Source organism: Mastigoproctus giganteus, chromosome 13 (genome assembly GCF_048544385.1).
Source record: "Mastigoproctus giganteus isolate SK-2022 chromosome 13, ASM4854438v1, whole genome shotgun sequence".
NCBI classification, from domain to species: Eukaryota; Metazoa; Arthropoda; class Arachnida; order Uropygi; family Thelyphonidae; genus Mastigoproctus; species Mastigoproctus giganteus.
The window spans coordinates 14,947,761-15,061,628 of record NC_143587.1 but is presented as its reverse complement, the minus strand read 5'-3'; the positions used below and the strand labels follow the sequence as shown (position 1 = coordinate 15,061,628).

The 113,868-nt window shown below is 39.3% G+C and overlaps 3 protein-coding genes, 2 long non-coding RNA genes and 1 other non-coding gene across 10 annotated transcripts; 2 read left to right on the top strand and 4 right to left on the bottom strand.

Moving 5' to 3' along the window:
* Nucleotides 1–10,443: 10,443 nt before the first annotated feature.
* Nucleotides 10,444–10,516, top strand: TRNAT-CGU (transfer RNA threonine (anticodon CGU)). The gene has a single exon. It is a non-coding gene; the product is annotated as a tRNA-Thr (tRNA).
* Nucleotides 10,517–38,968: 28,452 nt separating this feature from the next.
* On the bottom strand, nucleotides 38,969–40,091 carry LOC150075785 (uncharacterized). Its single transcript, XM_090388161.1, has 2 exons — nucleotides 39,948–40,091; nucleotides 38,969–39,612 (listed from the first exon to the last, which is right to left on the bottom strand). Exon 2 carries the CDS (start codon nucleotides 39,519–39,521, stop codon nucleotides 39,126–39,128), a length of 396 nt encoding a protein of 131 aa, XP_090244287.1. The 5' UTR covers nucleotides 39,522–39,612; nucleotides 39,948–40,091; the 3' UTR covers nucleotides 38,969–39,125.
* A 264-nt stretch (nucleotides 40,092–40,355) lies between these two features.
* On the top strand, nucleotides 40,356–96,411 carry LOC150075782 (uncharacterized). Of its 3 annotated transcripts, none has more exons than XR_016547850.1 (2): nucleotides 40,356–40,508; nucleotides 96,235–96,411. It is a non-coding gene; the product is annotated as an uncharacterized LOC150075782 (long non-coding RNA). The 3 variants fall into 3 exon arrangements; XR_016547852.1 differs by lacking the exon at nucleotides 96,235–96,411 and adding an exon at nucleotides 44,751–44,849; XR_016547851.1 differs by lacking the exon at nucleotides 40,356–40,508 and adding an exon at nucleotides 93,099–93,194.
* LOC150075784 (uncharacterized) lies at nucleotides 50,076–56,509 on the bottom strand. Its single transcript, XM_090387512.1, has 2 exons — nucleotides 56,163–56,509; nucleotides 50,076–50,853 (listed from the first exon to the last, which is right to left on the bottom strand). Exon 2 carries the CDS (start codon nucleotides 50,763–50,765, stop codon nucleotides 50,415–50,417), a length of 351 nt encoding a protein of 116 aa, XP_090243638.1. The 5' UTR covers nucleotides 50,766–50,853; nucleotides 56,163–56,509; the 3' UTR covers nucleotides 50,076–50,414.
* Nucleotides 65,466–80,448, bottom strand: LOC150075783 (uncharacterized). 3 transcript variants are annotated; one of them, XM_090387552.1, is made up of 2 exons: nucleotides 79,810–80,448; nucleotides 65,466–66,462 (listed from the first exon to the last, which is right to left on the bottom strand). In XM_090387552.1, the coding sequence occupies exon 2, from the start codon at nucleotides 66,372–66,374 to the stop codon at nucleotides 65,955–65,957; it is 420 nt and encodes a 139-aa protein (XP_090243678.1). In that variant the 5' UTR covers nucleotides 66,375–66,462; nucleotides 79,810–80,448; the 3' UTR covers nucleotides 65,466–65,954. The 3 variants fall into 3 exon arrangements, with proteins under 3 accessions (XP_090243678.1, XP_090243677.1, XP_090243679.1); XM_090387551.1 differs by having other exon boundaries at nucleotides 80,071–80,448; XM_090387553.1 differs by lacking the exon at nucleotides 79,810–80,448 and adding an exon at nucleotides 79,177–79,439.
* Nucleotides 96,412–96,659: 248 nt separating the features above from the next.
* LOC150075781 (uncharacterized) lies at nucleotides 96,660–99,329 on the bottom strand. The gene is made up of 2 exons (XR_016547820.1): nucleotides 99,201–99,329; nucleotides 96,660–97,276 (listed from the first exon to the last, which is right to left on the bottom strand). It is a non-coding gene; the product is annotated as an uncharacterized LOC150075781 (long non-coding RNA).
* Between the last annotated feature and the right edge of the window lie 14,539 nt (nucleotides 99,330–113,868).

Genomic DNA, 113,868 nt, shown 5'->3' with positions numbered 1-113,868 from the left:
ATGTAGCGTGTCTCAGGTGGTGTGTGACAAATTAGGAAGTGTGCAAAGGTTACGCAATATTACCCAGCTCATGTGTCCATTCTTTCTGAAATTGTCTAGTTCTTCCTTAAATTGTTCCAATAGTCAATCATTCTCTGGCTGAAGACTGTTTGAACAAAATTTAAATCTATTTACTCAGTATTTATTTGCTCAGTCCATTCAAAGTCTTAAATCAGGTCTCCTCGCAGGTGTCTAGTTTTCATGAACTCTTTCTTGGTAAGAATGTCCTGTTTGCTCACCTGACTAGTCATGTTTGCCCTTCTCTGCACCCTTTCCAACAGATCTAGTTCTTTCCTAAAATATGACCCAAGACAGTCAAATGATGCCCTTTCTTTGGAATTGGCCAAACCTAAACTGTCCCTGATGTTGGAGAAAGTGTGAATGATGATTCCTCTGAAAATGCTACGTTTCCAATTATCCTGATATCTGTGCTCCTTACACCATTGCTTCCTCTTTCTAGGATTACAATGATTACCATCAGTAACGACTGGTTTGGCAATTGTGATTCTTCCATAGATTTCAACTTGAAGTTCTCGCCGAACTCCTTTTGCTAGAAACTGGATTGCTGAGACTCCCATTAATTTCTATTGATGTCATTTGATCGATTGTCGCTTAAGGTCAATAAGTTACGTAACACGTCCATGAACAATTTAACAAGATGTCTTAGATGATTGTGGTTAAAAGGCAAGATTCTGATCATTGTCTTCTATATCCTGAAATCGTACCCAAATGAAAGTAGATTCAAGGGTGCAGTTCCACTGTCCAATCCAATATTCAAACTTAATTTTACAAGCTTATTGGCTACAATATTTGTCAGTGCTGTAGCACGTAAAAAAGTTCATCTCTCTCGACTTCATCTACCATAAAACGGTAGCTCTATCGTTAGGCGAAAACACCACGCGCGATGTAAACTGTAGTAAATTATTGATTGATGGTGCCGCCTACGTAGATTGTCAACATAGTTCAGCAGGAAATCACCTTGGCGTTAGCAAAACGAATGGAACTACAACAGGAAAAATTCCGTCCACTTACTTACAACCTTTTGTGAATTTCTTAAGCCCCATTTTTGGACAAGGTGAGTACCAGGCTCTAATTGAACCCCGTTAAAGTTTTATCGAGTTACTAGAATTCAGATTCGTATTAAATCTTGTATTAGAGTGACACAAAACGGAAGACCTTAACAGTTTGCAACTTGTTTAAGATTAAGGAAGTTTAAGAAAGGCTATATTTGTAAACAAAATACCATGTTTATCTCTACTTGATAGAAATTCATTTAAGGGATTTTCTATTAAGAAATATGAAGTCCGTAATTTGCAATGCTGATGGACACAACGTATTGGCAACCTTACTATTAAGGGCCCTAAACAGACATCTATTTTAACAGTTTACCTCTCATGTCTAATTACTATCTTTGTTTCTGTTTTAGATTATGGACACAGATCACAGAGATCAGGACGAATCTCCCCAGTACAGAGGACCAACAGAAAGTAAGTGAATATTCAATATTTCCTGAAAAGATGAATAAAACCTTTTAAAAAGTTTCTCAAAATCAGTTAATTTTTTTATGACAGCCAGAAATTAATAGTATCAGTTCCAAGAAATTAGTATAAACCTCGTTGGATGGTTATACAATTTCACCCATTTTTTAAGACTCGTATAGAAAATTTCGGAACAAAAGTGAATGAATCATTATATTCCTGGTTCTTGTTTCACTCACCAGCGAAACAAGAACCAGAACTAATCCCTTTCAGGGTCTTACACATTTGAACCAAATTCCTCCAAAGATGTCTTGTTAATATAAGCTCTGAAGACAGCTTTGCTCTCTTCACCAGTCTAGTTGCCCCTCTTTGTACCTGCTCTATAAGTTGTATATCTTTCTTTCAATGCAGTCTCAATGGATAGTATTCCACTTTTGGTTCTGATGCATCTAACGATAATTATTATTTTTTTATCTTTTAGATATGGCCACTAATGGCAATGTCAGAAACTCCCCTCCACTACAACAACAACTAATGATCGTTCCGATAGTCATCCAGGCTAGCTCCCCGGTTCTCTACAGAAGATGTGCAGCGTACATCGTGATTGTGACAGGCCTAGGTTTAATAATTACAGCAATCGCTCTAACAGGTATATTGATAAATTCTTCGTACAGCAAAGGAGCTAATTTAAAAGGTGCAATAACGACAGTTTCTTGTTTTATTTGTGGTTTAATTCTCACCTGTATTGGAATATTTACCTGTCTAACTATTAGAAAAGAAATTCTCAGAGCAAGAAATACTGTAATGCCTTTTAATCAAACGTATGCTCCTGGCAATGAACAAAGTCTATTGAACACCGACCAGTACCCAGTGCTTACAAATATGCAGTATTCCTACGTGCCAACTGTAAATTCCGCTCGGTACCTCACGTCCCATCTACCAGGAAGTCCAACACTGACAGAGAATCCAGGAAGTCCTGATCAATTGTGCAGAAGACAGAACAGACACGTCGAATCAACGAGGACGCGATAAATTTCGTCCATTCTATATATTAAAACATACACTGCCCTACCATTAATATCCGGACATCTGCCTTTAGGCAAAATAAGAGCTTTTATTGTGGATTTAATATTTTGTGCTGAAACCTTTTGCTTTTATGACGGCCTTCAATCTTCGTGGCATACTCTCAACCAGCCTTTTATAAATGTCAGGTGATATGTTCTTCCACTCGGCCTTTAACGCAGCCACCAGTTAGGCCTTCTTCTTTGGGCGATCTCGATGTGCACGTACCCGACGCTCCAATACATCCCAAAGATGCTCGATAGGGTTCAGATGAGTACTCTGGGCTGGCCAATCCAACTTTTCCACATCCATGTCCTCAAACCACTCTGTTACGATCCGAGCAGTATGGCATGGCGCGTTGTCTAGCTGATACAGGTACAATACTTCCCTGAAGTATTGACATAATGTTGGAAGTGCATAATTGACCAGGCTGTCCTGGTGTTGCACAGCATTCATGGTTTTGTCGATAACGACTAATGGGCCCAAGCCAAACCATGAAAGGAGCCCTATACCATGACAATGCCTCTATCATACTTCATATTTGGGAGGATACAATCAGGAAGGACTTTTCTCCTGGCATTCTCCACACCTTGGAACGGCCATCAGACTCGTAGAGTGCAAACCTTGACTCGTCTGTCCATAGGATTGTTTTCCACTGCTCTGCAGTCCAGGATTCGCTCTCCTTACACCATGTTAATCGGCTTCTCGCATTTGTTGAGGTCAAATTCTGTTGAATGTGTCATCTTGCATGTCCACTTTTGCAATTGTCTGTTCGAAGCCCAGAGTGCATATTTATAGCAGGTTCTGCGACGTGTTGCATGCATAGGACCTGTTTTCCCATCCATGGAGGGGTGTCCAGATATTAATGATAGGGCAGTGTATATTGTACTGTTTTATGTTAAGGAAATAAATATGCCATAATTTTTTTTCCTATAAATTTGTGTCCGAGTGAATTCTTATAACAGTTTATGTAAGGGGATCCATAGATTTTTTCATGGATTTCTTCAATACCAGATCGCATTCTTAAGTCTATTCCATCAACTGAAATGTAACAGAAACAAGAAAATATTTTAAGAAAAGTGTCTATTTAAGAAAAGTAATTATCATTTAATTACTCTTAAATTTAACAAAGTAATTTACGTGTTTAGAATTAAGCTAAAAATTGCATTTTTTTAAAAATCATACATTATAAAATGACAGCAATACCTCTTATTTTTTTAAAAAAAGAACACTACAGTTTGCACTGCAAAGTGCCATTCTAATTTATTTCGAATTGTTTCTTTCATATAATTATTAGATTATTTTTATAATTTAACATTCAATTCAACAATTAGTTTCGGTGAAACATCTCTATTTAAAAGAATTGAAACTGTCGAAAAAACTCTTGAGTTAGGGTTGAATTTGAAAGTGTCTTCAATCCTACCCAAAGGAGGGAGTATATGATGACAGTCTTGTTAATCAATTCGGCCCTGGAAAAATTGTGCAAGGCTCGAGGGATAAAATTTTTTTCAGCCTGGTCTGTACTTGTTAACAGGAGAGATTGCTTCTACAGGGATGGGATACACTTAAATAGAAAGGGTGCAAGAATGTTTGCTGATGCTATCGAGGCAGTGTTAGGTGGGTCGGAAAACTGCTAGTTTGGGGGGATACAAGGGGACTAATAGATTAACAGTAGCCACTGGCAGAGGTGAAAGTGATCCTTGCACTGCTTCTATTGGAATGAGCAGCAGCCTGGAAAGCAAGGTAATGGAGATTTTCAGGACTGCTGGGAGTCATAGTGGAACAAGTAAATACATGGGCTATGTTAGGGTGGCTAGGAGTAGAAACTGGTGCATTTATAGTTAATAAATTTGACAAGCTTGAAGTGCTAGTCAAGACATCAAAGACATATATTGTTGGGATATCTGAGATATGGTGTCACACAGAAATAGGCAGTGCAGAGTTAGAATTTGGGTGGGGGGGTTACGTGTATAAGAAGGATAGACAGGATAGGAAGGGAGGGGGGGGGGTTATGCTATTAGTTAAGAAATACATAAAATCCAAGGAAGTGAAGCCAGTCGACATCGCTGGACAGTGCAGTGTTCAGTCAGTTTGGTGTGACATAAGCATTGGGAGATCAAAATTGAGAGTAGGAGTGTGCTATAGGCCTAATGACTCTGATGAGTATAATAAGAAACTGTACAGGGAAATAGAGTGGGCCAGTAAATCAGAGAGTCTTATAATGGGGGATTTTAATTTCCCAGATATTGACTGGAATTTGTGGGTTGGTCATTCACACATTAGTAAGGCTTTTGTTCATTTATTGGATGATTCTTTTCGACATCAGCATGTTCTGGAGGCAACAAGAGGGAGCAATACTCTTGATCTGATTATCAGCAGTGATTCTTCATGCATTAAGAATCTGCAGATAAATGAACCACTAGGTGGCAGTGATCACAGTGTGCTGAAGTGGGATTTACTCAAAGAGGTAACTACCATTAGGGGTAAAGGGGAGGGTTATTGCTTCCGTAAAGGCAACTACGATGGACTGAGACAGTATTTAAATTCTATACGGTGGGACCAACTGATGATGTTACCAACAGCAAATGCAAAATGGGAAGCATTCAAAGAACTTATCTTGGAAGCTACTAGGCTTTACATACCAACTAAGAAATATTGTTCAAGGTTTAGGCCAAAATGGATGTCAGATGAACTAATGAGGCATATGGCAGAGAACAAACATGCATGGGATACTTACAAATTAACACATGACACAGAAGCCTATGATAGATATAAGCTAGTCTGTAACCAAGTCACAAAGGAGGTTAGGCAGGCGAAGGCAGATTATGAGAAATCTTTGGCAAAGGATGCAAAGAAAAACAGCAAAGAGTTCTTTACTTATGTAAACTCTAGAAGGAAGGGGATTAATCAGATTGGTCAACTTGATATCGATGGGTCAACTGTTGATGATCCTGCTCAGGCAGCTAACAAACTAAATGAATATTTTGCATCGACATTCACACATGAGGAGTTATTCAGGGAGGGGAATGCCAGAGGTGAATTAAACTCTGGGAATAAGCTAGATAATCTTGTAATAACTGAGAGTAAAATGGACGAGAAATTGGTGAAGATAAATACAAGAAAGGCACCTAGGGTGGATGGGATCTATCCAGTTATATTAAAGGAGGCAGCAAAGGAAGTAAGCAAACCCTTAGCCATAATTATGAGAGCTTCCTTGGACTCAGGGGAAGTACCAATGGACTGGAGATGTGCAAATGTGACCCCAATTCACAAAGGAGGATCAAAGGGTGACACAAGTAATTATAGACCTGTTAGTTTAACTTCTGTTCCTGGAAAATTAATGAAGGCACTGGTTAAAGAAGCACTGCATGATCATCTAGACAAGACTTCAGTTATCGGACACAGCATGGGTTTGTTAAGGGGAAGTCTTGTCTGACCAATTTTTTTGGATACTATGATGTGGTCACAAAGGAACTGGATGCAGGGAATAACTTTGATATTATATACTTGGATCTTAGAAAGGCTTTTTATACTGTTGCACATGGAAGACTGCTGTACAAATTGGAGCAGTGTGGCATTAGAGGAAAATTACTACTATGGATGAAGGGATGGTTGAGTGGGAGAAGAGAGAGAGTGATAATCAATGGACACTGCTCTTTGTGGACTAATGTTGTTAGCGGAGTCCCTCAGGGTTCAGTGTTGGGTACATTGTTGTTTTCTTTATTTATAAATGATATTGATGATGGTATATCAAGCTTAATGTCCAAGTTTGTAGATGATACGAAGGTCGGCAGGGTTGTTAATGACACTAATGACAGTACGTTGCTGCAACAGGATCTAGAAAAGTTCAGCGGATGGGCTGAGAGGTGGCAAATGAAGTTTAACATTGACAAATGTAAAGTACTACATATGGGAATCAGTAACCCCAGAGCAACGTATCAACTCTGTAGTACTACTCTAACAATGGTAGAGAATGAAACGGACCTGGGGGTGGTTGTGCAGGCAGATATGAAGTTTTCTGAGCAGTGCAGACTGTCTGCAAGAGTAACTCATGGTGTCTTGTCAACGATATACAGGAATTTTTCTAGCAGGGATAAGGAGGTGATTATTCCCTTGTATAAGGCAATGGTCAGGCCACACCTTCAGTACTGTATACAGGTCTGGAGGCCTCATTTCAAGAAGGATGTAGAGATGCTGGAACGGGTACAGAGAAGGGCAACAAGATTAGTGAATGGAACAAAGGGTTGCTCTTACGAAGAAAGGCTTAAGTTTTGCAAATTACAGTGTCTGGAGACTAGGCACCAGCGAGGTGATCTGATAGAGGTGTATAAAGCCTTGAATGGTTTGAGCATGCTCAATGCTGATGGGATTTTTCCTCTCGCTCAGAATAATCACCTGAGAGGGCATAAATTCAAATTGAGGAAAGACAGATGTAGGATAGATGTGTAGAAATTTGTCTTTAGCCAGACTTCCATCCCTTGTTGTGGAAGTTGATAGCCTAAATAAATTAAAGGCTCAACTGGACAGGTATTTCGAACGAACGGAGGGGTGAAATGGGAGTGGTTTTTCTTTCTTTTTTTTTTTTTTTGGCTGATTCTGCATAAGCTTGCTTTCTTGTATCATATGCCTCTACTAATGCTAATGCTGATATTATGTTCTATTTTGTTTATTTTTATAATATTATGTTCAACAAAACTAAGCCGTGTTGAACATAAAATTATAAAAATAAATGAAAAATACTAAAAACAATTTCATAAACAAAATATTAAATCAAAATAACTTTAGAATTGAAAAGCATATATTATTGATTTCTTTGATGCATTATAATTTGCAAAAATATTTAAAAACGCGAATGCATAAAGGAAATGCAGTGTTTAATGTTCCATAAAAAAATAAAATTGAATATCTTATTCATCTGCAAATGTGTAATAAATGCGTTGGCTTTTAAACTTTCGATTCGTTTTAGGCTAAATAAATATGGACATCGGTGCTGTATAATGAAATGTTCTACGGTTGTGACGTCACTGGTTCTCTTCTCCATAGTAATAATAAAGCATCGCGTAGCAACAGCCTTTAGCCACTGGACTGCCATCTATACTGCTTCCGTCGTGTCTTCATATAAAATAAAATAAAATATACAATGCAGGCATCTAAGTTGAAGACAAAAGTTGAAGACACAATAAGTTGATGCCACGTTGCCTTAGCTGCCTTGGCGCGTAACACACTGAAGTAACATGTTTTTTTTAATGACTGTATAATGTTTATTTTTCATATTCTTGATATATTTCAAAAATGTAACCCTTTAGGATGGAGCCGTTACCCTATGTACACACTGCCTTGGAAAAAGATTAGAAACCGCTTACACCTTTCTGGTAGATTCCTGCCATATCAGATGTTCTCACAAGTTGAAATCTCTGTTGCAAACCTCAACAAGTTTGTGAGTGATCGTGCTTATAGATAGTCTGTGTTCAGTAGCCTTTTTACTGAGTCCAGTCTGGGTCCTCTTCAGGTTAGCATTGCTTCATGTCCACTGAACGTTGACACTTGTACATATGAGTATTAGCAATGCTCTGTATAATGTATAAAATGTATGTAGATTATAGCTGTGATGTTGTATTTCTCTTTAATAACCTCAATCAATTCCGTTAATCCATTATTTCTTACGCTATCTTCTTACTGATTACTCTGTGACGTTCTTCACATCTCTTCAGTTTATTTATATGATGTACCATGTATAATCTTATTCATTTATTAACTTGCTTTTCACCTGACATGGTATGCCTTATCTAGATGTGGGTTCCTTCTATAGAGATTGTCATAATTTCTCTCTTGTTAACCCACAATCTCGCGATCAAAAAGGCATATTTTAGAAATTTAAAAGATCATTTACACGTGCAATTTTTACCCTCTCCTGGAGATAGCCATTTAAATATGAAAACACAACTATTCATCACACTGAAAATGTTCGCGAGAATTTGTAGAGGCGAGTGAATTCAAGCGCTGTCCATAGCTCTCCCGGTCTCCTAATCTAAATTCCATTTTAAATCCCTGGGGCACATTGGAAAGTGGTATGAAGGCGCTTGGTCTGCTACCCTCATCGCCAAGGGAATTTGAGAAATTCTTTCAAGAGCAATGGTTTAAAATCATACCTTTCGACCAGCAAATGTTGAATGTCGAATGTGAAAGTTGAATGTCGAATCTCTGTCATATCCAATTAAGAGTATACTACTGGCATTGGAAATCAAACTTACTATCATCTACAAGATACTGCGGAATAATTTCCCATATTTTGCATTGGTACTATATATCTATTATATGTTTATATGTTTAAAGATACACTCAAAGTGCAGAGACGGGGAGACCACAATTGGTTGAAAATCGAGGTGGTCATATTCACTAAAAATAAATACATTAATTAAAAAAAAATACTTCATTGACGCGAGTATTGCAGACCTGAATTATTAAAAAAAATTAGTATTTAAACTATTTTTTAACTTGGATAGCTACCAACCCCTCTAATACAGGCAATTTGTGCAGGTATTGGAGCCATCGACACTGCAAGCACCTTTTATACGGCTCCCAATAATATTCTTATCACCAACTTGAAACCAATGGCATTTGTAACTTTTACTTCACCGCTCAACGATCAATCAAATGCCTTTTTTGCTATCGTCCCTTAGAGATGTTCCCTTGGCCCTCTTCAATTTAACCCATTTATCAATGACCTTCCAATCATTACCTGTGTCACATGTTCAACTGGAACTACAAGGACAATGTCAAACTGTCAATGTGCTGCCATCTCCGGACCCACTGATCAACTACAGCAGTACCCACCGAGTTTATACTCAGTTCGTGGCCACCTACCAATCGATTATCCATGAATCCTTCAACGTATCCAGATTCGGTACGGAAGCAGAGCATCAGTACCGAATCTGGATATTCTACAAAAATGACTTTTTACATGTCCATGTGAAGAGTGTCACGCACCGCTGAAAAAGGAAGGAAATCATTGTAATAAGGATCGCATTCCTTCACTTCATTTACCTATTTCTTTCAAGTATTTATCCAATCCCTCCCTGATTTTAAATAAATCTCCAACGTCCACAAGACTACGTGACAACAGCTGCAGTTGCCTGATTTCCAAACTTGTAACCTACAAGTCTCTTTCCATAAGAATACGACTTTTTGTCCTTAACCAATCTTCTACCTCTTCTCCCTAACCTTACTAACAGATACACATCTTTACCAAACTGGGATCACTAAGCTTTTATACAATATTCAATACGCAGCCTAGCAGTTACTTTTTTATAATTGAATAACCACCTTTTTATCTCTACGCCAATTTAGTGTTCTTAAGAACTACGGTCAAGGACCTCGTTCAATAGAAGTCCAAATTAATCATCATCGAACTATTTCTTCCAGGGAGGCTCTCTGTCCCCTTCTCTTCAACCCCCTTAAAGCCCTTATTAATCAGGATAACTTTGCCACCTACATTAATGATTTAAAACGCTATGTTGTAGAGAAAGTCCCTCCTCCTGAAATTTCAGACTAAATTTTAGAAAAGTTTTAACCTTCTAAAGTTATACAATTAAAAGTATTTCAGAATATTTTTCTTCTATATAGATATTTTTTAACGAAAAACTTGATGTACTCTTTTTATATCTGAGTAGCCGAGTGGTCAAGTCAAAGGTTGCATAAGTACACAAAGTGACGGGAGTTCAAGACTGTGACTGCTAAATACGGTGCTGTTTCTTAATTTCTCTTTATCTTCTGAATTCCTCTGACCATATGGTCATCCCGGAGTATAAACAGAATCCATGGAGACAGAATCTCAAAGAAAAGTAAAGTGATAACTCTCACAAGTGCCACCGTAGCTCAGTGGAAAGAGCACTGGTCTCGTAAACCAGGGGTCGTGAGTTCGAACCTCATCGGTGGCTGTTTATCTTTTAATATCTCCTAACAAGGGGGGTGAGGCGAGATTAGAATAAGGTTAAACGCATAAAATATTATAATTAACTTTAACTAAATTAATGTACTCGGAGATGAAAACAGTAACCATTAATCTGAGGGAAAATTAAATATTTAAATTATTGTACGCGTATATTCAATAATCTTTAAATTGTAATTATGAAAAGCTAAACGAGAAATGCTTTTCAAAAAGAACAGTGGGCTAATTTGCATAAAAACATCCGTATTTACTTTAATACTTGTAAGTTAAAGTTCTACGAGAAGCTAGTTGTCGAGCAATTTTCCTTTTGGACAATTCCGGAAGTCTTATAGATGGCGCTTGTGACCGATAATCAGCTTCCGCTCGTTGCTAGGACAGTTGCTATGCGATCACTGTTGCTAAGGCAAGAACAGCGAACTTTTCCTTCTAGTTGACATTTAAATTTCCGGTTCTGATGTCCGTTTTCATTTGGTTCCGATAAAATTATGTCAAATGCATCTGCCATAGTTTTTATGGTAAATGATGACAAATGCGTTATTAATTTTCGTGGAGAATAAGGGGGTCAATCGTTTAAGGGTTTCACTGTCTCTGTTGGGAAAATTATTGGCTAGTTTCGAGGGGGTGGAGACGGTGAGAGAGCCAAGATGGTGGGTAAGTGTATGAGTGGCCACTCCATTGCTATTTCGAGGAGTTTCGCGCACAGAAAAACTACTAATGAGCAGCGCTTGATGCAATTCAGACATGTCTTCAGCTTCTGATGACGTTCTAACCATCCAAAAGAATGCAGAACTCAATGGCTTAGTTGACGATAGTTCTTCCAGAAGTGACAAGAACGTAAGGACACTCATATATCATCAGGAGGGAAACTACTTTGAGAGAGACAGCTTATAAAAATGTACACTGGTGAGCCAAAACTTTATGACCATCTACCTAATAGCATGTTGGATTGCTATTCGCATTGGTAAACTTTTGCATCCGGCGTGGTATTGATTCTGCGAGACTGCCGAAAGGTCCTCGTGGATAGTACAGTTGGTAGAATCGCCGTCATCCCCACACCGGGTGGAAAAGACCCGAGTTCGGGTCCTGTCGATAACGTGAGGAATTTTTATGGGCCATTTTGGAAAAACAACAAAATGGAAGGTGTCTGCAGGTATCGTGGACCAGGTGGACAGAAAGATGTTCCGAAGTTTGGCAATGGAACGAGGCACTGGCCTGGACAGGCGAATTCTGCGTTCCAGCGCATTCCACAAACGTTCGATGGGATTAATAACTGCTGGGAACACACGAAATATACCATGGACGTTTCCAGAGGCGACTGATATAACCACCCTCTTTGGGAATCATTGATATCTCTTCATAAATGTGTTTATCTGACTGTAATATCAATTTTATTCTTTCATCTTTTCATCTACAGTAACAAAGAAGAATTCAACATGTTTAAATAGCAGGCAATCAAATGATTATACCTGAGTCATAACTTATATCAAAGATTTTCTGGAGAAAAATCATGCAATCCTCGCCTGAGATCGACAAACTTATGTTGGCAGGTTCGGGGGATGCGGGATGTTTATTTTGCTTAGTCGTGACTTTTGTTGATCATTACTGTAAGATGACGTGAAGAAAAAGGGGGAAAATGAACCTGCGACAGATAATTTCATTCAAGAAATTATCTTTTTTGGGATCTTCTGATTAAAGAAAATTATATATGTACTTCGGAGCGCAACTCGAAAAGACGATGAAGGGCCTTTGCTCGAGAAAGCTACCTCACTTCTGTGTTGATTAACAGTTTATTATGAGCACTCCCCATTTTGTTGCAAAGAATGTTAAATAATCGGGAATCAAGAGCTCGAGATTTTATAAAATTCACTGTCATTGCTGCTTCATCTGGAACCTTTTACAGATTAAATGGTTCTTGCAGCTAAAGCTTCGCAACAAATTACACAATAAGAAACAATTAAAATTGGTTAGAAAGCTCCGGGTTCACTTAATAATTACCAATAAACAAATGACCTTATACCATTATGAGTCAAAACGTAGCGCACGATCGAGAAATCGTGCTGCTATCTAAAAATTTATATTTTAACCCTTTGACATCGGTGCGCTTTATTTGTACAAGCAACATTCACTGTGCTGCCACTTTATTAGGTACACCTACCTAGTAGCGTGTTGAGCCTCCTTTAGTCTTCAAAACAGCCTGAATTCGTCTAGGCATGGATTGAACAAGATGCTGAAAACGTTGTGCAGGAATGGAGTACCATGCACACATGAGTGTGTCACGCAGTTCCTTGAGATTCGACGGAGGTATAGATGTTCAATAGGATTGAGATCCAGACTCTGAGCGGGCCACTGCAGCAAAGAAAAGTCATTGTCTTGTTCCTGGAACCATTCCATAGTGATTCAGGCTTTGTGCACTGGCGCATTATCCTGCTCGAAGTAACCATTTGACTGAGGATAAACTGTCAACATGAACGGATGCACTTGGTCAGCAACGATGTTTAGGTACGATGTGGTATTCAGACGTGAATCTGGGTATCAATGGGCCCAACGTGTGCCAAGAAAACATTCTCCACACAATGACACTGTCCCCACCACTTTGCACAGTAGTCGTCAGACATGATGGGTCCATGCATTCATGTTGTTTTCGCCAATTCCGAGCCTTCCATCAACATTATGCATCAGGAACTTCGACTCGTGAGATCAAGCAACTGTTTTTCAATCCTCGATAGTCCAGTGCTGGTGTGGCTGTGCCCACAGGAGGCGTGCTCTCTTGTTCTTCATTGATAACAAAGGTACGCTATGTGGTCGTCGGCTGTTGTAGCCCATTTGCGACAACGTGCGACTAGTGGTCCGTTGCGATATTTTGTTCTGCGCACCAAGGTTGTATTCTGACGTGTTGTGCGACATTGTGGCCCGTCTGTTTGCTTGCACAATTCTAGCCATCCTCCTCTGACCTCTCTCATCAACAAGCGATTTTCTTCCACAGGAGTGCCATTGAGAGAATGTTTTCTGTTCGTTGCACCATTCTCGATACACCCTTGAAACTGTGGTTCGTGAAACGTTGAGGAGAACAGCTGTTTCAGAGATGCCTTGTCCAGCAAGTCTTGCACCTACTACCATGTCACGTTCGGAGTGCGTTAGATCACTTCTTTTCCCCATTATTGCTACGGTTTGTATGCTTAACTGATACTAGAAAGGTTGTTCTGTTTCATTTATATCCACAACTGTGGTCATGTGACTTCCAACATTGTGGGACAAACGATTTGTGTGCACAGCAGGGGTGTACCTAATAAAGTGGCAGCACAGTGTATATGCAGTACATACTCTAAATCCATCACCAATCTGGTCTTCTGTCCCCACGTCATACATAAACAGAATCCTGGCAGTCGAGTATTGGGTAATGCGAAAACAGCCCATAAATATTTCTTGCATTATTGTCGAGATTCGAACTGAGGCGAGGGTCGAATGGTTTTCTCTTTGATAAAGTTTTCACCTAAGTATAATCATTTGATGTTGCCTGCTATTTAAAGCTGTTGAATTCTTCCTTGTCACTGTAGACGAAAAGATGGAAGAATAGGCTTGATATTACAGATATTACAGCCAGACAATGATATCTCTTCATTCACACTTCTGAAGAGGTATCATTGATTCTTAAGAGAGTGGTTACATCATCACTCGCCTCTGGAAACATTAAGGTTGATGATGGGCACATGTCCACTTTCTGAAGTGAGTTGCACAGTCTTTATTTCCATGATGGAGCTCACAACGTTAGACAGTATCGTTACCAGCGACTTTTGCCGCTGAGATGATCAGGACCGCGTGATACCAACTCGGGTCATTTTTACTAGATGTAGAAGGACGGCGATTATAACTACTGTGCCACCCGCGAGGGTTTCATTCAGGCTACAGCTTTAAGAACGTTGAAGATTACTGTGGCGATGACAGTTTTCATATTCATTCGGGATTTTTTTTTATCACATACTAAAAGGAATTTCTGCTGAATTCCAAAGTCTTTTATTTGTACGTCAGTTGTTGAATTTCAGCAACTGACCTAACCTTGAAATACCTTTAATTGACTTACCAGTAGATTCTAAGACTGAGATAAATAGATGTTGGAAAATGTTACTTGCAAGATGGTCGAACAGATGGAAGACTACCGACAAGGGACAGATGACCAAGAAGTTTGTCCCCAATGTTACAACTTTATTTGATAAGCAAAGTAGGAAATAGTTTTCGCCCTCTGCATTCTTCATTACTCCTTTACAGACACAAGTTTAATGTGGAACTCTTCAAATTTAAGTTTTCAAACACAGTCTCTTGTAGTCAACCTGAAGACTCTTCACACGTCCTGTTTGATTGTTCTATTTATGATGACCTCAAATCTCCTTTATTTATCGCTATTGCGACATTATATTCTGGGACCAAGAATCAAGTTATTCTCTGAAGAATAATTTTACTGGCTTTCAGAGCTTGTGCAGTGCTGGTTTCTCCACAGAAAATCTTTGATGAACAATCTTATTGTAGTAAACGAAAATGCATTTTAAACAGCACTGTTTCTTAAACTCTTGCTTGAATCTCGTTGATACTTCACAGACTTCTGTGTTTAACCGATTGTCAATAAATCTTTCGTCAAATTCATTAACTCGACTAGAATTTTCCTACTAATGGAGGAGTGGTGGATTCTTCTCAAGTAGTTTCTAGTTTTCAAGAACTGTGTCCTCCTATAATCTACACTGATTGATCACTGAATTATAACCACCTAGCTAATACCACGTTGAGTCACCATTCGCACGGACAACGGCCGCTATTCACTTGGGTATAGACTCTACTAGATACCTGAAGACGTCCATAGGGATCTGAGCCACGCACGCCGCCTGCAAGGCTTTCAGAATAGATGACGGTTGCTTGTCCATACGCCTCACTTTCCGTTTAAAACATCCCATACGTGTTCAATTGGAGGTCAGGCGAATTTGGAGGCCAATGAAGATGGGCGATATTTTCACTATGTTCCTCGAACCACTTGTGAACAGTGCGGCCCCGATGGCACGGCCCAAAAATTCCGTTTAGATCCTGAAACGGCAGGGTGCACATGGTCTCCAAAGAGCTGCCGTCGGACCTCACCAGTAAAACGTTGGTCCATACGCGCTAGGGGTTTTAGTTCTTGCCAGCAAAACATGCCCGTATTAAGCAACCACCGCTACCTGCCTGTATAATGGCCACCGTGAGCGATAGGTGTTGCTTGCTCCACACACGAAGCCCTCCTAGTCGTGTTGCACCAGGTATTTGGGCTCATCCGACCAGTGCACTTGTTTCCAGTCCTCCAGTGTTCAACCAGCGTGTTATTGATGACGATCAGCGGTGAGGAGAGGGTGTCTCGTGGGTCGTCTGCTGTGGAACGGTGGGTTGACCCGTTCGGCACCCTTTTTTGTAAACCATAGCAAAGATATCATGGAGTTTCCTTTTGGAACTCCATGATAGCTTTACTATGTTCATCAACCGATACTTTATCACTTTGATTTGCAAGACCAGACAGTGGCATTGTTCATTACGGATGGGATGGTCATAATTCAGTGATCATTGAGTGTACATGGTGGTACCTTAGCCACGAAGAAACGTAATCTAGTACCAACCTTTCACTATAATTAATCTTCTACTTCTATTTTCACATCTAAAAATAGAGTGCACAGAATTAGACACAAACAGGCATTGGCAAAATAATGTATTTATTCAAAGTTTGAGCTTTGTCGTCACCATGACAACACATAAATTCGGATTAGAAATGAAAGGCGTACAAATACACAGGAAATGTGTTTGTAGAACTTTGTAATCACATTATTTACAATTATAAGCACTTGACAGTAATAGTATGATTTATTTAATTTTTATTTTCGATAAAAAAAACTCGTAATTACTTGAAGCGAATTTACACAACCAATTTACAAAACTTAAACAAAAAAATAACCGAGTCATTTGACATTAAAATGGGAAAGAACTTTAAAATCAGCCTTTACTTTAAATTATGAAATTAATTAAATACAGATCACTGTAAATATCGTTTTATTAAAAGAAACTTTAAAATTCGAGTTTAAAATATCTATAAATTTAAATTGTAAATGAATTTAGATAAATACGTGTGCGTGTGTAATGCATTTTGACACATACATTTTAAAAATAATTCATAAGAGAGAGTCTTATGTCCCGATTCCTTTTCAAAACTTTTCTTCTGCGTCTTCACTTTCTACAGAATTTGATTTCTTCAATGAGGCACTAGTACGGGACACAGTTCTCGAGGGGATGTCGTGTTCTTCAGGAACATATCCTGGTAGGTCTCTAGGATCATTTTCGTCGAACGTGCTAATAGCGTCTGGAAAAACGGTATCGAAGGTCGAAGGGAAAGGCTTCAAAATCACGGGGGGATAACAAGGAACCAAACGTAAGGGATCGTCCCTCATACAAGATGTGTTGGCCTTCGCTGCCGACGAAGTTTTTCCCATATATTCTGAACTAAAGCACGCGAAAAAGCATAACATGAACCCGAACAGGGTTAGCAAACCCCCTACCACTAGAAATACAATTCCCGTAGTCTGCATGTTCTTAAAAAACACGTCTTCTGTGGGGTTACTTCCGTAAAAGAGCACTGTCAATACTGCTCCCATCACAAGAAGTCCTATCCCCATGATGCAAGAACAGTAAATAAACTGACCCGCCACCAGGACACCAGCAATTCGGGTCCCACCCTCCAGCAGGTCGTAACTAAAAATGGGGAGGTTCATCATCTTCCTCGGAATTTGCATCTTTGATTTCCTAAAATAAAAAATAATAATCGCGTATTAGAAAAATAAACTGCTTAGGCAAAAGGAACCAAACAATTCTGTAGTAATAAGAACAATAATAACAATGGGGGCGCGATGGGGCGCGATGACCCAGTGGTTACGACACCGAACTACCAGCCTGATGGACCCGGGTTCGAGTACCGCCTTGGCGGAAGCGAACGTGGCTTCATCACGCTGGGAGATCGGTATAATAATAATAATAATAGTAATAAATAATAATAATAACAATAAATTAATTAATATTTATAAAATAAATAAACATCGTGAAAGTTGCTTCAAGGGAGCTACCTACTGCAAGGTCAAAGTGGCGGCTGAGGCAGATTGTGGCGCCATCTGGCGTAACTTGCGAGAACAACCACTCGACATAAGCCGAAGCTAAACAGGTATACCTCCAATAATGGATGATGTCGCAGAGATATATTAATCATACTGTATATCTAGAAACAGTTATATCTGTGTGGCGCAGGATGAAGTCACTCGCGTTCAGGCAGAGGGTTCGGTTCGAAAAATCAGACGGTCTCTCGAGGAAGACAGTGGAGCGAGTGGCGCTGTCCCACATATGGCTACCACAGGAGAAGGGCAAGACCATCCAGCCCCACCAACTGGAAGTGCTTCCTGCGCAACTGCTCTAGTGACCACACAGGAAGGGGGAAAAACGTCAACGCATGAAGTGGAGTATCGAAATGAATATGTACATCATGCAAGCATACTACGAAATAACAAAGCTGGAGACAACCATCCCGATCATTGTGTCAACCACAGGTATGGTGCCAAAGACCCTACAGAACAGCCTAGCAGCAATAGGTCTCCAGCGACCACCTAAAAGGAACTCCAGAAAGTCGCAATCCTGAACATCTGTAGGATAGTCAGAGAGTTCCTCGACCAACAGTAAGACCAGACACAACAACAACCACCCTGTGTACTTGGTAGCAATACCCGTCACGTGGTGGAACCCCCAATCAGGGAGAAAATAATATAAGAGTAATAATAACAATAAGGTAGCCAGGATAATACATCAGAAGCTAGCGAGGAAACACCAGTTGACCAAAGAAAGTGTGTTATACTACAAGTACGAATCCCAGGCAGTACTAGAGCCCACAAGCTGTACTGGGACCGCGCCATAATAACGGATAAGACATTCCCGCACAACACGAATATACATCGAAGCAGTGTTAGGTGGGTCGTAAAACTGCTAACTTGGCGGGGGGATACACGGACTAATAGATTAACAGTAGCAGCTGGCAGAGGTGAAAGTGATTCTTGCACTGCTTCTATAGGAATGAGAAGCAGCCTGGAAAGCAAGGCAATGAGGATTTCCAGGACTGCTGGGAGTCATTGTGGAACAAGTAAATACATGGGTTGTGTTAGGATAACTAAGAGTAGAAACAGTTGCATGTATACTTGCATGTACACCAATGCTAGGAGATTCGTTAATAAATTTGATAAGCTTGAAGTATTCGTCAAGACATCAAAGGCAGATATTGTTGGAATATCAGAGACGTGGTGTCACACAGATATAAGCAGTGCAGAATTGGAATTTGGGGACTACAATGTGTACAGGAAGGGAGGAGGGGTTATGCTCTTAGTTAAGAAACACATAGAATCTGAGGAAATGCATCCAATTGATGTTGGTGGACAATGCAATGTTGAGTCTGTTTGGTGTGACATAAGCACTGGGAAAGGAAAAATGAGAGTAGGTGTGTGTTATAGGCCTAATGGCTCTGATGACTAAAATGAGCAATTGTGCAGAGAAATAGAGTGGGCCAGTAATTCAGAGAGTGTTATAATGGGGGATTTTAATTTCCCAGATATTGACTGGAATTTGTGGGTTGGTCACTCACACACTAGCAAGGCTTTTGTGGATTTATTGGATGGTTGTTTTCTAGATCAGCATGTTCGGGAGGCAACTAGAGGGAGGAATACTCTTGATTTGATTAGCAGCAGTGATTCTTCATGCATTAAGAATCTACAGGTAAATGAACTACTAGGTGGCAGTGATCACAGTGAAGTGGGATTTACTCAAAGAGGTAACTACAATTAGGGGTTAAGGGAAGGGTCATTGCTTTCGTAAAGGCGACTACGATGGACTGAGACAGTATTTAAATTCTATACAGTGGGACCAACTGATGATGTTACCAACAGCAAATTCAAAATGGGAAGCATTCAAAGAACTTATCTTGGAAGCTACTAGGCTTTACATACCAACTAAGAAATATTGTTCAATGTTTAGGCCTAAATGGATGTCAGATGAACTAATGAGGCATATGGCAGAGAAGAAAAATGCATGGGATACTTACAAATTAACACATGACACAGAAGCCTATGATAGATACAAAGCCTGGTCTGTAACAAAGTCACAAAGGAGATTAGGCAGGTAAAGGCAGATTATGAGAAATCTTTGGCAAAGGATGCAAAGAAAAACAGAAAAGCGTTCTTTACTTATGTAAACTCTAGAATGAAAGGAATGAATCAGATTGGTCCACTGGATATTGATGGTTCAACAGTTGATGATCCTGCTCAGGTGGTTAACAAACTAAATGAGTATTTTGCATCTACATTCACACATGAGGAGTTATTCAGGGAGGAGAATGCCAGAGGTGTATTATACTCTGGCTAGATAATCTTGTAATAACTGAGAGTAAAGTGAAGGAGAAATTGTTGAAGATTAACATAAGAAAGGCACCTGGGGTGAACGGAATCTGTCCAGATATATATTAAAGGAGGCAGCAAAGGAAGTAAGCAAACGCTTAGCCATAATTATGAGAGCTTTCTTGGACTCAGCGGAGGTACCCATGGACTGGAAATGTGCAAATGTGAGCCCAATCCACAAAGGAGGATCAAAGGGAGACACAGGTATTTACAGACTTGTTATTTTAACTTCTGTCCCAGGGAGTTTAAGGGAAGCACTTGTTAAAGAAGCATTGCAGGATCACCTACACAAGACTTCAGTTGTAGTTCAGACACAACATGTGTTTGTTAAGGGGAAGCTATGTCTGACCCATTTGATTGCATACTATGATGTAGTCTGCAAAGGAACTGGATGCAAAGAATAATTTTGATATCATATATTTGGATCTTAGAAAGGTTTTGTATACTGTTGCACATGGAAGACTGCTGCACAAATTGGAGCAGTGTGGCATTGGAGGCAAATTGGTGCTATGGATAAAGGGATGGCTGAGTGGGAGAAGACAATGAGTGGTAATCAATAGACACTGCTCTTCGTGGACTAATGTTATTAGTGGAGTCCCTCAAGGTTCAGTGTTGTGTCCATTGTTGTTTTCTGTATTCATTAATGATATTGATGATGGTATATCAGGCTTAATGTCCAAGTTTGCAGACGATATGAAGGTCGGCAGGGTTGTTAATGACACAAATGAGGGTACGGTGCTGCAACAGGATCTAGAAAAGTTGAGCAGATGGGCTGAGAGGTGGCAATTGTAGTTTAACATTGACAAATGTAAAGTACTACATATGGGAAGCAGTAATCCCAGAGTAACGTATCAACTGTGTGGTACTACACTCACAGTGGTAGAAAGTGAAAAGAACCTGGGGGTAATTGTACAGGCAGATATGAAGTTTTCTGAGCAGTGCAGACGAGCTGCAAGAGTAGCTCATGGTATTTTGTCAATGATATACACGAAGTTTTCTAGCAGGGATATGGAGGTGATTATCCCCTTGTATAAGGCAATTGTCAGGCCACACCTTGAGTACTGTATACAGGTTTGGAGGCCCCATTTTAAGAGGGATATAGACTCAAGTTCGAATAGCAAAGCTTAATAATGAATGAGAATTAATAATAAAGCTTAATAATGAATGAGGAATGTAGAGCTGTTGGAACGAGTACAGAGAAGGGCAGCAAGATTAGTGAATGGAACAAAGGGTTGCTCTTACGAAGAAAGGCTTAAATTTTGCAAATTACAGTGTCTGGAGACTAGGCACCTGCGGGGTGATCTGATTGAAGTGTATAAAGTCTTGAATGGTTTGATTAAGCCCAATGGTGATGAGATTCTTCCTCGTGCTCAGAATAATCACCTGAGAGGGCATAAATTCAAATTGAGGAAAGACAGTTGTAGGATAGATGTCAATCAACGGGTGGTTGATTGCTGAAACAACTTCCTTCTGTCGTTGTAGAAGTTGATAGCTTAAACATGCAAAATAGCTTAAACATGTGAAAATGCAACAGAAAATAATTGTTGACCCTTTACTTCTGTAAGGTACTGTAAATAACTGCGTCTTGTAGTATTGGCAATGACTGGATTTTGTAAATAATTGCTATTCTTGACTTTTTGTACACCCTACTAGCCGTTTGTCTGTGTAAAAGCAAACCTTTGCTAGAATAATAAACCAATTTAATAATAATAATAATAATAAACGGATTACAGCGCCATCATTCATTGTGACAAGCAGGAACATCAGGGTTAAAAACGAATAACGATTTTGTAAAGACAAACATTTTATTTTAATTGGATCTTGGAAATGATCATACATTGATCACTACAACATAAAATGTAATATTTTTATTAAACCCAAGGCAGTGGAACGACACGTGAATCATTATTTCGATACAAGTGTTGTTCCACTGTAACCAAGAGGAAGAAAAGAGATCTACACGCACACACTTTCACTACCGTGACATTGCGTGTTGGTCACCTTTGAAGCGGAGTTGATGCTTCCAAACAGAGCCTCTTAATATCGCCAACAGAGTCTAAGCGAGGCTGTCTATTAACTGTGGAGTAACAACAGCGAGCACTAATAGCATAGCAACCTCTTGTTATACTGCAACTCGGCATTGTGTGGTAAACATGCGTATTGATTGATGTGCTCCAAAAAGTTTACAGAACACAGAAAACGTGGTGTACTCGTGCAGCTTGCGATAAAGCGGTACAAAAATTGGGCACGGTGAGGTACCATAGAATAACGATGAAATGGGGAGACAGCGAGAAACTTCAGGGACACGGAACATTTATAGGGGTTTAATAAGAATTACCAAAAAAAAAAAAGGACACATTACAGAATTCGATAGAAGATGCTTGAAAAGATGGTCACACTCCACTGTAAGTATCCCTTTCTCTGATCTTGGAGGGATGGTACCAGATTCCTCATTGTTTCCAGATGAAATAACGTTTAGAATCTGTTTGTAGGCTTAAACGGGACTCAGCATACAACAGAACTAGACCTCATTTGCCAGAGTTCCAAGTCACATGTTCATAGCATTAGTTTCGAAGAACTCTGCGGTGGTTTGAGTTTAACGGCATTTTTTGTACGTTGTTGCGACCTCTAGGGTGTCCCCTATATGCCAAAGGGGTTAATGGGATAAAAACCACTGGCTTCCTTGCGTAGAGTCCAATCGAATTGAGCCTTCTTAATACAGTTCGGTTGGAAATATTTTCACCTGTGGCCGCAGCAACCTCAAGAGACAGTTGATGACAGGACATCGTAGGGGTCCGTCTTGCTGTTAGGGTTAGATAGCGATCTGTTCTGGTTGACGTAGTCTTCGGGCGACTTTGGCCAGCTCTTGTTGATTCCTGTTTCCTAAATCTGCTTCCATAGTACCGAGATGGCACTTTGGCTTAATTTGGCTTAATTCGTGACGAATTAAGCCAAAGTGCCACCTCCACCTGGGTTTGCCCGGCTTCAATTCGTTCAACGACCCGCCATCTCAAAGAATCATCTAAACGACGACTTGCCATCCTGAGTGCTACAGAAGTGGCTATCCCACTGAGCAACCCAAAACACGGGAATGAAGTGATGTGGTTGCAAAACGTGATTTTATTTGCATGAATAATTTGCATAATATGTGGCTCTGAAGGTGGTAGATCGATTTCTATTGGATACTCGGAATTTGCATGCGAGGGTGATTATTATATCAAATATTCGCCTTCGGAGACACTGTTCACTATAAAATATTCATGAAAAACATTTTGTTCTCTTAATTTTTTCGAGCAGTGTACTGATATAGGGATATACGTAACTATTTCGAGCTAATTCAAAGTAAAATTATTACATCGGAAATTGTTTTTTGAATTAGCTAAACATCTGAAAGGCATAGAACGTTCTGAACATTTGGGTCATGAAAAATATGTGGTCATTTGTCAGTGGATATTGCCAAGAAAGAAGAATAGATCAACAGTTCTTAAAATATCCGAAATCGATAATGGTAACAGAATATACAGAATATCAATTAGTCGTTTCTGGAGGGATTCATTCTCATAACAATCATCCCCTGAAGTAGGCGGGATTCATCAGACAGGCGAAAATTGCTTCCGATCGTGAGTGCCTGCTTGATAATAACTCCAATAAGAAAGAGAGAAATATTTACCGGTTGTCATAGCAGCGCGCGTTGATCGCCAACTACACCCAGAGAAAGATGAAGTAAATTTATCGATGGCAAATATACCACGAACAAAACATATTATTGAACACACCTAACGAGTTGAAAACTTCTGGAACGTCGAACACGCCCTTGTGTATAGCACAGTTGGTATAATCATCGTTCTCTCCACATCATGGTGGAAAAGACCCGAATTCGAGTCCCGTCAATGATGCGAGAAATTTTTATGGGTCTTTTTCACAATGTGGCCGAGGTAGTCGGTCTCAGGTGAGGGTAGCATGGAGTTTTCACCCCGGAACGATATGGCGCAATATGGCCTAAGTTCTGATGCTCCAAAAGGTGTCATAGTGGAGTCATGTTGAGATCGCAGGCAGGAGATAGACGCCCCATCGATTTCAAATATCATTAGAAGTCCAAACTTGGCGAGGCGGGTACGTAGTCGCATGCGAACTGGAGCTAACAATTTATTGTGTCTCAAGAACAAGTTCCCATCTAATGCAATTGGTCCCTAGACCCTACACATTTTGGAATGACAACAGCTACAGAAATCACAAGCTCAGGAATACTTACCACTTCATTGATACATAAGAAGGAAAATTTATTCTATTTGTAAGAGGAAATAAAATACTAAAAGTGAAAAAGTCTTCAGCCTGACATGAATTATCATTTAAAATGACAGTAAAGCAGGAAGGATATGTTGGTTCTTGGCTGTGATCAATATTCCTACCTAGACAGTAAAGCCGTATATGTTGGTTGTTGACACACGGCTGTGATCAATATTCCAACTGAGATTTGCAGAAACTAGCTGGAGTAATCAATCTCAGCTCTGCAGCGAACTTAAGAAAATCTGAAAACTTTAAGGATCGAAGCTATGGAGTGGGCTACGAATCGCAAGATTCCTGGTCCAGCCTATATGAAGTGCATAAATGTGCCACGTGACAAGGGATGCAATGGATTGCTTTCAACCAAAGTTTGATTAAAAGCTAATTTCAAGAAATTGTCCAATTCTCAGGCTGAACTATACCATGAATCGTATTTCTTAAAATGTGAGGGCTGTTTGAAAAGTAAGATTAGAGAATATTTTCTTCAAAAAAGACATTTCATTGCAAAATAATGACATGACACATACACGAAGATACATTATTATACTAATTTTCATCACACACCATGTTCAGGCATTTCTTCGAGGGTATCACAGTTCAGTCATGCCTCTGTCGTAAAATTAAGAGACATCTCCATTCAACTATTTTTCAACCGCCATTTAAATCCTTCAACATCATCGAAGCGGCTCCCTGCATTTTTTTTTCAAAGATCTCAACAGATAATTCAGAAGGAGCAAGGTCAGGATTGCGTATTGGATATGCAAGCTCCTTTCTTCCATCATGTTGTAACTACTACCTGATTGCAAAATAATTGTCTCTTGGAAATGACTATTGGGCTACACGTAGTTCATAACCACTGTGGTGAAAAGGTAGAGTGTATTCATTTTTAGACATTCTTCAAGGTGAACCTCTGTATTAAGTAGGGTTAAGTGTTAGGTTAGGTTCATTGCTATGACCCTTTCCGTTTCTAATCATTTTTGGGGACATTGAGGAGGGGATACCTAAAAAATTGTCGAAATCCACTGATAATTTAAATGTAGATGGAAGTTAACGACTAGAATTAGGCCATGTTGCTGCAAAATTGCTTGGATAGGATGAAAATAATATCCGAACACCTGCGTATCTACAAATAACCTTTATTTACAGGAAAACTAATAACGTGTGTTGAAACCTTTGGCTTTCATGAGAGCCTCTAATCTCCGTGGAACACTCTCCACCAATATTTTATAAATGTCTCCGATATTTTCTGCAATTTGGTCTTCAAAGGGGCGCCCAGTTCAATTCTGTTCTTTAGGTAGTATCTTCTCGCACGCCCTGGATGATCCAACTCATCTGATAGGTTCTCTGTAGGATTGAGGTCAAGGCTGTGGATTGCCCAGTCCAACTTTTCGGATGATACAGTCCGTCAGGTAACTTTATCCAGGAAATTGGCCACACCCAGACACAACAGTCAAACTGGTTTCGCTATGTACCATGACTAATCACTCCAAAGACCAGTTTTCCATTGGTCTATAGTCCTTGGTCCTTTCACAAAGTTTAGCATTAGTCGGGATGATTAGTAGTTTGTGGACCGCTGCACGACTGCGGTAACACATATCATGCAGCATCCTGCGCACTGCACTGGTGTTAACATGTGTCCCAATCATCCCATTGAGGGCCTGTGTTTTGCCACAACTTCACGTTCTGTCGGAGGCTTTTCGGGTCGTTTCGTCATGGTTTCAACAGCAATGCGCTTTCATTTGCCGATCACACCACGAATCGTCGACCTAGGAATCTTCAATGCCATTGAAATTTCGCGTATAGGGCGATTTCTGTGGCACATATTATCATTCCACCCTGGAAATGTGTTTACTCCATCTTTTTGGACATCCTGCTTTCCCAATCATACTACTGTCTCCTCTAAGGCCTATGAAAATATTTATAGATGTGTCTGATAAAACTATAATTTATGGTGCTTGAGTAGAACGTAACTAACTATCAACGGAAGGTGTCTAGTTAATATTGGGGGGGGGGGGGGCAGTGTGTGATCTGAAATAACTGAAGTTTGATGCTTCTAAACATAAATTCTGCACCCAGACAACAGAGAGCCAGGAGTTACTTATAAACTAGAGGAAACAGCTTCATCTTCTCGAATATCCACTACCAGTTTCTTAAATGCTGATCTCCAGTAATTATCCAGTGGGGCAAAGGTAACTCAGTTGATTGGCTTCTAGTTTGCATTAAAAAGAGGGCAGTTAGGTTGATTGCTGACCCATCTCTTACAAAGTCTCTCCACTCTCTGTCTCATAGACGTTCTATTTCTGCTGCTTGTGTTTTCTATAGATGCTTCCATGGGCATTGTTCTTCTGAATTGGCTATTATAGAAGCCAATTCCTGCTCTCTCTCTCTCTCTCTCTCTCTCTCTCTCTCTCTCTCTCTCTCTCTCTTCCCCAAAGAAGTTCAAACACGTGCCACCACCAGTCAACATCCATTTTCTGTCCAACTACAAACTCACAGAACCAACTTTTCATCTTCCTCGTTTATTCATTGAACTGCCGTTTTCTGGAACAACCTTCCTTCATACGTATTTCCTGAAAATTACATTCTACAGAAGTTCAAGTCCAATATCAACAAATATCTTCTTTCATCTTCTCAACCTTCAACCCATGCTCGGTACTAAGTACTATAGGTTCTAACACCTCTCATGCTTGGAGTTTTCATAAAAAAAAATTAAAAACGATCCAGGACAAAAAATATTTAGTGATTACATTATAGTCAGGTGTTAAATTTGCCATTCATTGTGTAGAGGTTGCAATAGAGAAACACCACGTATTGTCTATGATTTCTAGGATCCTTGCAAATAGGGAGAAACATGTCTTTGTCCCTCTATAGAAGTTTATGGTGATGAAACCTCATTTAGAATATTGTTTTCAGGTCACTCCTGAAGAAATGCAGAAGGCTTTTAGAGTTGAAAGGGCAACCAGACTGTGTTGGAAGAAACATCCACTCTTGTCCCTAATCTTGGCTATCTACTAATCATTTTTGTAGGAATCCAAAGAGGAGCTATCTACCAACCATTTTTCTAGGAATCCAAACTGGAGGAATAGTGTTCACTGACATAAGCTGAGAAACCAAAAATAAAAGCGTATTAATCTGTTTAAATATAATTTCAATATGAATAGTTTTTCATTTAATATGGTGTCTTTTAAAAATTACATTAATCTCAATAAATTATAAAAATCATTAGCAAATAAACCTTTAGTAACGTCAGCTTTATAATTTACACTAGTTCTTTTAAGAATTTTTATTTTAATTACTGTAATGTTTACCCAAATCATGGAACTACTCTGTAATCCATGCAGATTCTTTATTTTTATTTCCAACACTCTCTCACTAATTTGTGAAATAGAGCCGTAGCTTCTCTCCTCTTTAGATTATTACAGGAATGAAAGCACCAGGATTTGTGCCGTGTACATTTAAATCCCATCACAAAACTAAACCACCCTTTAATGGATACACCACCATTTCTCGTTCACCAAGAGTTCAATTAGCATTATTTTCGTATCTGTGAAAGCAAAGCGAGTGCACCAAAGAGGAAATTCATTTGCATATCAAAAATAAATTGATGGAAACTTACTTTTTCCCTATCCACCGCAATAAACGGGTTCTTGCAGCATTCACGAATATTTTCGACTACTCATTTCTCAATACTTTTGCTTTAGTGTTTCAAGAAAGCATTTACACCACATGTGCTGCTGACTAGTGTTTGCCATTTCTCTCCACCTGTATGTGGTTGCCATGGCAGCCGTGAACCAATTGGAGATCGCTTTCTGGACACGTCACAAAATGGAGGACAGCAAACTTCCGTGATGCAATCAATGTATTGTATAAGGAAGGAATGGGACGAAAATCATCTTTTAATAATTCAGTAACTGAAATTACATTATAAAATAATTAAATTTGGAGGATTGTTCTGTCCTGTCATCCTCCCCCGCTTCTTTTGCGACAGGAATTAAATGCTTAATGCTGACAGCACAACAAGGTTTGCCTTTGCAATGAGCTGCGCTGGTATTGCACTACTCGGGGGGTACATACAGGAGATTAGGAGGGAGGGAATGCTGGAAATGTTGCTCTAGAGACTAAACATGGGTTTCACCACCTCAAGCCTCCAATAAGCAAAGTGGTTTTAAACAGCTTTAAAATTTGCAGTTTAAAGTTTCAATGCTGATGATACCTAATGTGATGATCGTCTCAGTTGCATATTAGTATTAGTATTAATAAATGTTTGCAAGAAAGCAAGCTTATAATTGGGCATTCAGATACGAAATTCTATGAACAGTGCAGTTAGGCTATCAGGACAACTCATGGGGTTTTGTCAATGATATCCAGAAACATTTCTAGCAGAGATAAGGAGGTGATTATTCCTTTGTACAAGGTCATGGTATAGAGTACTCAAGGTGGTTAGTACTTAGGTACTAACCACCTTGAGTACTCCATACAGGTCTGGAGGGCTCAGTAAAGAAAGGATATGGATCTCTATTTTTCCTCTGGCTGAGATTACATACATGAAGGAGCACAAATTCAAGTTGAGGGAGCATGGTTGCAGGCTAGTTTTGGTTGGAAGTTTACCTTGAGACAGCGGGTGGTTGATTTTTGGAACAAGTTTCCATCTGTTGTTGTGGAAGTGGATGGGTTGAATAAATTGAAGGGAGAACTAGACAAATTTTTCAGCTTGCGATTGAGTGAACTGTTTTTTTTTTTTTTTTTTTGGCTGATGCTATATAAGATTGAGAAACCGTTAGCTGTAATAATGATAAATGGCTGGAAGTCAAGAGAAGAATAAATTTCGGATGGATAGTAGCATTCAGGAAACAATATCCCAATTTTTCTGAAAGGTAAAAAAATGAACCAATGTATATTCCCCACCATGACTTATTAAAGTGACACTTGGACACTTACCATCAGTTTGGATAGAAAAGTAATAATGAATTTTTTGACGTAATTGGGATTGTTTAATCATTGATTATGATTCAAGTTAGTCTTTTTTTTTCTTGTTGGATATTAATTTTCATAATAAATTAATTTTTTTAATATTAAATTTTTATAATCCTTTTTTTTCAACTTCTTGGTAATGAATATATTCAGGACAAGAGTAAAATGTTTTAAAATCTCTGAAAATTTTCAGAATATAATTCCATTTTTTTAAAATATAATAGCAGCGTTTGAATAATAAAATTTAGCTGTATATTCTTAAAATCAATTAGCTTAATTTAATTTACCGATTAGTAAATGTAAATATAGTAAGAAACCATTTTTTTTTTAAATTTCTTAAGCCTTTTATACACTGAGTGATCACTGAATTATGACCAGCATATGCAAACTGAATGCGATCTGTTGACCACGTGAGGTACGAGTGTACGCAGTTAGTCGACCTACGTAGCATAGATAAGGTGTCAGTGGTTCAGCAGATAGTAAAATTCCGAGCGTGATGGGTAAAAGGAAGGATTTATCGGACTTTGATAAAGGACAGATTGTGGGTGCTCGACGAGCTGGTGCCTTGATTTCCCAAACGGCTGAACTGGTGGGGTATTCGAGAGCCGCGGTAGTTAAAGTGTACGAGGACTAGTGTAAAAATGGTCAAACAACGATCCGACAGCAAAACTGCAAAGGTCAGCGAAAGGTTGATGTTAGACGGGAGCGCCGAGTTCGACGACTCGTACAGGCGCAGCACTGTTGAAGGGTTGACTACCCAATACAACATGGGCCAACCCGGAACAATATCTGGCATGACCATGCATCGCACGTATGGGCTAAACCAGCAGACAACACCTACGGCATCCTCTCCTAACCAAGGTTCATCAGCGTAAAAGACTCGCCTGGTGCAAAGAGCATGCAAGTTGGACGTTTACAGACTGGAAGAAGGTGTGCTGGTCGGATTTACTCCACACTGTGGATGATCGTGTACGGATTTGGCGACAACAGCATGAGGCTCTTCACCCATCATGCATGGTATCAAAAGTGCAGGCCGGTGGAGGCCGTTGTATGGTGTGGAGCATGTTTCAATGGCAGGAACTTGGACCCCTGGTGCATGTGGAACAACGTATCAGTGGTCTCCGCTATCGTCAACTGCTTGGAGACTATGTACACCCCGCTATGGTACACTTTTTCCCGAATGGCGACGGTGTCTTCCAAGATGACAATGCGCCGAGCCACTGAGCACTTGTTGTGCAGGAATGGTTTGAGGAACGCAGGTCTGACTTCCATCATATCGATTGGCCTCCTAACTCCACCGATATCAATCTAATAGAGCACTTTTGGGACGCTATGGAAAGGCATATCAGGAGTCTGGATACACCAATCACCTCAATACCTACATTGCTGACCGCATTACACACAGCTTGGTTGGCCATACCTCCCCAATGCTTCCGACATCTTGTTGAATCAATGCCACGTCGGATAGCTGCTGCTGTACTAAGGGCAACTAGAGTGGATGCTTCTAAGTGTATTAGTCATGCTAAAGTTAGCTCTTGGATATCCTTTTATTTCTTGTGTTTGTGACCATCCCAATATGTCTACCAGCTAGATCTTCTTGTGGTGAGTTTGTAGACACCTTTTTCGTCGCTGACAGAGAGGGGGGTTGCGCTGTGCAATCTATTTAAGTTTTGGCGTGTTTTAGCGATATTTTCGTTTCTGTTAACATTGGAAAATGGCTGCTGATTATCGTTGTCTCCGTCTCTGTCAGTAATTATTTTTGTGTTTGGTCTTTGTCCCTCTATTCTTGAGGTATCAATGATCTTGACATTATTCTGGTACTCTTGGGTGGCTGCTTGAGATGCAGGGATTTCAGTGTCATTGTTTTTATATGCCCATACCCAGCCAGTTATTTTATAATCATGTATTTCTTATTGTGTAGTTTAAAAATACAGTTGCCATCTTGCCTTCTTCTCCGGGGTTTCCTCCAATAGGAGAGATTGGCGGGACCTTTTGGAGGGAAAGCTTATTTGGGCGCTGCCATTTTGATGGTGTCGTCATTACCTGCTGATATTTATATGTTTCCGTTAGTTTTTGGTATTCTGGGTAATATTAATGGCTGCCCACAGTGTAGGCTGCCATTTTAATTAGCGTTAAATTTTGATTACGGTAAGTACTATTGTGGACAAAATAATTATTACAATGTATATATACTCTTATACAAAAGTTGCTGCTTGTACAATTGGTTGTCTATGATTGCTACGTTTTTATGTACGCTAGTTGAATAAGAATTCTTCTCCTACTGTACTCTATGTTCTGGCCTAACTTACTGTGTTTTTTGGGCTAAATTGTTTATATTGGATAACCCTAATGCTCTACTTGTACATATAGTGACTGTGGGCTCTTTTTATGTAAAAAATTTAAATGACTATATCTCAGCAACTATGGGCCCTTTTGTCATGGTTCTTGATTATTTGGACTAATTACCTCTTCCCCTTTATTCCTACTTGGTTTGCAGCTCTCCTGGTGGCGGAGTTCGTAGATCGTCATTATCTCTGTACTGGTTCACCTATACTTTTTGTCCCTTGGTATATGTATACCTTGTTATGTTTTTATGTACGCTAGTTGAATAAGAATTCTTATTCAACTAGTTACCAAGTTTCTATATGCAAATTATTACGGATTTCCAATGATAACTTCTCAAGATATTGGACAGTTTTTACTTTTCAGCATTTCATCCAGGTAATTTTTGTCATATTTTACCAAAACTTTAACTTTTAATAACATTACTTCTACTGGGCCTTTTGGGCTCAGATTTGGTTGGTGGATATATTTTGCTGTGCTGCATGAATTTATGCTGTCAGTGCCCCCTGGTATTAGTACTAAAACTTGAAATTTTACGGTTTACTCTGTGACTTGTGTTTTTGTTTGAAATGGATAGAGAAGATACTTGCAGTTCCCTTGATATGCCAGGGAACATAACTCCAGCTCCTCATAATAAAGATTCATTATATGACTCTTTTTCCTATTTGCCTTGGTCAAGTCTAAATTAAATCCCGTCGTTCAGCTTGAGGATGTTTTCAAATCGCATCCCCAACCTTTATCTTCCAGTACTCCTTGTTATACACCTAAAGAACTTGACTCTCCTGAGATTAATATAGATGGCAGCGTCATCTTTTCAAACTCTACTGAAGTCCTCAGAGTCATTACGAATTCTGAACGTAACTTAATGAAATTTATAGTTCCATGTAACCTTGTCGATAAGTCTTGGCCAGCTCCAATTAGACGCATGTTTTTCCAAATTAAAAATCTTGTAATAGACTTAACAGAAGATAACGCTAAAATAAAAGAAACGTTCATTGAGGCGCAAAAGTTAACTTTGAGGGAAAAACTTGTTGAAAGAGACCATTTTATTGAGCGTGGAAACCTGATAGTTGAACTTTCTTCTAAAGATTTTCAGATTGCTGAATTGAATGCCAAGATCGCTTCATTGAAGGAACTTACCAAAGAAAATGTTCACGTGACAGAGGTTCTTACTTCCAAGGATAACCAAATCATTGAATTAAATTCCAAATTAGCCTCATTGGAAGAACTGTTTAGCAAGCATGAAAATCTGGTCGAGGTTTTCAATACTAAGGAAGGCCAAATTGTAGAACTGCAGTTCAAGTTAGCTTCACTGTCGGAGCAAATTGCAGAATTGAATGTTAATATAATTTCGTCTCCAGCACCCACTTCTTCTGTCTCCACTTCTACCTCAAAGATTTCCTACGCTAATGTTGTTTCCACAAACAAGAAACAGATTCCTGCTGAGGACTTGCTACCTACGGGGGTAAATCTAAACATGTTCTCTTAATCAGGGCTGACAAGGAATCCCCTTTGATTTCCAGTGACCAAGTTAGTGATGCTATAACTCAAAAACCTAAAATCAGACCATAAAAATAAAATCTTTGCGTAAGATTAAGGACAGAGGTGTTGCTATAGAGACAGCAACCTCGGACGATATCTCGTACTTAAAGGAGTGTAAACAGCTTAATGAACTTAACCTTAAGATTGACACTCCCAAAAGACTTAACCCAACAGTGGTTGGAAGAAATAAGAATAATAGATGCTTTTGGATTAAGCCCAATACTGACGAGCTCAGATTTTCTTCACGTGATATCAAAGCCTGTTTTCACTAGAAAAGGAATCACGTGAAGGCTTTTTATTTTAAAAAAATTAAATTTTTCTATCTCCAGTAATTAGTAAAAGAAAAGTGAACAAATTACATGCCAAATTACATTTTCAATTACATTTTCACCAAATAATTGGTATCATAAGCGTGTGAACAAAACCGAATTTTTATTCAATTATATAAATCGCTTATAAAATGTTCTTTAAAATGCCGAAATTTAGAGAAATCACTATTATATATATAAAAACGTTTTGATAGTAATTAAATAAAAGCAAAAACACTGTTAATTATTAAATTTTTATTTATTTGAATAGTTTGTTATTTTATGACAATAGTACACCGTTAATTTGCAACTATAAATAATCCACGATCGCATTGTGTTATTGTTATTTTTTTTTTTTTTTTATCACCAAGTGATATCATTATAAGTAAATCGCAGTACAAAGGTGTGGAGGCAGGGAAATACTCTTCCCTTCCCGCCTTGGAGCAAAGGAATCAAAAGGGATATGAAATAATGAAGCAATTTTCAGTTTTTGTATGAGATCATATGGGGAAATGCTGTCCACCCATATCTCTCAGCTAAAAGGAATATTTATACACAGCAAGTTTTTTTGGGGGAGGGAGCATATTCTCCATATGCCCTTGAATAAAAGTCGAGAATGTGATTCACTTACATAACTGATATTCTATATAAATGGATCACGGATAACTTATTGTACTCAAAATAGCCTGAATTCGCCATAACATGAACTCAACGAGGTATGGAATCAGCATGAACCAGCATGCCTAGTGATGCTGGTTCATGTTGATTCAATTTCTTCCCACAGTTATTGCAAATTGGATGGTTGCTGATCTCTGTTCCGAAGAACTCATTCCACCTCACTCCACAGCTGCCCAGTTGAAATTAAAACCTGGTTACTGGACAGACCACTGCAGTGTCCCAAATTCACTCTTATGATCTTGGGACCAATCGTGGCATTGTGACATTGAGCGTTATCGTGTTGAAAGATTCCATTTTCAGACATTGCAATCATAAACGGATGCGAAAATCCCTCCCATAAAACTTCGCGTCATAGATGGGATTCGAACCCGGTCCTTTTCCACCCAATGTGAGCAGAACAGTGATATAACCACTGCGGCCAGGCACAGATACCTTCCTAAATCATAACATAAGACTTTTTAAGCAATCTCTCTAATTTATGATTGTTTAACCTTTTAGCCAGGCCATCCATTTGAAAGTAGTGCTATACCAGCGCAACTCGTTGTACAAGCAATTTTATATGTTTATCCGTTGAAAATAAATCGATAATTTATAAAATACAGGAAAAATTAGCAATGTTTCATTATACTACGTCACACTATGACGTCACTTCCTTGCTTGGAAACCTGATAAACAGTTGGGATGATTTAGCATTTTTTAATTGTCTTCTCTTAGTCTGTTTATGTCCTTCAAATAACCTTCAACTTATAACTCGACAAACTATTGTTTTTAAGTAGCGAAACATTTCGCAATAACTAAACAAATGTCCGATGTTGTGTATATTTTCCTTTTATTTAAATTAATTTATAATTGATTAGACGAAGGAATACAGAATACTTTTTAAAATGGAAAGAGGACTTGTTCAGATTCCATTCACACTCAGTTATTTACGCTAGAGGTGAAGGAGACGAGGAATACTAAGGTCCCCTGACCAGGGCAATTATATTTCTATTTATTAGTCAAATTATGAACATCTCTAACCAGATGTTAGAGATGGAAGTGACTGTGGAGGCCCTCAAAGATGCAGACTAATGGGATTATGTGTGGCTCAAAACATCTACCTTTCAAATCTTTTGTTTGCAGATGACCAGGTACTGATTGTGCAGGATACTGACTATATATGCAGAAAGCTATTGGAACAATATAGAGAATGGGGTTTGACAATAAGTTTCAAAAAGACGGAATATATGAATTCAACAGGGGACATTTTGAGTGTAAATGGAGCACAGATAAAGAATGTCAAGCAGTTTAAATATCTTGGAGCTATTGTGTAGATGGATGGTTCATTCTGAGATTACAAGAAGAATTAAAGAGGGAAGAAAGGTCTTTGGAATGTTGAATCCAATATTATGGAGCAATAATATTCTCCAAAAATCCAAACGATTAATATGTGGATCTGAGATTTGGGCTATAAAGGAAAGGTAAAGGAAGAAATTGCTAGCTGTCGAGATGGATTTTTGGAGAAGATCAGCCCGAAGATCTAAATTATAACGAGTTAGGAATGAAGACATAAAAAAAAAGCAATGAACGTACAAATAAACATCATTGACAAAATGGAACAAAAAAGATTAGAATGATATGGATACGTTATGAGAATGGGGAAAGAGAGACTACCTAAAAAAAGCAATGGAATGGACACGCCTTAGAAGGAAAAGGAGAGGAAGACCTAAAAGCACATGGATGGAGGGAGTGAGGACGGCTATGGAAAAGAGGAAATTGAAGAATGAAGACTGGGAGGACAGAAACGAGTGGAGGAACAAAATTATAGAAGAAAAGACAAACAGAAGTTGATACAACGGAGAAATCCAAGAATAAGAAGTTGAACGTCTCTTGATTAGAGCGCATGCGTTCATAGGTCAATCCAAACAAAGTTCACAGTATATTTTATTGAGTTCTTACGGTATCCAGGGTTTGGATATTTTTTGCACGTCTCCTATTTTTTTTTCTTAAAATTCTAAAGGTGTCGACACGTGTGGTTGGAAAATATTCTCTTCTAAAACAAATAGAGTACTGCCAATATACATCAGCCTTATAACAAAAATTTCGTTACGTATTTCTTCGACAGATGGAAGCACAGTCTAAGTCTCGTTAGAAGATTAGGTTAACCATCATTCTAAATTATAGTATTGCCAATAAAGTCAGACTTCGATCAGTAGCATTCCTCCATAGGATTATCGTCGTTTTATTATGGTTTGTATATCGGTTTTAACTTGAATGACCTTTGTACAAATTGGAGCAGTATGGAATTAAGGGTAAGTTGCTACAATGAATAAAAGGATGGTGGAGTGAGAGAAGACAGAGAGTGGTGGTCAATGGATACTGCCCTTCGTGGACTAATGTTATTAGTGGTGTTTCTCAGGATTCAGTGTTGGGTCCATTGTTGTTTTGTATATTTATCAATGATATTGACAAAGGCATATCAGGCTTAATGTCCAAGTTTGCAGACGATACAGAGGTTGGCAGGGTTGTTAATGACACTAAAGACAGTATGCGACTGCAACAGAATCTAGAAAAGTTAGGCAGATGGGCTGAGAAGTGGCAGCTGAAGTTTAACTTTGATAAATGCAAAGAATTGCATGTGGGTAGAAGTAACCCCAGAGGTACGTACGAACTGTGTGGTACTACACTCATTGAGGTGGAGAATGAAAAAGCCCTGGGGGTAATTGCGCAGTCAGATATTTGCAGCCAGAGCAGGTCATGGAGTATTGTCAATGGAATGATATACAGGAATTTTGCTAGCAGGGATAAGGAGGTGATTATCCCTCTGTATAAGGCAATGGTCAGGCCACACCTAGAGTACTGTATACAGGTCTGGAGGCCTCATTTTTAGGAAGAATGTAGCGTTGCTAGAACGAGTACAAAGAAGGGCAACAAGATTGGTAAGTGGAACGAAGGGATGCTCTTACGAAGAAAGGCTTAAATTCTGCAAATTGCAGCGTCTGGAGACTAAGCACCAGCGAGATGATCTGATTGAGGTGTATAAGGCCCTGAATGGGTTGAGCAGGCTCAATCCTGAATTCTGATGGGATTCTTCCTCCTGCTCAGAATAATTACCTGAGAGGGCATAAATTCAAATTGAGGAAAGACAGTTGTAGAATAGATGTGCGGAAACTTGCCTTTAGCCAGCTGGTATTTGATTGCTGGAACAAATCTCCATCTGTCGTTGTGGAAGTTGATAGCTTAAATAAACTCAAGGAGGAAGTGGAACAAACTTATAGAGGGAAAGGATGTGTGAAATGTTTTTTTTTTTTTTTCTGGCTGATGCTACATAAGCTTGCTTTTTTGCATCACATCCCTCTGCTACTACTACATCAGCAACAACCGTATTGCATATAAATTAGCAAATAATACAGGAAACTTTTAAAACGGTAAAAATTTTATTAAACAAAAAACTTCGAAGATTATAAAAGGGTATTTGAAATAGTTAACATTTAGCAAAAATGGCAGACTCTTTTTAAAACAAAATTACCGTTTTTTTTGTTTGTTTTTTTATGTTCATTATCGTACTCCACATACTGGCCCAAAAAAAGAAAAAAAATACAAACCTTTGCGTTAAGACAGAAGAAAGGCAAATAGTCGCAAATAAAATTTATCTCAGGCCAGATCAGGGGAAACGTGTGACCTATCAGACTTCGAAAACGTCTTATGGTGGGTGTACGATTCAAGAAGCGAAAGACAACTGGTTTCTCAAAGGCATTCATCTGACAGGCTTTGATGACTGGAAAAGAAGCGGTTCTTCCACATGTGAAGGGTGTAAAGGTGTCAGAAAACCAATACTTCAAGAGCGAAGCCGTCGTATTCTACAAAGAACTGTACGGAAAAATGGTACATCCAGTGTGCAGCAAATGACATCTCAATTCAACCAAGCCCAGAACGGCACTATTCCAAACCGTACAATGCTCCGGAAATTGAAGAAATTGGGTATTGGAAATCTCCTGCTTATTTGGAAGCTAGTTGTTTCATGGAAAAAAACCAGAAAAATCCCATTGCAGTGGTGTTGAGAACGTTGTGATTGGACAGTGGAATAATAGAAGAAAGTCACGTGGTCAGACGAATCACGATACACTTTGTTTTGCACTGGTGGCAGGAAAGTGTGGCGAGAACTTTTAAGCAATGGATCCTGCTTGCTTTGTCAGTACAACCCAAACAGCTGGAGGTGATATCATCGTATGAGGAATGTTTTGTTGGCACGGACTGGGCCGTTGATACTGGTGGAAGGTTGAAATCATCCAAGGGGTGTCTGGATTTTGTATCAAATTTACTGAAAACCTGCAATGGTATACTTTTATCCCAAAGGTGATGGCCACTTTACTGACGAAAATGCAACAATGCATCTTGCAAGATTCGTGCAAGAATGATTCGGAGAAAATGACACGGATTTCCACCATCTTCCCTGGCCACCACATTCACCTGATTTTAATCCTATTGAGAAAATGTGGAATATGCTGGGGAGAGCTATTAGGCTTGGAGTTTATTGGCGCATCAGCAACTGAGGCTATAATGCGCGCTATTAGGCAACAAACTCCTCTTTCTTCGACAAAGTTGAAGAAAGTGGATTTCGCTGGAAGCATATTTTGTCGGAAGAATGGTTACAATTAAACCAAAAGGCACTAAAATACTTTACAGAATCCATGCTGTCCAGTACACTTGCTGTTTTTCGAAACAATGGCGGCTTGATTTAGTACTGAATAAGGTTCGTATATTTTTGGGCAGTGTGTGTAATCTTCCTGTGAATATGTTCCCGTTGACCTATGCCATGTTTCAAAGCATTCTTGAAAACAGTCCACGATATCCAAAATAATCTAACAAAAAATGTTTTAAAAATTAATTTAATTTAGTTCATGATCGACATCTTCACTTAGTGCTTTTTTATTGCTTTTTGGTTGAATATGCCTCTACAAAAAGTGAATCTAATTTTAACGTTTAACTGCACTCCACTTACAGACACCTTTGCTTAGTCACTTCCACATCCACCTGTACCTGAACCAGCTCCACATCCACTTGTATCTGAACTAGCTCCACCTCCACTGGAATGATCTTCACTTCGATGAAAGTGATGTCCTCCTCCATCGGACTTATTTCCCCCTCCACCATAATCTCCATCCGAGTTCCCACTTCTCTCGCTTTGCCAAAAATGCGTTGTATGACCTAACATGGAACCTCCTACGAAATCTGGTCCTTGGCTCGAAACCGATGAAGCATTTTTCCGTTTCTTAACTCCTTTTTTGTTCTCTTCCCTTCCAGTTTCTTTGGGGTTTATGCACACACACAAAACTATAACCACAACTAAAGAAATACTGACCAAACCCAAGATTTCGGCTAAAAGCATTTCTGGCGCTGCTTCACCCATCTTGTACAGGTCCGAAACGCAGCAGTCCTGCCAATCGTTTGGAAGCGATCCTCCACGCCTTCTTAGATAATCAGGAGCATCTCACAACAATCTGTAAGGAAAGGAAAATTTAAAATTAATTAATCAACGAATTGAAGTGCTTCTTGACTTTATAAACATAAAAGCAAGAAGCAGAAATTGAATTTGAAATTACGGAAACAAATTTCCATCTCATATAAGATTGCAGTTTACAACAACGCGCCCCTTGTAAGAGAAATGGTTTTATATGAACCATCGGTTTATCTACAGTCAATCTGAAAGAGTGCGCGTTTAATAGAAGGTGCGAGTATCTCAAGTTACAAAAAGCACTTCTACATTTCCAGATGATCTCTCTTGAAAGCAACAAATTCGTTGGTGTGTTAAGAACACCAAAATGAAAACACTTACCTTAATGTTTGTTTACACCTTTTTCAGCTGAGGATTCACCCGATAATATTATTCCCTAGTTTCTTCCTTCCACTTACAGTGCACAATGTTTCATCGAGGTCTTAGTATGCGTAAAATAAACCTCCAGTCATCACTGCGCACACACCTTCGATGTCAACTTTCTATCCTGTCATGTTCGGTTATTTTAGTAATGTCAGTACCAGTTGGAGATGTAGGGAAAATGCCAGATCATCACAATTTGTATTATTACAAAATATTAGAGAGGTTCTCTTGGTTGCAACATAAACTTAAAGTGCTCCTCCTCTTCCCCACTTTTATTTTTCAGTTTTAGTTATATTTGGAACTTCCAAGTTTCCACATTGTCATTTAATCTTTTGCGCGTTCAAACATCTAAGAAAGATGAACAAAACCCAAGGGGTGCACACCGATGTCGCTTCATGTCTTTGGAAACATTCATAAAAACTGTTCTCAAACTTACCAAAAAGATGTCGCCATCTGCTGCAAGAAGACAGTTGTTCTATCTTCAAGACTAGGGATGTCCAGTCTTCTGTACCTGTTCGGGTAAGTGATGTTAAAACAGCGAATAGCCAGTTCTTTAATGATTTTAATTTGCCAATGCCAAAACAGATTACTTATGATCGTATAACGTTCACTGTTCATGATGATGCAACTAGGTTAGTGGGGATAAGAAGGAAATATGTGAAATCCGATATTGGGATTTACTGGTTTACATCGCTGACGCCTCATCGTTGACGCTTCAGAAAAATCAATGTAGGACTCTGCATTCATGGTTCCATGCACGTTGACCAATAGATTGAGTCCATTCCACGAGAAACACCCCCATACCATGACCTCCTAATTTCACATTTGTGCCAACGCAATCAGCTGGTAAGCGTTCTCCATAGTCATCATATCCATCAAACTGGAAAAGCGTGTAGCGTGACTCATCACACCAGGATCGATATCCACAGTCCAAAATCAGTTTTCTACACATGACATCCAACTATCAATCTCCTATAAAATTCCGTGAGTTCCCTTCGCATACTTAACATTCGGGATACATTTGAAATGAATTCCAGGCCAATCCAGATCTTTATTTATATTTTGGCCTGTTCAATATAGGCCAAAATCCTTGCATATTTCTTAGTCACGCACAATTTCATGCAATCAGAGGGATGTTCTATGGCTTTTGGTAGGATATACCTTATCTAAAATGGTGTACTGTTCTAGCTTATGCAAATGGCTTCTACGAACAACTGTGTTAAATTAATAGCTTATCTGGTTAATAAATGCTGATTGCACTGAAAAATTATCAAGTCCAGTTTGCACCTCACCTTAGTAGAAGAATGCCCTACGAACTTAGTAGATATAAAGAAGACTTGTATTTTTGTAGTCCAGGATAGATTGGTCCTAAATTCCATTCCATTTTAATTGAACTTCTTGATTTTCTTGGCAGGTTTTCAGAACCAACCACTTCAGGTAAAAATACGAATTTCAAGTAACTGATTGTACCAGTTGAAGAATTTATTCTTAACGTAATAAAAGTTGAAAAAATAATCTTTCATTAAGTTCGTGTTTTTATTCTGAAGGTCTAAGGGTTTTTATTCTGACGAAAACGTACAAAAACAATGTAGACCTGTAAAAATAAATTTCGTATTTTTGGAGTCAGTGAAACACTAAGAAAGTTTAATTTTCCATTGGAATTTTTTTAGAGAACACAGATTTTCAGGATTCGTGGATTGTTTCTCAGCAACCAGGTTTTTCATCCACAGATACGCAAATCCAACAGTGCCACGTGATGTGGACATGACAGCCGCATATGAGAGGACATTTTCTTGCTGCAAAATAGAGTTTGGGATGGAGCTCACAAAGAGCAGAAGAACTGGTCTCAGAATGGTTTCAACGTAATGTGTTGCCATCAATGTGCCGGCCAGTAACGGCCAGAAACAGCTGTCGTAATAATGGCCTCCCAGACCATGATGCACCAAGGCTGGATTTCTTCTGTCATCAGCGCGTGTCCAGACTTGTATAGGTCACCATTGGGTCCCAAAAGAGATGGGATTCGTCACTGAAGACGACACGATACCGTTCTTGTCCCCAGAGAGCTCTAGCTACTGACCCATAATATTTCTTCCAGATCTTTGGCCAAATTGCGGTTTAAAGGAATTTGGTCTCCAGAATTTAGATTCTTCTTCTATAACTGCTTCTAGCCGAAATTTAAAGACAGAAAACATAGTATCTAAATCAAGTTCTTCACTACCTTTTAATAAATATCATTTATCTACAGTAGAAACAAAATCTAAATATTTTATACCAAGATTGACTCCCGATGTAACTAAAGATAATTTAATCTAATTTTTTAAAACACGTATTTAAAACAAGTGTACACGTCAGAAATATTACATCAAGATTTACATGATATTCTTCATTTTGAGTTTTATGTAATCCTGAAAATCCTTACATTCTACCATTCCTTTCGCCAATTTTAAGTATCGACAATACTTAAAGAAAGACTTCTTGGGATCAACTGATTCCTGCGATAGCGAATTCTTAACTAACTTACTTAGATCCTTCATCAATAAATTATTTTTCGTTAAACTTCTTAGCCTTATCCATCCCTGCGTCCAGCGCTGTAGACAAAGGGCAGAGAAATATCCATGTTGGTTAATCAGAAGTTAATATCAGGTTATTGCTTCTAAACCCAGCTTACACACAAACACACGTTTTCGAGAAACTCCAGGACTATGAAGAATTTAAACGCATTCGCTCTTATTGTAAAAATCTTCCGAAAACTTTTTATAGACGGTGTATTGATTCAATTCAATCAATTCTTCAATATCTTAATGTAATGGCTTAGGGCCATTTTAGCATTTTGTTAATTCTAAGCGCTCGACTCATTCCTCCAAGATAAATTTCATTACGGTGTCCAATAAGGAAATATCAGATAGTTTTGAAATGGCAATACAATTCCAAAAATGTTTTATTTCTCGTGAGAATAATTATAATCCTCAAAATTATGTTGTTGTTGTTGAGTTTTAGGAGCATCGGCGACTAAAGCCATGTTGTACCGTATGTCTGTAAATTGCGAGTGTTCTGAGGTCGATTTTCTGTTTTGTTGGATGAAAATCCCGAGTTTCTGGAAGAAGAAAAACACACTACCCTCGCCTGAGACCGACTAACTCAGTCACGTTGTGAAAAAGGCCCATAAAAATTCCACCCGCCATCGATGAGATTCGAACTCAGGTCTTTTTCACCCAGTGTGGGGAGGACGGTGATTGTACCAACTGTGCTACTCATGAGGACTCCTCGAAATTAGGACTTCAGTTCTTTTACATGTTCTGAAATGGTGTTCATACGAATTTTGGGAATGTTCTTTCCATTTGTTGTTGCTCACAATGCACGAAAAAGGTCCACGTGACTTGACTCAGGATTATCGTCCAGCAGGACTCCCTAGCAAAGCTGTTTGACAATCGTCTATTCAATGATCATAGGTTTTATAACTGATATCATCTCAGCGTCAACACGGATCGGTGCTATCAAGCTTATTAACATTCTGGCAATTCAAAGTGCGGCTAAAATGAAACGAAAAATGTTTTAAAATCATTTATATTCTCTTAAATACAACAATTTCAATGTTTATCCCCTTCAAAGTACTCTCCAGCCGCGCCAATTCCATTTGCGGTTTCCAGAATCTAAAACAGCAGCGAAAGTCTTCAGAAGATACCGCCTTTAATTGCTGCGTTGTCGTCTTCTCAATGTTAAGTCCTCTGTAAAAATTGTCCCCACTGTTTCTTTGTGAATGTGTTCTGCAATTTAATCGAATTCTCAACCGAAATTCTTGGCGCACGATCTCTCGAATTTTCTTCAACATTCTCGTCTGTTGTTGAAGTTGGCGGTCTTATTATCATCATGGACATCTTCACCTCCCTCTCTGAACCGTTTTTGCCATTTGTGCACGCGTGGCTGACTCATGGTTTCATCGCCGTTCACTTTCCCTAACATCTCCATAATTTTGTCTTCCCAGATTCTGCAATTTCATTTCCTAGTCTTCTTAGACTTTACCAAGTCAATTTGTAGCAATATATTAATCAAGAAGTTTTTAGAAACATTCTATCGAGGCAGAACTGACTGCCCTGGTGGGTACCACAGTTGGTAGAGTCACCTCCTTCCCACACCGTGTGGAAATAACCTGAGTTCGAGTCCCGTCGATGACGTGAGGAATTTTTATGGGCTTTTTTCACAACGTGACTGAGTTAGTTGGTCTCAGGTGAGGGTAGCATGGTTTATTCTCCCGGAAAATTGGGTTTTTCATCCAGTAAACAGAAAACCGACCGCAGAACACACGCAAATTGCAGATAACAAACGCAGAGCCATATGGCCTTATTGCTGATGCTCTTAAAACTCTACTACAATAGTAATCTCGTATATCCATGTGTGTGTTTATTATATCTGTAAGTTGCGTGTGTTCTCTGGTCTGTTTTGCTGAACGAAAAACCTTGCCGTCCTCTCCTGGGACTGATTAACCCAACACAGAGTGAATAATATCCATAGAAGTTCCTCGCTTCGATGAGATTCGAACGCAGACCTTTTCAGTGTGGGAAATGCTGTATTTCATGTCTTCTCGCGAAGACATGAAATACAGCAAATGTATTCTTGAAACTGTTCCTATCTTATTAATAAACTGGCATTAATTATTATTAAAATTTGTTGATGCACCTGAAGTTTTTTAAAACAAAAAGAGAAATTCTTAAAATGGCATCTGGAATAAAAGAGAAATTTTCTCATATTCATTGTATTTTTCAGATTTCCATCTCGGCACACTGAGTAAAGAACTGCTCCAGAAAATTACTTCCAAAGATCTAGTCTTTCTGCAGCATTTTGTGGATGCCCACCAACTTTGTGAAGAATGCTTTCCATAGAGGCAGTGATAATAATAATAATAATAATAATTGTCGTTTTTTTCCTCATTCTTGGATGTTGTTGTCTACCATCATTAAAAACGAAAAGTATACCAGGTAGTGGACACAATTCCTGTGGCGTTTATACTGTACAAGGCAATGGAGGTTATTCTTGGTGGGACGGAAGTGGTTGTGGAGATGGAGGCGGTGGAGATGGAGGTGGTTGGGGCGGAGGTGGTGGGGATTGCGGTGGTTGGGGTGGAGGTGGTGGGGATTGCGGTGGTTGGGGTGGTGGTGGTGGGGATTGCGGTGGTGGGGGCGGAGGTGATGGTGGGAATTGAGCATGGGGAGTGACTGATAGAATGGAATTCAATGCTTGAGGTAGAGTATATAGCACTACGTCAAGCATTGAGGTAGAGTATATAACACTAGTAATTAGAGGATTCAAGTCATTTTCACTGCAATAGGTCGGTGTATTCAATGTCACTGGAAATCTTTTTTTAATTAAAAGTTAGAAACAATCTTAATGAGTACTGTGGACCGGTCGAAGTTGGCAAGAGCAGGGGACTGCTGCCCAGGATACAGGAAATGTTTGATCAAGTGAGATTCATCTAGATTTTACCAAATCGCAAAATTGCGATACAGATGAACTTTTTTGTAATATCTTTGATTATTTCCACCTGTATTTAACAGCAACTGTAACGTATTCCACGTTTCTGAGCTGATTACCATAATAAACAAATAGTTAATAATAAATAATAAAATATGATTTTAAAAATCTAGTTCTTTCATATGCGCAGTATTTTAACCAAGAATGTTTCGTTTCTGCGGAGTTGCCTCGCTCTTGCACTTTAAATGAACACTACTGCTCGTTAAATCGAAATATGTTGCTATTTATTTATATAAATTTCCTTTTACTGATATTTTCAATAATACTTGAAGGTAGTCATTTAATAAGTAGACGGGGGTTATTAACAAACTCAACCAAAACACTTTAAGATACGAAACAGAAACAATTTATTTACTTTGTACAATGATGACGTAATGCACTAGTATCAATTTATAAAAATATTATCTAATTTCTCTGTATAAGCACCAAATGGTAAAAATATTAGCAGTCTTCCGCTACGACAAGTCTTAATTATTATAGAGGACCAACTCTTATAAGAATCCATCTTAGTTCTCAAATAAATCAGTCTTAATTCTTAATACTTTAATTAATTATATGATTCCACTTTAATTAGTAAATTCAAATACGAGAAAAATGTCTACCATTACAGATGTTATCACCTGATGCAGCCAACTTTATCCCCAGAGGATTTGCACCTTTGCAGTCTAATCATGAGGATATTATTGGTCTAGCGGAAACAAAGCGGATGTTGACAGATTTTATGATAATTGAGAGGATACTAGAAGCGAAGTTATTACATCTGAAAGAGGACTTCACATCTTCAGCTATTAAGTGGGAGCACCCTTGGATTCAGTATAAGTTCTTGAAGATTTGAGATGAGCAAACTTCCATGTGCACTGTTCATCTTGGACTAATGTTAGTAGCAGAGTTCCCCAGGGTTCAGCACTGGGCCATTGTTGTTTACGATATTCACTGATGGTACTGATATTGAGAAATGCAAGGTCTTGTGTCTGGATATAATCAAACTGGAAATAATAATGGAGTTGGGAGGAACGGTGCAGTGTAATATGTAGTTCTCCGAATGATTGACTACTGATTTTGCAGAGTGCGAGGGTGCTTTCTGGTCTCATCTATATGAGATGGAGCGCACAACTATCTCCACTCGATTGACTCAGAGTAAGCATTGATCTCTCTGCCGATGCTACTACTTCGACCCACTCCTTTACCCACTGGTTCTGAGGAACGGCCTTCGACTGAATTAATCGATATTCACTTTAATGTCATCTACTCTAAAATTATCAGCACGTGCGGCAGTCACAACCCTCCCCCACTGCCACTGCAATCGACGCCAGCCCCACCGCAATCATCTCCACTTCCACCCCAATCACACCCGTCCGAATTAACTTCATCTCCAAAATCGCCTCCACCACTGAGCTTATCTTGTCCGATGCACACCCCATAGAAAGCGTCTCCGCTGTCTCCCGAGGGGCTTTTCCCTGTAGTTATGTATTTAATCCCCTTCTGACGATTTCCACATTTTTTAGTGATCATTATCAAAAGGCAGCAGCAGACGAGAAAGATGAGCGCGACCACGATCATTATTATTATTATCGTAACTTCTGACAGCATCCCTCAGAACTGGTGGAGAACCTCAAAGGGCAACAAGAAGACCAGTTGGCCTTGTTCGGACTAATTTCTGGATCTGTTGTTTTGTCACTGTGTATGCCGGGAGAGAAATCTGCAAAGAAATGAAAATTAGAAATTGGAAAGTTTTGATTAACTCTTACAAACGAACAGCGACTTAAGGATTCTTATATTAGTTTCCTGGTGTGCACTTGCAATGCATCTAAATACACCCACTGGCCAAAAAAACACGAACCTTTGTATTAAGATAGTCACAGACAGAAGAAATGCAAATAGATGCAAAGAAAACTGTGAGGACGTGAGGACGTGTTACCTCGTTGAAGAGCTAAGACAGCATCCTCTAAGGAAGACTGTAGGAAAGATAGGACATCCAGTATGCAGCAAATAACATCTGAATCTAACCAAGCACAGAATTGCCCTATTTCAACTAGTACCATGCGCAGGAAATTGTCGAGAACTTGGTGATTGAACATGGGGAGAAAAGTCAAGTGGTCATGCGAGTTTGGCGAGAACCTCAGCAAGCAATGGAGACTATTTGCTTGTTAGGGAAATCCAAACATCTGAAGGTCGTATCACAGTATGGAGAATGTTTTGTTGGCATGGACTGGATCCGTTGAATGTCATCTAGGGAGTACCCTAGATGATATTTCGACCTTGCACCTTTCTGAATTGTGTATCAGATCTACCGCACCCTGCAGTGTTACACTTTTATCCTGAAGGTGATGGCCACTTTATGAATTATAATGCAACAGCGCATTGCGCAATAATGGTTCGGAGAAGATGACGTGGATTTCCACCATCTTCCCTGGTCGCCACATTCGTCTGATCTCAGTCCTATTCAGAATGTGTGGGATGTGCTGAAGAGGGCTATTCGGCAACGAAGTCCTCTTCCTCCAACTTTGTCGCAGCCTTTTACTGTTAGACCAAAACACTCTATAGAATCCATGTCGCTTCACACCCAATTGCTGTTATTCGAAAAAAGAAGGCGGTATTGAATAAAGGTTCGTAATTTTTTGGCCAGGGTGACCCACGTAAGTAACTCAATTCATAGTCTGCGCAAGCAAATTGAAAGAAAAATAAGTGGAGGGACAAACATAAACTCAGATGAGAAATTATTAAGTTTATATATCAATTACAAAAGGTTATGGCGGTTACCAACACGTTATTATAAGCTCTACTGCGTTCGATTTGAAGTGCTAATCGTTTACGTCCACATACATCGCACTTATGAATTAAATTTCCAGGTAAATCCGTCCGTTCTTTCTAGGTAGGGCAATTTTAAACTTGAGCAGCGAACCAACTGTAACAGAAGATTTGTCTTTAAATTAAACTTAACATGTTCGAGACATTAATTATTTTAAAAAAATATATTAAAATTTAAGTAACTAAGCATATGTACATGGAAGTAGTTTAGAATTTTAAGTGCAAATCTCCAACTTATTTATAAGAATTAATTCTGAATTAATTCTAAATTCTGATGTTTATAGAATTTGAAATAAAGTAAAAACTTTAAAATACTCTTTGGATTATTTAAAATGTTTTTTTTAACCCAGTGTTGAGTTCCACGCTTCTAAGGGCCCTACCCCACAGAAAACAGCGCACTTTTAGCGGTGTTAGCGTCGAACGTGTCAGCACATTCAGCAAATAAGCCAAAAGCGAACTCACCCACGAGTTACTGATTCGAGCCGGACGGAAGTGAGAGTTCATCCGCCATTGGTGTCGTTTACTCCTGAGTATCCTTTGGCGCCTTCAGGAAGAAAGGCAAAGAAACAGGGCTCCACGAAGTAAGTAACAGCTGTATTAAGAACTGCAAACACATCCACAAGCAGCAAATGGACCAGAAAACTTTCAGTGAATTCGGAGCATTTGGGAAACCTTGACGTGAGCTGCTGAGTGCGAAAAACCTGAATTAAGCGTACCTTTGCCAGGAGAGGAGATCTATTCTTGGAACACCGGTTATCTGTTTGAGCATCTTTCCCTTCTAGCTAAATAAGGTCGCGCGCTTCACCCACCCACGCACCTCACCAATGCCAGTTACGGCAATGTAGATTAGCGTGGAGAGTTAATCTGAGATTTATCACGTGTTTGTGTTCACGATTAAAGATTCCGGGGTGCTCTGATGGGATTAAGACGTCATCAAAATACTCAGATGGAAAAGAAGAGTTAATTGGCTGGCTTTAGACTTTTAGGGACCGTCAAGAAATGGACGCAAAGTGCTTGAAAATGTTTGTAGCGATTGATTGCGAAAATTAATTTTCTTAAGATTTATTAACAAGGCAGTTCATTGTAATAAACTTTGTTTTCAATTATTGTTAGAAGTCTAACTGTCCCTAGAACTTACCCTTTGAATGAACACAAGTTTCTTGGTAGACTTACAGTGGTCAACGTTGGTGTGTTCTGTCTAAAGAACCTGTCCAGTGTTTCCAGTGATGTCCCCTCCACTGAAATCATTAAATGCGTAATTATGATTGACCATTGTCTCCATGTTTCCAGCATGCTGGATTCAATAGAGGACTGAGCAAATCCTTTCAATATATCCTCTGCAAAGTATCCAAAACATTTTAAACATCAATAGGTACCAGCATTTCTGTGGCACAATCTCAATACCAATGAGTCCATGTCACGACGAATCCAGGCATTTCTGAGGGCTGAAGGGAGGCCATTATTAATTCGGTTTGAACATTTAATTTTGCGAGTTTAAAGTTGATTCATGATTAGGTTGAAATGCAAAGACTTTCAGATCGAATAAACCCAGTCAGCCACACTTCAAAAAAATAACACGGTTAATAATTTATTAAATATAAAACGCTTAGTACAATCATAGAAAATCACCTTGATTTATAAAATTATTTTACAAAAGCCAGTATAATGAGGAAATAACAAAAATAGTTTACAATATTTACAATAAAAATAATTACAAATCTTAATTCTTATAGAAGAATATTTAGAGGTTTAATTACGTGGTTTAATACCCTGGAATGCTGGTCAAAAGTTAAAACCTCTAATAATGTTCCACATGTTTAGATGGACCGCAATTCAAGCCTCTTCCACAGAGTGTGGTATAACAACATGGAGGGTACCAAACAGGTTGGTACCCTTCATGTACCAACCTGTTTTTGATGACAGTCATTGGTTCGTGGGCTGATGTCGATTACATCATAAACTTCAAGCACTGTTGTCAGTGTAAGTGGAGTTATAGGTTACCAATTATTCACCTTATCTTTACTCAAGTCAGTTCATCTTTCATCCGAAACACTTAAATGATACATCCTCAAGCGTTGAACTCCATTTCATTCAGTCGCATCCTCCCCCACCAGAGTCGCATCCTCCTCCTCCACCAGAGTCGCATCCTCCTCCTCCACCAGAGTCGCATCCTCCTCCACCAGAGTCGCATCCTCCAACACCAGAGGCGTATTCTCCAAAACCAGTATCATATCCATTGCTGAAAGTATTTTCTCCAATGTAAACTCCAGAGAAAGCATGCGTATCGTCTGTTGCAAATCTTTTTCCTGTAGTCCCCCCTTTCTTTCTCTTCTGATAACAGCAAGATATTACACCCTTCGACACCAAAATCCAACAGCATACGAAAATGATTAATGTACAAGCTGCGCTTATTAATCCAGCTATCAACATTGTTTGGTACATCCTTGCAAACCTGGTCGTGGACCTCAAAATGCAACAGGAACACTAGCTCTTCGACAATATTTTCCGAGGTACTCACTGAGATTGGAATCTGTAAAGAAAGGAAGTATTAGAAACTCGGAAGGAAACAAATTCATTTTATTGTTCTTAAAAACATTTCTATAATTATAACATGATTTTTATTTACGTTTTGTTGTGCTTAGATTCATTAGTTGCATGTTTAGTTCCAAAACAAGGAGTCAGTATAGTGTGTCTGTATGTCTGTAATTGCATGCGTTTCTGGTTGGTTTGTTTGCTGGAAAAAAAAAAACCGAGTTTCCGTTAGGGAAAAATATGCAATCCTCCTCTGAGAGGTAATAAAAATATCACTTACATTTATATTCTTAAAAATATTTTATAAATCTTGCATATCACGGTTTTTACTGCTAGATGTTGGAATCTTTTTTAACAAAACATATTGATGGTCCCTTTCGAAGTAGTCTCCAACGAAGAAATGCGCTGCAACGTTTCTACCATTCTTCAAAAACATGGTGAAAGCCATTTTGGGGGATACTGATGATTTTAGAGATAATATAGATAAGTCTGTAGACAGCATTACTAGTCAGGCATCGGGGTTAAGTTTGGAGAGTTCCCCAAAGGAAAGCGAAACACATTTGGAAACACAGATTATTGAAAAGGCAGTTCAATTAGGAACTCAAACTGACATTAAAGCAAATTCATCTAGGGAAATGGGGTTGGAGGATATGATGGATTTTGCATTGGAGGAAGGGTCAAAAAGGGATTTTGGAGTAAGTGTAAGAGGAAGTGAGATCATAGCAAGTAATATACACTGTGCTGCCACTTTATTAGGTACACCTACTCAGTAGCGTGTTGAACCTCCTTTTCCCTTCAAAACAGCCTGAATTCGTCTAGGCATGGATTGAACAAAATGCTGAAAACCTTGTGCAGGAATGGAGTACCGTGAAGACACGTGTCACGCAGTTCCTTGAGATTCGACGGAGGTGTAGGCTTGCAGCGAGCAGCCCTTTCCAGCTCATTCCAAAGATGTTCAATAGAATTGAGATCCAGGGACTGAGCAGGCCATTGCAGCAAACACAAGTCATTGTCATGTTCCTGCAACCATTCCAGAGTGATTCGGACTTTGTGCGCCAGCGCATTATCCTGCTGGAAGTAACCATCTGACTGAGGATAAACTGTCAACATGAACGGATGCACTTGGTCAGCAACGATGTTTAGGCACGATGTGGCATTCAGACGTGAATCTATGGGTATCAATGGACCCAACGTGTGCCAGGAAAACATTCCCCAAACAATAACACTGCCCCCACCACCTTGCACAGTAGTCGTCAGACATGACGGGTCCATGGATTCATGTTGTTTTCGCCAAATTCTGAGCCTTCCATCAACGTAATGCACCAGGAACTTCGATTCGTCAGATCAATCAACTGTTTTCCAATCCTCGATAGTCCAGTGCTGGTGTTGCTGTGCCCATAGGAGGCGACGGCCACATGGCATTCAAAGGTTACGCGATATGGCCGTCGGCTGTTGTGGCCCATTCGCGACAAAGTGCGACTAGTGGTCCGTTGCGATATTTTGTTCTGCGCACCAAGGTTGTATTCTGACGTGATGTGGGAGCGAGCGACATTATCGCTATATCTTTGCTTGCACAATTCTTGCCATCCTCCTCTGACCACTCTCATGAACAAGCGATTTTCTTCCACAGGGGCGCCATTGAGAGGATGATTTCTGTTCTTTGGACCATTCTCGATACACTCTTGAACCTGTGGTGCGTGAAAAATTCAAGAGAACTACTGTTTCAGAGATGCTTTGTCCAGCGCGTCTTGCACCTACTACTATGCTGCGTTCGAAGTCCGTTAGATCACTCCTTTTCCGCATTCTTGCTACGGTTTGTACGCTTGACTGATACTAGAAAGGTTGCTCTGCTGCATTTATATCCACAACTGTGGTCATGTTACTTGCATCGTTGTGGGACAAATCATTTATGTGCACAGTAGGAGTGTGCCTAATAAAGTGGCAGCACAGTGTACATGAGTAGCGCAGTAGATACAATGATGTCTCATCTATATATGAATTGGTAAAAACTGCAGCCATTATCAATCCACTACATGATTGAAGCCTCCTCAACAATTCATGTTGAGGAAAACGGGCCATAATCTGCCACGCTGGTCCAGTGCAGATTGGCAGAGCGACCATATTTAGCAGTCAGGGACTTGAACCCCAGTCTAATCAAAGAGTGTGTGCTACTGCAGTTCCGCTCTCACCACTCGGCTACAGAGGCATATCTATGAACCTGGGCCTCCAGGTTCATAGATATGCATAAAACTATATTCTCGATAAGTGGATTGATATGGAGACTATCACGACGACGTGAATTATAGATAGTGAAAGGTTAAAAGCGAGAATACTGGAGTTACAAGCCAAATCCACTTTGATTGATGATGTAGACAAGGATCAGCCAATGATATAGCCAAGGATCAGCTAACGATCAGCCAAAGATCAAGTTCAAAGATCAAGGATTGACTAACCTATGACTTATGCAGAAAAAGTGAAGGTAAATTGTGCAGGAGAATTGATTGGTTGTGAAGATGTTACAAAACTGCAATATGAAAACGGAAGGAAGGAGCAGTTAATTAAACAAAAACAAAATATTATATTCAGAGGCTGGTAAGCAGTCTAATATGCAAAATAATCAAGAGGTTAGCGAGGCTGTTGAGAATTCACTTAAAAAGGATGGATGTTAAAATAAGGAATGTAAAAATAATTAGAAAGAAATGTGTGTTAATAGAATCACAGAGTTAGAAGATGCAAACAAGATTGTTAATTAAAACATTCTAAGTGGTGTGGGGGTTCAGTATGACAGACCAAAGCTAAGGGATCCAGCTTTGTTAGTTGTAATACGCCGAGAGAAACAAGAAATTATTTTATAAGAATTTTAAAAATTATATTTTTGATAAAGAGAAAGTGATCCATCAAGAGATAACTTTTAGATTTAAGACAGGTTTAAAAACAAAATTGATGAACTGGGTTATAGGTTTCTACCCTAGATTACTATATATTCTCAAAATATGAGTGATTTGGTTAGAAACTGGGAAGTAGTGACTCATTACACCCAGAGGGACCACTTTACTGTCAGTTCAGGTCGGTTGGCATGTGATACCTATCCAACTCCTGGGCTGGAGCAGTTGGATAGGTCTCCAACTAAAGGAATTAAATTGGACAGATTTAAACAAGCCTTGAGTTTGGAATTTGAAGGGGGAAATGGAATAGGGTTAAACACTTTGTCTGCATTAGAATACGCGAGTTATATCCAAAATGTTTCGTATCAGATCATGGCGTACTCTTGTAAAAAGAAGTTCCCTGGTGGACAGAGGAACTTTGTTTTTTAAGACTTGAGACTAATAATGCTAAGAAAGAATATAACACGCGTCGGTTTTGGCCAACCAACCAATGAGGTGGAGTGGTATAGGAATAATTACAGTACTAAAAGGAGATGCTATCAAGAATAAAAGAGGAGATCATTTCGAGAAGACCTTTGAATCCCAATGGGAATCAAAGGCCCCCTGTTTTTCTAATAAAGTGGCCCCGGGAGAGAACCCTGGGGACAATCTCTGAAAGTGTCCGTTATGACAACACATCTTACTAATGATAAAATGATATTCAGAGGTTGTCCCCAGGGTTCTGTCCTGTGGTCAATTTGTTGGAATGTGGTTTTGTATCAGTGGCTCTCACGGAATCATTAACATTGTCACAAAATAGCTTATGGATATTTTAGTTGTTTGTACACCGGGTAAATCTAGATCAGTGAATCTAGATCTAGAATCTAGAGAATAAGGGGTAGTTGATACAGAAGGGTAGATAATGCTAAATTTAGAAACAAAATATAGTTAATCCAAAAAATTATGTTGCTTGCAATTAATAGAGTTTGTAGGGCAGTATCTACCAATGCCCTTCAGATGATTGGTGGAGCACTTCCACTTGATCTGCGTATCATATTCAGGGCTGGTTTATATTATCTGAAAAGAGTAAGATTAATAAATAATTTGGGGGTTCAAACACAATTAGATAGTAGCACAAATAAGGAAAAGCGAAAGTTTTCGGATGAATTATACAAAATCTGGCAGTACAGATGGGATAATAGTTTATCTGGTTATTAACTGCAATTACCACGTTATTTATATCTGATGTAAAATTTATGTTACAAGAAAAGAGATTGAAATGGTTTTATCCTGCTATGTTGACATCATATATACTGACAGGACATGATATGGGTCTCTAAATACAAATTATTTCAGCTAGGTTTAGAGGATGATTGCAAATGTTTGTGGGACAGATGAGACATGATCCTTTTGACTGTAGTTCGTGTATACGAAATGATTTACTTCAAGTAATAACTTTAAATGATGACTCCCAATTACCTGAATTAGTTTTGAATGGTTTGAATTTTAATTCTTTCCAGCAGTTTTGTAACGAGGCTTGGGCAACCTGAGTACGGGATTGCTGGCATCCACTGGAGTAGCACCTTTTCAGTGGATCGGGATTTGTGCATTTGGCACAGTGACTGGACACAGGCCCGGCTCCATGTGCAACTGGACGGGCACCAGGCAGCAGCTGCCCAGGTGTTGGTTGCTCTCTGGTGACAAAGAGGCGTGACACAAACAACACAAGCACTTACACTTTCACAAACAAACATTTACACTTTGGTCAGGCCCGTTTTACAGAAGTTCTGTAGTTCATCACAGTGATACCAGGTGGATACCATTGTTACAAAACCATTGTTCATGAAAAATTATGACCAATCTTTATTGAACAGCCCTCGTAATTTCAGTTCACTCACGTCGGTCTATAATACATAACGGACGCAGGCATCTGTACCACAACGTCTCTAAATAAAAGAGATTAAATCGATAGCTTCTTCAGCCCAAGAAGACATGGTCCCAGTTCTCTAGTAAACTACAGATCTTAAAGGACAACTCCAATGAACCAAATTTATTCAAACTAGAAAACTGCACCTTACAATCCTCAAAAAATTCCTCCTCCTCCTCCTCCTCCTCCTTTTCAATGGGATGCTACATCTGGATTCCGGGCGCCAACTGGAAGATCTTTTTTTTTTCTTCAACCTTGTTCAGCTGCATTTTTAAAATTCTATCTTATCAAATCACATCAATATTTGAATTCGTTATTAAATATTATCCTTAACTACTATTAATTCTACCGTCCACTATTAAACACCATTTTCCATTTCTTTTTTACCCGAGGCAAGGCAGGACGAGCCTGTCCTAAGCACGATGTGTACACTATAAAACTACATCAGTACTCTTCAAAATCAGACACCACTTGAGTATTGTAGGGAGGGGAAAAGATATTAATAAAAGTATTTACCTTGTTATTACGATACAGTACTTCCAATTGTACAACTGCATCAGTACCATCGGAAAGATATCCACGTTCAACTCCATCAATCTGTTTACTAATATACGAAGAAACAAAGAGGGAAGAGGGTTGGTGAACCGGTTCTTTCGAGTGACGTATGCACGTGTCATAATAGAAGCATTCCTGTGGATGTACAACGAAATCTGTGGAAGTTACGCATTCCTCTAATTGGGGTGTTCATCGAATTAGTCCTCTTGATTCTTAACGGACCAAAGCAAACTACACTCGTGCAGTTTCCTTCCGGGTACCCTATTCCCTGAATAATGGTTGATAAACGGTGTTCGTTGAAGGAAGTAACAAGCTGGTTGAGAACACCCACTGCTGCGCGCGCACACAAACATGGCCAACAGAAAATGGAGCAGAAACCGACTGCGATTTCCACACGTTTACGTCACTTGAGGTGTGTCTGACACATTGCTTAAGTTGACCTCCGGCAGACGGGCTTTCCGGGAACACAGTTTCAATTGCTCGACTTAGTTGCAACTCTTCATTTTATCGACAATTTCCCCCCCCACGTGCTATGTACCTCTCCTCTGGCGCTGCGCTGATTGCGCGTGCTCAGCGAGTTGTCCCTCGGCCCTTATTGTTAATCGGAGATTTGGCACACGTTTTTGTGTTGAGACATCTGGAGTGCGTCCCGCAGGGTGAATATCAGAGTTATTCACGTAGAATTCTATAAAGGTCATTGCCAGCACAATACTGTCAGAGAAAGCCACCGAGAGTAGAGTTATGGACAGGAATACTCTTCTTACCAAAGGTTATTTGTGGATTTTCCATGTGAGAATTGTGCGATTCCTTCTATTAGTTCAGGTTGTTGTTGTTGTTGTTGTTGTTGTTGTTGTTGGGTTTTCGGAGCATCGGCGACTAAGGCAATGCTACTTCGTATATTGTCTGTAAATGTTCTGAGGTCGATTTTCTGTTTGCTGGATAAAATCCCTAGTTTTCGGGAGATAAAAACCATGTTACCCTCGCTTGAGACCACTAACTCAGCCACTTCGTGAAAAAGGCCTAAAAATTCCTCACTCATCGACAGGATTCGAACTCAGATCTTTTAGACCCCATGTGGTGAGGACAGCCATCCTACCAACTCTGCTACCCACCACGGCCCAGTCCACGGAAAGGTGTATTGCTGTTAATTTAAAACTGCGTGGGGTTACTCATTAAAGTTATTATATTTTTTAATGGAAACCCCAAACACAAGAGGCATTCGACTTGAACTTCTGTAGATTGCAATTTTCAGGAAATACGTATGAAGGAAGGTTGTTCCAGAAAATGGTAGTTGAATGAATAAACGAGGAAGATGAAAAGTTAGTTCTGTGGGTTTGAAGTTTGACAGTAAATGGATGTTGGCTGGTGGCGGCACGTGTTCGAACTGTTTTGAAAGAGAGAGCGGGAATTATAGAAGCCAATTCAGAAGAACAGTGCCCATGGAAGTATCTGTAGAAGAGGCATGCAGCAGAAACAGTACGTCTATGAGAAAGCGAGTGGAGAGACTTTGTTAGAGATGAATCATTAATTAACCTAACCTAATTAACCTAAATTAATTAACCTAACTGCCCTCTTCTGAATGGAATCAAGAAGCCCAAGAGAGGTTTTGGGGGCAGCACCCCAGATGTGGGAACAATATTCCATGGCAGGGCGGATTTGCGATTTATACAGAGTGAGCAGCTGTTTGGAAGAAAAGTAACGCCTAGAGCGAAAGAGAAAACCAAGTTTTTTAGATGCAGAGGAAGCAATATTTGTAATGTGCTTGTGCCAAGAGAGATTAGAAGTCAGGGTAATCCCCAAAAGAGATATATCATTTTGCCTAGAAATTGGAGTGTCACTAAAGATAAGCATAGGAGCAGGAGAATCCTTTTTGCGACATATAAGACAAGACTGAGTTTTAGAAGGGTTGAAATCAACTAAGTTGTCTTTGCCCCACTGGAGAATTACCTGAAGATCGGCATTTAAGGAATTGGTAGCAGATTTTCCAAAAGATGAAGCTGATTGAGCAGAGCAAGGTTTCTCAAAATGGCAAGTGGAATGCAATGTGCTATCATCGGCAAAACTATGGATAGGATTTCCAGTCAATGGAAGAAGGTCATTAATATACAAGAGGAAAAGAGTGGGGGAAAGAACTGAACCTTGGGGGACACCGGCATTAGTAGAGAAGTTAGAAGACAGAGAGCCATCTACCATCACCCTCAGTGAGCGATCAGAGAGAAAACTGGATAGCCAATTACTAAAAACAGTTGGCAAACAATAAGATGGAAGCTTGTTTAGAAGACCTTTATGCCAAACACGATCAAAAACCTTTGAGATGTCAAGAGCAACTACTTGTGTTTCACCGAACCTTTCCATTGAATTAGTCCATAAATGGGCAACATAAGCCAGAATATCACCAGTGGATCGACACTGACGGAATCCATACTAGTGATCGTTGATCAGACGGAAGGTTTCTAAGTAGTTTAAGAGTTGGCGGTTAACTGATTTCTCCATTACTTTAGAAAGAGTAGAAGTAATTTAAATGGGAGATAATTGGATGGGAGGGATTTGTCAACCTTTGTAGGAACTGGCTGGATATGAGCAAATTTCCAAGCAGAAGGAAAAACACCTTTGGAATAAGAAAGTGAAAAAAGGCGGCAAACAATAGGAGTAAGTTCAGGAGCACAGGTTTTGAGAACAAGTGGAGAAATACCATCGGGACCTGGAGCTTTCTTAGCATCAAGATTCGTCAAAATCCTTCTGACATCCTTTTGATGGAAGACCACAGGAGGCATTGAATGGAGCGTGCTGGTAATGGTGGGAGGTGTTTTACAAAGATCATTAATGCATGAGTTGGAAGAAAAATGGGATGTTAGCAGGTCAGCTCTATCCTTGGCTGTAGTGACAATGGAACCGTCTGGTTTTGCAGAGGTGGGAGCAGAGATGGGGAAAACGTGTGGCCAAAAGCTTTGGCATGGGACCAGAATGCTCGGCTACCATCAGGGCAAGAAGCATGTTGTCTACTCTTAGCCTGTTCAAACTCTAGTTTGGACTGATTAATAACTGCTTTACAATTGTTGCGAGCTTTGGTGTAGGCAGAAAATGAAACTGGAGAATTAGAAACAAGCCAATTACGATATGCAACATTCTTCTCTTGAACAGCCTTAGCACATTTATTGGAAAACCAAAGTTTAGATAAAGGATGAGATTTTAAAGTGGAGTGTGGGATAAAGGATTCCATTCCTGCAAGAATAATTTCACTGACACGATCTGAGGAAACGTTGACATCAAAAGTTTTGAAACAGTAATCTCACCAAGGAAAAGAAGAAAAGAAATCTCGCAGGTCATCCCATTTTGCATTCTTGTTCGTAGACGTGCCACTGAGAGCCTCCATGCACAGTTATCCCAGGAGGAGGGGGAGGAGATGATACCGGTCATGAGTTTGACTGTTGTGACGAGCCTCCTTTCATTAATGAGCCACGTGTGCCTTTGAAATCAGAGTACGCATCAAAAGTTACACACTGGCATGTTGGTTCATTGACAAGACCAAAATAAAATAAATTGTGATTCAGACAGCCATGTCCAGTGATTAAATAAGTCAGCTCCATTACAGGGTGTATTTGTCTATTTTCTTATCAATTTGTCTATTTTCCAATAGAAACCATTTCTCTATTTTCTTATCAATAGCAAACTCTACCCTTGCTATAAACATCCGTGTAATCTCCCCAGTTTCACTCCCCCCCATCTCGATTGCCAAATATCCAGTAACTTACACAATATTTTTCTTAGTAATTTTAATATCAACAGTAATATCAGAAGTGATATTCATAAACGTTATCTGTTTCCCTTTTTAAGTTGTAACAGAATGCCCTGTAAGCAATACGTAAATCAAGTGGCAATACACCTGCAATCACTTGAACTGCATTAGTAGAAACAGTTCTGCAAACCCTCAACATAACCAGCATCATAGAACGCTGAATAGATAATAACTTTTGTCTAAATTTCGCAATGGTTGTACAGGCACACCAAACTGATGCCCCATAAGACACTATGGGCAAAAATAGAGCTTTATAGTATAAAAAGAAAAATCTTTTATTTAAACCCCACTCTGATCTAGTTATGCGAATGATTGTAGAACTATATTTATTAATTTTCTTAATTTTAATTAATTTAAATGAGGTTAAAAAGAAAATTTATCATCCACGTATATCCCCAGTTATTTTACAACGGAGACCAAGGGGATCTGCATCATTAATTATACTTTTAGGAGGCCCGTCATAATTAGGTTTTCCAATAAGAACCATCATGACTGTTTTCTTAGTGGAAATGCTTAGCTTGTTATTAACCCATGATTGCAAACTTCTCAATATAATATCAGCTCTAAATTCAAGTTCCCTCCTAGATTTCCCAGGGACGCACAAAACAAGACCATCCGCAAATGTTATCTTGTGAACATATGGCATGTCTTGCTCCAACCATTGATTTAATACTAAATTCCAAAATACAGGACGTAGCACAGACCCCTGGAGACACCCTCTATAAATTAATTTGTCAAATTGCAAATGTTGAGATTTTAGTATAATTTTCTTATCCTGCAAATAATTTTAAGATGACTCTTCACACCAGTGAAATATCATCTTAATTTTGTCTCCAAGTTCAACCGAGGACTGGGTACCAAACATCTCCCAACTGTTCTAATCTATGATTCTAATATCGTTGTTTATAGTTTCTGTAAATTTTATCAATTCCTGATCCTGACTATAAGGCCCTGATGGGCTTGCCCGTATTTGTTTTTGGGCAGTAAATAATTATTTATTTATATACCAAACTGGCAAATATTTTTAATTCCCGCTCTCTCTTTCAAAACAGTCCAACCAGGCAACATCCATTTACTGTCCAACTTCAAACTCACAGAACCAACTTCTCATCTTCCTCATTTATGCATTCAACTGCCGTTTTCTGGAACAACCTTCCTTCATACGTATTTCCTGAATTACAATCTACAGAAGTTCAAGTCCAATGTCAACAAATATCTTCTTTCGTCTTCTCAACCTCCAACTCAAGCATGGTACTAAGTACTATAGGTTCTAATACCTTTCGTGTTTGGGGTTTCCATTAAAAGAAAAAAATAATAATAAAATAAGACTGATTTTGATACTAATAGTAATGATGTTTTTATTATTAATTGCTCAACCTGAGTTTTATATTATAATTTTACAAATCGAATAATTTTTTTAATTTTCTATTAAATGTTTTGTTTTAAATAAAATGTTTTCTGTTTGATTGCTCCAGGTGAGCTGAACTGATATGAACACACCTTTTCATTTCATACGAAGGATGACCCATCACTTGTCTACGAAAAGATCTAAACCTCCCAAGGACTTCCTAATTCATTTCACAAATATACGTGGTCTCAATTCTAATCTCAACGATGTCCATTTCCACTTGCAGTCTTCCAAACCCCATGTACTTTTTCTAACAGAATCTCAGTTATCGGTTGATTCAACTACTGCTCATCTCAGATGCCCAAATTATTCGCTGTATGATTCCTTTCGCCTCAAAGGTGGTACTTGTGCATATGTCCGTTCCGATATTCCCTGCCAGAGACTTGGTAATTTGGAATCTCTTCTTTTCAAACTTCTCTGGCTTAAAATCTCTCTACCTCATTGTGTCAAATTCATCTGTTGTCTCTAACGTTCTCCCAACTGCCGTAATCACTTAGAGCTCTTTGATTTTCTCTCTTTGCAACTTGAACTTTCTCCAGTCTGTCTTATTTTATATGTATTTGGCTTATTGTCTGCTGTTCGCTGCTGCCCTTGAACCTTTCCTCGAAGGTACACCGATTTTTCATCATATTCCGATGACCTCAAACTATACAAACACCTAAAGATGCTCAACAAACTCACCTCATAAATCAGCGAGTCTCTGTCCTGATCAACAGCTTTGTCGCCTGTTGTAATGCAAATAGGTCTGGAGCTAAACGTATCAAAATCAGTTCAACTCACCTTTACAAAAAAAAAAGAGAATCAAAAATGACATCAGAGCCTATCACAACGGATTACATATAAGGAAATTGAAGTCTCACACCGACCTCGGCATGACTTGGGACGAGAGACTCATTTTCAGACCCGTTGTTTTTCGACCATGAAATCGAAGACTTTCTTCGATTTCCTGGTCGAAATCGAAGAAGAACCGGATTCTTCTTCTTTCTCAGATGCTTACCGGTGTGATTGACGCCCCCAGTCTTCGAGGACCTATCTCTACTCCACGTGCGGGACGCATAACGGCAGTCCCCTACATACCTTTACACTCTATACAGTCCAACCTGTGCTGTCTGAGGAATTTCTTCCCAAACAACGCAGTCAACCTTTTTTTTCAACTCATTGGCAACATACCCTGTGAAATACTCCAAAAGCAAGCAGTACACAGAGAAGAGCCACTCAGACGCGCACGGCTTACTTCAACTAGAGAACGGGAACACCCCCTGAGGAATCTACTTGGATAAAGAAGATGCACTTGTGCAAATATTGGAAATAATTGCAATCCTTGCATTTCTGTGCACCTTTCTAGCCGGTCGGCTGTAAAAAAGGGGTGAAAGCAAACACTTGCTTCAATAATAAACGGTTTTAGTAATAAAAGTAATCTCAACGAGTACAAGAGAGCGATGGTAACATTCCATTTCGCAATGAGGAAACAGAGATACTCTCACGGATGAAATATGTCAAGATGTACGACGACAATGAAGAGTTCTTACTAGATCGTTAATTGTATGAATCGGATTGGACGTTCGCAAAACGATTGAAATATGCAAGACGATGTGTCAAGACTACGACGACATTGACCCTGACTCAGCATGCGGTAATGACCTACATAGCCTTGTAACGTGACTGCGAGAAGAAGAGCCCTTTCGAAACTTTTAATATCATTCAAACAGCGAAATGAATGAGGATCTAAAGCTCGCCAGGCCCAACCGACTCAGCACAACTGCAAAGAAACACGAAAACCTGATGACCTACGAGGACCTCTGCAACTTAATGGCTAATGAGAGACTCCAAATTACTTCTAAATGTAATTTGGAGTTTTGTTATCTCCCAGTCGATTCAAATATTCTTGACTGCCCCAGCTGGTTGCAGAAAAACGTTTATGATTCGCCTCTTGATGGAAATATACAACAGCTTCAGTGATACAGACGGGTACTGCAACGTCCACATTCAAGCGCTTCAACTGATAAGGCTGGAGCGCATGGAATGCAGTGACCTTGGATGTGTTCAGGAGCTGGTTTATGCCAGCTCTGAGGACATCCAAGATCACCTCCTGTGATCCTTTGCGCGATCTTCTCTCCCGACTCCGTTTTTCGTTGTTATGAAATGGAAATGACGTCAAATGACGTAATTTCGGGGTCGCAAAATCGTGACAAATTGATTTTATTACCCTCCGGAATTTAGTAGGTGCCACCAAAGATGTTTACACATCCAAAAAGAAAGGGGGTGAACACTGGAATTTAGAAAGGCTCAAAGAGGTTTATGAGAAAGTGGTTGAATGGTAGAGTTGGGGGAGACTGAAGATTGAGGGAAACAGGTAGAGGATGGGAACAATAGAGTAGGCATGCCCAATAAATGCGGCGGGCTCCACCAGGCGAAATATGGGGGAGGCAGGGAGGAGAGGAGACAGAGATCCGTCTCCTTCCCTCCTGCATGGGGATGGGTTTAAAGGGAACCGGGTTTGAATATCCCGTTCGGATCGCCAAATGGCGTGTCTGCAGTGGCGCTGCAGTATGTCTTCGTCGGTGATCGTTGTAAGGGCGATGTAAGGACGAATCCGGTAGGAAGCTCAAACTGTCCACCCTGCTCTGGGTGTGGGAAATCCACCAGGCGAAGGGAGTGAGTAGCACGTGTATTATCATCATTCTGCTTCTTCATTACCATCACAAGATTTCCTCCGTCGCTGTCTGCCCTCCCAATTAGCGCAAAGCTCCAGAGCGTGACTCTCGGTGGCTTTGACATTCACGGTACTCTGGGCTGTAACATTGCCAGTATCTTCAAATTCCCTGCTGTATCCAACTCTGGTAGATCTTCGCACGCTTTATCACACAATACTCCATTTCGGAGAAAAGAGCTCCTCTACGCTTTTCTGTAGTGCTACACCATGCTCCATAATACTCGTAACTGTACACTTCGCTCTTCATTACGGACACCCTTTCGAGGACATGTAACTCTCTTCACTCCCATTTTCTCTTCTAACAATTTCCCACAACGCTCTCTCTCTCTCTATCTCTCTACCAAAACAACTCTCCAATTTTCTCAACTTCCTCTCATTCCACCTACAGTTACAATTCTTCCAATTTGCAAGCTATTGCAAATGGAAACACAAGGTTCTTTCTTTGAAGTCCCATCCTCCTTTTTTTTCATTCCAGTCTCCGTCATCACCCCAATTTCCTTCTTTACAGGATAATCCTGGTATGACATCTGCGCAATCTACCTCTAATGAGTTCCTCCACCATCTAATACGTGGTTTTACTTCTTGTTCCCAAGCAGTAAAACTGCGTATTAGCATGGATACGGCACATCAATAACCAGGGATTAGTCTGGATAGGACATATCTTAATAACATGATTTTAAGTTGTTCCATTTCAGAAGTAGATACCAAGACAAAACGAATGGTAATTTTTTTAAACACCGAGTCTCCAGCTAGGATTTTAGGCAACGTATATCATTGAACAAATTAAAAAGCTCTAAGTATATTGCTGAAGAATCTTAGGATTACTGGGACACCCACCTTGAGGTATGCCAGTGGAAACAGCATTCTTTAATAAACAATCTTTTAGGAAAAAATCCTGGTACAACAGGAAATTATGGTAAAATTAACAGCACACTTACGAAATTAGCACTTCCCTACAACAAGGGTGCAGTGGACCGTGGGTATTTCTGAGGATAACGAAAATACATCCAGTAAATATTGAACAGTTGTATCAACTGGTTCTGTAATATATCCGAACGCCAGTTTGAGGTTTGGCAGCCCCCTGTTTGCCAAAAAAGTTGCGAGTTTAAAGTTGATTCGTGATTGGGATAAAATGCAAAAGGTTTTTAGATCAAATAAGCCCAGTCAGCACACTCCAAAAATGAAAAGGATAAAAATTTATTTGATATAAAACTCTTGGTACAATCATAGCAAATCATCTTGATTTATACAATTATATTACAAAATCCAGCATAATCGGGAGATAAGAAAAATAATTTACAATAATTACAAATCTTAATTCTTATAGAAGACTATTTAAAGGTTTAGTTACATGATTTGACACCCTGGTGTTCGGGTCAAAAGTTAAAATCTCTATTAATGTTCCACCTGTCTGGACGGGAGTAAAATTCAGGCCTCTTATCCAAAGGTGGTATGACAACAAAAGTACCCAATGAGCTGATCAGAAGAAGGTCGAGTGGTAAGTGATGAAACCACTATGTTCTTATGGATGATGTATAACGTATATGAGTTTGTGGTGTTCTTAAACGGGCAGTGAATGTTTTACAAGACGTCATATACCAATCTGTTTTTGATGAACTAGCCATTGGTTCTTGATAATGGTCCATGAGCTGATTGATGTCTATTACACCATTGTTGTCGTGGTACGAAAAGATAAAACACAAACTTGAAACACTACGGTCAGTGCAACTGCAGTTAGAGGTTGCCAATTATTCACCTTATCTTTACTCAAGTCAGTTGATCTTTCACCTGAATCACTGAAATAATACAACCTCATGCAATGAATCGCCATTTCCTTCAGTCGCATCCTCCGCCACCAGAGTCGCATCCCCCGCCACCAGAGTCGCATCCCCCTCCACCAGAGTCGCATCCCCCTCCACCAGAGTCGCATCCTCCTCCACCAGAGTCGCATCCTCCGCCAGCAGGGGAGTCGTCGCATCCTCCATGAATCGAATCATTTCCATCCACTCCAGAATCACATCCATTGCTGAACATATCTTCTCCAATGTAAACTCCAGAGAAACTATGTCCGCTGTCTGTGGAAAATCTTTTTCCTGCAGTCCCGAATTTCTTTCTTTTCTGAGGACTGGAAGATTTGTTTTTCTTCTGATGATCACTAGATGTTGCACGCAGCTTCACGAAAGCGCAGCAGCAGCATACGGTAAGGACTGCAGAAGCGGCGATTATTATCGCAGCTACTACTCCTGCTGAAAGCATCCTTGTCAACCTGGATGTGAACCTCAAAATGCAACAGGAACGCCAACTCTTCCACAATCGTTTCCGAGGCACTCACTGAGATGGAAATCTGTAAAAAAAATGAAGTATATTAGAAACCCTGAAGGAAACAAATTCATTCTGTTGTTCTGAAAAACATTTTTGTAATTCTAGCCTAATTTTTATTTACGTTTTGTTGTGCTTTGATTCTGTTAATTGCATGTTTAGTTCCAAAACAAAGAGTAAGAATAGGGTGTCTGTAATTGAAAGGTTCTGCGGTCGGCTTGCTGGATGAAAGAACCAAGTTTCCGATAGGAAAAAAAAACACGCAATCCTCCTATAAAAATTCTTCACATCATTCCGGGATTTCGAACTCAAATTTTTTGTTGTATCTTAAAAAGCAATAGAATCATTTTTTTTCTTTTTTTTGAGGTTGGGAACCTTGAACCCGGCAAGCATTGCAACAGTATAGCATTAAAATGGCAACAGCGCAGGAGACAGCAATGTGTGTGTGTGTGTGTGTGTGTGTGTGTGTGTGTGTGTGTGTGTGTGTGTGTGTGTGTGTGTGTGTGTGTGTGTGTGCTGTGGCAGTGGGACACCAAATCTCCATTGATAGTAAACAGACATTTTCAACCGGAATTCCAGAAAGGTCCATCTACGGAACAATCAACGAGGCTATGGCTGAAACCTTGCACAGAAGTTTCAAGAACCCTTGTGTGCTGCACCAGAAAGGAGCAGGTAGGCCTAGTATATGTGCAGATAAAGTTTCGGAAATTCACGAAGTGTTTATCCGAAGTCCCACAAAATGTCTCAGCCGAGAAAACCTGCAGGATCCCAAAATATGAAAAAGGCAATAGTAACAAAGAACGTTATCTAGCTTGGCGAGAACTAGAAAGGTGCCTGCTGTCTGGGACAGGAGTTGATACCACCTTAGAAGTGTCAATCAAAACCGAATCTGTGAAATGATACAACCTTTTAAAGTGCATCATCGATGTTATATTCTTCTTGGGAGAACGTGGTCTGGCATTTACTGGTTCATCCCATTGAATTGGTGATTCAAACAACGGACACTTTTTAGGACTCACTCATTGAACTGCTCTCCAGGTGTGACCCCATCCTTCAGGAACACGTGCTAAGTGTAGAGGAGTCACAGAAAAGGAGTGAGCGGCTTCAAGTTCATTATCTGTAACCTGACTCACAAAATTTATCACAAAATTCACAGAATTTATTGCGGAATGCTCGAATCTTGTGAAACAGCACATTTTGTTGGAGAGCCAATCTGCAAAGTACTTTGCAAACATTTCTTTTGAGATACGTTTCTTTTAAAAGAAACCCAGCATGAGATTCAAGAAAGATTTCTCAAGTTTGTAGATTGTAGCAACAAAAGGGGAAGAGATTATACTACCCACGATTCCAATAAAGTGACTAAGGCTATGTCAAACTTCATATTAGACAAATGGTTGGATATTGTTGAGAGGATATTGAGGAATGGGAAAAGTAGTTGAGCAGAGTCCGCATCAGTCATAAGCTGGTATAGTTGGTAACTATGCTTGTCAGAGAAAAAGTAGTGATGATGGTACAGCTAACCAAAGAGTAGAAGGGGTGCTGGGGTTGAAGGTAAGAACAGGAAATTTAAGGAGAAGTTGAACTATTATTTTGAGGGCTGATAAAGAGTAGCTATGTTGCTAATCATGAGGTTAAAGATGTAGTGGTTGCTGCATTGAATAAGGAATGTAAGGAATTTGCGAATGATAAGAAATAAGGAGGTTATTTTGGAGACAGAAAGTAGTGAGAATTTGAATAAAGTAGTAGGATCTGGGGAATTGTCAAGTAAGGGAATAGTCCCTGAGAGGTTGAAGCTAATGGACCCGTCCATTTTGATATATGATGTTAGTAAGGAACTTACCAAGGAGGAAATATTGCAGGATTTATATGCTAAGAATTTCAGTGATTATGGTTTTTCTAAGGAGGAGGTTGCTGATGGGGTGATATTTAGGTTTAGCACAGGGGCTAAGTCTAAAACGACTAACTGGATTGTGGGGTTAAACCCGAATAATACAGCTAATATAAATATGTCTGGTGGAAATAGTAGTAGGATACAAGACAATTCTTTAGGTAGTAGATGAACTGCCAGAGAGCCAAAGCTGTAAATGAAGAGGTCAGATTAGTTGGGGTACATGATAACTGTGATATAGTGTGTATTCAAAGAACCTTATGTGGCTACCTTCGGTGAAAATTATAAAGTGACAGGGTTTCCGGTGTCAGCCCAGATTATACAGGGGTTAGATGCCAAACCTAAGGCAGTTATTGTGGTATTGAATAGGAATTTAAACGTAACAGTTATAACTAGTCTATGTAATTAGTGGGGTGTATGTATTTCTGTGTCAACTCCACAGATTTTCTTTTATTTAGTGTCATTATACTGTCCTCCCTCCTTGGAGATATCAATCGAATATACGAAAATGTAATGAGCTTTTTAGGAGGGATTGTCCAGAGGATGATAATGAATGGCAAAAAGAGATTAGAAGGCTGAATGAAGACTATGTTGGGAGGGAGGAAATTATGTTGTTTAATACTGAAGAACTTCTGCAAGTCTGTTCGAAATTAAATTTTAATAAGAGTCCAGGAATGGACTTGATTGAAAACAATTGTATTGTGAAAGCTATAGAGAATTTCCGTGCCATATTTTTGAACATGTTTAACAAATGTCTTTTGGAAGGTAAGTTTCCGGGTCCTTGGAAAACAGCCTTACTGAAATTGTTGCTTAAGCCTGGGAAAAATAAGAAGGACCCAAAAGTCTTTCGCCCAATCTCGTTATGAGCGAATTCGGGGAAGGTATTTGAGCGTCTCTTACTAATTAGACTGCTATCTTTATTTGAAAACAACAATTTATTGTTTCTTCACCAATACGGTTTTAAGAAGAAGTTTTCAACTGAGGATGCAATACATGATTTGTTGGATTATAACAGACTGGCAGTTAAAAAATATGTGTTAGGTGTGTTTATTGACTTTGAGGGCGCTTTTGATACTGTCTGGTATGAGAACGTCCTCGAGGCTTTAAGGAGACTGGCGTGTCCTAATAGGTTATATAAGACAATTCAAAATTATCTAAGCAGAAGGCAGGTAGTTATCAGATCTCAACATTTAAGATATCAATACAGCTTGAATAGGGGCTGTCCCCAGGGATCGGTATTAGGCGCAATATTTTGGAATTTGGTAATTAATTCTTGGTTGTCAATGGATCACAAGGATTGCCACAAAGTAGCTTTTGCGGACGATGTGGTCTTGGCAGTGCAGGAAATTCCAGAAACGAGTTGGAACTAAAAATTAAGGATTGATAGCCTGGTGTATCGGTCTACAAATAATAAATTGGTGGTTTCCTCGAGCAAGACTGTAATGATGTTGCTCAAAGAGAAGCTTGATTACAGACGACCCCCCCCCCAGGCTGCTTATTAATGGAAAGCAGGTACCATCGTGTTGAGTGTGTAAAGCCTTTTGCAGCTCACTTGCCTGGCATTAAATTAGCACTGGAAGACCTCCTAGAACTAAATCTGAGGGCCAAAACAAGAAATGAAGACCATGGAGTTTTATTACATGTGACATCTTTTGCCTGTGTGTTAATGTCAGCTGCGCGGTACGAGATATTAGCTGGCATAGATGTTTGCAACAAGGTCATCCAAGCTGGAGATGCCACACTGGATGTTAAAGTAGCAAACATAGAAACTCTCCTCCCTCACAGATCTGACAAAACTTAGAAACAACTGGAAATGCACGTGGAATGAAGCCAAATTGGTTGCGTCAAACCTAAAGATAGAAATAAAACTCTCCCGTAGATGAGGTGGAGTTAGACCGCATGATGACAGCACACCAGATGCTAACTTGGAGGAAGTGAATGACACAGAGGATACGCTAGAAGAGATCTACTTCAGAAAGTGTGCTGGAGTGTGAAAACAAACAGTAAACAAGAAAATTACAAGTTGTGGTAAGATTTTTTTGGCAAATAGGAAGGAGGGAAAAAGTATTATATTGGATTGGTTGAATGTCCTGTGGGAGGAGTTACGAACTTGAGAGTTTTGGAGTGAGTCGTGAGCTGCGGGTTGGAGTTGGAGTTTGGAGAGAGAGAGTTCGGAATTCGTGAAGAAGAAATAGAGAGGAGAAAAGGGAGGTAGTGCAGAACTCAAGTATGTTCCAGTTTTATTGAACCCGAACTCAGACTCATGAGTTAAACTCTGTGTGGAACTGTTTGATAGTTTCTTTTCAAAGGAAATCTTTTTTTTTTTGTAGTGTACAATTGAGTTATTAATTTGGGTTAGATTATGGATAAGTTAATGACCATGGAATGATGTAAGGGTGCTAAAAGGATAAAGGGAAGAAAAAAATAACAGGATAAATCAAATTATAGGCATATTATTGTAGACGATGTGTTAACAGATGATAATATAACAGATAAGATTCCAGGTAATGTGTTAATGCGCAAAGATAAAAAAAAATAAATTTTATTGAGAAATCTTGAGAGAAAAGGGAAACCCTACCCTGTATCAGAACAGGGAAGTAACAAAGATGCTTGTGGGTGAGGTTGTAGTACACGAAAGGACAGAATTCTTGGGATACGAGGTTCCATGTGAGAACAGTGGATGATGGTGAATTGGCTTGTGTCATAGTTCCTATATATGTAAATTTAAAATTGAAATTTGTATGTATATATATATGTTGATTTTGTTTATATAAGGCTCATTAAAATTTGTTATTTATGTAAATTTTGTGTTGTCTTCATGCTCTGCTAACTCACCACCTTATACTTTGATATCGATACTGACATGGACCATGACCAAGATAGGTTATTGACAAGATTTTTTTCATTGAGAATTCTTCTGGCTCAGAGTGTACGGGCTAATCTAAGAAAGGGACAAAGGGAAGAAAATCTCCTAAAACTCCTAGAATAACTCAAGTTCGAGGAGTTAAAACCCTGTTGTGGAGGAGGGTCCTTCTGTTTTATTGGCTTCTGTGGCTGGGTCCGAGCCTTCCATTGTCAATGTCGAAACTAACTCAGTTCAAACAGAATCAATTGAAGATCTTTCTTTTACAGAAGGATCGGACCTGGATGGATCTTTAGACGATTCGATTATATATGCCACATTTGCCAAAATTAGGAAGGCTCCGGAAGAGTTTTTATCAAAGGATACTAGCAAGATAATTAAGTCGGCCTCTAACCCCATACATGGTCTATGGGCGGACCTGGAGGCAGTTGCCACCGCAATCTTAATTGATAATGAACTACTCAAGACTAAACTAGATGAATTAGAAATCAGAGCTGGCCATTTTGACCAGATAATGGAGAAGCAACGTGATCCTCATAAGACTTTTGCGGATGCTGTTCGTGGAAGTTCAAGGAGAAATAGGCAGACTCCTGAGACAACAGAGATTCCATTGCTGACTTTCTCAGTGAAGGTGGCGGCTTCTTCTGGCAGATCAACTGCTAATGAAGATAGGATTAGTTCTGGAAGAGGGGTCTCTGATCCCGAAAACATACTGATACTCAGGCCCTCAGAAGAGTCTGCGCGTGTCGCACAGTGGTATCGTCACCGTCCTCCCCACACCGGGTGGAAAAGGCCTGGGTTCGAATCCCGTCGATGACGCGAGGAACTTTAATGGGCTTTTTTTCACTCCGTGGCTGAGTTAGTTGGTCTCAGGCGTATATAGCAAGGTTTTTCTCCCCAGTAACTGGGGTTTTTTCGTCCAGCAAAACAGGCAAATCAACCATAGAACATACGCAATTTACAGACACAAATACGGGTTAATGTATTTAATTACGGGCAACCCTAAAATAATAATAATAATATAATATAGGCCCTCAGAAGAATCGTGTCTGACTTCAAGTCATGATGTCAGGAAAGAAGTTACTGAAGTGATCAAAAAAAGATCAGAAGGACATGAAAGTCAAGAGTGTGCGACTCTTGAGGAACAAGGGTGTATTATAAAAGACAATCAATCCTGGTGATACTAAGAAGATTTCAATGCTCCTGCATTGAAATGCAGGATTGTCCATGAAAACCCAGATGTCTGATCATACAGTTTTGATCTACAGTGTACCGAAGGACTACTCTGAGGAGGATATTTTGGAGGATTTAATTAATAAGAATGTAAGGGAGTTCGGTTTTACCCCGGAGGAAATTAAGAATGAGATCACATTTAGGTTTCAATCTGGCACCGGGACCAGAGTTATTGGTTTTAACCCGCGCTTGATGGGATGGTTGATTCAGAGTGACAGAATTTATCAATGATTTACATAGATTTCATAAGTTTACAGTCATAGGTATATTCGTCAGATCTCTCGGATATGGTCACAGTGCGCAGTTCTGTTCCTATAAAGCTGTATCTTGTGGCCACCGCGCAGGTGGAGGCCATAATTTGCTGAATGTACCGACAAGGAAGAACCACCTCACTGTATTAATTGTAAACGTAGAGACTGTAATCACTCGGTTAGGGATAATAAATGTCCCGAGTATCTTAAAGCTGTTGAGTTGACAGACCGAAGAACCAGGCATGGATAATACAACTAACTGATTCCTCTTCTGGGATTCGTTTTGTAAGCAACGTTGGTAATGTGCAAATAAACCTGCAATACGGCGAAATAAAAATCCTTCAAATTAATGTGCAGAGATCTCGTGCCACAGTGGACGAGAGTAGGAAAGCTGCTGACGATCTCGGATTTGACATTGCTCAGCATATGGCTCTCTCAGGCTGCTGACGTGGTTTGCCTCGCAGAAACGTGGCTTCAACCTAATGAAGCCACACTCTTCTGCTTAGCTATTGCTGGTTACCAGATGCTGTCTGCCTCCAGGGAGCAATCTAGAGGTGGTGGAGTAGCCATACTGTATAACATCTTTTCTCCTATGAGCATTTGACCTCAACCACAACTGAAGCTTTTGAAGCGATTGTAGTCTCGCTACGTTTCCACTCCAGCCACATCGATATCGCTTCCTTGTATATTCCCCCATGGCCTACAGTTGAAGTTATTGACATGGCCATTGGACCTCCCGTGGTGGACTCCTGTCCTTAACGACAGCTTCAAAAAGAAATAAATCCTACATAAAAAATGGAAGCTTACGAATAACAGTCAAGACATAATCGCCTTTTCCCGTGCCAGGGCCCATTTTAATCGTAAAAAACTGCTGCAATCCAAGAAAATCTTGACCACACTCTGAGGAAAGGAAAGTCATTCTATGCTGCCCGACATAATAGACTCAATCAAATGCTTGATCCTCAAGAATGGCTCAAATACATCGCCAGGTTTTCAAATTCAACCACAGTCTCATCAACAGCTGTCCAGCCTGACTATGAAAACCCTTCAGATGTCCTAGGGACTATCCAGATAACGAAACAGGAGCTCATACGTGCCACCAATTCCCTTCCCATAACAGCCACTGCTGGAGAGGATGGAATTCCGCAATTTATAGTCAAATGCTTGAGCACATTCATCATAGACCCTGTTCTCTCGATCTACAACAGATGCCTCACTGAGCATTATTTTCCACCGCAATGGAATAAGTACAGAGTGCACCCCATCCCTAAAACATTGTTCAGCATATGTCCACATTTTCCACACACGTCAGCCAGTTTAGACCCATCTCCGTTGCCTCCTATCTGCTAAAAACTTTCGAAAAGGCTCTGCTACTGACAATTACTCACCAAATCCTCCAGACGAAACCACTTGAAATCCACTACGCCATCCCAGGAAAATCATCAATCGCTAACTTGGCAGCCACCACAGAACGCATCCTCTCAGCATTCGAACAAAGAGCTCAGCTGGCAACCTTATATCTCGACATAAGCGCAGCCTTTGATGCCGTGTCGATCCCAGCCTTGCTCCTTCTACTTAAGGAGAAATTTCATATTCGAGTTGACATGCTGTGCTTTTTGGAATCTCTGCTCTCTCACAGAATACTTATTCTCCATCGGGAACAACACACCCCATCCTGTGACATTACTGCTGGAGCACCGCAGGGCGGTGTCCTATTTGATGGTTATCATCGTGCCCATTATTGCCTCCACGAACGGTCTCTTATGCTATGCTGATGATATCAAACTGCTGACGAAAATTAACACTGGCGACAACCCTGTTCAGCTTAGCAACAGGATCAGTTCCAAACTTAAGGATCTTGAATCGTACCTGGCAAGCTTCAATCTGAAAATCAACCCACGGAAGTCCGCTAAAGTTATATTCTCCCTTAAATCCGTGCCAACACTACTCAACATGTTGTGGGGTTGGGGGTTTTTATATATTTTTATATACTTGTTTCTATATTTATTTACTTTATTTATTATTGAGCTCCCTTATCTTAAAAATCCCCTGTCTCATTTATTATTATTTATATTCTTATTATACCCCACTTTGCATCTGCCTTGTGTGTATCTCACAGAAGAATTCCGGTTCTGAGGGAGTTTCTATATTAGTGCACTCCTCCTTTGGGTTTTGCTGTGTTTCAGAAATGACCAAACTCCATATGTAAGTACATGGCGTGGTATTATACATATTTACAAATAAAAAAAATTAGCAAATCATTACACATTATTCACTATATGTAAGTACATGGCGTGGATTAGGTTCCTGGTCATTAGGATCTCCTATCCATCATCTTCTTCTTACTATTGGGTCACTAACACTCTCCTACGATCAGTTTAACTTAACTCTTTCTTAAATACAATTGACATTTTATTTATTATTCACACTTATCTAGCACAATCCTACATTCTTCTTCATGGTTAATACAATTCTTCTTCTGGAATTAAATGTCCACTTCTGGAATTTAATGTCCACTTTAGTCTCATCCTAACACAACCAAATTACCCATTATTGAAATGTACACTGGTTTATTTATTTCTTGATTCTCTCAGGTAAATTTCAGAATTTAGGGACTAATTGCTCCACTTCTCTACTTCAGTAACATTATATAACTGAACATACAACTCTACCTGCCCTGTAGGTTAACCCGTCCAAAATTATTACTTTCCCTCCATTAATTAATCAGTAAATAAACCATAATTATAAACAATCCTTCTTTAAACTAATTCTAAAATATTTCTTTGCTCAACTATAAAATATGCACTGAGTTTACTGAATGTGCTCTTACAATCTCAGTTAATAATTTCCTAATCCTCCCTTCAGTCCTTTGCAACTATATAGAGGTACATAAGCTGTTTGAACACTTACTTCTGGGGATTTGAATCCTCCCGCTAATACAATGTTTGGCCTGTGACTTTCTGCTCTGCATCGGGGTCCACCATCAGTCTGAGACCGCTCTCCTTCAGCTTCGGGACTGATAACATCTGCCAGGGGTACTATCCACTTCGCCGATCATTCCTGGTGTCATATCTTCCTTCGCTGTGCCAGATCATTCAATAGGAGTCGCTTCCCTTTATTCTATTTCTCTCTGCAGGGCTGCCCGGTGTTCTTCCATAAGCATCATCTCTCGCCTTCCTCCTAAATATATTTATCGGTGGGCGTTTTCGGACTTCTACATTCCATCTCGAGAAAGTTCCCTATACTGTAACCTATCTATACTTTACTTAATCTATCAGAGTTTAGCCAACTCACCATAATTGGTCCTACTGGTGAATCACTTCTGGGGACTGTTTCCCGAGCCTACAACTCCGAAAAAACTTTCATCACCCTTTTTCCTCCCCTATTTTCGCGCGCTCTTCCCTTTTTATTTCTCAAAATTTCGTAACGCCTCCTTTCCTCAACCAATCATTTCTATCTTCCCATCATCATCTCCATTCTCATTTGCCTATTTCACGTGACGTGCAATAGGAAAAAGGTCGAGCTCCTTCCGGTCCAGAAATTTCTCGATTTTTCTAGTAAGATGACCAGAAATTCCGTCAACTCAGCATCTCTCCAGAACCATCCAGTAAACATCTGCGTCCATTTACTTGACCCGTCTCGCCCCATTACAAAATGACCAAGCCCGCTCTGTTAACGGTAAACCAGGACCGCTCCCCGCTGGTACCCCTACTGTAACCTCTGGAGCACTCCGTCCCCTGCCACTCCATCCACTGACCGCCCACTGTTCTGTCTCGCTATCTTCGCTTGCTCTTAGGGAGTGGGCGCAGATCATATGTCTCCCTAAAGTCTATCCTCATGGTACATCCGCCCCTACGTTAAGTACAAACTCCACTTAATTCAATTCCATTAACGCGAGACCCACTATCTTAAATATTTGTGACCTTAAGTGTTTTCTTGTAAGGTTTACAATACCACTTTATCTAGCGTTCTTTCTTTAATTATATTGATATTTAATTTAACTTGTAAGACTTTGTGTCTTACAATGTCATTCGGAGGGGTAGCAATACCAAACGTACCCTCACACACAGACCTTGGTGTTCTGTTTGATCTGTGGGGGGGGGGGGGAATAATAAACGATTATGATTTATATGTATTTTATTTTATTATATTATTTATTTGGTTCCCCTTTATAATACTCCCCTTTATAATATATCCCCTTTATAATATCTCCCCACTTGCGCATCTGACTATTGCTTCAAAGAAAATTCTAAGTTCAAGGGGAAAATCTCCTTAATGTGTTTAATTCCCTTTGGATAGGCTTTTACCCAGAACAACAAAAGACACACACAAATATTGTATAAAAAAATCAGTTTATTATACATATTTATATGAGCATAATTAAAACCAAATAATAATTTAATTCATACATATGACAACATGATTTGGTCTCACCTACATGTGTATATATACATCGTATTCATACTTCAGTAAAAATCATCAACAAGCTAATATCCATCCCTTCCTTTGTTAATATATTTTATCCTGCATCCTCTAAATACCATTAGTAAAAAATATCCATTCCATTCTATCCCCTTCTACATATGTTTAATATTGCATCAGTTAAATACCATTAACAAAATAATTCAATTCCATTCCATTCCATTCTACATATACTTAATACTGCCTCAATTAGATACCATTAACAAGAAGTATCAATTCCATCCATTCCTTTCTACATATACTTAATACTGCTTCATTTAATTACCATTAATAAGAACCATCAATTCCATTCTATTCCTTTCTACATATATTTAGTACTGCACCAATTAAATACTATTAACAAGAAATATTAATTCCATTCTATCCCATCCTGCATATGTTTAATACTGCTTCATTTAAATACCATTAATAACAATTAATGATTAACATCAATTCCATTCTATCCCTTTCTACGTTATCATATATCCAACATTCTAAATATCTTATATCTAATAAATCTCCCTCTTTTTAATGTTCTTCCTTCCTGATTCTTCACTAAACTATCTTTACAATTAGGTATTTCTAAAGTCCTGCTGACCAATTTACTGGGTTTCTACAGTTCTTGGTGTGTGTGAAGGTACTATGTACTACAAACTAGCGACTTACTTGTAGAACTCGGCGGGGCGTCATCTTTCATCCTTCCTATCAGGTACAGCTTATCTTCACTATCTGGGGCGGCGTCTTACTATTCTTGAAGAATTAGGCACTGGTAGTGGTGCTGCCAGGTAGGTTTCGGCTTCATTTTATTCGGCCCGCTTGATGCACTTCTCCTGTTTCGGAATGGCTACTCTCATGTCGGTCGGGGTTCCGATTCCATCCGATTCCAGCACTTTGCCTTCCAAGATTTCAGGAATCTTGGTCTTTAACGGCAGATTTGAGTCTACCCTTTCCTTGTGAGAGACTCGTTTTGTCTTCCACATATTTCTTCCCAACTCCTAGACGTCTCAAAGAGCCAACATTGACTATGTTCCACTCAAAAAAAAAAAAAAAAAACTCTGACTTTCTCAACGACTAACCCATTCTTACTAGCACCGACCAAAATCTAAACTTGTGTCTGACTAAACCATTCTTACTCACACCGCCAAATTCTCCACTTAGTGTCCTCCTAAACCATTTTCATTCACACCGCCAAATCTCAACTTAGTGTCCTCTGCCACTCGTTCATTGCCTTTTTCCTACCTCTTACTGCCGATTTCGCCACGCCCATTTCCCAGTGACTTCTACCAATCTTACATTTACTTTCGGATTCTATCTCATTCCATTTGTTGGAAAACCCCTTATTCCGCCGGCCCAGTAGCACGTGATCAATACACCCTATTTCAACCTGTTGGATCTGCGGCCATCCGGTGTGTTCTTTGAAGTAGCCGGTTGTCCAAAAACAACACTTTACCCTTCACATATAACGCCTTGTCTCCATAGCGTTCCAAAACCACAAAAAGTGACATTAGTGACCACAGCATCTATATTTGGAAACTTGTGTGTGCGTTTAAGAACCGACTTCCGGTCTAGCGACTGAAGTAAATTGCCCCCACTATATTGACCTTGCATAAACATTAACTTGTTTGTTTCGCAAAACCACTTGCTGCTTTTGCCGTAGTATTCACCGTCTATTCCCTGCTTACAACGGAAGTTAATGCTAATGCCTCTGTTTTCATTTCTACTACCCACTAATTTTACAATTCTTACTGAATAATTCTTGTTACTGAAACTGACGGCTAAATATCCTACTAACGGCAAGAATCCAAAAGGAAAACTAACTTCCACAGTCTAAAAAAATATTTTATTTTTGTAAGATTTTTAAATCTTACAGATCAAAAGATGTCCTTCGTCAACCAGATCGACAAAATCAACACCAAATTTTCTCGCGTACGGTGGATATCGAAGCAGCAGCTGCTACACGCCCGACATCCCTCACTGTTAAAAAGTCCTTAAGCTATCAGCACTAAACCGCGAAATGTTCAATACAGAATGATCATAACATACCTTTATTAATAATCCATATTTTGATGGTCCCTTTCAAACTAGTTGATTTGAATCCTTCTAACTCGCTGTCTCATAGACGCACTGTTTCTGCTGCATCCCTCTTCTACAGATACTTCCATGGGCACTGTTCTTCTGAATTGGCTTCTATAATTCCCGCTCTCTCTTTCAAAAAAGTCCAAACACGTGCCACCACCAGCCAACATCCATTTACTGTCCAACTTCAAACCCACAGAACCAACTTTTCATCTTCCTCATTTATTCATTCAACTGCCGTTTTCTGGAACAACCTTCCTTCATACGTATTTCCTGAAAATTACAATCTACAGAAGTTCAAGTCCAATATCAACAAATATCTTCTTTCGTCTTCTCAACCTCCAACCCAAGCACGGTACTAAGTACTGTAGGTTCTAATACCTCTCGTGTTTGGGGTTTTCATAATAAAAAAAACCCAAAAAACTAGCCCTCATATGGTGAAACAGCGTGTCTGAAACGATTCATTCTTTATTTCAGCCAAGGTCACCTACTTAAACACGGTGTGCACACTTTAAAACTACGTCCACACTCTTCAAATTGAAACACAACTTCAGTAATGTCGGGGGTCAGATGTTAATGAAAATAGTTTTCAATACTTACCTAACGAATGCGCATCTGGTGTCAATTATACAACTGGGTCTGTACCATCGAAAGGGTTTCCACGCTCATCTCCAGCAATCTGTTTACTTACAAAGAACACAAGGAAACGGAAGTGGGTTTGGAAACCGGTTTTTCAGTGACGTATGCACGTGTCGTGACAACAACATTCCTGGATGTACTATGAGATCTGTGGAAGTTTAGCATTCCTCTGATCTGTTAAGTGTTTTCATCGAATAAAATGTGAATAAGAAAGACACTCACCCGCTTCTAAAGACTGGATTCGGACCAGGTTCTCAGGCGATACATCGTACTAAAATATAGAACAGTAGCTGATCATTGCAGCGTCACTTTTGCACACGCACACTCTCCAATACTGATTCATAATGGACGAAAGAATGGGTCTTCATTCGTGCAGTTTCATTCCGGGTATCTTTTAGATCTCTTCTTCAAATATTGGTTGAGGAACGGTGTTAATTGAAGGCAGGAACAGATTGGTTGTGGACACCCAGTACTGCGCACACCACACACACCCATACACGTTAACGTGACCATCAGAAAACGGAGCAGAAACGGACTACGATTGCCACACGTTTACGTCACTTACGGCGTGTCAGACACATTGCGAAGTTCACCTCCGGCAGACGGGTATTCTCGGAACAGAGTTTTATCTGCTCGAGCTACTTCAGACTTCATTTTATATTTTATCGTAAATACCGTCACGTGCTACGTACCTCTACTCTGACTGCGCTTGCTCAGTGAGTTGCCTCTCGGCGACGATGGTTCATGGAGATTTGGCAGACGGTTTCGTGTTGGGGATGGCCGAAGTGCAACACGCAGTGAGAATATCTCTTTATCAGATTTATTTACGTAGAATTCTGTAAAGGTATTGCCAGCATAATATTGTCGAGAAAGCCACCGAGAGTACAGTTATGGACAGAGATACTCGTCTTACCACACAGGTTATTTGTGGATTTTCCAGGTGAGAATTGCGCAATTCCTTCTACTGTTGTTGTTTGGTTTTTGGAGCAGCGGCGACTAAGGACATGATGCTCCCTGTATATTGTCTGTAAATGTTCTGTAGTAAAAGTTCTGTAGTCAACCACACAACTGTGGCCTGAAGGCATTCAGACCACAGCAGAATTACTGGATTTTGCGACTCCCGCTTAGATCATCTCAACTATGTACAGTTCTTTGAGGCTGTTGTTAACTGTGTCCTGGACAGGACTTCCCTCTCCTTGCCAACTTCTAATGGATCCACTTGCACCGTCACAGTTCACATTAATAATGTTTTTAACTTTTAATCAAAATAAGATTCCTGATGACATCGGATACACCCCAGAAATGGAATCAGATTGATTTGAATCCTCGAAGTACCAATGACTCTCCTTGAAGCGCTGAATTTCATTCTATAACTTAAACCTTCATCTTCCTCAATCCCCACCATAAATACAGCCATTGTCTCCACCTCCATCCACAAAAATAGTTAGGAATAAAATAACACAAAGTATCTTTAGATTATGGCAGGATCCTGGGATCAAGAATATCTGGGTACGGGGGGGGGGCACTAACAGATTTATCACTAAGGTTGATCTTAAGAAAAGACCATGTTGCGTACTGGAGACCAATATGGTGAATTTAATGACTGGTCATGGACTCAAGGGAAATTTTAAATGCTTTGGTGTAGTGGAAAGTGACTTATGCCGTTGTTGACCAGTTGAATCCAGGTCACATGTTATGCTTGAATGATCGAATTATTGCTATCTTAGGTCTAATTTGGATATAAGAATCATTTACGATACAAGTTTCCATGTTATTATCAAAATGTGTAATGACTGAACAATACCAATTTTAAAGATATTTTTTCCCTTGTATTACAAGAAGATTATGGTATTTATTTTTTAGTGGAAACATGGTTCACCCAAGCTGTTAAGAACAGTGAATTGGTCCCACCGGGATTTGATGTTATTCGTAGGAGAGACCGGATAAGAAAGGCGGTGGGCTCATCAACATCTGCAAAAAGATTCCTATCCCCAAAATTAAAGTTCTGGTTAACATGAAGGTATTTTTCCTCAACGGCTCTTGTGGAAGATAGACAAGCTATGTTATGCTTCTCTGCCTTCCACTACCTACTGGTAACTTATGACTAAATTTGAGAACACCATCGACTAAATTTTTGATCAGCACCTGGGACTGGACCATTTAATTGTTTTAGGGGACTTTAATATGCCACATGCCTACAGCAGATGTAATGCCAATCAAAGTAATGCGTGGACACTGAAAGGTAGATTCCAAAAAAATTTCTTTTCTTTAAACTTGAATCAGAACTGCAAATTTCCAACCAGAAATGAAAACTACTTGGATTTAATATTCATCAACTTTCCTTTGGAGATCTGCAAGTATACAAAACTTTTCAAATCAGGCCACAATCCAATGGCTTTTTTTCCATTAAGAAGATTTCAATTAAAGATACGGATGTGGATCGAAAACAGAAGCTTAATTTCGATAAAGTGAAATGGCCTGATATGAATTATGCATTCAAAAACTGTAATTATTGACGGTAAACAGACGTTTTCAACCGGAATTGTAGAAAGATCCATCTACGGAACGATCAATCAGAGGATGGCTGAAACCTTGCACACAAGTTTCAGGACACCTTCTGTTCTTTTTTTTTTTTTTTTTTTTAATGAAAACCCGAAACACCAGAGGTGTTAGAACGTATAGTACTTAGTACCATACTTGGGTTGGAGGTTGAGAAGACAAAAGAAGATATTTGTTGACATTAGACTTGAACTTCTGTAGACTGTAATTTTCAGGAAATACGTATGAAGGAAGGTTGTTCCAGAAAACTGCAATTGAATGAATAAACGAGGAAGATGAAAAGTTGGTTCTGTGAGTTTTAAGTTGGACAGTAAATGTACGTTGGGTGGTTGGACTGTTTTGAAAGAGAGAGCGGGAATTATAGAAGTCAATTCAGAAGAACAGTGTCCATGGATATATCTGTAGAAGGGGCATGCAGCAGAAACAGTGCGTCTATGAGACAGAGAGTGATGAGACTCTGTTAGAGATGAATCAATAATTAGCCTAACTGCCTTCTTCTGAATGGAATCAAGAAGCCTGAGGGAGGTTTTGGGGGCACCACCCCAAATGTGGGAACAATATTCCATGGCAGGGCGGATTTGCGATTTGTAAAGAGCGAACAGCTGTTTGGAAGAAAAGTAACGCCGAGAGCGAAAGAGAAAACCAAGTTTTTTTAGATGCAGAGGAAGCAATATTTGTAATGTGCTTGTGCCAAGAGAGATTAGAAGTCAGGGTAATCCCCAAAAGAGATATATCATTTTGCCTAGAAATCGGAGTGTCACTAAAGATAAACATAGGAGCAGAAGAATCCTTTTTGCGAGATATAAGACAAGACTGAGTTTTAGAAGGGTTGAAATCAACTAAGTTGTCTTTGCCCCACTGGAAAATTACCTGAAGATCGGCATTTAAGGAATTGGTAGCAGATTTTCCAAAAGATGAAGCTGATTGAGCAGGACAAGGTTTCTCAAAATGGAAAGTGGAATGCAATGTGCTATCATCGGCAAAACTATGGATAGGATTTCCAGTCAATGGAAGAAGGTCATTAATATACAAGAGGAAAAGAGTGGGGGAAAGAACTGAACCTTGGGGGACACCGGCATTAGTGGAGAAGTTAGAAGACAGAGAGAAATCTACCATCACCCTTAGTGAGCGATCAGAGAGAAAACTGGATAACCAATTACTAAAAACAGTTGGCAAACCATAAGATGGAAGCTTGTTTAGAAGACCTTTATGCCAAACACGATCAAAAGCCTTTGAGATGTCAAGAGCAACTACTTGTGTTTCACCGAACCTTTCCATTGAATTAGTCCATAAATGGGTAACATAAGCCAGAATATCACCTGTGGATCGACACTGACGGAATCCATACTGGCGATCGTTGATCAGACAGAATGTTTCTAGGTAGTTTAAGAGTTGGCGGTTAATTGATTTCTCCATTACTTTAGAAAGAGTAGAAGTAATTGCAATGGGACGATAATTGGATGGGAGGGATTTGTCACCCTTTTTAGGAACTGGCTGGATATCAGCAAATTTCCAAGCAGGAGGAAAAACACCTTTGGAATAAGAAAGTGAAAAAAGGCGGCAAAGAACAGGAATAAGTTCAGGGGCACAGGTTTTGAGAACAAGTGGAGAAATACCATCAGGACCTGAAACTTTCTTAGCATCAAGATTCGTCAAAATCCTTCTGACATTGTTTTGACGGAACACCATAGGAGGCTTTAAATGGATCGTGCTGGTAATAGTGGGATGTGTTTTCCAAAGATCATTAATGCACGAGTTGGAAAAAAAAAATGGGATGCTGACAGGTCCTTAGCTGAAGTGACAACAGAACCATCTGGTTTTGACCGAGGTGGGAGCAGGGATGAGTAAAATTTGCGGTCAATAGCTGAGAACAGAATGCTTGGCTACTATTAGGTCAAGAAGCAAGTTTTCTACTCTTAGCCTGTTGAAAATCTAGTTTAGACTGATTAATAACTGCTTTACAATTGTTGCAAGCTTTGGTGTAGGCGGAAAATGAAACTGAAGAATTGGAAACAAGCCAATTATGATATGCAACGTTCTTCTCTTGAACAGCCTTAGCACATTTATTGGAAAACCAAGGTTTAGATAAAGCACATTTAATGGAAAACCAAGGTTTTAATAAAGGACGAGATTTTAAAGTGGAGTGTGGAATAAAGGATTCATTCCTACAAGAATAATTTCACTAACACGATTTGAACAAACGTTGATATCAGAAGTTTTGAAACAGTAATCCGACCAAGGAAAAGAAGTCTCGCAGGTCATCCCATTTTGCATTCTTTATCTCATGGCTATTCCCAACACGAGGTTGGGAATAGCCATGAGATAAAGGCTCCATTGGAGAAGAGACAATCACCAAGTTGTGAACTAAGGTGCCTAAAGGACACTCACTTCGATGGTGCACTTAGAAGGGTTGTTTCTCTGGAGACTAAACATGTGTTCCACCACTTGAAACCTCCAATAAGCAAAGTGGTGGTATTGCACCGGTAATAGTATTGCCTGGTAAAACGGGGGGGGGGGGGTAATTCGTCCGTATGTTGTGTGTGCTACACCTCGATCCCTGCTTATGTTGGTTCACACCTGGGTAGTTACCCACAGTGTGCTTGCGCATGAGAGTTATACCTAGGATTACTAACAGTCCCACCATCGTGAAGGTGGAAGCTGGGGATTTGTCTGTCACAGACCGTCCGGACTTCGCCGAACTTGGGTCCACTTGACTTAAGTGTCACCAGAGTATCAGTTTTATCAGCGTTTTAGACTCTCAGGTAGCAAAGCAGAGCTTTTCCATCCTTGCAGACCATCTGCATCCCTTCATGGTCATCGTGCACCCACAGGGCAATGGACTCTTCCAGCAGGACAATTCGCCTCCATACAGAGCCGTGGTAACTAGTACCTGGTTCGAAGAGCCTTCCGCACATTTAACACCACAAAATGGCCTCCCCGTTCACCAGACATGAACCCTGTGGAGCATATTTTGGATATTGTGGAAAGGTCCGTTCGAGCTTTGACTTCTCCGCCCAGGAATGCGACGGAATTATAGACAGCAGTGCAGCAATCATGGATGCAAATAGCTGTGGAACGCTTTTGTGAACTAGTGGACTCAATGCCTCGCCGTATGACTGTCCTTATCCATGCTAAAGGTGGGCCTTCCCGTTACTTCGTAGGTATCATTTGTGTCCACTCAGTTTACTCCGATTTCGGTGGAAGTTGTGCATTTCTCTGATCTGATAATCTGTGTGTTCATCCAATTAAAACGTGAATAAGAAATATACTCATGCCATTTTGAAGACTGGATTCGCACCAGGTTCTAAAGTTTGTCTTCATGCGTGCAGTTTCCTTCCAGGTACCCTTTAGACCTCTTTGGCGAATAATGGTTGAGAAATGGCGTTCATTATTATTATTATTAATACATGTATCAACTTATTTCCGAAGAAATTACAGCTATGCAGCTAGAGGGCACGAGTTACATACAGAGATTAAACATAAATGACAGACAAATGCATTGTGTACAGAGCCCAGATACAATACACGGCCTTAAACAGCTTCTGGTGAAGATACATCAATATAAAGATACAACATATACAACAGAGCGTGGATAGCCGGCATCACAGAGAGTCCACCTAAAGCATGTCGTGGGCATACATGTCTGCAAGAATGTAAGATCTGTAGGTTCTGTCCATACAGAGCTTCTCAACGTCTATGGCTAATCTATTCAATGTTTGGAAGGAGTTATGTGGAAACGGGTTGTCCAGGGAGAACATGCTACACGGCTTCTTTATGGGGATGCGTTGATCTGGCATCTTCTCCTGTCGGACGGTCTGGAGATGATATCCCATATATCAAGTGAGCTCAATTTTCCGGATAGAAACTGAAAGAGGGTAAGAAGGTTCCTAGAGATGATGTGATACCTCCAAGGAATCGTATTAAGATTGGTGACCAGAACAGATTTTGAGATTGTAGGTGTTTGCATGGCAACCCTATTTAGCCATTTCAAAATCCAGAATTCCAGGGAAAGGAACCTGGCTTGGTATGATGAGGGTGATGAGGACCATATAGTCGAGGCATACAAAGGAATTGGGATTATGCATCGAAGAAGGTAACTGATGATAACGTGCGGTTTACAGAAGTTCGAAATCTCCTGTTTTACAGCCCATAAAGCCGAATATGTTTTCATTCGAATGGCATTAAAGTGAGGTAAGAAGGTGTGGTCTTTGTCCCAGGTGACACCCAAATCCTTATGTTGGGTGACTTTTTTAACTGGAGAGTTCGTTCTAGTGAAGTTCACATCGTTGGTATTTTTCTTCTTTTTGATAGAGAATTGTGAAGTTTTCTTTTTGTTAATGGAGAGCCTAATCGCATGAAGGTAATTTTCCAGTTCATGTAGCTGTCGGTTGGAGCTCACAGTAATGGACTGGAGAGACTGGGGACATTTTGTGATGATGAAGAACTTAATACCATCTGCTTAAGTGGTAAAATCAGTATGGTTTGCTAGGAAGGGTTCTAAAGATGCGAAGAGGGTGGCATAGAGAACGCCCCCCTTGGGGGAGCCCTTTGGAGCAGAGAATGCGGTGATTATGGTTCTAATTTCTGATGCATAGGGTCCTGGACTGAAGGAGTTTCCTAAGGGGAACTAGAATCTGAACAGTGTGTGTCCATGAGGTTGGTGATCGTGGATCGTCCAGGTAGTACACTATGAATGTATGGAGGTTTGTGGCCGAACATGTGATGGGTGAGAGCAGGGAGTATTGCTTTTTCCAAGATTTTGAGGAAGGTGCATCCTACGGAAATTGGTCTGTAGTCTTTAGGCGATTTTGGGTTAGACTTTTTTGGAACGGGAGAAACATAATATGTTTCAGATGGCAGGGTAAACTCCTGTTTCAAGGATGGAGTTGAATGCGTCAAGCAAGAGGTCTATGACATGTACATTGCATAGTTTAATCATGAAAACAAGGAATCCATCCGGGCTAGTGGTAGACTTGTTAGGAAGACTGTTGATGACGTCAGTAAGGCGTTCCTTTGTGATGGCTGTTTTATCCGGTGATGTGTGGTTAGCTGGTGGATTAACCCAAATAAAGGGGTTTGGGGGCAGGCAGGGGCTTAGTTTCGAGCGAGTTAGCCCACGCGAGGAAGATGTCTGTGGTCATGGGGGACTGTTGGTTCTTGTTGGTGTAGATTCTTTTCCTAAGTTTCATTCTGTGCGCAATCCAGTCATATTTTTTATAGAGGGAATTAAGATGAGATAATGTCTCGTCCTCATCTTTTCATGGATGTGCTTTGCTTTGCCTTGCAAATGAAGAAATTTTACAACTGATTGGAGGACCCCAACCTTCTCCAGCACACCATAACCTCGGTATTGGACTTGCGCTTCATATAAATATATAATCCTTGATGCAATACACTTTTCCCACTCCACGGGAAAAGTGTATTCGTGTTTATTTAAAACCGCGTGAGGTTGCTTATTAAAGTCATCCTTCGTTTGAAATGTAAAGGTGTGTTGTATCAGTTCAGCTCACCTCGAGAAACAAAACAGAAAACGTTTCATTTAAAACATAACATTTAATAGAAAATTCAAAAATTGTCTGCATTTGTAAAATTATAATATAAAGCTCAGTGTGAACAATAAATAATAAAAATCAGTGTTGTAAAAAATATTTACCAGTTTGGTTTATAAATAAATAATTATTTACAGCCCAAAAACAAATACGGGCAAGACCATCACGGCCTTATTGTTAGGGGCAGGAATTTACAAAATTTACAGATACTATAAACCACAATATTAGAATCACAGATTTTAACAGATGGGAGGTCCTCATCTGGCGAGGATGTCCATCCTACTTCATGTAACAACAGCAGATTATCTAAGTGAGTACCGTTTATTAAGCTTTGCTATTCGAACTTGAGTCCACTTAGTGCAGTCCAATAAATCCAGAATTATTGGATTTTGCGACTCCGCAAAGATAAAACATTTCGGCATCTTAACTCTGTACAGTTCTTTGGGGCTGTTGTTAACTGTGCTCTGGGGAGCACTTCCCTCCCCTTGCCGACTTGGAATGGATCCACATACACTGTCACAGTTCACATTAAGAATGTTTTTGACTTTTAATCGACATAAGATTCCTGGTGACATCGAATACACAAACCAGGAATGGAATCATTGCAATGAGAGTGACTTGAATCCTGGAATTTCCAATGACTCTCCCCGAAGAATTTCATTCTATCATTCACATTCTCAGCTTCCATCCCCACCATCATCATCACTGCCATTGTCTCTCCCTCCTTCTCCACACTCACAATGGCATCCATCTGAGTATCCAACCTCACCTCCATCCGATCCAGCAACGCATCCACCACATTTCGCAGTGAAAACGGCACAAAAATTGTTTCCTGTTGTTTTTTTTCTTTTCAGTTTTAGGAAATGGGAGCAACAACATCCGAAAGCGGTGACAGAAGCCACGAGTGTTATTATAATTACCGTTATTGTTAGTGCCTCCTGGGGAGAAACCATTTTTCACAACCTGGTGGTGAATCACGAAATGTCACAGAACCCCTAGCAGTCAGGCAGTGATATCCCGGAATGGTTTCTTTCCTCTTCGTATTCTGAGATGGAAATCTGCAAAGAAATTAAAATCAGAAAACAATCCTTCTTTATTCAGATGAAAATAAATAAATAATTTCTCTTTAATATTTTAAAAAAGTTCAGTTCCATCAACAAAATTGAAATATTGTCAGTAAAATGGACAGCTTTAGCACCTGAAATTCTAATATAGTGAACATTGCCATCACCTGTTGAGCTGCGCAAAACTGTCAATTCATTCATTTTTTTTTTCAGTTCATTGGTTAATAATATGTGTCCTCAATCCTCTGTCTTACTGAACTACAGGATACTCCTCGAAACCATTTATGTCCCCACATTTACGCTATTCTGACAGGAGTTTAAAGCATTTTCCCCCTGGATCCGTTTAATTCCCTTGGATCCTAGGCAGCGAGTGTTCTCTGTAGATTATGACTACGAAATTTTTCTTTTAGTAAATAAGACATTTACCTTTCTCTCACGCATACTTTTAATTAATCCCTTATCTGATATTCCCTTTTACAACACTTTTCGAACCCTATTCTCAATCCAACAGCCTACTTAAATGTCTGCACCCCAACATCTAGTTTAACTCAAACAAAAATCAGAAAAAAATCATGACTTGTATTAAGCAAAGCTGCTAGTTTTCTGTAGGGGTGAGCATATATGTTACCATCGTTCTGTTTCCTCCTTAATATCACAAGAATTCTGCCGTCACAGTCTGCCCTCTCAATTAGCGCAGCGCCCCAGAGCGTGACCCTCGGTTGCTTGGCCGTTCACTGTACTCTTGGCTGCCACTTTGCCAGTATCTTCAAGTGCCCTGCTGTATCCCACTCTGGTAGCTCTTCATAACGCTTCCTCGAATTTTCTCAACTTCCTCTTGCCCCCACCTACTTCTATAATTCATCCAATCTACATCCTACCAAGATTGGAAATACAATGTTCTTTCTTTGATGTCCCATCGTCCTTTTGTTTCATTCCAGTCTCCATCTTCACTCCAATTTCCTTGTTTCCAGGCTAATCCCTGGTCTAACACATCTGCGCAGTTTACTTCTAACTAGTTCATCCACCATCTGTACATGTGCTTTCCATCCCTTCCACACCACTAGGAGTAAACATGTTTGATTACATGTTTGATTACATGTTTGCGTCTGAGAATTGAAGTTTACTGCTGTCCCATTAAGCTAGAGGATAAAAGGAGAATTCCAGACGAAGAAATAGCGAGAAGTTTCCTTTAAGTATCTGAAGTCTAAAGGAATCAAAGGTAGTTCCATCCTAATATTTGAGGCGGAATATGCCAGCTACCTTGGTCCAAATCGAGGTTGAAAGCCAGATATTATTGTACAATTTGCTAAAGGTGAGAGGGGATTTAATTACATAATCCTGCCAAGAGAAGATCCGGCTGTTTGAAGTCCAAGAAAACAAAGAATGGTAATATTTTGTTAAAGACACCGAGGCTCGAAGTTTAGGATTTCATGGCAACGTATATCATTGAAGAAATTAAGGAGCTGTAAGTATATTGTAAAAGAATCTTAGGATTACTAAGATTGAGACACCAGCCTTGAGGTATGCCAGTGGAGCGAGCGTTCTTCAACAAACATAGGAGAAAATCTCGGCTCCAGCAGGAACTGATGTTAAAATTAACAACACACTTAAGAAATTAGCACTTACCTAAAACAAGGGTCAGTGGACCGGTTGGTTTCTGAGGATAACGAAAGACATCCAGTGGATATTGTACACTTCACAATCAGCTCCTTCTGTAAAATATCTGCAGCCTGTTGTTTTTTAATGCTATGAGCCGATGGAGAGAAGCGAAGGGAGAGTTTAAGAACCAGTTTCTTCATACTCAGCATGAGTCATAAGAATTCTGGGACTGCTTGATGGATTCGCGCGTTTCTGTGTGTTTCGCAAGCAGGAAAAGTATCAGAAAGGTTTCTCAGATTGCCACACAGTGTGGAAATATTGGCAATTTTGTTTATATGTTTACTATTTACTAATTATAGCAGAAACGTGAAATACGTGTCCCAATAACTTGCACTTTTTAGGTCTGTGGTTCAAAATCACCTTGGGGCCCATTTTAGTTTTGGGTATTTTAGATTTTTTTAAAAAAATCAATATAAGAAAAAGTTTTTATCGCAGTTAATAACACGAAATAATAGACGTACACATGCTTACGAAGGGGAGTTCAAAAAAGATTTGTATTCATCTAGAGGCAGTTGTGACAGAAGGTTGAAACAAACACAGGTATTCCAAGAGTCACCAGACAAAATGACACATACCAAGTATCATAAGCGGCAGTTGTGGAAGTACTTGAGGAAATTGCGCTTCACTGTGTGTTCATCCAAACGGCAAACAGCACAGGGGTCATGTGGACATGTGGACATGTGTTGTGTCTTACGCAAGGCGGCCACTAAACGTTAGTTCATGTCTTCCATGGTGCTCTGTACAATGGCCAGAAATGAGTGTAGTGTTATGTTTGCGTTGTGTGTGTGTGTGTTGTTGTTTAGCTGTTTCTGGTCGCTTTGCTACCAGGCAGCAGCGATCACCAGGAAGGCTGCTTCCCAGTACCCGTTCACGCCACGAAGAGGCAGGCCCAACTATGGACGTACTAAGTTAAATGTAATATTTCCAGCACCCATTGGAAAAAGCGTGAATACCACAAAGAATCCCGCATCCACTGCAGAAAGTGTAATAGCAATGGATACCAGCAGTTCCAGTACCGAGGAAGCCCAAATCTGGGTACAAGCAGTTTAAAATCCCGTCTCTAATGAACTGGAGACAAACGAATCCTGCCCCTAAGGGACTAGCATATTAAAAAAAAATAAACGGTTCTCAAGGAACTAGCATATTTAACAATTTTAGGGGGAATAAATAAAAAAATAATAATAAAATTAATGGACAAAATATTATTAAGTCTAAAAAAATAATAATAATAAATAGATAAATAAAAAAAAACATAACTGAAAAGTGGAATGCGGTCTGCTGTCATCAGCAAAACTGTGGACAGGACTTCCAGTCAGTGGAAGAAGGTCATTAACAAACTGGAAGTGAAAGGAATTGGAGAAAGAAATGAACCTTGGAAAATGCCAGAATTACTTGAGAAAGAAAGCAGAAAGCCACTTACCTTGGTGGCTTGGTAGATGGTAGCTTGTTTAGAAGTCCTTTTTGTCAAACGCGATAAAAAGCGTTAGGAGTGCCAAGAGCAACCGTTTCGATTTCACAAAACGTTTCCATCAAATCAGTTCAATGATCATCAACAGAAGCCAATATATCATCAATGTCGATCCATCACTGTTGGATCGATATTGATGATATCAATTTCCAGAAGTTAAAGAGTTTGCAGATAGTTTAAGAGTTGGAGGTTGAGGGATTTCACCATTACTTCGAAAATAGTAGAGGTAAGTGCAATAGGACAATAATTAGGTTGGAGGGAGGGATTTTTCATCTATTGTTGGAATGGGTTGGATGTGAGCAAATTTCACGCAGAAGGAAAAACTAGAGGAATGTAAAGATTGGCAAGAAACATAAGTTAACTCCGGTACATTCGTCTTAAAAAGCATATGAAGAAATGCCTTCTGGACCACACTGCAGTTATTCAAGGTGCTTCTAACAATTTTCTGTTGTGGACACAATAGAACTTCTGTTTCTGGTGTAGACCCAATCTCTTGTGGTGTGAGAGAGAAATTTATTTCGTCTGATATGTCAAAATACATAAAGATTTTTTTTGCCAAAGAGACAAAGCCAATGCCCAATATTTGCATTGTACGAGTTTTAAAATCCCGAAACCGACGATTTTAGCATAAGGTGGCGCTGGAAGAAGTCAGCAGGACCTGATACTCCCATTCTGGTTTGACGCTGATTGATAAATGACTTTGCCGATCTTACATGCCCTTACTCAAGAGTGTCCACAGTTGAACTGAAAGTTAAGAGCTTGAGTTGATTCCACTGTCCAAAAAAGGGCATCCACCATCGTTAGATAGACGATAGATGGTACACAAATTTTCTCAAAATCAATAAAAATCTTCCCTTCTGAATTTTTAATCTCAGTTTTACTTCATTGTCTTGAGGTGGCGCTCTTATCACTTGCTTACCTGTGAATTCCTTAGTCTTGAAACAAATAATACGGAGGAAATTTAGGCTGCCATATTGTCTTGACTTGGTAAATATTACTGCGTTTGATCTGCAGCTCACGTAGTGTGATTAGAACTGTTCTCGTCAGGTAAGTTCTTGCTTCAAGTAACATTTGTAGAGTTAATTGCAGTTGTTCTAATCATCTTGAAAATGTACAATTTATTGCACTTTCTTGACTTTTGATTTAGTCTTCTTACATCAAAGAAAATGGGGAAAAAATTAACGTATAATTATTCGTGATGGAGAAATTAATCACTTGTGGCCATTGCAAAAGCAGGATAATGACTACACACCAGCCAAAAAAAAAAAAAAAAAAAACGAATCTTTACATAAGGCAGTCACAGACAAAAGAAATGCAAATATATGCAAATAAAAGTGACGTGGGACGGTGACATGTTTCCTCCTTGAGTATAAAGACTATACAGGCTGTTCGACTACAGTATTTTCGAAGTCAGAACAGGGGAAACTCCTGACACTTTGAAAACGGTCTAATTCTGTGTGCACATTGAGCAGCCGCCACGATTCAAGAAACCAAAGACGTAACTGGTTTCTCAAAAAGCATTCATCTCAAAGGTTTTTAATGATTGGAAAGCAAGAGGTTTTTCCACATCTGAAAGGAGTAAATGTGGCAGAAAAACAACAATGCTTCAAGTGCGAAACCATCGTATTCCAGGGAGGACTGTACGGAAAAATGGGACCTCCAGTGTGCAGCAAATAACATCTAAATTCAGCCAAACCAGAACTTCCTTATTTCAAAATCCAGTATTACTCTCAGGGATTTGAAGAAATTAGGCATTGACAGTCACCTGTCTATTCGGTAGCCTTTCTTCAGAGAAAAACAAAAACATCAGCTCGAAGTGGTGTCGAAAACATCGTGATTGGACAGTGGAACAATGGAAGAAAGTCATGTGGTCAGACGAATCACGATACATTTTGTTTTGCACTGATGGTAGGCAGAGAGTGTGGCGAGAACCTCACGAAGAACCTGCCTTGTTAAGACAACCCAAGCATCTGGAAGTGGTATTATGCTCTGGGGAATGTTGGCCGGACTAGATCGATTGATACCGATGGAAGGTCAGATGTCATCTAGGGAATACTTGAATTTTGTATTAGATACACCGCAATCTGCATTTTTACACTTTCATCTCGAGGGTGATGGCCGCTTTATGGATGACAATGCAACAGCGCATCGTACAAGAATGGTTCGGAGAACATGACTCGGATTTCCCCCATCTTCCCTGCCTCCACCATATCCCACACATTTAGAATGTGTGGGATATTGTGGAGAGAGCTATTCGGCACCGAGTGTGTCCTCTTCCTTCAACTTTGTCTCAGATACGCGATATTTTGCTGGAAGATTGGTTGTAATTAGACTGATACTCATCGAAACTCCTTATAGAATCAGTTGCCGCGCACTTCCTGTTATTCGAAGCAAAGGCGGCTCAGTGATTAAAGGTTCGTATTTCTTTGGCCAGTGTGTGTATTTGGCTTGCAGTGTTTGTAGTCAATCTATTTGTCTTAAATGCAGTGGCATAAAATTCTATCTTAAAATGCCCTACACCAACTTTGGCTTTTATAAATGTAGTCGTCCTAAAGGGGATGCAGCGAACAAACAAACTGAAAATTAAGATAACGACTTTTCTTGTAAAATTGAACCAAGGAACAAGTTTCTGAGTTGGCACCGAATGAATTTGCAGTTAATGATGATATCTGGAATGCTAATTCAAATACATTGTCTCTCACAGCTGTTAAAACTTTACAAGATGAACGAATAATTACCTTCGTTGCAACAGGTGTGGCTGAAAAGGTTTAGGACTACATTCATAAAAATCGAAATTACAAGGAACAAAATTATTACAATTTAATCTTCAAAGTACATCCTTCGTAACTTGATACATCTCTTTGCATGGTCGTACAGTTTGTGTATGGGCCTGTTGAATTGATTTTGTGGAACCCTGTTGAACTCCTTCGTCACGCTGGTTTGGATCTCTAAAACGCGCTCCAGTTCCGACTGGATAGTGAATAACTTCAACAGTGGCCAATGTACAGCTCTAGTAGTATCGTTAAACAAAAACTCAGTCCTAAAACTTTCCATATACACCTTGTATAATATTATCTTTAAAAGTAAACTTTCCAAGTTGTTGCATAATGGTATAATAGGAAGTAAAGAACTTTACTTTCAAGCCACCATGGGGACAATCATAACCAAAATGTCTCAACAAAATCCTGTTCAGATTTACCTAGTAATAATAAAATGTACGAAATAAAAAAGAATTTAACTGATAACCCAGCCCTTACATCGACATCAATAGGAGGTAAACAATTGAGCCACACACTTCTTGAGGTAAAGAAATATATGAGCTTAATGGGCCTAAAAGAGATATGGCCACTGATGTGACCATATCTCTTTTAGTGTACCTTAAAATTCAGCAAGATTGGAACGGTACCAAACTTTAAGAAATTTGGTTTAATTCAGTTAACCATGAAATTCTATTACAGAAATTGCAATATTGAGATTCAAGGATGTCCATTAAATTTATTAAATCGATTTAGTCAATTTTACGCCTATATAAAAACGATTGAGGTGTACCCCAAGGATCTGCCTTGGTTCCATTATAATTTCCAATTTATTTAAACGACATACTTACCGAAATAATGTCCTGAAAAATTTTTTTGACTTATGCCCATGATATAAAAAATCTATAAATCAATTAATTCCACAAATGGTTGTCTGCTACTTAGTATTGACTCTTTGATTCCAAGAAGCAATCAGATTCTTGATTTATGGATTTCTTTTTACTGGACAGGCAGCTTTAGAGAACATAAGTTCGTAAACCGGCCAGAAAACAGTTTGGTCTAATAAAAAGAAGTTCTTGGAAGTTCAGTAATCAAGAATTCTTGGTAAAGATTAATAAAATGACTCTACTACCAATTTTAGATTACAATTTATTCCTCTGGGATCCTTATATTCGTTATTAAACAAATACAACGTAATATTATGTAATTCATCTGATTTTGGAAACTTTTCTGTAAAATTTAAGTATAAAATAAATTAATATACAGAACTCTGCACCAGAGTGCGCCACGCCCATTTATTAGGCTAATTGAGTTCATTGATGTTCTTCCAGAAGACCTTTGCCTTCCAGTTATGAGGATTTGGCTTTTTCGAAAGATGGGTTGGCCATTGTTGGAGGGAATAATATGGGGGACTCTTGCATTGATACTCCTGGTGATTGTAATAGGACGCATTTGTAAGTGCATGGACCAGTCTAAGAAATGTAACTTGGAAAAGCCAGAATTGAATTTGTAACTCAATGACCTGATTTTGATTAAAATGTTTTAAGATTTCTGCGGTGTTGCCCAATTTTTTGTTATTAATCCACATTCTGCAAAGTTTTATTTAAATAATCTTTAAAATTAAAATCATTATTAATATTTCTTTAAATCTCGATCAATAAAACCTTGCATATCTTTTGGATAAATTAACTCAAGACATGATTAAAGTAATCAATCTTAGCACGCTTTAACTGAAATAAGAAACAAAATACTCCACTTGCTGATAACCAATTTTTATTCTTTCCTATTAAAGTGATTCTTTTAAGACACTGCTGTACAATTACAAGCTTTTCGATGACTATGAATCCCTTCTGGGCAAGGTTCTTGAGTTTGGAAAGCACTAAAATTCAACCTTCTTGTGTTCAGTTATAAGTGAGTTAACACGTCCTTCGGGTTTAAGTTATTTCTGATTTCGGGTGGAGATTGTTTCTCTGAACAATCTCCACCCGAATCGCAGCCCTCTTTGATTTCGTCGCATTCATCACTATCGGAACTTTCTGGATTCATATTATCCCTCACAGTATCTTTTCTTGGGTTACTTTCCAGGAAAAAGCCAGAAATGTGTTCGATGTCCATATCGGATGTGAAGCTTTTGCCCGCGTTTTGTCTGTGCGCCCAACCAGATTTCCGTTGGGCTTTTCGAATGCAGCAGCAGTACAAAGAGAGTACGAATGCCCCTCCCAGAATGCCGATGGATATGATTATGGCGTCCTCTTTCGAAACCATCCTTCAGAGAGAATTCTGAACACCAAATGCTAACGGGTAGGTGAGACGTGTGGTAGAAACTTCCAAGGCCTGTCCCTTAATTAGGATGGTACATTCCAGGATACAAATCTGCAAACAAATAAGAAGAATCAGCAATGTTTAAGCAGAAAGGTTTTTGATTTACATAGTGTAACAAATTTAAAAACTGTTTCAAACGAAAGCCGCCCTGGTGAGTAGCACAATTGATAGAATCGCCGTTCTTCCCACACCGGATTGAAAAGACCCGAGTTCCAGTCCCATTGATGACGTGAAGAATTTTTATGGGCCTTTTTCACAACGTAGCTGAGTTAGTCGATCTCAAATGAGGGTAGCTGGGTTTTCTCTCTGGAAACTCGTCCAGCAAAATCGACCACAGAACACACGCAATTTACAGACAATATACACGGAGCAATATAATTTTAGTCACTGATGATCCGAAAACCCAACAACGTCTTCAGCTTTTCCAGAAAAAAACAAACTTCCACCTAAAGACATTCATAGACAGAAGATATGCAAATAGATGCAAAGATAACTTTTACATGGTGTGATGAGATGTTGCCCCGTTTAGTATAAAGGTTGAACAGACTTTTCAAATGCAGTAATCTCGAGCAAGATTGGGGAAAAAGTCTCATCTACCAGTTGTCTTATCGTGGATGCACATTTAGCAGGAGCCACGATTCAAGAAACGAAAGACATAAGTGGTTTCTCAAAAGCATCCGTCTCAAAGGATTTTAATGACTGGAAAGCAGGCAGTTCTTTCATATCTCAAAGGCATAAATGTGGTTTAAAAATAATGCTTCAAGAGCAAAGCCGTCGTAGTCGAAGGAGGACTGTACGGAAAGATAGGACATCCAGTGTGCAGCAAGTAACATCTGAATTTAAAGTCCAGAACTGTCCTGGTTCAAGCCGTATCGTGAGCAGGGAACTGAAGAAATTGGTATTGGCAGTCGGCTGTCTTCAGAGAAAACCAGAAAAATTCTCTTTCCGTGGGATTGAACAGTGGAACCATAAAAGAAAGTCACATGGTCAGACGAATTAGGATGCACTTTGTTTTGCGCTGATGGTCTCCAGAGAGTGTGGCCAAAACCCCACGAAGTGATGGACTGCGTTTGCCTTGTTAAGACAACCCAAATATCTGGAGGTGGATCACGGTATGGGGAATATTTTGGTTGGCACGGAATGGGTCCGTTGATAATAAAGAAAAAGAGCGAAATGTCGTTCAGGGAGTACTTGAATTTTGTATCAGATCTACTGCACCATGCAATGTTAAACTTTTATCCCGAAGGTGATGGCCACTTTATGGATTACAATGCAACAGCGCATCATGCCAGAATCGTGCAAGAATGGTTTTTCCACCATCTTTCCTGTCCCACCACGTTTGTCTCATCTGAATCCTATTCGGCAACGAAGTCTTCCTTCAACTTTGTCGCAGCCACGCGATATGTCGCGTATTAGTCATATCAGAACAAAGCCCAAAAATTGGTACTAGGGCTGTTTTTATTCTTTCCTATTAAAGTGATTCTTTTAAGGCAGACGCAGGCAGAGCCAGATTTAGACACGACGAGGCCCTAAGCATCCCACTTCTCCATCAACAAAGAAATTCTAAACAGCCTCTTCAGCGAAAAAAAATTATAGGGAGTCTTTTTGGATGCCCCAAGAGTTAGGCTTTCTCCCAAGGGGTAGACCAATCAATGCAGCCCATTACTGTAACGCATTGAACAAACTGGAGTTGTTCGTGGAAAGAGACCAGGACAGCCTGGAAGATGCAACAATCCTTCTAGTGGTACAGGCTGAAAGTTCCATCATCTCTAATCTGGAATTGGCACCAGAATTCATTTTCAATTGAATCACCAGCGAACAGTGACGACGGACACTATTTTGCACCATCTACTTAATGATGACGTCACCGCATGGAAAGGCGCTTGAACCCGCTGTTACTTGCAGATTAAAGAGAGCAACGTTCTACAGGAGTTCAATTTTCCCCAATTTATTGTAATTTAATTCTATTACTTACCAGACCCTCTCAGGTGCGGTGAATTGTTAATAACGGACAGTACTTTCACAAACACGATCCATTCACTTTCTGGTAACGAAAATAAACCCGCACGTGACTGTGGTACGTCAACATGGTGTTACTCACAACTGATCAACAAACAAGAGAAGCGAAGGAGTTAAAAATAAAGCGTGGCCTTACTGTGACGTATTTGAGGAGAGGCATTTCCTTAACGCAGGAGCAAACATCGGCTGAGGAAGTTCCACCTTCGTCTGTTCTGAGCTGATTATTCGCTTCTTCTTCTTTTATCGCCAAGATTTGTACTCGTACTTCGTACAGGACTTTGAACCTCGGACTTAATTCGTTTTTAATAATATAGAATCTGCGCTGCTTTGCATACTTGATTTATGCGAGCAATATACCTTAACTTTTGTCCTCCAGTATATATAGAATTACTCATAATCGGCACACATACTTCTTATGGAAGTTCAAATATTAAAAGGTTAGTTTTGTTACGTCCATTGAACATGCTCAAAAGAAAAATCTCATAAACTAAATCAACAATCCTGTATTGTGTAGGAGATGATTCCACCTTAGTTTTTAAATAGGAGATTCGTTTCTCGTAACTGATATCCTCATTTATCACAAGATGGTGAATACGTACTGGATTTTAGCACTCAATTATTATCTGAAACCTTATCGAGCATCATACACTGCGTTATCAAAAGTATTAGGACACTAATCAGATTAATATACGGATGCGTGCATATCTAAAAATAACCTTTGTTTACATGAAATCTTTGGCCTTTTTGATAGTCACTACTCTCCATGGAACACTCCCCAGCATGAGAGCATTCCTTGTTTGCAAATGTCTTCCGATATTTTTCACCATTCGACCTACAAAGCGGCGACCAGATCAGCTCTGTTTATTGGGCATCCACGAATTGGTTGCATCTGAGATGGAATGAATTTACTGCACTGGACATTGGGATGCATTGGATTGAGGTCAAGGTTTTGAGCTGGCTGCTCCAGCTATTTAACGCTCACGTCCTTCACTAGTCGGTCAGAACGAGTATGACACAGAACATTGTCCTACTGATACTGGTATGGCCCTTCTCTGATGTGCTGCCACTGTAGTAATGCATTATTGTCCATAACGTCTATGTAGAACTCAGTATTCATGGTTTTGTTCAAAAAACCAATGGTACCAGGCCAAACCAATGAAAGCAGCCCCAGAATCGCACTGCCCCCACCAAACTTCATTGTCGGGACTACACTGTCCGCTAAGTAGCTGTCTCCGGGAATTTGCCATACCCAGGCACGATCTTCAGATTGGTAGACCATGTAACGTGACCCATCATTCCAAACCACAGCTTTTCATTGGTCTACGGTCCAAAAACGACTGGACTTTCACCAATCGCCTTGACTAATCGCAGATGCGGTATAGCATCTGACATTATTCAGGGCATTGGCGGCTTGTGAAGAGCTACACGACCGTGGTAACCCATATCAGGAAGCTTCCTACACACTGTATTGGGGTTAACCTGTATTCCAAATCGTTTTATTGGCAGCTTGTGTGAGCTGCGACACCAACCTGCGTCCTGAGCTGACGATTCTTTGTACGGCTCTCCTGTCACGTTCTGTCAGCTTCCGAGATTTTTCGGGTCGTTTCGTGAGAGTTTCAGCAATCCATTTATCGATCATACCACCACTCGTCAACCTAGGGATCTTCAGTGCCATTGAAACGTCACGTATAGACCGAATGCTCCATCTGTTGTATTTAAATGTGGTGCATTGGCAGAACGTGACGAACTGAGGGGTGTCTGTAATGTTAGGACAGTGTATTTTTGTTCTTCTAAGAAAATAGCTTTTAATTAGATAAATAGTATTTGCCTCCATGGGCAATCCGTGTCTTTCCACTTCGTGCCCAGTGATTCTGCAAGGTTTACTTTGGAATTGAGTCGAACAGTTCACATTCCTCACAAACTAAGTCCATACAGAGAGAGCTTTGAAGGAGGAATTTGCCTGTTGAAAAACGTAAGGCCTTGTGGCCCAGTGTCAGAAGGACGCTACTTCACACCTCATGCTGGAACATAGAGGACCCATATCCTCCAGAACTATTAGACTCTGTGGGCACTACGAAATTGTCCAAGACTAAAACATTCAGCTTCTGAATTTGCATAATCTACATCGCTTTCGTAAGGATCATTACAATGGAGGGGTGGTCGAATACTTTTGGAAGGGTCGTGCGTATCCAGCTGCGTTTAAGTATTTGTTTTATAGTTTCTGTATTGAGATGACAGACATTTTTTTAAATGTTTCAATAGCCCTGTTTGCATTCGTTACATGCGCACAATTCTGCGGTGTGCCAACTGAATGAATAAAAGAAAGAAATCATAAATTTTGTGAAGTCATCTTTAATGAACTTTAAATTCAACAAAATAAGCGCAAAATTATTTTATACAGCAGGAAATCAGAAATAAACTTCAATTTTAAATGTGTCCAATAAACATTGTTCAAAATACTCGATAATTCGGAACGTCGATTATCCGAAACAACGAAAGATCAGGAAGATAGAGGAATCCATATGAGTGCGCATGTGCACGTCGTGCTAGGAAAATGACTCACTGTCACGAGACTGCGCCATTAATAAAAGATTATATGGCTGCCTAGTTATCCAGCTGTGAATCGAATTAAGATGAGATGTGTTGGAAAGAAAGGGCAGTTTTGGCTTCGTAGTTATCCATCGACCACAGTTCAACAGCTGACAAATATCCTTATGGAAGAATGGCTAAAATCTATAACTAGACGCCTCAGACATCTTGTAGAATCCACACTACAAGGGCTGTAATTCGGGCAGCAGGAAGCTTCCTACTACATATTGAATAACGGTTTCTAATTTTTTGGCCAGTGAGTATAGTAATGAATTATAATGCCTAAGTGTGGATTCTCGCTTTGTGTATTTGTACAGAGAACATGACGACAGTATTCCTGTTGTGATGTTAGGTGTAAAGTTTATAATTCAGAGCCTAACCCAAAGCTTAATTAAATTATTTATTAATTATTAAATTTAATTAATTTATTTTAATTACAATTTAATTATTTTTATTTCATATTTAATATTTAAATTTTATTTAAGATTATTTTTATTTAATTATTTGATTTAATCTTAATTGAACTTTGGAATTTAGAATTACATGATTTAATAAAGTCTTTAATTAAAGGCGTTAATTAATTTGTATAATTAAGTTTAATTCAATCTTTTAATTATTAAAAGATTAATTCAAGGTTCCAAAAACTCAAGACACGATAATGCTACAAATCAGTTTTTATTTAAATTAGTACTCCATATCTCGGAGAGATGGCAGCACAATCTAAAGACTCATCTAAAACGGGATTCGATTAGAAGTTGAAACGGAAAAATGCCGATATCTAAGGCCATTGGTAATTAAAAAAATAATAAAATAATTAAGTTATAAAATAACGTATCATCATCCTCCTAGCCATTTTAGCTGAAAATAAACTTCGTTCCAAATAAAAGACTATTTAGAATGAATTTTTATTTTATTTTAAAATAAATTAATCTTTTTTTGATGATTAAGCTATAAAATATAAGCATAAATATTACGATTAATCTGTAAATTCCAGTATAAACAGGAAAAATTTGTTTTAAGCTTATTTTAGAGGCATTACTTCTTTAAATTCCCTCAATGAGACATACTGTAGTTTATTGTGTACGTCATCTGAACTTTTGCACAGTTTTGACGTTTTTGTTTTATGATCAATTAAAGACCAAACATCTTGTTTAAAGATCAGATTATTTAAACATCAGAGGTCTTATTTAAAGTCACATTATTAAAAGATCATTAGAGGTCTTGTTTATAGATTAGATTATTTAAAGTTAATCAAAGATTAGAGAACTTATTTATAGATTTTTTTTTCACAATTTAATAATATCGAATAAGTACTCCAACATCTACTGAATTTCAGGGATGAAAGACCTCTATAAACAGCTACACACAACCTAAGCGGTTAATGTAATACGTAACTAAAAGTAATAAATATATTTCTTGAGAAGCATTAACTATACTTTAACGATTAACAGTTATTTGTAATAATTAAAGGACTGAAGCACTCACCCCCCGATTACTTTGTACCTTGGAGTAGATAATTCGAAATAGATCTCAGTTACTAGTGGAGCTTGGATTTTCATTGGTGCAAGGGGAGTTGCCGTTAGTCGATTGCTCTACCATTCCGTACGTTATTTCTTCCTTCTTTCTCTTTGGTTTACAATACATCACCCAACAGACGTATCCACAGCTCAATACGAATACCAGCAGAGCAATTATTATAACCAGGATGGTTAGGAAACTCTCCATCTATTCCCAAATAATGATGAGATGAAATACTTTTTTTCCGATACAATAGTAATCTTGTAAATTCTACATCGATCCTACCTCACTAGTTTATAAACAGCGCTTGAAATTAAAGAATAAATATACCAGATATCAAAAATATTCACTCAATCGAATATCTTTTATATAAACATAGAAAATAAGCAACTCTGTTTACGTGTTGACAATCTCCTGCTAGTCTACCTTTAACATGGCATCGTGACGCCCCTGATGGCGGTTTCTATGGTAACCGTTGTGCTCCAATTTTTGATTGGCTGTTGGGAGTTGATCAAAAACTAAACTATTCATTCAGCGGATATTTTTGGTTCCAATTTTCGGGTTTATTTTATTAGTTGTGAGTTGGCATTCAGAAAAACAAAACAGAAAGCTTATTTAGCAAACACCATTCTACTGTTAACCCTTCCTCCCCTCCCCTTTGATGTGCTCATGTCCCTCGACGATGGGCTGCCTCAAGTATTGTAACAGGTGTTGATGTATTTCGTCAGTGCATGGGAGTGATAAAACGGGTGGTCTACTGATCCATGAAAATAGGAAACTAATTCATATGTACACAGCATGTGGCCTATTAAGTAATATAGTCGATGGTGGGGGGAGGGGCTCCTGCCTCCCCAAGCTTTTATACAGTTTACTTCGCAACGAAAAGCGAAATTTTAACCCCTGCACAATTTATCAAATATTGGTGTAGTTTTCTGGTAATTGTGTGAAGATCTTGTTCTAAAAAAAGGAATAGAGAGAATGGATAGGAATGTCAGAAATTCAGGAAAGCAACTAAGGCGTAGGTGTTTCCGGTCCAGATGAGTTTCGAACCCAGTTTTCTTCCAAAAGGTGTGGGAGAGCAGCACTTCTATCCAATTTCTCGCGAGAATTAATATTGAAAGAGGGATTACAAAATACAAACATATTCCAAATAATGACACTGTACGTGTACAATCATTAGAAGGTTGCTATGGTAACATCATCACGTGCGTGCGCCTCTCCTTTTCTGTCTTTTATAGCTGTACGCCAGTAGCAAGTAGGCCCAGGTGTAGTTAGTCTCTCGTCAATAGTGCATCTATTTTGATGGTTTTTGCAATTATTACAGTGGTTTTTCACGTCCTATTTCACCTATTAAAGTTTTTTTAAATAGAAAATATATTGAATGCGGGGGTGTTGCTGACTTAGGGCGCTACCCCAGTAGCAAATAATATTTCGAGGCAAGCACGAATTCCCTTATAATCAGTGATTTGCAAGTTTCGTTTTAATAAAATATTTCTGATAGAGTGAAAAAGGGCAAAACAAGAATAAACTGTTCTAAAATCTCTAAAAATATTTCATAATATAATTCTATTATTTAAAAATATTACTAGAAGAATAAAATTTAACTTTAAGTTCTTAAAAATAATAATGCATGGTTAAATTTAATAGTTAGTAAATATAAAAATAATTAAAAACATTTTTTCCCCCCTAAAGACTCTCATATTTACCCCAGGGACTTACATCTGGTGAGCATGGGCTTGACAGACCCAGGGTCCTCGAAGGTTAATCGTAACGACAGGTTAATCAATTAATATTTAGTATATTTTTGTAAATATAATATTTTATACCTTTTTTGAGCTCCTTGGTAATATTTTAGAAGTTAATAAACGCACTTTTCTTTTTCTTTTTTTTAGATAACTTCAGTAGTCTACAACAGTCTAAAAGGTTCTGCTGAAAAGAAACAAGAAATTAGCATTAGCAGAAAGCAAGCTTATACAGCATCAATCAAGAAAATAAATTTCCCATTTCACCCATCCATTCGTTCCAAAGGTTTGTTCACTTTTTCCTTGAATTTATTTAAGCAATCAACTTCCACGACAGATGGAAGTTTGTTCCAGCAATCAACCACCCGATGGCTAAAGGCAAATTTCCGCACATCTCTTCTGCAACTGTCATTCCTCAATTTGAATTTAGGTACCCTCAAGCGATTAATCTGGGAAAGAGGAAGAATCCCATCAGCATTCAGCCTACTCAAATTATTCAAGGCCTTATATATCTCAATCCACACTTCGCAGGTGCCCTAGTCCCCAGATGCCACAATTTGCTAAACTTATCCAGCAACCCTTGGTCCCATTCATCAATCTCGCTGCCCTTCTCTGTACCTGTTCCAGCAGTTCCACATCCTTCCTGCAATGAGGCCTCCACACCTGTATGCACTATTCCAGATGTGGCCCTGACCATTGCCTTATACAGAGGGATAATCACCTCCTTATCTCTGCTGGCAAAATTCCTGTATATCATTGACAAAATCCCATGAGCTGCTCTGGCAGCCTGCCTTCATGCTCAGAAAACTTCATATCTATCTGCACATTTACCCCCAGGTCTTTTTCATTCCCCACCTCCCTGAGTGTAGTACCGCACGGTTGGTATATTAATGTGGAGTTACTGCTACTCATATGCACTACTTTGCATTTGTCCATGTTGAACAATTTTTGATAAGAGTACCCCTTTATTCTCCTCACTTTCTCTGTTCTCGTTCCACGACTCTACATCCTTCCTAAAATGAGGCCTCCAGACCTATATGCAGTACTCCAGGCGTGGTCTGACCATTGCCTTATACAAGGGGATAATCATCTCCCTATCTCTGGTAGTAAATTCCATTATCTTCAATACAATTTCAATGTTTCTCCCCTTTCAAAGTAATTCCAGCCGCTCCAATGTCCAATCCATTCGCAATTTCCGGAACCTAAAACAGCAGCGGAAGCTGAATGCAGCGTCTGATTAACAGTCCGATCGAGTGGACATTTAATGATGAACAACACCACGACACTCAAAGAAAAATAACAAGCGTGGACTTGATCTTCGATGGAGACTTTCTCGCTTCCTTTAATTTTGTTTTCTTTCTTTGCTGAGCGACCAAGAACGTGGTTAGCAATACTTCTTTCTTTTCGACCTACACGCCTACACAGTTCTTTGGGGTTTTCATTAAAAAAAAAAAACTATTTTGTACCAAAATTCGCATTAGTGGAAACGTTTACAAATTAATCTTTGTCCGACTGCTATAGTTAGTAAGAGAGTTATCGATTATAGGGGTACTTGTTGCTATGGGTACACAAGAAACCTTTAACAAGCCACATCGTAAACACAGAAATCATTTCGCTGGTTGGGAATGAAACTAAATTGGCCCAGGGTTGTTGTGCGAGATTCAAGACCTTATATTTTTCAATTATTGTTTTTTATGAATATCTTCCAATCAGTGGATTACAGCACATCTAGAAAAACGAGATGGAACTGTTAGAAATTCTACCCAACTGAACAAGAGACATTTTCTCTCTGTAATGACGTCTGAATTTTTTTTTAATGGCTGACAGTACACTTGGATAAGGTCGCCTGTTTTTTCCCTTAACCCTTCCTGCCTCCAGTAGTTCCTCAGGGAAAGGCTTTTGGGAAAGAGTCTCACTCTTCTTGGTGAGTGCAAATCTAATTATCGTATTTATTATTCTTATACCATTTCTGTCGTAAAGCCCTCTAGAAAGAACAAAGGAAACAAAACGGGTGTGTTCTATAGGGCAGCATTATATTTTTGTCTATATTTTTGTTCAATCCATGCCTCATAGCATGGATTAAACCAGATTTCCAAGAATTCCAAGTTATAATAGAGCTAAAGCTATGTAGGAGAAATTATATTTGCAAGACTATCTTTTCTGCTTTAATCTGTTTAGATGCGTAACAATTTCATCTGCATTGATAATGCAAAGGTCCTTTATTTTCATAGCTCAAACTAGCTGGCCTTTGTTGACGAGTTGCCAGGGTATTGTACTACTTTCAAAGAGATGATCTCACTAAAATAAATTCGAAAAGGCATGTTTTTATTCTTCTGTCACATTTAAAACTTTTTCATTAATTATTTATGCAGTTTAATGAGAAATTCTCATTGTTAGAGCAGTAAATGCGTGTTTAACTTATTCTATGGAAGAATTTTCATTTATACAATTATTTTGTTTTATTTTATATATTTATTTTTTCAGTCTAAATACAAGCTCCAGCCGATCTTCCTGAGATCCTGAGGATTGAAGAAAAGTGAATCTTCTTGCTCTTCCATTTAGTTTTAAATTTCTTCCACCAGTCGCGAAGGATTATGAGCCTTCTGATTGTATTTGTGGTAATTATCATCGCTCTCATCTTACTAGCCACACTGGCAGGTAAGGAAATGTAATTCTCTCTCTGAAAATGTATTTGAGGAGAAGGATGCCTGTGCGTCGAAACGCCCGAAGATGAGGACAAGAGAAAGAGCATTGCTAGCTACAGTCCTGATGGACCTACCACACTATTGCAGAATGCTAAAAGACGTCGGAGCATTCCTGATAAAGAAGTGAACACGATGTCCGGGTGTTCAACGCAGAACACCCCTTCTTCAGTGGGAAATCCCTGCTGTACAACGGAAGGTCACTGCTGCACGGCTGCAGAATAGACTGAAATGAAAAGAAGAAAAAAAATTGTGTGCCGAGCACTCATAATGGAAGTTAAGTGAAACTTGTTTAGGCGGACATTATCACTTGATCGAGGATCCCTTATTGACCGTATGAATGCCGCAGGCGAAGAATCTGCATGAATGAGACTTTCCGTTACCAAATCTAGTTTCGGCAAGTGCTGTGGCATCGGATATTTTAAACCATTTGACTTCAATAGAGCCGGAATCATTTTGTTCTCGAGAGAGCCACGACAGCAGTTACAGGCCGACATTTGACTTACATCCTCATTTGGAAATGCTGTTTGAAGAAGAGCGTGATCTCGAGCTGCTGCAATCTTCACATCGTTCTTGAACCAAAGCCGATCACACACGCAACAGACTGAACTGAAATCATTATCCAGGATTGGACGTGTAAACTGTGCGTGGATGCTTCGGTGTTTCTTAAAATCCTGTTGGTGTTCTGGCTGTGTATTACGCCCCCTATGTGTTCAACGATTTTATGGAGGACTTCTGGCAGTCAGATTTGGCTTCTTCGCTTTTCATTTACGATTAGGCTTCGAGGATTCTTCATCGTTTTCATTTGCAGTATCGACTGCCATGACTCCTTCTTCCAAATTCACATCTAACATTTCTGGGGAGATGTAAGGCTCTGAAAATGTGGATGGATCTTCTCCAGCTTCTTTGTTCAACTCCATCACACGCTGTAATTTCTTCCGCTGTCCAAATAGATTAGATCTCTCTCTCTCTCTCTCTCTCTCTCTCTCTCTCTCTCTCTCTCTCTCTCTCTCTCTCTCTCTCTCTCTCTCCTTTGTACACAATGGAGGTGGTTTCGATGGTCATATTGCACGTATAATGCTCTATACGCCTTACAATGCTCACTACAGTGGACCCTCGCTTCTTGTAAATTTAATTTTTATTTGAGGTATATGGTATGTTTTTATGATAAATTAATAAATACACTTGAAATCTTTTCTTTATTTCCTAAAACTGGCAACGTTCACAAATTACAAAGAGGTACATTTCTACAAATATACCACTCCTCTTATAACGATTTCGGAGGTTCACCCTAGAAAGGCAAGCAAGTAGTGTCATGTCATGTTCCTTTTTTTTTTATTGAAGTTAAAAACGTTTTTACTGGCGTTATTCCAAAAAAAAAAATTGTAACGAAAAACCGTTACGGAAGTGACGTTATCTTCAGCTTCCGCCAGAAGCGAATTATTGTAACTCGTTGGTTTTTGGCTGGTGCAACATAAGCTGAGGCTTCCAGGTCGAATCCGAGCTAAAAGAGAAGAGATGTGTGATAAATTCCGTTCATGAAGATTTAAAAATTTTTATGTTGGTTAGTGGCGCCATCTATACACGTGTTTGTGTACTGGTTTGATTAAGGTTTTTAGTGCATCTATTTTTACAGTAAGCGAATTATATACGAGAAACATAATTAAAGAAAGAAAAAGAAACTTAAAATTAATGAATTTGAAGATAAGATAGAGAAATGCAATTAAAACATAAATTAAAAAATATTGCGGGGAGAAAAATTATAAGTACTACCTATATTATTTTATTTATTTTATTATTATTTATTTATTTATTAATTTATTTCAAAACAGAAATCTGATCTAAAACGGGATTCGATTGGAAATTGAATTAAGGACAAAATACCAACAACTAAAGCTTTGCAATACATCGGCGAACAGACGAATCCACAGCTCAATACGAATACCAGGACTGCAATTATTATAACCAGGATGGTTAGGAAACTCTACCTCTTCTCAAATTTAAGGGGTACCCCAAGATGGGGCAGGAAAAGCAGAAGAAAATAGTTTTCTCCTATAGATTAGTATTATTATCAATTTATTTCTCTGTTGAGGAGACTCCCCTGGGACAGACATTGGCTAGAAGGGTGTGGGTTACATTCTAAGATGTGAAGCGGACTCCATCAGCAAAAGGTCCATGGGACATTCACCCTGAAAGATTGAATACAATTTGACAGACATGTGCAGTTATGATTTTATATTAGAATATCTCGATTTTGACATCTTAGATTGACATTTACAATAATGAGAAGATACAGTTCAAGGGGATCAAAACTGAATGCAGTTTAGAGCCGAGGGACTGTGCACTGAAGTTGCTCGAGACGATAGGAGTTGGCAAAGACTTGCAACCTGTAGGCGTTGTCATTACAGAACTTTTCCGGTCCAATTCTTAGTTGATTGAAGAGTTCTAACGTGTTTCCTGAAAAAAAAAAGCGACTTAGGCTGTTCAAGTTTTTAAAGTTGCTTTGGAGAGGTGGTCTTGTATCCGCATTCCTGGAGGCTTCTCGATGAGAGTGAAGTGAACTCTCAATGCTGGGAGCGTCTAATCTTCGTGTTAGCAGTTGGGCTAATGTGGACATCTTCCTCGTGTTAATTGTCTGTTTCAAGGTAAGAATACTGAGATTGGAAAGTAGGATGGCTCTAGAGATAGTAGATGGGTGATTCGAGATCCTGTTCATCCATCTGAAGAGCCAGTATTCAATACTAAGAAAAACTTTCAGGTTGCTCCGGTGGGGACAGAGTCCAAATCTGTCCTGATCACCAATCTTGTTGCCCTTCACTGTACACGCTCAAGCAAATCTACATCCTTCCTAAAATGAGTCCTCCAGACCAGTATGCAGTACTCAAGATGGGGCTGACCATTGCCTTCTACAAAGGGATAATCACCTCCTTATCCCTGCTAGTAACTTTCCTGTATATCATTGACAAGACACCAATAACTGCTCTAGCAGCCTGTCTACACTGTTCAGAAAACTTCATATCTGACTGCACAATTACCCCCAAGTCCATTTCATTCTCCACTACCCTGAGTGTAGTACCATACAGTTAGTACATTACTCTGGGATTACTGCCACCCTGTTTTTGTTAAAAACTCGTTCACTTCGACAAAGAAATGACACAGCGCAAAAAAAACTTATTTTGTCCTAAATTAGGGCTTAGTGGAAATGTTTACAAATTAATCTTTGTCCGGCTGCTGTAGTTACTAAGAGAGTTATTGATTATAGGAGTACTGTACTTGTTGCTATGGGTACACAAGAAATCTTTAACAAGCCACATTGTAAACACAAAAATCATTTTGTTGGTTGAGAATGAAAGCTAAATTCTCCAAGGGCTGTTGTGTGAGCGAGATTCAAGACCATTTATTTTTCCATTATTGTTTTAAATGAATAATAAATATCTTCGAAAGAGTTAATTGATTAGTGGATTACAACACCACCTGATAAAACTAGATGGAACTTTTGAAAATTGTACGCAAATGAAAATGAAGAAGAGACATTTTCTCTCTATAATAACGTCTGGAATTTTTTAATGGCTGGAGTACAATGGGATAAAGTTACTGATTTTTTCCCCTTAAATCTTCCCACCTCCAGGAGGTTTTCAGAAAAAGACGTTTCGGGAAAGAGTTAGTCTTCTTGGTGAGTGTAAATCTAATTATAGTATTTATTATTCTTATATCATTCATACAGGTTTAAATTATAATTTAATTCCTAGTTGGGAGGAGATTTTAAAAAAATATATTTATAAATTTCTCTTTGTTGCCCAAGTGCTTCTATTTTCATATCAGATCAAAGGAAACATAAAACGGTGTATGTTCTATAGAACAGCGTTATACTTTATACCTAGAAGGTACCGTGTACTATTATTGACTGGAAAATTCAATTTAGGTATCATCATGATCATCAGCCATTTTCAATCCACTGCAGGATTGAAGGCCTCTCCAGCAACTTTCCAGTTCCTTCTGTTTTGAGCACTGGCCATCCATTTACTTAAAGGCCGCCGTAGCCTAGTGGTCAGGCGCGCGAGTGCATAAGTACACGTGCCTTGAGTGACCGGGGTTCAAGCCCGTGACTGCTGAATACGGTACTGTTTCTTGTATTCTGTGTATCTTGTAAACTCCTCTGACCGTTTGTCGTCCCGGAGTATAAACAGAAAATTTATTTATTTATTTTACTACCCACAAACTCATGAATTTCTTCTGTCCATCTTCGTCATTGTCTTCCAGGTTTTCTTCTAGCTCCTCTTGGGTACCATTCTGTTATTTTCTTAGTCCATCTGTCATCATGTCTTCGAGCTATGTGTCCTGCCCAAGACCATTTTAGTTCTTTAGTTTTGATAAGAATGTCCTTTACTTGAGTTTGCTGCCTAATCCATGTGTTTCTTTTCTTATCTAACAGTCTGATTCCCAATATAATTCGTTCCATTCTTCGCTGTGTAGTTCTCAGCTTCTCTTCCATTCTTTTGGTGAGTGTCCAAGTTTCACTTCCATAAGTCATGGTGGGGAGAATACATTGGTTCATTATTTTACGTTTCAGACAAATACTGAGGAGCAATATCCCAGTCTGTTTGGAATATTGCTCCTCAGTATGTGACTATATTTCCTGAATGCTATCCATCCAAAATTTATTCTTCTCTTGACTTCCAGCCATTTAGCATTATTACAGCTAATAACTTGTCCCAGATAAGTATATGACTCCACCTTTTCAATTACTGCTGCTTCACTAATTATAACCCTTTCTGTGGCATACTTGTTCATCATTACTTTTGTTTTACCCATATTCATCTTTAGTCTGAAATGCTTACTAACTGCATAACTCATTAAGATTTTCCTTTAATTCTTTGGGTTGAAGAATTGGGGATATGATAGCGGTGTGCCTACAAGAAAGCTACTTCTATCTGTTAAATATCGAAAGATTCGACTGGAGTGGAGCGTTCAACTACAACACAGAACTATGGAACAGTGAAAAACGATCATGTGGTTTCACTAGTGTTGATTTATAATTTTTTTGCCCCAATGGTAGGGTGAAAGTGTAGCGTGAACCTCATGAAGCCATGCATCTAGACTCATGTCCACTACCGAAGCGGCTGGAGGTGGTATGTTCTGTTGTAAATCTGATAACGCAACTATCTGATGTGCGAAAATTGTTACTTAGTAGTTTTAGGAACATTTACAAGGTTTCTGACATCTAAACTGGCCGCCTAATTCTTCAGATCTGATTTCTATTGAGAATGATTGGGAATGCTGGAAAGGGCAGTTCGGCTTTGCAGCTCTCTAACGACCAGAACACATCAGCTGAATAATATCCTGATGAAAGAATGGCCAAATTTGAAACTAGATTCTCTCTAGGACACTTAGTTCAATCCATACCACGAAGTCGGGGCTGTAATTCTGGCAAAAGTGAATCCTACTAGATATTCAATAACGTTTCTAAATTTTTGGTCAGTTAGTGTACAGCACTTGTATATTAACCTGCGTTGAGATTTAAAAACAGGGGTTTAAAAACACGTGACTGATGTTCAGAGCTCAGGATTTGCTAATAGGGCTACCGGCTCTCTGATGATAGAACAAAATAGCTTCGAAACCGGTCCCACGAATGATTTGAGTTTTTAATGGATAAGAGATTTGTTTAATGGGTGATGTTATCTTTTAAAGTTTTAAACGGATTGAATAATCTAAATTTTAAGAGCATCTCTATACCGAGTCACGTGACAGAGCAAAACGACGTATCTTTCAATTTTGAGGAGGATAATTGGAATAAACGTCCTCTTGTGCAGATTGGATGTTTGCCTAAATTTTTCGAGTGAGTGGACAAAGAAACAGATTAACGAAATCAGGGAAGGTAATAAAGTGAGTTTATTCTAGATAATCTTATTTCTTTGCATCTCTTTGGCAACTGCCTCTCTCTCTCTACCAACCCCCCCCTCCCCCCACCATTTATTCTCTAGATTTGATATCATTATATCGAATTGGGAGAAAATAATTTATGGAAGGTGAAGGTAAAGTTCACAATTGTTAATTTTATGTTATTAGAAAATGG

Bases quoted from the DNA above. Each gene is read 5' to 3' on its own strand.
- LOC150075784 (XM_090387512.1), bottom strand. From the start codon at position 50,765: ATGTACCAAACAATGTTGATAGCTGGATTAATAAGCGCAGCTTGTACA.
- LOC150075783 (XM_090387552.1), bottom strand. From the start codon at position 66,374: ATGCTTTCAGCAGGAGTAGTAGCTGCGATAATAATCGCCGCTTCTGCA.
- LOC150075785 (XM_090388161.1), bottom strand. From the start codon at position 39,521: ATGGGTGAAGCAGCGCCAGAAATGCTTTTAGCCGAAATCTTGGGTTTG.